Below are 144179 nucleotides of genomic sequence, written 5' to 3' on the forward strand. Positions count from 1 at the left end.
TGCTCTTTTTATTCCCGAGTTACATACCAATCTCCTTTCGGTTTCTAAAATTGAGTCAGCTGGATGTTCCGTTTTGTTCAAAAATGGTGGTGTCATGATCAAAGACAAACAAGGTAGGTTGATTGCTGAAGGTTCTAGGTCGGATGGTCTTTACCAGCTGGACGTTAACCTGGAGAAAGATGAACAAGCGCTTATTGGAAAACGAACAGGTAATTTGTTGCTTTGGCATAAGCGGTTGGGTCATTTGGGTAGTTCAAATATAAAAAGGCTGTTATCTGAGAACATGGTTGAAGGGTTGGATTTACAACCATCAACGTTTGTTGAAAATACAACTGTATGCGAATCTTGCATAGTTGGTAAGCAAACAAGGAAGCCTTTTACCACAAATTATGAAAGACGTTCTACGAAGCCACTTGAGATTATTCACTCGGATGTGTGTGGTCAGTTGCCGGAAGAGACGTTCGATGGGTTCAAATATTTTGTGAGTTTTATTGACGATTTTACTCATTTTGTAGTTATTTATTTGATCACCCATAAAAGTGATGTCTTTCAGAAATTTAAAGAATTTGAAGCTCTTGCAACGACACATTTTTCATCACGCATTTGTAATTTGCGAACAGACAATGGGGGTGAATACTTCAATTCGGATTTCATAAACTTTTGTAAGGAAAAGGGCATAGGTATGCAACCCACTGTACCTTACACTCCTCAGCAAAACGGAGTGAGTGAACGTATGAATCGTACGTTGATGGAGAAGGTGAGATCAATGTTACATGAGAGTTCTGCACCTTTTTACTTGTGGGGAGAAGCATTGTATGCAGCTACATATATTACAAACCGAAGTCCAACGAGCAGTTTGTCTGGTTCAAAAACTCCATATGAAATGTGGTTTAGTCTTAAACCAAACTTGGAGAAATTGAAGGTTTTCGGGTGCGTGGCCTATTCACACGTAGGCAAAGAGCACCGATCCAAATTAGACAAAAGAAGTAACATATTGACATTTATTGGTTATGCGCCAAATGGTTTTCGAATGTGGGACAATGAGCAGAAGAAGGTGATTATTGGCAGGGATATTATATTCAACGAATCACAGTATTTCTTTGCTTCATACAAACAAAAGGATGAAATCAAAAATCAGGATGGTTCCGAGAACTATTGCGAGGTAGATTTACCTGCAGTAGATTCGGTTGGAGAGCCTGAGTCATTGGAATCTGAGATAGGGGAAGAAGAATCTATTGAACATGATAATAGTTCTGAAGACTATACCGAAGCCGATTCAGGGGAGGATTTTGATTTCGAATTCGAAACCAGGAGATCTCAGCGAACGAGTAGACGACCAGAATGGCTAAATGACTTCGAAACAGGTTTTGTTGTATCAGCGGCATTTGGAGAAATTTCTCAAAATATAAATGATCTGAAACGCCGAGCAGATTGGCACTTGTGGAAGCATGCTATCGATGATGAGTTTAAGTCTTTGCATGAAAACAACACGTGGACATTGGTAAGCGATCTTCCCCCTGGAAGAAAAGCTATCAATTCAATGTGGGTGTTTAATATCAAAGACGAGGAAGGTTCACCTCGATATAAAGCTAGACTTGTGGCCAAGGGTTGTTCACAACGACCTGGGCTAGACTATAGTGACACGTTTGCCCCAGTCGCTAAAATGACAACGATAAGAATAATGCTATCAGTGGCTGTGAAACAAAACTTAACGATACATCAAATGGATGTGAAAACAGCTTATTTGAATGGAAATTTGGACGAGGACATTTTTATGAGATTACCAATCGATGAAAACGGAAAATCGAGTTTGTGCAAATTAAATAAAAGTATTTATGGATTGAAGCAAGCTGGAAGAAGCTGGAATTGCAAATTCAACGAATCAATTACCAAATTGGGGTTCACTAAGCTTAACAGCGATACATGTCTATACATTTCAGCTGAAAGAGGATTGTTTGTTTTACTATATGTTGATGATATACTGATCTTTGGTAAGACGATTGCTGATATCAACTGGATCAAACATAAGCTCTCGGAAAATTTTAAGATGAAGGATTTAGGAGCAGTGAGACATTTCTTAGGCCTAGATATCCATCACGATCTTAAAAGAGGAATCATAGAGTTATCTCAAGAATCATACATCATTAAGATTTTGAACAGATTTGGAATGGGGGATTGTAAAGCAGTTGCAATTCCTATGGATGTCAATTGTAAGTGGAAAAAGTCGTCAAAACTGACTGAAGAACCTTTTAAACAGATGTTGGGATGTTTGCAGTATTTGGCTCTTATTTCAAGGCCAGATATAGCTGTTTCAGTTAACATTTTAAGTCAATTTCAGAGTACTCCGGGAGACGAGCATTGGGTTGGCTTGAAAAGAATCCTGAGATATCTTCAAGGAACCAAGAAGGCACGTATGGTATATTTGCGAGATAAGGTGGATGTACCTCTGGCTGGATTTGCAGACGCTGATTTTGCGAATGATACCGAAGAAAGGAAGTCGAATTCGGGCAACTTGTTTACGGTCTTCGGAAATGCAGTATCGTGGAGCAGTAAGCGACAGCAAATCGTTAGTCTGTCAACAACTGAAGCTGAATTGGTATCTCTTTGTCATGCAACTAAAGAAGGGATGTGGTTGGCTCGTTTGTTGTGTGAGATAGGAATAGATTCTGTTCCATTCACACTTTACGAGGACAACATACCCTGTATTAGGATCGCTGAGGAACCAAGGGAACACCAACGGACGAAACACATCGACGTAAAATACATGTTCATAAGAGAACTGGTGAAGGAAAAACAAGTGAAGATCGAATATGTGGAAAGTGAAAAACAGTTAGCAGATATGTTCACAAAAGCTCTCCCAAAAGTTAAATTTCAAAAATTGTTTAGTTTGACAGGAATGATTAATTGAGGGGAGGTGTTAGAATTCAATTTATTTTTAATAGGGTTCGCAGCTTTGGCTGCTTATGACGAAAGCTCAGAGACGAGATCAGAGATCAAACAACTAGCAGAGTAGTGTGTGTGCATAAAGCACGAAACGGTAGAAGCTATAGCAGACAGAATTCCGCGTAGATAGATAAACATCACTAGAGCTACAAATCAGTTGAGAAAGACATTGTCACTTGAACTTTTGCATATTATCTTCTATGACTAATACTTTTTTGGTTACCAATAATAAATCTTATTAATAGTAAAGATTATCGTTTGGTTATTGGGTGGTGGATTTCATCTCCAACTAAAAGGAAGAAAAAAGGGTTTGGGAAATATTATTTGGAGAAGATTTTCTCAAATAATATTTCTCTTCGTATTGAGCCTATTCAAATAGGTTGGTGGTGAGAACTTCTGGAGAGAGATTCTTCTCTCAGAAATTCGTCCCATTCTCTGTGCACTCTCATATACTTTAACAATTGTCACGTGCGGGTTCATGCTGTCATTGGAATCCATCGATATAGGTTTGAATTTTCGTTGTCTATGCTAATTGGTTCGGAAGTGTTCCACTTGGAGATGCTTACAGCGAATGAAGTTTGCAGTTTGAATCTGTCCAGAAATAGACAGCAGCATCAATCTTCAATATGCCAGTATACCACTCTAGAGCACTGGATTAGAGTAGTGATAACTGGCTTTATCCATCATGCAATCGCCGGACAGTCGATAGCCGCTATTTATGTATGTTTGCCAAAAAAAAACATGCTGCCTATTCGGGATGGATATAGCTTCTGATTATGCTGCTCTTCTGGATAAACTTTTTATAATAGGAAGATCTCAACATGTATCTTCTGTAGTTCTCCAAATCTCTCGTTGCATCATGCCATTAAACTGTGCCAACGCTTACGCAAACTCAGAGCATGAGCATTTCAAACACCTGGAGTAGAAGTGAGCTCGTTAAAGTACCCTCCCGTTTTGCGCGGGATTGGGATTAAAGCCGAAGGTCTTGATGAATGGGGCGAGGAATGTGAAGGTCGCCTTGACGAGTACTGGTGGGAGCGAGGGGATCCGAATTCTTCGGGAGAAGTGGTGGGTTTTGCCAGGTTTTTATCGGAGTTCTAAAAAGTGTCTCACCCACTTTGCCTGGGAGTTGTGAAACGATGTAGAAGGATTGTGATATTGGTCGCGGATAATCTAAAGTGATTGTAAGAAATGCCCTTAGAAGAAACCTCAGAAACCTCTTCAATTGTTGCAGCCTTAGACAGCGTTAGAATCGAGAAAGGTATGAAAGCCGTGCGTGAGTAGGTTGCGTCTCTCTACCCCATTTTGTCGTACAGCCGTGCGACGGCTTTACTTCTCGTATTCTGGAAATCCATGTGTGAGCTGATCACTACTCCCGGATTCCAGGCATAGGTTGCTGGTTTTCGTGTGGCCAAAGAGGGCCGCATTGTCAGCATCGCGCCCTATCCAAAGGAAACTACCCGTTGGCGAAGCTTCCATCCTTCGACCACGAGACCGTTGCCGTTCGACCGTCAATCAATCGACCAGTCGGTGGGTGGATTCACCATTTCCCAGCCGAGCACAAGGACGCACCGGTGAATTCAGCTAAACCAAACCACCGACGAATAAAGAGCATCGTCTAACAATAAATAACCAGTGGAGTCATCGAGCGCAACAATAGCGACAGCCGGTTGCGAGGGATTTTACATCGCACCAGCAACCGCATGTAAGCCGTAAAAGATCGTTAGTAACCGCTATCTGTCAGTGTTCACTCGGCTGGCGACAGAAGCAGACCACTCTCAATGTGTGTCACGCGATCGTCTGTTTACTCGGCAACAACCATTGTGTGGTACTCCTCATTGTTCTTCATCAGCAGTTCTTTCAGTCGATGCGTGGTCGACTTTGGAAAGCAACCGTTTCGTGATGAGTGTGTGAGTGATGACAACGTTTTGCTCTGACCCTCGTTGGCGAATCTGCCATACAATAAAACCACTGGAAGCGGCTCCCGTTCTGGTGGAGGAAGATTATTGGATAACGGAAGATAAAAGGTTTATTCTGTTGTACCATTTGACTATAGTTTTAAGATGTATTGTATAGTGAACAAGAATCCTCGGCTCTGTAAAGTTAATTCGGTTGAGTCTTATCAAATAAATTTATAAAAAAAAAACCGGTATATGTAATCCATGGGTACATGTGACGTCGAGCGGGCATCAGTTTTTAGAGATAACTAGAGAAAACGCACGCTTTAGGTAGGAGAGTCTAACTAGGCCCAGTTCAATTCCATTTGGGGAGAAAGCAGCAATAAATGTACGTTATTAGGAAGTGATCTCCCGGTAAATTTGCTTGAAAAGGTATGAAAAACTGCCGAAATTCAAGAACTTTTCTCTCAATTCCGGCGTTCAGCCCAATAACCCAAATTTGAGTAAATTGCATATAGTAGTTTCCATTTAGCCCCAGCAAAAAAAATTGCCTACTCTTAAGTATATTCTACCAAAAATAAAGTTAAATTCACGTAAATCTGAGAATATGTAATTTACTCAAAAGTAACTTATTGAGCTGAACTTATTGAGCTGTGGTCAAGGATCCACTTCAATTCTATAGAAAGCATATTCATGAAAATCCATGAAGAACGAGCTGTCAAACGGCATGTTTTTGAGTAAAAATGCAATTATCCCCTGCTACAGGTTCCCCCGGGGGTATCCACTGGTTCCAAGAGTGGCCAATGTGGTCGATGATTCGCTTTAAGTCTATAGAAAGAATATTCATGAAAATCCATGAAGAAAGAGCTGTCGCACGGCACATTTTTGAGTTAAAACGAAAATGTCCCCTGCTACAGGTTCTCTTGAGGCATTCCAGTGGTTCCGAAAGCGGCCAATGTGGTCACTGATCCATTTGAAGTTTATGGAAAGCCTATTTGTGAAAAACCATGAAGAATGAGCTGTCGCACGGCATGTTTTGGTGTAAAAATGCAATTGTCCCCTGCTCCAGGTTCCCCCGGGGGCATACTGGATGTTCCGAGAGTGACCAATGTGGTCAATGATGCATTTAAAATTTATCGAAAGTATGTTGACGAAAAACCATGAAGAAAGAGTTGTCGCACGGCATGTTTTGAGTGATTAAATTATCTGCCCGCCTTCAGAACCCTCCACCAGAACCGATTCCAGGGAAATGGCCATATCTCGGTTGATTATAAGCCGATTTTATTTCTTGACATATGATTCGCTTTAAAAATCGTTTTTCTTTCGTTGTATTTTTTAAAAATATATATATATTTAACCAGCATCATATATAAAATTTCACCAAAAATTTAGCAAGTTAAACAAGCCCTCCGGAAACCCGGAATATCTCCGGTATCCGGTGACCAGGATTATTTTCGTGTCCACACCATAGAACAATATTTGTTTTCTAGTCAAATGCTCTTGGAAGATTTAAAATCGAAGTTTAAACACTCAAAAGTTGACCAAAAATTTACCTATCCTAGTTATTTTGAGTAACCCCTGTATATTGTTGGGTCGAATCTCTCATTCCTTTTTTGACAACAATAAAGAGTGCAGGTGAGAGATTGTACTTAAAATTAAGTAAAAAGAACTCAATTTTTGAGTAGTATTTTTTCTCCGCGAAGAAATTGAAGTTCACTTGAGGAATTTTCCTTCCGAATTAGTATTTAATTAATTTTTCATGAATGGTTTTCACCCTTGTTGTGACGGTTTCGCTATCTCGAGGATTGTGGAGGAATCTACAAGTGATGAGAAAGGATAAGTTTTGAAAGCTTCCCTGCGTGTGGAGAGTTAGGGTAGAGTGAGTAATGTCTGCTTACTGATTCGAGCATCTAGTAAGTCAGACGCTAGGAAAGTTGAGGGGAGTTGGATCGTTCTGCAAATGTTTCGTCAGTCTTCTTTGGCGATTGTCATCCCGGGCAATTGATATCCGAGTAAGTAGTCATCTAACGAGGTGGCACTTAAGTTACTCCCTTACGGTGAACGATCGAGCTCACATCACCTTTGTATTTTCGGGGCTAATTGATGTTTCTTTTTGAACCGCAACGGCACTCCTTTGAACGCAATACCGTGCGGCTACAACTTCTGGTCGGAAATTTCACATTGGAATTCTCTGAATTTTCCTTTCGATGTTCTAAGAACTTCCCTTAACTTCTCCTCGGATCAGCGTTGCCAGATTGATTTAAAGATTATCGATATCGAAGGCTTTAAAAAATCGGGATTTATCGGTATTTACTATTTCAATTAGGGGAAATGACGGCTTCGGCATGACAGACTATTTTCGGCAACCCAAATAGTAACACTATTGTCACTGGATTTTCTTACGAAAACACTTCGCTGAATGCATGCAAACGATTCTTTATGCTTTCAGCTTCAATTTGACTATATTTTTACCACTGAGAAAAAGCAATCTAGCAGGGTTTTCTTGAAATGAAACACACGCACTACAAATTGTAGCTGATTTCGAGCTGCCGATAATAGAACAGCAGATTTACATGCAGTTCAAATGGAACGGTAGCCGAAGAAAAACTGGTTGCCGACAATACTCACTCTCACTAGAGAAGATTGGAGCTTTGTAAAAGCGTTTCAAAACAGTTTTTGACAATTCTTTCGACTGAAATTTTTAGAGCAGCTGGCAGCAAAAGATTGTAAACAAACCAATACTGCATATGTGTGCGTTCCATAGAGAAAAAGGCTATAGAAAAAAGGTAGCTGCTTAGGTTGCCGAGAATACGTAAATTCCCCTATTTTATATTTTTACCGTTTTCTGAAAGCGAAAATTTTAACTTTTGGGCTATGATCGGTTTGGGGAAAGTTCTAAGAAAAGTTGGAAAAACATCTGGGGAACTGCCAACACAAAAATTGAGAAACTTCTGGCGAAAATTTAAAGAAACTAACGGAAAAAATGGAATGTCACATCCAAAGGAAGCCAGAAAAGTTTGGGAAATCGAAAGTACAGTCCAGAAGTAGCCATTTCCAGGGGAAGTCAGAAGATGCTAGAGAGAAGTTTAATTGAACTTCCGGGAGAAGACGGAAGAAACTACATGGAGACGCTGTCAGAAACTTCCTAAGGTAGATTGGAAGAAACTTCTGGAGAAAACCCGAAGCAAGAGCGCTTACGGAACAATCGAAAGAAACTAGGACATAGTTCTGGAATAAAAAGCTTCTGGGGGATGTTTTAATGAACCAGGAAATTTTTCTGATATTCATAAAACATCCCTGAAGACCCCGCAATGCCCCTGAAGTTTTTCAAACATGCACTTAGGAACATTCCATAATTCCTCGGGATTCTTAAAAAGTTTTTGTAATGTTCCTGAAGTTATAATGAGATTACCGGAATCTCGCTTATCATTTTTGAAGGTCTCTGGACTTTCTTGAAAATTACGAAATTTCTCGAGTGCTCTCACAATTACTTGAATTTATTGTAACATCAGCACGAGGGGGGTGACACATCTAAATCTCAAGTTTAGATGCTCAACAAATCTCACACTAGCGAATCAATCTTCGAAAAATCTTCTTTCATTTGTCGCATCTACTTGCATCGCTCATCATCTTTTTGCAGGCAATCTTCCGAATCGTCATCAATCTTCTTTCTATCTACTCAGCGTGCACGCAGCTAGCCACAGCAAAACACAATCTTGTTTGCATCGTAGATAGAGTCGCCCCCCTCGCATCAGCATTGAGTTTCTCTGATTTTCCCGATATTTTATTTTTAAAAGATACTTCTATTAAAAAAGCATGGAACTTCCCAGAAAATATTCTCACAACGTTCGAATGTGCATGTAACTTCCCTTATGTTTCCTAAATTTGCATGACTCGCTCGGAACATTGCTGAAGTTTTCAGATTGTCTCAGTTTCTTGGAACTCGTTTGAAATTTCAGAAATTTTCTTTAAAATAATTTATCGCTCCTGATGTTCTCGGAGCTTGCTAAAGTTCTCCTAAATTCTCCTGAAACAAATGCAACTGTCCTGAAAACCATTAAATTTCCCTTGTGAAGTTTGCAAAATATTTATGATGTTTCCTTAAGCTTACTGGAGTTCATTGGACTTTCATGAAATTCTTGAGTTATTGAGTTTAAAAAAAAGTTATTGAAGTCTTCTTTAATGTATCGAAACTTACTCAAAAGTCTGGACATTTTCGAAGTTCCAGGACTTCCTTTAAGATCTTACAGCTAGTGTGGATCCTCAATAAGATTTCTAAAATTCCGGGAAAGTTGAAGAAACTGGCGGGAGAAGATGGAAGAATCATTCGAGCGAAGGCTGAAGAAGCTTCCAAGGGAAGTCCAAATAAGTTTCCGGGAGGAATCGAAAATAAACTTACGGTGTAAGGAGGAAGAAAATTCCAGGAAAAAATTGGAAGAAAATTCAGGAAGCTAAATAAATGAATAAAAACTTCAGGAGGTTAAATAATGTTAAAAAATGTTTTCCAGATTCTCTAGGAATTACCGAAAAGGACCATCGCCTGTTTCTCGATTCATGTGTAGCCAAAAACGGTGAGGAAATGGAAAAATTAGTCGAAAGAGTATCCAGACATTTTTAGAGATGATTTTTTTTAGAATTTTGATGGCTCAACAATTTTGAGATAGAGGAAATGGATGTTATTTCGGCCTAAATGATCCTAATTTGGGCCCATACATAAATTCAACAATCGACTAAATTTTCAAAAGCGACCAACAATATCAATTAGTACTGTCCCAATGACGCATTCATCAAGATAAAATTGATAAATTGCAGATTTTTAGCAATGGGCCCAATATTAGATCCATAAGCCAACATTAGAGCCAGTTCCCCTTTTGAAAAAGATACAAGTCTCTCACAATAAAATTCTTTAAAAAAAAATCGTTATAAATCGGTATAACATTTCAAAAATTGGTATCCTGAGGAACCTTACCTGTATATCGGTATCTAGTTCAAAAATCGGTATAAATACCGATAAATCGGTATACCTGGCAACGCTGCCTTGGATGCCCGTTTCTCCTTGGAAGATCTTTGAACTTCCCGCCGGAAGATCTCTGATCCTTCTCTGAACCTCTCCTCGAAAGGTCTCTATGAACGTACTATGAACATCTGTCAGAAGTACTAAGAGCTTCTTGTCGGAAATTGTATGAATTTTCTCATCGGAAGTTGTGTGACTTTTCGTCAGAATATCTTTTAAATTATGGTCGGAAGTTTTCAGAACCTCTTGTCGGCAGTTCTTTGATCTTCTCAACGGCAGTACTATGAACTTTTCACTGAAATTTCAGGGAATTTAATGAAGTTCTGTGAAATTTTCGTTAAAAGTTCTGTTTAATTATTATTGGAATTTCTGTGAATCAGCCGTAGAAATTTCAGGGAATTTAAATTATATTCTGTGAACGTCTTGAAACGTCTCTTTAGATGATATCTGAATTTGCGTCGGAAGTACTATGAACCTCTCGTTGGAAGTTCTCTAAACTTCTTGACGGAAATTCACTGTACTTTCTAACCTCAGATGATGATCTAATAATTTAAGGGAAATTTTATGAAAATCTTAGAACTTTTCGCCGGAAGTTCAGTGAAATTTCGTCGGAAGTTCTGTGAACATTCGTTGGAAGTTTTGTGAACTTTTCATAGGAAGATATTTAAACTTCTCGACGGAAACAGTCTTAATTTCGCGTTGGAACTTTATTGAATTTCTATGGAATTCCGGGAAATTCTGTGCAACTTCAGAAGTTCTGTGAAATTCTTATCGGAAGTTCTTTAAACGTTTCGTAGGAAATTCCAGGAAGTTTTCTGAACCTCTTGTTGGATTGTTAGTGATTAACTTAAGGGTGAGGACTTGTTAGTGACTTAAGGGTGAGTGTTTTTTACTGGTTGGTGAATCGCTGGGACTCCCTGAAGAATACGCAAGAGAGGCACAACCTGAACAATGTAAGTCTCTTCGAATAATAGGAAGGAGATGTTCTATAAATAACGGTAAATGTCAGGACTCTGACAGTCCGGGCGAGCTAGAAGGTCTCGACATTAAGGCTCCATCTGGGACATGTATAGAGCTTCTTGTTTTAATTCATTTTCTTCATCTTATTCTTCTTCTTCTTCTTCTTCTTCTTCGTATTTCAAGAATATTGCTTACCGCATATTAGCTTATTGCCTGCTTTCAAATTCTAGACAAAAATAAACTTCTAATATTTAAAAATATCTTAGACCAGCCATGCCTAAAAGCACTTCAAAAGATTCAGAACAACTAAATAAAAATCATTATAAATCCCGTTGCGAGGATTGCCAACTCAACAGGACTGGCTCAACTCCAAGAGATTTTGTCAATTCATCTTTGATCTCATCCAGAGCTTCACCTCTGGGCAGACCTTTCAAGATAACCTTGAACCGGTTTTGGTGTCGTAAGTGAAAAATGTGTGCAGCATCTCAGTAAGATACTTGAGAAGACGTTTGAATCCGTCCAATGATTCAGCCAATACATGGCATTCACCTCGACGGCCAATTTGGTGTAAAAATTTGAATTTAACGAAGTTCGAAAGTTCTGTGCGAAGGGCATGGAAATCGGAAGTGGTTATCCTTCTTGCATGAAGCCGGGAATATTTAATGGAATTTTGCCTGGACGATGGATGATCGTCATCATCCGTGAGCATTGCAAATTGATTTCTCAAATAAATTTCATCAGAAGGGGGATCAAGAGATTACCCTTTTCTTTTGCGTTTAGGCGCCATGGCGGCAGAAAAATATTTCTCCAAATCGATTTTTACGATTACTTTAAGAATCCGAAGGATTGAAGAGGAATTTTTCAAATGAACTTCGGTAGAACTTCCCTGAACTTCAGTAGAACTTCTCTGAACTTCGGCAGGACTGCCGAAGTTCAGAGAAGTTCTACTGAAGTTCAGGGAAGTTCTACCGAAGTTCATTTGAAAAATTCCTCTTCAATCCTTCGGATTCTTAAAGTAATCCTAAAAATCGATTTGGAGAAATATTCTTCAGCAGGAGTTCCCTGAACTTTGACAGGCCTTCCCTGAACTACGGCAGGACTTCCCTGAGGTTCGGCAGGCCTTCCCTGAACTTCGGCATGAGTTCCCTGAACTTCATCTGGACTTCCCTGATTTCCAAGAATTGAAATGAAACGACTTTCCTGAACTTCAGCAGCCCTTCACTGAACTTCGGCAGAACTTCCCTGAACTTCGGCAAAACTTCTCTGAACTTCGGCAGGACTTCTCTGAAATTCAGCAGGACTTCCCTGAACTTTAGCAGGACTTCCCTGAACTTCGCTAGAACTTCTCTGAACTTCGGTAGGAGTTCTCTGAACTTTGACAGGAGATTTCTATTATATGGCTTTCTCAATCTAGGGTAATCCAAACAGTCAGTTTTGCATTTCCTTCCCTGAGAAGCAATATAAAAGAAATCTCAATACGTACCAGTCGAAAAATCTAATTTATCACTTCGGCAGGAGATCTCTGAACTTTGGCAGGGCTTTCCCGAAGCTCGGCAGGCCTTCCCTGAACATCGGCAGAACTTCCCTGAACTTCAACAGAACTTCTCTGAGTTTCCGCAGAACTTCCCTGAACTTCAGCAGCACTCCTGAGCTTTGGTAAGGCTTCCCTGAACTTCGGAAGGACTTTCCTGAACTTCGGCAGGACTTTCGGCAGGGCTTCCCTGAACTTCATCAAGACTTCGCTGAAGTTCAGCAAGCCTTCCATGAACTACGGAAAGACTTCCATGAGCATTAGTAAGACTATTCTGAACTTGGAATCTTGGAACTGAAGTTGTCATTTCAGTAGTAGGATTAGTACAATAATATTATGTCTACGAATATGTTCAACATTTCAATACTTCCCATTTTTTAAATTTTCAATGCTTGTTGCTATTGGTGCATTTCGAATTTCGGTACGGTTTGAATGGGTGTGGATTCAGTATCAACGGAAAAGCATTAACTTTCACCTTAATTGTGTTTTATACAGTAGTACCAATATTCCGTCGTTTCGTTTCTTCAAGTGATCTTTTTGCAAGCGCCACATTTCATTTCGGCTCTTTGAAACTACATGTGGTGGAATATGAAATTGTAAGAATTCCTCATCAGGAAATATTGGAATTATTCATCGGAAGTTCTCTGGACTTTTTGTCAGAATATCTCTTAACTTATGGTCGAAAGTTTTCAGAACCTCTTGTCAGCAGTTCTATGATCTTCTCAACGGCAGTACTATGTACTTTCCGTTGGAACTTAAGGGAATTTAATGAAGTTCTGTGAAATTTTCGTTAAAAGTTCTGTTTACTTCTTATTGGAAGTTCTGTGAACCACCCAGTGGAACTTCATGGAATTTGAATGTTGTTATGTGAACATCTTGGAACATATCTTTAAATGATTTCTGAATTTGCGTCGGAAGTACTCTGAACCTCTCGTCGAAAGTTCTCTTAACTTAAACCTTTTGCAGGAAGTTCTCTTAACTTCTTGACGGAAGTTCACTGTACTTTCCAACCTCAGATGATGTTCTAAGAATTTTAGGGAAATTTTATGTAGGGTAAATGTCTCTAATGTTGGCCTATGGATCTAATATTGGGCCCATCGCTAAAAATCTGCTATTTATCAATTTTATCTAGATGAACGCGTAGTTGGGATGTTACTTATGGATATTTTTGGTTGCTATTGAAAATTTAGTCGATTACTGAATTTATGTATGGGCTCAAATTAGGGACACTTAGGCCGACATTACCTGCATTTCCGTTAGCTCTGTGAATTTTTTGTCGGAAGTTTTGTGACCTTGTCGTCGGAAGATCTTCAAACTTCTCGAAGAAATATTCTGAATTTCGCGTTGGAACTTCAAGGAACTTTATTAAATTTTTATGGAATTCAGGGCAATTCCGTGCAACTTCAGGGAAGTTCTGAGAAAATTTCCTTCAGAAGTTCTCTAAACGTTTCGTAGGAAATTTAAGGAAGTTCTCTGAACCTCTCGTTGGATTGTTAGTTGAAGAAAACGGAAGAGAGGCACCACCTGAAAAATGTAAGTCCCTTCGAATAATAGGACGGAGATGTTCTTTAAATGACGGTAAATGTCGGGACGCTGATAGTCCGGGCGAGCTAACAGGTCTTGGCATAAAAGCTAAGTGTAATACATTTATAGAACTTCTTCTTATTGGAAGTATTCTTCCTTTTCTTTTTCTTCGCATTGCAAGCTTATTGCTTACCGCATATTAGCTTATTGCGTGCTCTCAACTTCTAGAAAAGAATGAACTTCTAATATTTAAACAATGTCTTAGACCAGCCATGCCTTACGCTTTGCCAATACGGTCTAGTTGTTGCACTATCAGTGAAAAAAAGCATTTAAATAATTCAGAACAACTAAATAACAATTATTAGAAATCCCGTTGCGCAAATTGCTAGGAATTTCATTTTCATTTTAATTACTTGGACTGGCTCAACTCCAAGAGATTTTGTCAATTCATCTTGGATATCATCCAGAGATTCACCACTGGGCAGAACTTTCAAGACAACCTTGAACCAGTTTTGGTGTCTTCAGTGAAAAATGTGTGCAGCTTCTCAGTAAGATACTTGAGAAGACGTTTGAATCCGTCCAATGATTCAGCCAATACATGGCATTCACTTCAACGGCCAATTTGATGTAAAAATTTAAATTTAACGAAATTTGGAAGTTCTGTGCAAAGAGCATGAACATCGGAAGGGGTTATCACAAAAGGGGGGAATGTTCCCTTCTTGGCATTAAGCCGGGAATATTTAATGCAATTTTGCCTGGATGATGGATCATCTTCATCATCCTCGAGCATATCAAGTTGATCGCTCAAATAAATTTCATCAGAAGGGGGATCAAGATATTGCCTTTTTTTTTGCGGCAAAAAAAAGTTTCTCCAAATCGACTTTTAAGATTACTTTGCGAATCTGAAGGATCGAAGAGGAATTTTTCAAATCGATATCCAAGCAGGATTTCCTCCGGTAGGGTCCAAACAACGATGAAAGAGGGATGATAATCGAAGGTGAACATATACAGGTAATATTTAGCTCTAAAAAGTGCTGTTTAATTTTGTGTTAGCTTTAGGTAGCAGTAATTCCTTTTTTGTATATATCTTTACTAAGGTAATTTCAGCCCTGGGTTGGATCGTCTCCGCGTAGTAATTCTTTAAGTCTGTATGTATTTTTAATATTTTTTTAAAATTGAACTGGCTTCGTTGAACAAGATAAAAGTAGGTATTCGAATATGTTTTCTAGCATCGAAGGCAGATCCCAAAGCAGCAATGAGCAGAATATATAGATCAACAATTGCAATAGGTGGAACAACCAAACGTAAGGAATCGCTTTAAACGCAAATTTCTCGAGAATCAAAACACACCCATGCAATCTATCATCAGCAGCGGAAAGAGCAACCTTCCTTTATCGAATGGCATTGTTAGTTTGTGGAGGTGTATTTTGATTCTCGAGAAATTCGCTTTACGCTTGGTTTCAATTGGTGGTCGAGTGCTCTTCTTCCGCCTGTATGACTGACACTTAGACATTCTCGACTATGCGAGAAAGAATGGCTGCGTGCTTTCTAAGTTGTATTCTCTCTTGATGCTTGATAGTGTATTAAAAGTTAATCTAAATTTTTGAAAATCTGGAATAAACATTATCCCCGGTGGAGCTTACCGCCAATAGGATTAGTCGTGTGGACAATTGCTCAACTATTATTTTTTGAAAGCTGAGCTTTTTACGATTGCCTTCTGCGGAGTGAAAATTTTGCAAAAAGAAGCATTTTTTTATTTTCTAGCTTTAAATTTCAATTTATACCCATTTAAATTGGTATTAACACGGAGAAAAATATTATATCGTAACACAACAACGTCAAGCGTCACGCAAATACAGTAAAACTTCTGTTGTCGATTAAACTGATTTAAATCGCTGTGTCAAACACTGTCTCACTTGCCTATTAAAATCATAAGCGTTCGGTTTTGACGCTTTCAATTTTGAAGTAAATCAATCATCGTTTTCTCATCCGATGATAGTGAACGAAGTATCTCTGTCAATATCACATGACATCTTTCATTGAAATTGACATTTGCCAGCCCTGGTCATAATCTGTCTTGAACACATGTCGGGGTTCCGAATAACCAAAATTTGAGTAAATCGCATATAGTATTTTCCATTTAACACCAGCAAAAATACCTACTCTTAAGTATATTCTACCCAAAATTAAGTTTAATTCACGTAAATTTGAGAATATGCAATCTTCTCAAAAGTAACTTATTGGGCTGAACTATATCGTTGGGTCGAATCTCTCGTTCCTTTTTTGACAACAATAAAGAGTGCAAGTGATAGGCTGAACTCAATTTTAAGTACAAATAACTCAAATTTTGGGTAGTATTTTTTCTCCGTGCATACTCCACTGTCGAATATCAAATGAACACAGTGACTCAATTGACAGTGACGATGAGATTCGAATGAGAAAGGGGCTCTTAAAATGATGGGCACGAGAGAATTCTATTTCACGGAATCGATTGAATAGTTGTATTGGTTCATCTTTAATCGAATGATATGAGAAATTAACATCACTAACATCACAACGCTACAGTTATAGAGAAAGTACCCTGTCGAAGAAACAAAGATACTCAACACCTTTGGAGCGGCAGCTCTCTAGCACAAGAAGAATGAAATGTGCAGCACGAATTAAAATGCTCTTTCAAGTCTCTTTGGAAATGAAAGTGCAGTCGCAACAGCGTGTGTTTTACTCGCAAAAAAATGAGTAGCACTCGATCCCTGACTGCAGCTCAATTATTACATAAGATTCGGTATAAAATGTAATTGAAGGTGTCATATTAGACCGAAGGTAGGGACATATACCCTATTTGAGCAATAATAAAAATTGAAAATTTAAAACGATCTCACCAACTTTCGCTCTTTCTTCACCCTTCTGTTCAATTTTCATGCCTGTTTGTGATCTCGTTGTCTATCTCTGCATCACTGCTAGTTGCTACTAGTCCCCCATGTTATTTCTGATGTGTTCTACGACATTCCGACGTCCAAATTCTTTGTATGATGATCTTGAGTTCCTATTTACGTCTTGTAAAACCGTAACACCAGTGCGGAAAATAGACAGTGTCTCCGGGTATTTTCTTAACGATCATCACTCCATTGTCGTATCGCTTGTGCTCCATTTTGCAGTTCTTCTTTCACATTTACTTTGTTGACTCCATGGTACCGCAAAATATATGGATATATACATTATAAGCAATGCTGTGATATAATCACAACGGGATGGCCGTTTGGAATGGTTCAACGGTTGTGAAATGAGGAAACATTTAAATTTAACACGATGTAAAGTATTTCAATGCGTCGTTAAATTTGTTGACGAACAATTAACACATTTTTCAATATGTCATCTTAACTTATTTCTGTTATCATTTAATTGTTTTGTATACAGTTAGTACCAATATTCCATCATTTCGTTTCTTCAAATGATCTTCGCAAGCGCCACATTTCATTCAGGCTCTTTGGAACTACATGTGGTGGATTATGAAACGCACCTTTTAAAGTGAATTGCACATGACAATGAACAGTGTCATCACATATTCACACATGAAATCAGCCTCGACCAACCTGGCAGAATGCACCCTACCTAATTAACAATTTTCGCAGTGTAAACCTCTTTACTCATTTCATTTATACAGCTTCAAGCTTTTTTTTTTTTTTTTTTTTTTTTTTTTTTTAATTATAGTCACTTTAACGCTCTTGGGTCATTCGTGACTTGTCCGGGGGTGAGATTTGAACTCGTGACTTTGGCGTGAGAGCCTCAAGCCTCAAGCTGTATTCAAATGTTAAACGGTATGAGGAAACCTTTACTCAACCTCTATACAAGCAAATCTGGCGAATTTAGTCAGCTACTTATGGCTGTTGTGCCTGTTGGGACAAGCTCTTATTGCATATCTATTTACGCTTCTATACAGCTGTTATCCTGTTGTTTATTTGTGTGTGAACTTGAAAGGCGCTTACTCAACCTTTACCCGATTTATTAAATAATCACTACACAGCTTTCTCATGACGCTAGGTTAAATATTGGCTACGTTTTTTTTTGTTGGAGGAATTAGTCATGTTTATTTTACTGTGAATCAGCACACCACCAAATAATTTACACTGTACCGGAACCTGGAATCGAACTCGAGACAACCTTGATACTACCAACTTCGCTACTCCAACGCTTTGAACTGACGTAAACAAATTGACATGCCCTTCTACAACAATATTGCTGAGTAGAGGCTTTAGAATAGTGCACATGAATCACTTTTCTCGACTAGTTAATTCAGCTTTGTTAATAAGCAGAGTTAAAGCTGTAAAACCGCACAAGTCTAAAAATAAACCTAGTTTACTGTAAAATAGCTTCCAAAGGAGCGCTAACACAGTTTATAAGTTGAGCACAGGTTATATAGTTGTTGTAAAAGCACTTTTAATGTTTATGTTATTCAGCAAGAGAGGTTGGTTGTGTAGAAGCCATCAAATAAGTAATATGTTCGCTTTATTAGCTTTGTGTTAAAGCAAAAGTTGAAAGTTGATTATTATTTGCATAAAAACAACATTAACGTTTATTGGGTTATGTTGTTCAGTGCGAATAATTGTTGTTTATTGATTTATTTGATAAGGCTCAAAGGAATTAACTTTACAGAGCCGAGGATTCTTGGTCACTATACAATACATCTTAAAACTATAGTCAAAAGCAGGCTTCCGGAAATCTCACGCGTACACAAATGCGACAGCGAGCTGTGAGACGGAGCGTCGCATGACTCTCAAATCCATGGTGTGCTACATTATTGTACAAAAGAGAGACCAGAACGATGCGCGCGACAAGCTACACGCTCTCAACAAATTCGAGCGTTTCAATTTTTGTTTGTCTCATCGCATTGCTCTCTCAATGCGACGCATGTATGCAATCACATGCGACTGTTTCATTAAAACATTTCAATGCGCTCTCTCAAAGCGCCATCGCCGTGCGCTGTTTCGCATGCTTTGACTCTCGCGGTCCCATCATAAGTGATGTTGTCGGGTGACGAGATAAGGGACTGCAAGGGTTTGTACACAGAAGACTTGTGTGCCCTTTTCGTATGTGTCTTTTGAAATGGGGTGAAGTTTTTAGATGGTTCCAGAAATATCTTCTAGTATAGATTCAAGCAGACTCAACACATGGTTCCAGAGATATACTGGAATCACCGTACGATCACCACTCATGATCCTAGGAAGACGCAATGGCTTGTCTAAAGGATGCTAAAGGAAGGTAAAGGAAGGCTACGTGAGCGATGGATGGCAACCTTACGGTAGTTGGGATACCGTTAGCATGTTAGCACCCCAAATAATACCGGAATATCTGTGGAACTATGTGCCCTTCAACAAGTCCTTATGCGGAAATCTTCTAAAATACATTTTTTGGAAGCCTCTGAAGCTTTCAGCCCATTTGGTGGAAAAATAAACAAGTTATTGCGCATTTGCACCAAATTAAACTCAGAAACCCTCAGAATACTTTTACTCAGACCAGTAAAAATATAAATGGACGATTTTGAATGTAAAACAGCACTATACTATACAAGATCATATGGTCGGCCTTAAGTCAGAAGGGACTAAGTGGCAAAATAAAAACAAAAAATGAGTTAATGATATCATAAGATCAAGAATTCCCTAAGCTACATTTCAATTTTTCAGCCAGATTTGCAAAATTAGAGTAGCACGAGAAAACGGTCAAATGATTTTTCCCATTACATAAGACACAATATTGAACAGCCAACTTTAAATTCGTTTTTTCAAAATCAAATAAAAAAATCATATTTCGGTCTGACTTGACCGATCATATCAACACGCTAATAATGATAGAACTCTGAAGATTAATATTTTTATTTGTCTGGCTTGAGTGAACATTATTTTAAGGGATTATTTTCAACGCAGAAGTGTACTTTGCTGCAAAAACGTTGGTGGTGACTTCTCATTGCATACACACAAGTCTGCACTTAAAAATTAACCAAGTTTAACATGTTGTAAATGTGTTCTGTCAGATCAATTGAGTTCAGTGTTCACTCAGCTGTCGACAAAAGCAGACCACTCTCGATGTGTGCTACGCGATCGTCTGTTGTCTCGGCAGCAACCATTGTGTGGTCCTCCTCATTGTTCTTCATCAGCAGTTCTTTCGGTCGATGCGTCGTCGACTTTGGAAAGCAACCGTTTCGTGATGAGTGTGTGAGTGCTGACCACGTTTTGCGTCCATTGCTGCAATGGACGCTCTCTGACCCTCGTTGGCGTACAACAATTTGCCATACAATGAAACAACTGGAAGCGGCTCCAGTTCTGATGGAGGAGGCTTTTTGGATAGCGGAAGATAAAGTGTTTATTGTGTTGTACCTTTTGACTATAGTTTTAAGATGTATTGTATAGTGACCAAGAATCCTCGGCTCTGTAAAGTTAATTCGGTTGAGCCTTATCAAATAAATTAATAAACAAAAAAAAAGATCAATTGAGTTGAAATTTTTGACACAAAACTTGCTTTTCCATTGACCTTTGTCCGATCAGCTATGCACAAATTTTATTTTTATTGTCACCTTCCAGCAGGTGCTTCAAAAAATTTGGTATTTCTTACACGTGAAGCTCAAAATATTTGTAGTTTTGCGTCAAAATTTCAGCTCAATTGATCATAACAGAACACATTTACAACATGTTAAACTTGGCTAGTTTGTATGAAAACGACCTTTGTCCGATCAACTTAGCACCTCAGTGTACGTAGGTACGAAATGCTGGATTAAGGTTAATGTAACATATTTAGGAAAAAGTTGTGTCATATCTGTATTACGGATTGTTGCTAAGCTTCTTGCTTCAGGAATTGTATTGAATACCTGTCAATCAACAAAACTTATTACGGCAGCAACTGAATTCTTCAGATGTGTTAGCGCTCACAGGATAGTTCATATCAGCCACCATGATGCTGAATTGAAACAATCAATTTGCGACGACAGATTTCTAAATAGTCCTAGTGTTAGTACCGTGGACCCTCGGTGAAATTAAAAAAAAAATATTAACGAGCAAATAAACCACAACTTGATTGTACATTTCGCTTACCAAAGCCACATCTCTTACTTCGTTCGTTATGAATGGGCAATTTTTCAAGTTAATCCTTTAATCAACGAAAATTACCGCTAGGAAAACTTTGTTGGTCATAACCATCCGACACCTCTTCTCCATCTTCGATAAAAGTGTGGAGTCTAGGTCGCTTTCCATCGACGTCTCATTGCGAAAAGCGCATGAGCTTCGGCTCACGCGACGTCACATGATACTCGTTCTCATGAAACGCATACATCCGGAAATGTGCTGTGCTTACAAAACAGTGTGACACACAGACATTATGAGAATGTGAGATGCGACAAAACTGAAGAGAGAGAAACAGAGTGCTACAAATCTCTTGAGCATAAGACTGCTATGACTATGAGACTATTCGTATTGCGTCTCGCATACGGTAGCGCGCGCACTGGAAGCTTGGTCAAAAGGTACAACACAATAAACACTTTATCTTCCGCTTTCCGAAAAGCCGCCTCCATCAGAACTGGAGCCGCTTCCAGTGGTTTCATTGTATGGCAGTTACGCAATGGACGCAAAACGTGGTCAACACTCACACACTCATCACTAAACGGTTGCTTTCCAAAGTCGACGACGCATCGACCGAAAGAACTGCTGATGAAGAACAATGAGGAGGACCACACAATGGCTGCTGCCGAGAAAACAGACGATCGCGTGGCACACATCGAGAGTGGTCTGCTTCTGTCTACAACTGATTGAACACTCGAAATTGAATAATGGTTGTGAAAAAGTTGAGTAAACGCTTTCCAAAACTATTTTGCTAGCTTCTGCTTGTAGCTACTTTACAGCACAACGCTGAAAAAGTTGGCTTATAAAGCTGAAAATGTTAGTTGGGTAACCCTCACTGAACCAAAGGGCAAGGAGTCCAATGTTTTGTCAAATACTGAGGAACTATCAAACAATTTAGAAATTACCTCAACATTTTGAATCGGTTAGATAATCTCTCAATGTAACTGAAATTTCCCAAAACATTTTGAAGCTTTCAGAACGTTTCTTAATTTCTAAAACAAATAAAAAATTTACAAATAATTTTAAGTGAAAACTACTTTACAACTAGTTTTGAAAATTGTAGGGGAAATGGCTCAAATGTTGGCCTATGGATGTAAGATTGGGCCCATCGCTAAAAAATTAATGGATATTTTTGGTCGCTATTGAACATTTAGTCGATTGCTGAATTTGTCTATGGGCCCAAATTAGGGGCATTTAGACCGACATTACATCCATTTCCCCTACATGATCAAATTCCAGGTTTTTTATAAGGCTTTTTCATTAAAAACATTAGTGGGGACAAATTGACCCCCTCGCTCCTCTTCGGCCGTTGCTTTTGCCCCTCAATACACCAAGTTAGCGCAACTGACCACACCGTCTCGACGACACAGAACATAATTGTCTGTACCTACCAACCCGCCTACACCACGCCATCATCCGCATCGTCGGTTCGTCTGACTGCAAGAAAAGTTGTTCCCAAAACGGAAAAGTTTTGCGCGTTTTGTTGACAAAGCGACATCACGTCGCTTTCAGGCGGCACTTTTTAGTCGGTCGGTGGTGGTGGTGGTGGAGAGGTACCAGCTCGCCACGTCGACTTTTTCACGCTTCGAAGATGACAAAAAACCGACAGACAAACCCTCGCTCGTCGTAGTCGAGGCTTGCGGCGGGGATGGTTCTGGATCTGGTGCTGGGATGGTGGCGCGAACCCAAAGTGCCACAAAAAGTTGGTGTTTTATTGTTTGTTTTCCAGGAAGTATGTTGTGGCAAAGAGCGGGAACGGATGAAGCAAATTTGTTCCTCAGCAGCAATAAATTGGCTACCCCCAACGATTGACGGCTGCCTGACTGTGTGGAATGAAATGGAATATTGATGGTGGGATTTCGGAGGAAATTCAGTTCAGTTTTAAAGCATGCCAGAGGAATCTCCATTGAAAGTTCAATCACGCGCATCACGATCCAGACCGAGCAGCACGAACTTATAATATATTCATTTCAAGCTTCACCATCGCGTCTGGATTTGGAATGCTTACAGTGGATTCTTATCCTATTAAAATCGGATTGTAAACATATGCTCGTCACAATCCGCCTTCTCCATTTTCATGCAGACATGTTCCGCGAAGAAATGTCGCCCAAAAAGGGATCATAATTTTCCCCAGCTCGTGTCAGATTGCCCGATTTCGAAGCCTAAAGCCTAACCAAAACACGAGTCTCAGCTGTGCTGATCCGCCTTCCACATACATATGTGTAGCCCTAATCTGGTTCGACATCCCTCACCGAGATAGAGAGCTGTCTCATCTCGGTGTAGGCGCTAGGATTTGTAATCATGGTTTTGAATCTTCAATCTACAGTTGTGCAATCGCCGCCGCCGCCTCCTTCCCCGGCCCTACTCGGTATGAAATCTGTTTCACAACAGGCATTGATTGCCCCTGGGGTGTGGCCTCCTGCTTCCTGTTCGGAGCAGGAGCAGGGGGAGATAACTTTATTTGGCTTCGATTTTCCCGCTTATCAGAAGTGCGTTTGTTCGAGGCTTTACTTTGCAATGTCTTCGTCGTCGTCGTCAGTCAGTGAAATATGCCAGTAGTAGTGGGTGGGCCATATTCGATGTCCCATAGGCAGTGCGATAGGAAAACATGCGTGACGCAGAGAAGCTATTGAATACGTTTAAAGCGAAAGTGAAAGCAACAGATCGGGGGGTAGGAAATTGCTGTTCTTGATTTTCAATTGGCTGAAAACAACAACAAGAAGAAAGAAAACCGTTCCGATCGGAGGGTGGAAGCTTTATAAGAAATAAAAAAAAAACATAGGATAGTATAAACGGCTTTTCCTGCGGTTGCCAGAGCAGAGGTTGTGTGGGATGTGGTGCGTTATCGAGAATTGGAATTTTATTTATAATATTATTATTCCTCTGATTTTTCCAACCGAAGGCGAATGAAAAGGAACGACTAGGCCAAGCTGGAAGCGATTCAGTGTTAAAATTGGGTATTTTCCGTTGAAGAGCGATACCGCTGAAAATCGATCTTTAAGGGAGTCTGGTTGCAGAGTTAGGCAGCCCTATGGGGTTGTAAAGGGCGAACACGAAATTATTGCGACACATTCAACAGGGCATAACTTTTTTACCATTGGGTAAAAATCAACCAAATTTTGCACACTTTCTCATTGATGTGTATTGTGTACATGCTGTCAAACTCGAAGTCGTGTTTTTCGATTCAACGAAAATGGAGGTGAACCAACGCGAGTTGAGAGAACAAATTCTTTCCAAACACCTGGAATTTCCTGACCTGTCGCACCGGCAGTTGGGAAAAATGTTGAACATTCACCATTCAACCGTCTCCAGAGTGTTGAAGCGGTTCCAGGAGCGGTTGACGTAGGACCACGGCAAAGGAGCTGAAAGAAAACCGGGACCGGAGAACAAAAAGACGGAGGGAAAGGTGAAGCGGATGATTAAAGCAAATCCCAACGTCTCAAGCCGTGATTTGGCTAAAAAGATCGGCATGTCGCAGAGCTACGTCCAGAATGCAAAGAAGAGAGCTGGACTACATACATACAAGGTACAGAACTTCCCAAACCGCGATGAGCGGCAACAATCGACGGCAACGGGCACGGAAGCTCTACGAGAAGATGCTGACAAAATATGGCTGCTGTGTGATGGACGACGAAACGTATATAAAAGCCGATTTTAAGCAAATTCCGGGGTTGGAGTTTTTCACCGACAAGAGCAAGTTCGATGTGGACGACAAATTTAAGAAGAAGAAAATGTCAAAGTTCGCCTCCAAATATCTCATTTGGCAGGCCATCTGCTCTTGCGGACTGAGGAGTGAGCCTTTCGTGACAAAGGGCACAGTAAATGGCGAGATCTACAAATCTGAGTGCCTCGAGAAGCGCCTTTTGCCGTTCTTGCAGCAGCACGACGAAGCTCCGCTATTTTGGCCAGATTTGGCATCATGCCACTATTCTAAAAGTGTCCTGGAGTGGTATGAGGCCAATTCTGTCCATTGTGTTCCAAAGGACATGAATCCGCCAAACTGTCCGGAGCTGCGCCCGGTGGAGCAGTACTGGGCAATAATGAAGCGGGAACTTCGGAAGAGCAAGAAGACAGTCAAAGACGAGAAGGACATGTTAAGAAAATGGAAAAAAAAAACTGAGAGACTGGTACCGGATGACACTGTAAAGACTTTGATGGAGGGCATCAAGCGAAAATGCGTTCAATTTTACACTCAAGGCTCCATCGATTAACTTTTCTTTTGATTTTTGAAGTAAATATATGTATAAAACTACCCTAAAATTTTGGTTTGATTCTAAACATTATAAGAAAATTGGCATGACATTTTCGGTGTCGCAATAATTTCGTGTTCGCCCTTTACGCCATGGTGATGGAGGACTACGTGGTCCTATATAATAAATCCAGAACAACATGTGAAAAGGGCATACAAGCTTTTTGTAAACAAACCTTCTTATGCCCTTTTCTCGCCACCCATATGACAGCAACGCAAACCTTTAACATCACCGGGTAGGGGACACTTTCCCCTTCCCGATGATATTACTGGTTTGCGTGGGCGACCCTCGGTTGCTGAGAAAAGGGCCTACAAAGGTTTGTTTACAAAAAGCTTGTATGCCCTTTTCACATGTTGTTCTGGAAATGTTATTTGTCATCTGTATCAGGAGCTTGAGTTTTGTGTAGGAATAGGAATTTGAGCGGGGTTCTCTCTGTTTTTACTCTTTAGTATGGCTATGATTGCCCTAAAAAGAACCTTTTGATCTGAACTTTGGTTGGGACATGTTCAGTTTTGAAAAATCTTGGTGGCCCTAAAAATGACCGCTAGTAGTACAGGCTTAAAGCCTTTGGAAGATGATGATGACGTGGCAGCTGGATCAGCAAATTGGACCGCAAGAGTCTTGGCCCATCTACTGCTGGACAGGAGTTGAACAGGTTGGAAGGCCGCAGAATAGCAGTGTCCACCCAGCTAAAGCTCCTCCCTTTTTAAGTTTTTATCGTTAAACTCCTACTCTCAACAAGTTGGTAAATCTTAGCCTTTAGCAGAAAGACGCTTAACACTTTTTTCGGCGAATTAATGATCCGGTTTCACGTCATGGTTTTTCTCTATGCCTATTCAGATAAATTAGTACTTTTAATTATTTTCTCTACACTACGCTAAATCAAACAAGTAGAAATAAGAAGGGATGTCGGTTACGCATTCAAATAATTGAAAATTCGATAAAAATTTAATCGAATAGCAAGAAAAATCTTTACAATTAATCGTTAATCGAATAATTGGACTTCTAGGCAGTGGCCAACAAGTGTTATTTCATGTTGTTTGGTCGTCCTTCGAAAATGTCGAACGACAGAATTGCAACCAGCAAGTATAACCCAAGAACCAAAAGCGGTGCGATGCTATTTTTCATTGCTCTGACGACGACTGAATTAAGAGGCTTTGAAGCAGAGAGGTGAAAGTCAATGCTCTTCATCGATTTCCTCTTTTGATGACCATGGCTTCACTAACCTATTTCGCACTATTTCTGCAATTCTCTTCTATCATCCAGGACAACAAACGTAGCACTGTATGTGTTTGCCGTCGAGTTATTAACTGTCTGTGACACAACGATTATATTTTTTTATGTCTGTCTGTCTGTCTGTCTGTCTGTCTGTCTGTCTGTCTGTCTGTCTGTCTGTCTGTCTGTCTGTCTGTCTGTCTGTCTGTCTGTCTGTCTGTCTGTCTGTCTGTCTGTCTGTCTGTCTGTCTGTCTGTCTGTCTGTCTGTCTGTCTGTCTGTCTGTCTGTCTGTCTGTCTGTCTGTCTGTCTGTCTGTCTGTCTGTCTGTCTGTCTGTCTGTCTGTCTGTCTGTCTGTCTGTCTGTCTGTCTGTCTGTCTGTCTGTCTGTCTGTCTGTCTGTCTGTCTGTCTGTCTGTCTGTCTGTCTGTCTGTCTGTCTGTCTGTCTGTCTGTCTGTCTGTCTGTCTGTCTGTCTGTCTGTCTGTCTGTCTGTCTGTCTGTCTGTCTGTCTGTCTGTCTGTCTGTCTGTCTGTCTGTCTGTCTGTCTGTCTGTCTGTCTGTCTGTCTGTCTGTCTGTCTGTCTGTCTGTCTCATTAAATTTTAACTTTAATTTATTAATGGTATACATTTACTGACTAACTAAACTGAACTAGGCTGGTTCTCGTTGGTCTACCCTTATTAAACACCTAGAACTTCTGACTGAGCATCGTCGATTGTTGCTAACTCCGCTCGGTACGAAGTTAAGTGTTGAGTTGACATATTGCTGGTTCGTCACGATGGCAACTGTAACTCTATATTGACCCAGCTACAATTATAATTCTACAGCTTATAACTGGAGGGATGTTCCGAAAATTCTAGAAATTTTTTTAAATCTATCATGAAAATCCAAGAATTCCAGGGAAGTCAGCAGGAAGGAGCGTGTTTACAATCTGTCTTTGAATCCCGTGTCCAGCTGGGAGACCTCAAGGCGAATCCAAGTCCTCAACCATCGACCCACGACCGAAACTTTCCACACCCAACTCACGGAAGGCGCTACCGAAACAAAGCGGATCTTACAAAAACTCCAGAATATATATACCCGGTTTCCTTGGAAGATTTTGCAAATCTTGAGCCTATACTAAGATAACGGAAACAAAAAAAACGAATCTGCATAAGCCGATCTCACACATTTAACCTAGGGAGTGGCCTTGCGAACAATGAAAACTATTGTAATCTGATTTTCTACTTCATAGCGCTGTTTTGGTTTATTATGCCCATGGACGGCATTTACGGAAACTTTAAACCGAGTTTATGGGCAATTATTACATTTTCTTACAGGTTCTTGTCCTTAAAATTTAAGGTTAGTTAAGTAGAATCTCCAGGGAAGGTCCATGTCCATCGGTGAAATGCGGGAGCATTTTAGAAGCCCATCAAACAATTTGAGCTGCAGATTAGCCTTATGCAGCTAAAGACAGGCTTATTCAGCTTTTAGCCTGCTATATTGTTTGTTTGGACGTTTAGGGAAGTATCAATGACACAGTAGAACCTCCCCCAGTTCTTAAAGTTTTATTAATTTCAGGAAATATTCAGGACCTTTCAACATGTTCATAAGAGTTCAGGGAAGTCTAGTGAACTTTAAGGCACTTTCGATAACTTCAGGGGAGCATCGAAAACGCCAGGAATTTCTAGACTTTCGGAGAAATTAAAAGCTTTCATGAACTTTGAAACAATTCAAGAACTAAATAGCAAATCTTAAAACATCATTTATTATTTCATTTTAGCTTCAGGAAAATAACGGGAACCTTACAGAAGTTCAAGAAATTTGAGGAAAGTCCATAGAACTCCAGTGAAGTTTTATTTTTTTAGGATAACTTTTGAAACTTCACAGAAGTCCGTGGAACTCCAGTTGAAATCAGTAAATTTCACAGAACTTCGTGTAAATTTCAAATAAAAAAAAATCCAGAGAAGTTCATGATTGTTTCAGAAACATTTGAGGATAGTAGGAGGTGCTTAACGTCAGATATCAGACTTAAAGTTGTAATTTTATACGATAGATGAGGAGATGAAAGTATAGAGCTGATCGTTCCATTAGAGTACGGTAGAATCGTCCGAAGCTCCAAGTTTTTCAGGAAGCTCAGAGAACTTTAACGAAGTTAAGGCAACGATAAAGTAATGTTAGGCATTTCACAAAAGAGAACTCAAAGGAAGTGTAATTTCAAAATCGTCAGTCAAGTTCCGAGTAAATTAGGGAAGATCAAAAAACCTCAGGGAAATTTTATTAGCATCAGTGAAATTTCAAATACTTTTTTAGGAAGTTCCAACAACTTCGAGATTTTCAAAAAATTCCAAAAAAGTTCAGTAGAGTACCATAAACAAAAGAAAAATTAATGAAACTTCAGGGAGGTTTTAATGATGTTTAGGGAAGATTAATGGTTCCGTAACTATCAAACTTTCGAAAAATTCAGGAAAATGTCAGAATCTTCCGTCAAGATCAAAGAACATCAAAACAGTTTCATGAACTTAAGGAAAATTGCGAGACTTTTAAATAAATCCCGAATGCTGGAGGAAGTTCAGAGAATTTCAGTGAAGTTCAAAGAACTTCATTTCCAAAGTCAAGAGAAATTTTCGAAAGTTTGGAGATCTTGGTGAAAATTACTTAAATACTCAGAGTTGGTTGGAAATGCTAACCTGAAGCTTTAGTGTGACGATTTATTAGCTAGAGAATGATCTTTAGAAGAGGGTAGGTGGATAGTTCCGTTAGAGTACGACAGTATGAAAATTGAATAGAAGTTGAAAATGAGCGAAGGGCCATTAATGCGACAGTTTTTCAAGATAGACGCACATTTTTGCCTAACCCGTACGATGTACGCGGGGACTTGAAGTATGTGGCCTGTGGACTTGGAGACATACATGAACTAGATCAACCAATCTGGGACAATGTTTGTAGTAACAACATATATACAGGTAGATTCATGGAGCCAAAATATACCATTGGTGGTACATTCTACGTTCATCTAATCGTGCTGGTGCTCCCGGATGGTCTGTTTTACTTGGTCATCCAAGGCTATGGCAATTTCTAGAGTATTGAAATATTCTCAAATAGATTTGTGGTGTTCAGGTGCATGCTGTTCTAGATTCTCCAAAATATTCTGGAGCTCATATTAAATGACCTACTACATCTCATTGATAAACTGACCTGAACTTCAGGACGATTTGGATAGCCTAGTACATATATCTGAGATTCATGAAAACAGATCGAAAATCATGCATGAAGACTGAAGTAATAAGTTTGGACATTTTTCGTTACAAAAGAGATTGTTAAAGTCGTAATTGATCTTCCAGAATTAATCACCAGATTTCATCTCCAAAATGGTTTGGATAACCTAGAACATATTATATACATGGAAATATATTGTAAATGAGGCGCATACACTTTTTGAATAGCTTTGGACGTGTTCTGTTGCTAAGGCCATTGTTCGAGTCGTAGTTTATTTTGAATATAAATGAATCTGAATTTCAGAACGGTTTGCAGAACCTGCAACATCTTATATACATGATAATATATCGTGAATAATGTACACAAATACTATGAATATATTTGGGCATATTTAGTTACTGCAGGTCAGGTTCATCTAGTAAATCAGTTTACATGAACTCCAGGATGATTTGGCTTCCCAGAAGTTTTCTTTGGACTTGCAAGAAGTTTTCTCTGCACTTTTCAGAAGTTTACTCTAGACTTCCCAGAAGTTTTCTCTGGACTTCCCAGAAGTTTTCTGTGGGCTTCCCACAAGTTTTTTTTTCTGGATTTCCAAGAAGTTCTCTGGAATTTCCAAAAGTTCACTGAATTCCTCGGAAGATCTCTGAGCTTAACAGAAATTCTCTGGCGTTTCCACGGACCCAGTTCTCTGGACTTCTCAGTATTTTTCTGGACTTGCCAGTAGTTTTTTTTCTGTACTTCCCAGAAGTTTTCTCTTTACTTCCCAGAAGCTTTCTCTGGACTTCTCAGAAGATTGCTTTCGATTTGCCAGAAGGTTTATCTGGATTTACAACTTTTCAGAAGTTCTCTGGACTTTCAAGAAGTTTGTTCTGAACTTCTCAGAAGTTTTCTCTGGACTTCTTAGAAGTTTTCTCTGGACTTCCCAGATGTTTTCTCTGGACTTCCCAGATGTTTTCTCTGGACTTCTCCGAAGATTTCTCAGGACTTTCCAGAAGTTTACTCTAGACTTCCCAGAAGTTTTCTCTGGACTTCTCAGAACTTTCTCTGGATTTTCCAGAAGTTTTCTCTGGACTACCCAGATTTTTTCTCTGGACTTTCCAAAGTTTGCTCTGGACTACCCAAAAGTTTTCTCTGGACTTCCCAAAAAGTTTCTCTGCACTTATTAGTTGTTTTCTCTGGACTTTCTAAAAAATTTTTGGACTTTCCAGAATTCTCTGGACTTCCAAGAAATTTGCTCTGAACTTCTCAGAAGTTTTCTCTGGACTTCCCAGAAGTTTTCTATTGACTTCCCAGATGTTTTCTCTGGACTTCTCCGAAGATTTCTCAGGACTTTCCAGAAGTTTTTTCCAGACTTCCCAGAAGTTTGTTCTGGACTTCTCAGAACTTTCTCTGGACTTTCCAGAAGTTTTCTCTGGACTACCCCGATGTTTTCTCTGGACTTCCCAGAAGTTTTCTCTGGACTTCCAAAAAGGTTTCTCTGCACTTAATAGACGTTTTATCTGGACGTTTTATCTGAAGGACTTTCCAGAATTCTCCAGACTTCCCAGAAGTTTTTTCTGGACTTCTTAGAACTTTCTCTGGACTTTCCAGAAGTTTTCTCTGGACTACCCAGATGTTTTCTCTGGACTTCCCAGAAGTTTTCTCTGGTCTTCCAAAAAGGTGTCTCTGCACTTAATAGACGTTTTATCTGGACTTTCCAGAAATTTTCTGAACTTTCCAGAATTCTCTGGACTTCCAAGAAGTTTGTTCTGAACTTCTCAGGAGTTTTCTCTGGACTTCCCAGAATTTTTCTCTGATTTTTCCATAAGTTTCCAAAGGACTTCCCAGAAGTTTTCTCTGGACTTCCCAAAAGTTTTCTCTGGACTTCCCAGAAACTTTCTCAGCACTTATTGGATGTTTTCTCTGGACTTTTCAGAAATTTTCTCTAGACTATCCATAATTTTTTTCTGGGCTACCCAGATGTTTTCTCTGTACCTCCCAGAAGTTTTCTCTGGATTTCCATAAGTTTTCTCAGGACTTCCCAGATGTTTTCTATGGACTTTCCAGAAATTTTCTCTGGACTTCTCAGAACTTTCTCTGGACTTTCCAGAAGTTTTCTCTGTACTACCCAGAAGTTTTATCTGGACTTCCCAGATGTTTTCTTAAGGCTTTTCAGAAGTCCTCTGGACTTCATTGAAGTCCTAAAAACTCAATGAAACTGTCTTCAACTGAAAGTGCTATAAACATTATTCTAAAGATGTCTTATTATTTATCAAATTCTATAAATTTGCCTGATGTTTCCAAAATTTATTAGAAACTCTCGGAACATATTTTGTTTTTTATTCATATTTATGAATCTTCTCTAACGATTCCGTTATTTTGCTGGAATTCTCAGAACTTCTTAGAAGTTCTCTAGAATTCGGTGAAGTTCTCCAATTTTTTCTGATGTTTTTTTTTACTTTGTTTGTCATTTGTTCTTTGAACTTTCCTAAAGTTATCGGGGCTTCTCGATGATCATTTTTTTTTTTAATTTAAAGCCACAGTTCTATGCTTATCGAAGTATTATTGAAGTTCATGGAACTGGCCTAAATTTATCGGAACTAATTCTTCTATATCTTCAATTATTATGAATGCCAGGACTTTCACAAACAAATTTATGGCTTCCCTGACGTTATGTTACTGCTCTAAATATTTTGTTGAACTTGGCTAATGATCAGAAAATTATTCTGAAATGTAAGGATGTTTCTGGAAGATCAAGCAATTATTCCGAACTTTTCGGAACAAATCTGTTATCATCCAAATTTCCCATAGATCCTAGAAACATTATTGCAAATGTCTACAGCTTTCTTAAAACTGTTTAAATTTGATTTTTCACAAAGTACTTGAAACATCTCAGAAGTTAATAAACTGCCATTCAAATCACTAAAGTTCTCTGGAATTCTCTCACATTTTTTTTTAAATTGCAGTTTTATGAATCTATTGGAACCATCTTGGAGTTCTCCGATCGTCGTAGAAGCTCCCACAATTTTTTAAAAGTTCTCGAAACTGCTCTGAAGTTTACGGAACTTGCCCATAAAATTGTTCATGCATTTTCCTGGTGTTCTACAAATTCCCTGTTGCTCTCAGAGCAATGGTTAAGTTTTCAAACATTTTTCGGGAATAATTTAAAGTTTCTGCAATTTACTTGACAATTTTATGGAAGTTCTCGTTGCTGCACCAAAATTAATTAAACTTCCTAAAAATCTTCAAACTTCCCTTATGTTCTGTGGTCTGCTGATGTGTTCCCGATATATTTCTAAAGTTTTCGAAGATACTTAACTCACCCAAAATGAACCAGCTAGTGGCTGAATATCTCGATAATAAAACCATAAAATCTATACTTTGGACTATCGTTAAGTTTTCGAAACTTTCCTGAAGTTATCGGAACTTCTCTGAAATTCTTTAGTCGCCTTAAGCTTTTGGAGAAAAAAAAAACATATTCCCTCAGTTTTCCTCAAGTTCTTTGGTCTTCTGTGAAGTTTTCTGAACTTCCTCTAAATTCTCCTGATATCTCGCATTAAGTTTCCCGAAAATTTCCTAAATTTTCCAAAATCTTCCAGAAATTCTTGGAATTTCCCCAATGTTTCAATTTTGCAGTTCTATGAAAATATCGGAATTTACTTTCAATCCACGTATCTTCTAATAGGTTCCTATAATTTTAGTAGAGTATCTGAGACTTCTGTGAAGCTCTTCAAGTTCCAGAAAGTTTCTGGTATCGTGCTTATGTTCTCACAATTCCCTTGAAGTTCTCTTAACTTTCATGGATTCCCTTATCCTTCACTTAATTTGGCGAAACAATTTTAAATTTCCCACTACTTTCCTTAAATTAATGTCCTAAAGTTTTTGAAATTTTGCAGATATTCATCACCCCTTCTGCTCTGCAGTTTTCATAAGGTTGCAGTACAAAAGGTCGAAAGCCGTAAGGTATAAGGAGAAAAGGTCGAACGACAAAATGTCAAAAGGACAAAAGGTATAAGAGAAAAAAGGTCGAAGGGACAAAAGGTGATATTGAACTTAGAGGGACAAATGGTCCAAATGGAAATTGATCGAATGGACAAAAAGTTGAATGGACCTGGACGCTCAAAATTTAAAAGATCTTTAAAAAAAAACCTACACAAGTGCTCCCAAAGAACTGCTTATGATTTAAAGCAGAAATATACCCTAGAGATAGTCAGTCATTTGTCTGATAAATTGCAGTGACATGCACAGTAACTATTTGTTATCTTAATTTTCCAAAGAACTGCTCATGATTATCCTTAAAATAATTGACCTGTTTATCCATTCGACCTTTTTGTAGTGGTAAGAGTGTATATCAGACCTGTGCTTTATCCTCTGCTCTCTGTAGTGGTTAGAGTGTATATCAGAACTATATGAATAAAATGAGACAAGTGTGCAATTCTTTGAATGCAAAATATTCAAACATATCGCACAGATCTTAGTTCGAAATCGAGAGTCGAGCACTTGCTCGAACAGAAAGGACTACTGAAAATCCGGCACGAAGCACGAACTGTAACAAGCTCGTGGAGCGTGGAGCCATGATTCAGAAACTTCGGTCTCAATAATGGAATTGGGAGAATATTTTCTCCCAATTTCATTATTAGGTTGGGAGTTAGCAAGAAAGCCGGAGAGAATCAATTGTCGATACCGTGAAAAAGAGAACAGGAGATTCTTGTGCTGCGATAGTGTGTGAAAGCCCCGCACGCAAATCTTGTAGGCAGAGGAAGATAGCGAGAGAATCACGAAAAGAGAACTGAGAAATGTCGCGTGGATGGTGGCTGTATCAAAATAGAACTGTTCATACATATGGACCAGTTAGGTCTGTGCCACAAATGGGAAAGAACTGTTCATGTGAGATCATTCAGTTGGTTATGTTCGAAAACTACGGACGTGTTTCTTCAACAATGGCGAGCAAGCGAGCACGACACTTTTGTCCATTTGAATTTTTATCCATTTTGACCTTTTCCATTTATCCTTTTAAACATTCATCCTTTTTCCATTCGACCTTTTGTCCTCTTGTTCCTCTAAGTTCAGTTCAACCTTTTATTTATTCAACCTTTTGTTCCTTCGACCCTGTGTCTATTCAACCATTTGTCAATCAAACTTTTATCACTCTATTTTCATTTTGACCTTTTGTCCCTCTATGAACAATTTGACCGTTTGTCCATTCGACGTTTTGTGCCTTAGAACTTTGTCTTCCAACCTTTTGTCTTTTAACCAAATATATCATATTAACAATATGATCCATTCATGCCTTTTCCAAATATTGCAATGGCGGCCCGCAAAATATTGCTTCACGCACCATCTAGCGTTGAAAAAGGTCAGCAACAATCATTAAATTACAATCGAGGGAGGGGGGGTGCGAATATAGCACTTATTACAGAAGCAAAAATTCACATTATTTTCATTAATTACATTGTGTATATTACTTTAACATTTATCTGACATGTCACTGTTGTCATAAAATAAAATAATATGCTGAAATACATTCATTTGAAATATTAAACAAATTTTCATTTGGTTTATCCCTCGCGACGATAAACAAATACATTGGTAGCCTTTTTGGCCACAGAGGTGCTTTCATCGCAAAAAATTTGGTTCGCCAGCTAAGCGAAAGGGTGGATCATATTGTTAATATAATATATTTGCTTTTAACCTTCTATCTTTCGACGTTTGTCATAGATTCCAAGCATTACGATTCATCTATAAAGAGCTTTAAGCTTCCTTGAAATATTAGCAACTCCTGCAAAGTTTCTGCAAATTTTCTGAAGTTGATGGAACTTTTTCTGAAATTGGTGTAATTTCTATTGGGGCATCGGAATAAACTTGTTGAGAGGTTTGAAATTCCCCTTAGTTCATGAAATTTCCAGAACCGCCCTGATTTTTTTTTAACTTACATGAAGTTCTAGGAGCTTTGATATAATTCTCAGAACTTCTGTTCAGAACTTCCTGTTACTTTCCTGAACTTAAACTATTAAGTTTTCAAAACATTCCTAATGTTCACGGAATTTTCAAAAAGTTTTTGAAATCTTTCTGATTCTCCAAAGGGGTCACGAGGCTTTTTTTAAAAAAATAATTTTAATTTTCTTTAAGTTTATAATTTGAATATTCTCTATTGTTGATACAAAGTTACAGAATTTCTTAGTCTAGGTTAAAACCTTAATTGTTCACCTTTGGTAAGATCAAAGCTTTCTTACAAATATAATATTTGAAAAATCGCATCATGAGAACTGAAATCAGATTGCAGCCTCTTCCTCGGGTGGCCCCGGAACATGTCCGGGAGTGACAGGGCACTCAATATGATCACCTCAATCGCCTTGTTGTTGAATTTTCATGTGATTTGAAGTGTCACATGCTGAGATTTGGATCTTCTAGCCAGATTATGATTACTTCCCCGAAGCGATGTGGCCAATGTGGACTCAGTATGGCTGCCATTGACCTTGTTTTCGAATTCCCGTTTGATTTGGTGTATCGCACCTTTTTGTTTATTTGTTGTATCAAGGCCTGTATTCCCCGAAACTTGTTCCAGACATATCTCCGCAATCAGATGACCGAATAAAAAAAAAAATCAACATATCAACTAGCAGACATGTTCATATATCATCCAGCTAACTCGGTATGCGGTATGTACTATCCAAAGCAAAATTTCAGGTTTTATTATGTTCTTCAAGTCCATTCTAAGCCTTGTAAACCTCTTCAAAACTATGATAAATCCAAAATTGTTACTTAAGATGGCCTTCTTTGACTTCTCTGCTCATCCCGTATAGTTTTTTGCAATCAATGCCCAGCAAGGTCATTCCAACTGACCTTGCTAAGCCAAAACATCACCCTTCTATCTGCTGTCAAGCTCATTCAGTTTATCCACTCCATCACAGTCAGCTCGTTGTTTTTTTTCATTCGTCAGCCTCTGAAAACCGCACAGCACAAGAGATGATTTAAAAAAGACTAATCACCAGCAACCCTTATCCCGACGAGGCGGATCAAAACTGCTGCTCATCAACATTATCAAAGCGCCATTACATCGTTCATGAATGTTCATCAAGGGACTGCTGGTAACATATTTCATGATGCTCATAACTTCCCCACCCCTCCCTCCATGATGAAACCAAACCCCGCCCATTGGCTCCACTCACCCACAAGCGCATGCATGTCTACATTGTCACGCTGTCATCGTTTTCAATTTTCCTCTCCCATTCTGTTTCACTTTTCCCATCAACTCAACTCATGACATGATGCTTGTTCGGAATGGACGGGGAATTTTAATTTTCGTCATCCTGACGGGTACGGCCTTCTTGCTGTTGACGTTGTTGTTGTAGATACTGCGCTCAAATCAACCGTCAAGAGATGTATAACGAAGCTGCTGATGATGATCATCACATCCAGTCAGCCAGTGGTGGATGCTCGAGTTTCAAGATCCTTCCATCCTTCATTTGGCCATCAGGCCGCAATTCATGCCATAACTCATGAGGGAATATACTTACACACACACTCCAGCACGTCCCGTGTACCCGTCACCATTGTTGGCATCGTTGTTCCACCATCTAGTCTCGGTACGGTCGGTATGAATAACGAAGCGAGCTCGCTCAAGAGGGTTGGCGAGCGAAAATTAAAGCGAAACACAAAGTTTTTTTTTTTATCAACGCCTTTGGCGGCAATGTTGACTGTCGCTGCCATCGTGAACATCCAGCACAAACGAGGAACGAACCCTTAGCTCATCTCTGTTGTGGGTTGCTGGCTGCTACTGGCTTGATCCGTTGAGTTCCGTCGTTGGTGGAAGTCATTAATTATTGTGGGACTTTCGCTCTTTTGGGCTGACACACACTGCACTGGTCACGAAGTTGATCGTCTACGAGTGTTTGAATTTGCATATGATTTGATGGGAACTTTCGGAGCGGGTCCGTATGTTTTGAACCTGGAAGGATAATCTGTATGTTTTGTGCAGTTGGATGTTACCCCATTAAGCAATATATATGGTTAACCGTAGTGCCGTTTTCCATACGAAAGGTTGCCATAACGGATATTAGCCATAAAGCTAACTCTGTTTCTGGATGATAGCCGATAGCCCTTTAATAAATATTTGCTTCTTAACAATCTAAAAATTCAAACCAACTCAACAGATAGTGGCGGTAGTTTGTATACGTCAAGCACAATAGATTTGACTATAGTCATTAGGGTGGGTCATTGTTATATGGAAAAACGCAAAGTTGACCCCATCAAGCGAGAACAATCTTTTTTGGTTCCATTCCGGGTCCCATATAACTGTGCAAAATTTGGGGATGATTGTTAGTAATCCGGCGTTCCGCATTGCGTTTGAAGTTTGTATGGAAATTAGTATGGGAAATCCTACCTTCTTTGCATTTTCATACCAGAGACCCCCATTTTGCTTGAACCATGAAACTAATCATGTTCAAATATAGTCCAGGATGTGTTTGACAACTTTGCCGTGTTGAATACGGTGTTGGAATGCCTCTATAATGAGTTATATCTATTCAAATATTTATGGTTTGAATTAAATGCCTAAAATAACTTTTCTGCCAACACTGCCGGTGTACCAATGGGAATCAGCGCAGAACAAGAAGCTTTTAAAATAATGTCTAAGCACCTAAGCACCATAACCTGTGCAAAAATTAAATAAAAAAGCCTACTAACAAAAAAAAATTAAAACATGATCAAAAGTTAAAGTTCTGTGATTTTTGTCAATTTGTAAGTGTCAATAGTTTTGATTTGTTTGTGCTTTTTCTTTATTTGAATTGTCAAAAAATAGTAGAGATATTTCAATTTTTTCGAATTTCTACTCAAACATACTAAACATAAATTACCATGTATAATTCACCCCGAGAGAGAGTTTACTTGTTTCAAAATTTTCGTCTCAGGCGTCATTTTGATCAGAAGCAGAGATGCCAGATCTACAGACATGTCTGTGAAATTACAGACTTTTATTTTTTCACAGACATTTTTTTCGTTACACCCATTTACAGGCTTTTTAGTTTTTCACAGATATTTACACACTTTTGAAATCAAAGGAAAATTATAAAATTTATTTAGTTACACTGTTTAACATCTTTAATCAAATTAAACGTTTGATGCGTTTTGCAATACGCATTAGAATTTTGGGCGTTTTCAAATCCACCACACGAACGAGCTGTCAGCAGCGTTGCCAGATTGTTTTAAAGCTTATCAGTATCAAAGGTATTAAATCATCGGTATTTATCGGTATTACCTTTGTTACTAGCGTAACATTGGTATTTACTATTCTTTTAATTTTATATTTTTGCCGTTTTTGAAAGCGAAAATTGTACCGATGGTGACGATTGAGGCGGGACTTGAGGGGAATTGCTTAGTTTAACGGGTTTCTCAGTCTTAAAACAATCTTTATTTTTGTTTTATAAACTACCGTTTTCCTTAACTGCTGATCAAAGTTGCGACCAAGTAGTTTTTTTTTTTTCAATTAAATATCATTAAATAAAACCAAAATATGGAAAATCAGCCACAACAACGATTAAACTGTTGACAATAACGGCAAACAATATTTTCCCTTGTAAAACGGCACAACCGATGCACAGTGGTCCAGGATTGGAATTTAGCAAGACAAAAGTCCATAGTACTTTTGTTTTAGGATTTAAGCGTTTGGTGTCTTCAGTGAAGTTTTTCTTCTTAAAATTATCCTTCTTGTGGTGTCTTCAAACAATTTTTTTGAAATCCAAAACCTAACTTTCTTATTTAAAAAATAAAGACACACATTGTTCAAGGAAGTTGTTGGTGAATTAATTTCAAGCAACTGAAAAAAGGTTTTTTTTTGTATTTCTTATCGTTTTCATTTTAGAGATTTTTTTTCTGAACTGCGTTAGGGTGCAGCCAAAAAAAATCAGTTTTTCAACTCTAACTTTTTTATTTCAAATTTTCCGTAAAAACTGTTTGCAAAGAATTTTTAGAACTCGTCAAAATACACAACTTTTCACAAGAAATAAAATCTGTATCTCTCGACCATCAAAAGATATTGAAGATTTTCTATACAAAAAAGACCCTTTTAAAATGTCAACCACTCAAAACGCGGAAAACGTACAGACATTTTTAGCCATCTTTTGAAAGGATATACTTTAGTGTATATTATATGGGAAAACTGGAGATAAGTTTTTCCTTTATCTTAAGTTAAACTTATTTAAGTTCACTCACTTTTGCAATTAAATTTGGTAATAACTCCTTCTAAAATAGAGGAAGAAATGATTTTTTTAAAGAAAAACGTGTGTCTTGCTAAACTACAAAAGTCTGTCTTATACCTTCTTATGTAAAATTGTAAATTAACAGGAAACAGTCAAGAAAAGGTTATGAAATGACAGCCTAAAAAAAATGTTTGGTTCTTGTAATATAGAAAGTTGTCAAGTAGGTTTGAAAGGAGAACATCATTTGAGTACGTCGTGTACAGCATTCGTTCAAGTTTATGTATGTTATGTTTTTGTTTCTTGTCTAAGTGTTCTTATTCCTTATTAATTAATCAATTTATTTAATTAAAATTAAAAATAATACAGATGTCAAAAGCAATCTCAAAAATACATCTTCAATATTAACAAGCCTATTGAACTTTCGCGCGTGAAATTCTCGAAATTTCCTAATCGACTTATTACGCGTTTCCTGCGCTTCTTCGCTGCACATGCCAATTGGTAGTATGGTGTGCTTAATAAATGTCATCCATGAATCAATAATTTATGGACCGTTGGCGACAGCGGATACCATCCATGTTTAATAACATATAACCTACGCGTTTCTTGGTCTTGGCGTAAGAATGGTATGCTTTGTAGTTGATTTGCTTACGGCTGTTCACGATCATCAAAATCACATGCATGCGCTCCATTATATCTCTGTCTAACCCTTCGCATATCACATTGAATTGTTGGAAAAATTTTCTGGCGGTATTCCCGTCGTTGGAGTTTAGTTTCCACCTCCAGGCAGCGGTTCACCTATCCGAAGCCCTAGCCGATTTCTTATTTCTGTAGCAATATACTTTTCCCTGTCTTTTACTGCGGCGTTAGTTTAGAGACCCGCCAGCCTTGCTTCCACAAATTCAACCAGGTTGTACAATGTCCCTTTCAATATTAGGATATCCGCTAAGACTTTGTATGCAATTTCCAGTTGCAATTGTGCAGACATTTTCACAAATCGAACTAATAACAATAACCTCGTGTTTTGTAACCAGCCTGCTATGCTAAACACGTGCTGAAACCACTGACATAAGCAGACAACTCTGGATCAACAATAGAAAATGGCCCATCAGCATTTGTAAACAAACCGTTCCAAAGCCCTTTACTCACAAAGTGAAGGCCACCCACGCTAACCAACACCATCATCGGATAGGGGAAACTTCTACCTACACTTTGGGCTTTGGAACGGTTTGTTTACAAACGCTGATGGGCCCTGAAAGCCGAACATTGCATTAGGCTAAATGTAACATAGAAAGATTCTCTTTGTCGATTTTTTCTTTGTATCCTCATAGCGATGTTAAGCCATTTTTAGCTGTTAACAACTCGCAGTGCGATAAAAGTAGTTATTATCTACCATCTCATACCAAAATCAGGAAAAGTAACGGTTTTGTAGCCAAGCTTTTAACAAAAGAGAAAGCCGACGAAGAGAATCTGTCAATGTTACACTGGACCTAATGCAACTTTCGGGTAGATTTACGTTGCGTTGGAAACGCACGTAAAAAAGCATGCACCGTTAATATGACCGCATTTAATCTGAACGTCATTCAGCGTATAGAATTAAGAAAACCAAATAGGTATTAGGAAACAGATCGCAGAACATAACGAAAGAAGAACATAAGCTTATTATCTGAACGCTCTTTCGGAGCACTGATAGTGTTATATTATAAATAACCTGAATTCAGACGAGAGAAGAAGGAGAAGAAGAACAAGACGAGACATAAGGAAAAAAAAGTACACTAAGCAAAGGATGAGAATTACTAACACATTAAAATTTACCATTTGGTTGGACCTCTGAAAACTATTTTTGACTGTTTTTGGTTAATTTACAATTTAACATAAAAAGGATATTAGAAAGACTTTTGTAGTTTAGCAAGACACATGTTTTTCTTTTAAGATATCGTTTCTTCCACTATTTCAGAAGAAGTTATTACCAAATTTAATTGCAAAAGTGAGTGAACTTAAATAAGTTTAACTTGAGATAAAAAAAAACGCATCTCCAGTTTGCCCATATAATATACACTAAAGTATGCCCTTTTAAAAGATGGCTAAAAAATGTCTGTACGTTTGCCCCGTTTTGAGTGTTTGACATTTGAAACAGTTAGCGCTCAACTTCCGAGCCGAGCAGTCGATGTTTTTGGACAACCAAGTTCTGGAAGTCGTTCACGGACTATTGTACGTTTTTGTATCGATTATTTTCTACCGTCGCTTCAAGTATCGCGTTCGCGTTCGCCGCGACGTCATATTCCGCGATGCCGCGCCCCGAAAATACGTTTCGCGTTGACTATTCGCAGATTCATAAGTTCGTCGGGAAAGAACTCGGTCTTACGCGCGAAAACGTGCTTCTACTCCAACCAAGCAGACGGCTTGGATGTACCTTCGTGAAGGTCAACAACCTCGAACTTGCCGAGAAGATCGTGGAGCAACACGATAGCAAGCACGAGTTCGTGTTTGATGGCAAGTCCTACAAACTACGGATTACGATGGATGACGGTGCGGTGGAGGTAAAGTTGCTCGAACTACCCGAAAGCATCACTAACGACAAGATCGCAGTTTTCCTCGCCGACTACGGAGAAGTTATTAGTGTTCGTGACCTAATGTGGGATGACAGATATAGTGATTTTGGTGGTGTTAATACCGGTGTTCGTGTTGCTCGAATGGTAGTAACGAAGAACATTCCTTCACTCCTGACAATCCAGGGCGAAGAAACTGCGGTGGGATACAAGGGGCAGCGGCAAACTTGCTTGCACTGCCATGAATTTGCACACATCGGCATCCCATGTGTTCAAAACAAAAAACTGCTAGTGCAGAAGCTCGTAGCACATCAATCCTACGCTAACGTAACGAAGGGAAAACCGTCCAAACCTCAACCGATGAAACAGCTATCGGATCCACGAAAACCATCATCGAGCTCGACTTCAGGAACTTCGGGTTTGAAGGCAAGTCTCCTTGGAGCAAGTGAGACACGAGTTGCAGCAGCACAGCGGAAAAACACAATGCCGCCACCGGTTGCACCATCTACAGCAAAACCCTCCGCAATGCAAGCTATTGTCCAACTCTCGCCGCTGTCAATCCCGATCGGTACATCCGTATCTCATCGCAGAACCGATGGCAACGACACGGACAGCTCACAAACATCTCTTGCTTCGAACAACAGCCGACGCACGCGTAGGCATCCACCGGGTAAGAAAATACAACACTCCGGAGATGATATCACCTCCGAACACGAACACATCAGAGTTTCCGATGAAGAAATGCAGCAATAATGGAGTACGTCAGCTGTAATATCGGAACCATAAATATAAACACCATCACCAACCAAACCAAGCTAAATGCCCTCTGTACGTTCGTTCGCACAATGGAGCTAGACATTGTGTTTCTGCAGGAGGTTGAAAATGAACAGCTTGCATTACCCGGCTATATCGTTGTCTGCAATGTCGACCCTGCGAGAAGAGGAACGGCAATTGCTCTAAAAGAACATATTAAATTCTCCCACGTAGAGAAGAGCCTGGACGGGAGATTGCTCGCCCTTCGTGTTCACAACACTACGTTTTGTAATGTGTATGCTCCATCGGGTTCCGTGCTTCGTTCCGAACGAGAGCGGTTTTTTAACAACACCATCGCGTATTATCTTCGTCATCGCACCGATCACATCATCCTTGAAGGCGACTTCAAGTGCGTGATTCGACAATGCGATGCGACGGGGCACAACTCGAGTCCCGCTCTTCAAGCCACCGTTCAGCAGCTACATTTGCATGACGTGTGGCAGCAGCTCCGTCCACGAGAGATGGAATACACTTACATCACACACAACTCCTCGTCCAGGCTCGATCGGCTATATGTAAGCGCCGGTCTACGAGAACAGCTGAGATCAACAGCTGTCCATGTGTGCGGACCACAAAGCCGTCACCGTGAGAATTTGCCTTCCTCTCCCCGACAGAGCACATGGTCGTGGTTTCTGGGCGCTTCGTCCCCACCTCCTGACCTCAGAAAATATAGACGAGTTTCAAATACGGTGGCAATATTGGACTCGTCAACGCCGAAATTATTCGTCGTGGATGGAATGGTGGCTGTCGTGCGCAAAGCCGAAAATAAAGTCCTTCTTCTGTTGGGAGTCAAAAATAGCATTCGACGAATTCAATCGTGAACAGCAACGGCTCCACGATCTACTACGGCATGCGTACGATGGCTACCAAAACAACCGTGCCATGCTCACCACCATCAATCGGGTAAAAGCCGAAATGCTTTCAAATCAACGAAGTTTCTCCGAAATGTTTGTGCGGACAAACGAAACCTACGTTGCTGGTGAGCCGTTGTCGACCTACCAGCTAGGCGAGAGAAGGCGCCGAAGGACCACCATCAAGCAACTGCGAAACGAGAGGGACGAGATCATCGGTGATTCTGCTGCGATACAGGATCTTATGGTCCAATTCTTCTCCGATCTATAGAAGATGGACCCTTTCAGTGCGAGAGAGTCATCCCCGAGCACGATGCCGTAAACGAAGACTGCATGAATGAGGTAACAACGGCTGAAATACTTTCTGCCATCCGCACAAGCGCATCCAGAAAATCACCAGGCTCTGATGGGCTGCCGAAAGAGTTTTATCTGCGTACTGTCGATGTGATACATCGTGAACTGAACCTGATTTTGAACGAAGCTATCAGGTCAAATTTCCCGAGTCAGTTCGTCGATGAAGTGATCGTGCTGGTGAAGAAACGAGGTGCGGGGGACACCGCACGTTCATACAGGCCAATTAGTCTAGTCAATTATGACTATTAAATTCTCTCGCATGTCCTAAAACAGCGACTTGAAAATGTATACCGTGCCCATGGTGTTTTGACTGGCTCGCAAAAATGCTCAAATACTGGACGCAATATCTTCCAGGCCACGTTAGGTTTGAAAGATAAAATTGCACAGCTGAAAGCGAACAGGCAAAATGGGAAACTGATCTCTTTCGATCTCGATCATGCATTCGATCGTGTGGACCAACGCTTCTTGTTCGATACGATGCGAGCTATGGGATTCAACCCGGCGCTTGTGGATTTGCTCTCCCGTATATCAGCAGCTTCTTCATCTCGCTTACTTATCAACGGACACCTCTCTGTACCCTTCCAAATCGAACGTTCGGTCCGCCAAGGGGACCCTCTCTCGATGCATCTTTTTGTACTCTATCTGCACCCACTCTTGCGGCGTTTAGAACAAGTGTGTGGAGCAGATCTAATCGTCGCATACGCAGATGACATCAGTGCCATCGTCACCAGCGTCGATAAGCTCGATGCGATGCGGGATTTGTTCCGACGTTTTGAAAGAGTAGCAGGGGCGCGCTTGAATAAAGCTAAAACAACGGCAATCGACGTCGGCCTCATTAACAATCCGTTAACTGTGCCGTGGCTTCGTACCGAAAACATTATCAAAATTCTCGGAGTTATTTTCGCCAACTCGGTGCGGGTAATGACCAAGTTGAATTGGGACCTACTCGTGACAAACTTCGCTCGGCAAGCTGACGGCTACCATGCGGAGCTACCTATTCCGTGGTGCATGTGCGACCATTCCGATGGAGCAGCTAGCGCGAAAACGGGAAGATGGCGGTCTCAACTTACAACTACCAGCGTTCAAGTGTAAGGCATTGCTAATTAATCGGCACTTGCAAGAAATGATCTCCCTTCCTTATTATAATTCTTTCCTCAACCAAGTAAACTCCCCCCCCCCCCTACAGACTCTCCCTGCCTGAAGATAATCCTAAACCATTTTCCAAACTTCCCCTTCCAAATCCGACAACACCCTTCCGCTGAGCTCATCCATCGTTTTTTCGTCGAACGTACATCCAGACCGAAAGTTGAAACAGCAAATCCAGCAATCAACTGGCCCCGTGTGTGGAAGAATATAGCTACTCGTGATTTATTGCCTTCGCAGCGCAGCTCTCTCTACATGTGGACGAATCAAAAATTCTCAAATCGGCGACTAATGTTTACCATGAGAAGAGCGGATGGAGAAAATTGCCTTCACTGCATTACGTGTATTGAAACAATACAGCACAAATTCTTCGGCTGCCCCAGAGTACGGGCTGCTTACGATTTGCTACAACAAAAGCTGCTGGTTGTGACTGGCAGGCGACGATCTCTTCACTTCGATGATCTTCTCCGGCCCTTACTGGAGGGGGTAGCAGCGAATAATAGAACATTGATAATGAAAACTTTGGTAACCTATATCACCTTCATTGATAGCTGTAATGGCAGGATTGATATAGATCAACTGAAATTTAATTTTGAAATCGAGGTTTAAATAATTATGTGAATAATTTTTACTAAACAAACAAACAACAAATAAACGTACTTTTACAAAAAAAAAAAAAAAAAAAAAAAACATTTGAAAAGGGCCTATTTTGTATAGAAAATCTACAATATCTTTTAAAAGTCAAGAGATACAGATTTTATTTCTTGAGCAAAGTTGTGTATTTTGACAAGTTCTAAAAGTTCTTCCAACACAATTTAAAAGAAAAATTTGAAATAAAAAAGTTAGAGCTGAAAAGCTGATTTTTTTTGGGTGCATCCTAACCCAGTTCAGAAAAAATCTCCAAGTAGTGAGCCAATTTAAAATCGTTAGTTTCCACCGGTTACTAATAGGTTCACTAAAAAGGTTTTAAAAATATGTAACGATTGGAACAAAAGCGCACAAAACTATTTTGACAACTTAGTACAGGATTGTTAACGGAATGACGAATTGTGCGAAGGATTGACTGTCTTAAAAAACCACCGGTCGGGGTGACAGGAAAAGATGCCGAACATTCATAGATGATATAAAGGACAATCCCGAATTGATTGCATATAAACAGCTGTAACTTTATAACTATGGTAACAAATGACTTAACATTTTCAGATTCTTAGACTAATTCTTAGTAAGACAACAATAGACCAAGGTTCAATGGCAAACTAATACCCACTTTTCAATTAAGGAATCCAAAAGCTGTCTTTAAACTTTGTATAGTTGCGGAAAAGTCCATCCTCCTTCCTCGAGGTTCTTTTCGAATTTTTTTAAAACTCTATGAGCTCTTTTGAAATTCTTCTCAGAAGTCCACTGGAATTACGCTTACAACGCTTCATGATTTTTTTTCTCAGATCACTTTGGAACTCAAATTCCATTAGAGTTTCAGAATTTTTTCCCAGAATGAACTAGAAATTATCATCGGAATTCGCTTGGAATTTTGCTTACAATCCTTTTGGAATTTCACTCATTTTTCTCACTTGATTTGATTTTCTTGGTATTCTTTTCGAAATTATCTTGGACCTATCTGCAGGATGCACTAAAAATTATCCGTTACCGTCAATGTTCAATAAAACTTGCTTCTCCAATCAAATCAAAAACCATCAGAATGTTGCAGGTTTTCCACCAAATAAAGTTTGCCCCTATTTTTGGATTTTTTTTATCATAAATTTTCAGTAAAGCAGCTTCCCTCCAATTATCAGAATGGTGCAAATTTTACACCAGAAATTATTATTAAAATGTGTTTCTCTATTCAGCAGAAGGATGCAAATTTAAAACCAAAAAAATTCCGAAAAGCTTGCCCATCCGTTCACCAGAACGGTGCAGATTTTCCACCAGAAATTTTCAATTTAGCTTAATTTTAAATAAAACTTGTGCCTTCATTTACCAGACTAGTGCAAGTTTTCCACCAGAAATTTTCTGTTCATTTCATTAATCAAAGCGATGCAAATTTTGCACCAGAGATTTTCAAATTTCCCCCATTCGCCAGAACGGTGCACCAAAAAATGTCAGTGAAGTTTGTTTCACCATGCACCTTCAGGTTTTTCCTCTTCATGCACCAGAATGGTGCAAATTTTCTGCCGTACATTTTCAATGAAGCTTGCATTCATCAGATCTTTTACATTCACCACAGTGACGCGAACTTTCCATCAGAAATTTTCAGTTAAATATGCACCTCCAAATTTTTAGCGTGATTCAATTTTAGAGCCAGAGTTATTCATTTTGATTAGTCCTCCATGCACCATGATATTTTTACACTAGACATATTCCATAAAAAGCATTTTCCTCGATTTACCACCACGAAGATGAACTTTTATCAATCTTAAATTTACCCTTTAATTTTAACACAATCTTGAAAAAAAAAAATACCCCAGAAATGTGGTGCAATTTTTTGACCAAAAAATTTCATTGGAGTTTGTCCTCTCATGCACCTTTCTGGTGCAATTTTCAGGCACCATCTCAAAGGAATTGACGCAACAAAAGGGTTTCAGTTTTACCTTCAAATCAAGTTATCAAAAAATCAAAATATTTTATATCATAACTTTGTAAATATGGAAATAAAAATTTTATTTATAAAAGGTGGGGCAATTGCCCCACCTTGCCCCACCCTGTGCACGCCAATGGCTGCAGTACTTCTTGGTTATTCGGAAGTTTTCCACCGGGAACCTGGTAATGGGCTGACCAATCAACCACTTCTCAACTCCATGGCACTATTGTATCCAGAGATGACAGCACAATATGTTTACAAACATTGAAATAGAAAAAATCTGGCAAAGCATACTATGAAATATGCCCTATCAGCATACCTGCTTTTCTGCTCAAATCAAGGTTTATCTGCAATCTGAGTTCCGAAAGCCAATTTCTGTTTTCTGAAGCATCAAATCGACTTGCAGCCTTCAACAAAGTTGTTCATTATAGTTTTATGTATAACATATTTTAATTTCATGCAATTCAGTTCATTAGAATAAAAGTTAAAATGATTTTAGTGGGTCATCATATTCTCCCATACTAATTTGACGAAAATCCCGAACAAAATTGAAATCGTTGGCAGCGACCTCATAACGTTGACCAATTAAGCTGATTCTTTGCATAGATGTTTGTTTTTGTATTATGAACTGAACTAGGGGGTGGCCTATCAAAAATATCAATCTTTTTCCAGAATGAAACACCCTACTGCAATACATATCTTCGTACGAGTCTTCCTATGATTGTCGATCGTATATAATTTATGTTAGATGAAATACTTGCAAACTGCAAAATGAATCCGAAATTTCTTGGTCGGGTGTATTTGTCACTGAAAATGTCACTGCCAAAATTCCACTCTGTGTTCATACAAGCATTCAGGTTCTTCTTGTACAGGGTGAAACCACAATGGAATCGAGATTATTAATATTGTGTACCGCTGCCACGGACGGTCTATCCCCTCGGGACCCAGCCCCTCGTCAGTCAGCGTCAGCTTCATTTTTCTACACACTCAACTACGACGGCGACGACGACGACGACACCGAAAACGACCAACGTTGTGTTCGTTGGGTTGTCTTCTGGAAGTTGGTTTCCCTAATGTATGTAGTGTGTAGGTAGGTAGCGCTCGACTGCAGGATTACAAACCGGCCGGTCGACTCCAAAGAGCACACCACCGAGCACCGGCTATGATTTATGTGTTGGCCGGTACTGGAGCTGGGAGCCTGGCACTGCCGGTGCCCATCCAAATCAAACAACCGCTCGACGCCAGACGCAGGACAAAGTCAGACCGCACTGACCGACCGGCCTCCGGTCTAAATGGGCCGAAAACGTTCCGGCGATGCAACAGTTTTGTTAATTATGGTCGAACGTGAACAGATTCTCTTTCTCTCTATCTATCTCTGCCTATCGTTGTTTGTGTGTATTTTTCGGCTGATGGGATGAATGAAGAGGGAAATTTGTTTACGCTGGAGGTCCGGGCCCAAAATGCGTGGCTGTCATTTGTGGTAAAACTGTACGTGAAGTTTAGTTCCGGGTGCGGGATAAATATTTGAACCGAACAAATGGTTTGCCTCGGCCAGCCCAGAGGACGTGGGTTGAATTTGCCATGGTGGCGGATAATTTTTAAACCCAGCAAAATATCAAAAAAATGTTAGACCGAAAAACGCTTTGACTTACTGAAAGGAACATAAATAGAAACCTACATCAAAGAGCTGGATAATGGATTATTTTAATTAAACACCATCACACAAAGTTTGTCTAGTACACTGAGGATGCAAGAAAAGCCAAATCGCAACCGACTGATTTGATCGTCGGAGAGCAGCAGGGTGGAACGATGGCAGTTGAAACAGCAGCGGGTGGTGAGTTCCGACGAAAAACGCTTTCAGTTGAAACAGATTTTATAAGATAGGAGATAAAGAACATAAACGCGTCTTCTTCGAAAGTTATGGCCATGAAGCTCGACGGAAAAGTGAATCAACTGACAAAGTTGGCCAACAGGGACGTTTCAAGGATTCAGATTTAATGCCAAACTAAACAATGGAAATTATTCAGTGACTTTCTATTAAATATGCCGCTAGAAATTATGCCATTATGCCATTATCAGAGGACATTCTTTGAACAGTCAACTTTCGATATTCCGGTAGTGAGGCTTCGACTGCCAAAGCGTTAATACGTGGTCTCGTTCGTTCGTGATTAGGTTGTGAAAAGTACCGGGCTACTAAGGTTTTCACGGCGTGTCGCGTTCTGGAGCGAACCGGTTCGAGATCGGAAATTTGTTTTTCGTACGCCACCCCATCTCAGACAACCGTTTTGAGATGAACAGTCGCAAGATCTGCGAAAACACAACAAGTTTGACTATGAAGTCAAGGGAGTAAAATACAAGCTGCGAATTCGTATGGCGGATGGTTGTGTGGATGTGAGACTACATGACCTATCCGAAAATACAACGGATGAGCAGATCCGAAAGCACATGTCGTTTTACGGTGAAGTCGTCTCCGTGCAAGAGTTACTATGGAGTGACAAACACTACTTTCCTGGTTTCTCATCTGGCATTCGTCAAGTCAGAATGGTTCTCAGAGAACCGATCAAGTCATATATCACGATCGATGGGGATACCACTTACGTGACGTACCCAAAACAAAGACAAACATGCCGCCACTGCGGAGAGTTTATGCATACTGGAATATCATGCGTCCAAAATAAGATGCTGTTGGCGCAGAAAATCGGGTTGAACGAGCGGCTAAGAAGATCCTCTTACGCTGGTGCTGTGCGTGGCAATTCAACAGGAAATTCCCATACCGCTGGATCTTCAAGGACGGCGGGTTCTCCAGGATCATCTGGCACATCGGGTTCGTTGGGAACGTCGGGTTCGTCCGGCTTTGCTTCGAATACGTCAGGCAACATGAACCCTTCTGGACAAGATGGAGAAGCTAGTCCATCAACAGGTTCTAAGACGACGCTGAACGAGGCAACCTCAGACACTACAGTGAACCTTACATCAAACGCCCAGTCGATTGATCCTGTTCAACCCGAACAATCGATGGCTGCTGCTAAGGGAGAGTTCGTAATGAATGAATCTTTGGAATCATCAAGCATATCTCATCCAACACCTGTGGCACAGGTAACTGACTCGGCTACAGACAACGTTGTTCCTAGTACCTCTTCTGGTGGTGTTATGCAAGCGTTGCTGAAGGTCATCAATATCGACGGAAAGGGACAAGCGGAAAAACATAAACAAGACGACGGTGGAACCAGTGATGATTCTAATGCATTCACTGTGGTTGAGAAACGCAGCCGAGGGCGCCCGAAGAAGCTTAAACAGTAAGTTACATAACAACAAAGTACGCTTAGAAATGGATTCAATAAGTTACAATATTGCAACGATAAACATTAATAACATTACTAACCAAAACAAACTTAACGCTCTACAGCATTTTACTAAGACATCGGAATTAGATATTTTGCTTCTTCAGGAGGTAGAAACTGATACAATGACTATTCCAGGATTTAACATTATATTCAATGTAGATCATTCTCGAAGAGGAACCTATAGGAAAACTATATTAGATTCTCACAGATAGAAAGAAGCTTAGATTCTAGGTTAATTTCTCTCAGAATACATGATACGGTCTCTATCATCAATGTTTATGCTCCCTCTGGTACTCAGAATAGAGCTTCCAGAGAAGAGTTCTTTAACTCGACAATTTCTTATTACCTCCGTCATGCAGCCGAACATGTCATCCTTGGTGGGGATTTTAACTCTGTAATACATGCAAAGGATGCTACAGGTGAGAGCAACTTCAGCCTCTCGCTATAAAGCACAGTTCAACAGGCACAACTCTTTGATGTATGGAATTGTTTACGGAAGGGTACTACTCAATACACGTACATCACCCACAATTCGGCTTCCCGCATTGATCGATTATACGTGTCATCTGGGGTGCTGAAAGACCTAAGACACATCAACACTCACGTTTGTTTGTTTACTAACCACCATGCCTTGACAATGAGGCTGTGTCTACCAAACCTCGGGAGAGATATAGGTAGAGGTTACTGGTCAATCAGACCCCATGTTTTGACTCAGGATAATATGGACGAATTTCAGCTCAAGTGGGACTACTGGACACGTCAACAAAGAAACTACAATTCATGGATGCATTCGTGGTTATCATTTGCAAAACCAAAGATCAAGTCGTTTTTCCGGTGGAAAACTAAGCAAACATATGATGTTTTCCATAATAGATATCAATTGTTATACACTCAACTTCGTGAAGCTTATAATAGCTTTTATGGAGATCATTCGATGCTTTCCACAATAAACCTACTAAAAGGTAAGATGCTACACCTCCAAAGAGAGTTTACACAAACTGTTGTACAGGTGAACGAAACGTTTGTATCGGGAGAACCCGTATCTGCTTTTCATCTAGGAGAGCGTAGACGTAAGAAAACTGTTATCAGTCGGTTGAACACATCCGATAGAGAATACATCGATAACTCCGAAGACATAGAAAATTATGTCTACGATTATTTCCGAGAGCTGTACACCGAAGGTGAAGTACGTGTAAACACAGAATTTATTTGTGACAGGATCATCTCCAAGGATAGTGATGCTAACACCAGGTGCATGGAGGACATCACAACGGAAGAAATATACTTCGCGATAAAAGGTAGTGCTTCCAGAAAATGCCCAGGACCAGATGGGATTCCGAAGGAATTTTATGAACGCGCATTTGACATTATTCATGGCCATCTCAATCTCATTCTCAATGAGGCTTTACGAGGTGAATTTAAATCCGAATTTGTTAATGGAGTCATTGTGTTAGCAAAAAAGAAAGGTTCAAACAACATCTTGAAATCGTACCGTCCGATTTCTCTCCTTAACGTAGACTTTAAACTACTCTCTCGAGTGCTAAAAACCAGATTATATCGTGTTTTAACTGAAAACTCAGTAATTAGTAACTCACAAAAGAATTCCAATCATGATCGGAACATTTTTCAAGCTACACTCACTTTAAAAGATCGTATTGTGCAGTTACGAGAGAAGAAGAAATGTGGAAAATTAGTGTCGTTCGATCTCGATCATGCTTTTGATCGTGTTGATCGCCGATTCTTATTCGAAACGATGTCCTCTCTTGGCATAAACGGAAACTTAATAGAACTGCTTTCTAAAATAGGCTCTCTTTCCAATTCTCGGATGCTCATCAACGGTCACCTCTCTCGAGAGTTTCCAATACAAAGATCGGTTCGCCAGGGCGATCCACTACCGATGCATTTATTTGTGTTATACCTACAACCATTAATGACGAAACTTGGACAAACCCTTAACGATATCGATGATGTTGTTGTAGCATATGCAGATGACGTTACGGTGATAACTACTAGCGTAAGCAAAATTGAGAGGGCTCGAGAGATATTCGAAATATTCGGCAGATCCTCAGGCTCTGTAGTCAACCTCACAAAGACAGTTGCTTTAGACGTTGGGTATATACGAAACAATAACCAGTTGATCGTACCATGGTTAACAACAGCCGATAAAGTGAAGGTGCTCGGTATTGTATACACAAATTGATTCCCACACCAAACTCTTGATTCGGCTCAGAAATGTTCGTAGACGCCAGTTTCAGCGGACTGGGGATCTGCAGCGTAAATACGAAATGGTCGATCTGAATCGGCAGATCGCTTCCAGAATGGTCTCAATCCAGAACGAGAGTTTCGGGCGGCTCGTTCAGAACCTGGACGACCGTTCCAGACCATTCTGGAAGGTTGCCAAGGTGCTGAAGTCTCACCCCAAGCCCATTCCACCACTTAGAGTCAATGACGAACGGCTTATCACCAACGAAGAGAAGGCCAATGCAATTGGGGAGCACATTGCCCAGTCGCATTTGCTTGGCTCTACAATCCCAAGTCCACTCGAGAACCAGGTTGTGCAGTGCGTCCAGACGTTAGATGCCTACCCTTGTGCCGTACCTCCAGAAGAACGGATTATAGAGGAACAAATTTGCTCAGCGCTGAAACACAGTACGAACATGAAGGCTCCCGGGTTTGACGGAATATTCAACTTAGAGTTGAAAAATCTCAGCGCGAGGGTGCACTCGCTGCTGGCTGCCATCCTCAACAGATGCTTGGAGCTGCACTACTTTCCAAGCATCTGGAAGGTGGCAAAAATCATCCCGATCCGCAAACCTGGGAAAGACCCTTCACTACCGTCAAGCTACAGACCGATTAGCCTGCTCTCAGCGCTGAGCAAGCTGTTCGAAAAATTGATCCTCAGCCGACTAAACAAGTTTGTGGAGGAACATGACATTCTTCTTCCGGAACAATTCGGGTTCCGCAAGGGGCACTCCACCAATCATCAGCTAGTGCGGGTGATGAATAACATCCGAAGTAACAAAGCTGTATCCAAGTCCACAGCCATGGCCTTGTTAGACGTCGAAAAGGCGTTTGACAATGTCTGGCACGACGGACTTATATACAAGCTTTGTAACTCCAACTTTCCACCATACCTTGTGAAAATCACCCGTAACTATCTCCAGCAAAGGTCGTTCAGGGTGTCGTTGAATAGTTCCCTTTCGGGACAATTTCCGATCCCAGCAGGTGTTCCGCAAGGGAGTCTGCTGGGACCACTGCTTTACAGCATCTACACGTCGGACATCCCTCCTCTAGGCGACGGTTGCGTGTTCTTTCTGTTTGCAGATGACACCGCGATAGCCGTCAAGGGTAGGATGCCTCGTGAAATTACGAACAAGCTCCAACGATGCCTTGACACCTTTACTGATTATGCCACCACGTGGAAAATCAAAATCAACGCCTCGAAAACCCAAGCGATCATGTTCCTTCACAGACAATCATTAAAACTTAAACCGTCTCCCTCCTGTACCGTAATAATGGATGGTACAAGGGTCGAGTGGTCCACTGATGTTACTTATCTCGGGATGTTGTTCGATGAGAAGCTCCTGTTCCGCTCGCACATAGAGAAAACCCTAGTTAAGTGCTCCGCCTTGGTTAGGTGTTTGTATCCGCTCATTTGCCGCAGATCCCGCCTCTCAAGGCAAAACAAACTGGCTGTTTACAAACAGATCATAGCCCCCGCGATCTTCTATGCCGCCCCGGTGTGGGAATCGTGCGCTCAGACCCACAGGAACAAAATCCAGGTTGCACAGAATAGAGTGTTAAGGATGATCCTAGATCGTCCATTCGACACAAGAATAGCAGACCTCCATCAAGAGGCAGAAATTCCCAAAGTAGATTCCAAAATTGATGATATGACAACTAAATTTATTCAAAAATGCAATCTTTCTGAACATGCTTTAATAAGCAATTTGTACATAGTAGGTTAAGTGTATATAGTAGAGTAGGTTAGTTTTAAGCTGTAAATAGTAGTATTAAGTAGTTTCTCTTCAAATTCTAAAAACAAAACAAACCAATCCCACCAAGGTGGTCGACCGTGTACTAAGTCTAGGACTAATTCTGTAAAACAAATTTTGAATTTTGCCCATACCTAAAGATGAAGAAAGCAATTAAATCACTTAGTAAAAAATTTATATGGTAATCGTCCAAGTTAAACTAAAATAAAGATCATTTAAACTAAAAAAAAAAAAAAAAAAAAAAAATGTATACACAAACTGCGTTAGGCTGATGATCAATGTAAACTGGGTTCATTGATAATGAAATTTGCACAGCAATTGTGGATGCACAAAATGCGATCTCTCTCCCTCCATCAAAAAGTCGTCCTACTAAATAACTTCGTGACTTCAAACATTTGGTACACTGCTTCAGTTTTACACATAAACAAATCGCATATTGCAAAGTTAACGTCTTTAATGGGAACCTTCTTATGGTCAGGGCAAACAACTAGGGTTGCTATTAATCAATTGGCCCTAGATGTTGAAAATGGAGGATTAAAGCTACAGCTTTCGAGCTTTAAATGTAAGTCGCTGCTTATCAACCGACATTTGAAAGAGTCTGATTCAATGCCCTACTATGCATCAATGATATCTAGATCAGGAAATCCACCATACCTAGGAAATATTCCTACAAACTGCCCATGCTTACGAACAGTTTGCCAGGAATTAGCTTACCTCCCAGAACAAATCAAAGAAAATCCGGTTTCGAAACAAATCCTTACATTTTTCTTGGAGAAGGTTGAACCCTCCAAAATAATGCGAACGTTTCCAGAGATAAATTGGAAGCGTGTTTGGCGTAACATTGCATCTCGGAACCTAACTTCTGACGAAAGAAGCCTGTACTATGTTCTAGTGAACAACAAAGTTCTTCACCGTAAACTACTTTTTACAATGCAGCTGACTGATTCAACAACTTGCTTGGTATGCAATGTAACTGACGAGGATTTAGAACATCGGTTTTGCAACATGTCAGAGAGTAAAAGATGCCTGGGAAGCATTGACGCAGATTATAGAGACCGCAGTAATGAAGAGACTAACTTTTTCTGAATTATTATTTACAGACATTAATACTTCAAGAGAAAAAAGATGCAAGGTCATGAAACTATTTATAAACTATGTCAAGTTTATTAATATAGTTAATAACACTGTTGATGCAAAAAAAAATGTAACATAATACTGTAGACTAATAAATGATTTTACAAAAAAAAGGGACCATCAAAATAAAGATCCTGATATTTCAACGGCATTCCCCATTGCCGAAATCCCCGGTCACGCCCCCGTGAAAGCAGTAAAGAAACGAGCAACCCATCCCGCCACAGACCGGGCTTGATTGCAAACAACGCGCTCGCATCGCTGATGTGTCTTCCGGGGGGAAATCCAACCGGCTCGTAAATGTTTGAAAAGCTTTCGTAATTAGAACCAATCTGAGGAATTCTACCCACCATCAGCGTCTGCTTCGGTCGGAAAAAGAAAGCATTTTGCAGGCCTCCTAAGGGGGAAACTTGTTCCCGTTATTTTGAAATCTATCTCCGCTTTCCGGGAATCTGCAGAGTGGATACATCAGTACGGGTACGGACGAATCTCGGAGCTGGGATGGAAAATGAAGAAAAATGATCTCATTTTTAATTACTAGTACTTCAGAGCTGTTGCCGGGCTGGTAGGAGGACGACCACGGTAGGAACTAGCTATGGCTACTAGGTGCTCGCTGCCGTTTGATGACGAGGAGACGGTGCGCATGGTTTAGTGTCCTAAGTGCGGAGCAAACGTTTGAGGTTGAAGGGAAGCACGTCGCACATGTAGAGTACCAACCGGCCTCCATGCCGCTGACTGGAACCGTCCGTCGTTGGCAGGATAGTTGATGAGGGTGATGATGGCGATGTTGATGGTGCCGCTGTGGTGATGATGTTGTTTCCAGACGCTAATCTAGTGGAAAGGTTCATTCCGGATTTAACAGCTTGTTTGTAGTAATTTGCAGCGATTTTTTTCAGCCCCTCGCTTTTGCTCTCGGAAAGAAGGACCCACAGAGTGCAGGCTATGAGCAACACCGTACCAGCTTCATTTACACCGATATTTCTGTTGGGCTTGCTAAGCGGTCTTGCTGTCATGTTGCATTACATGGATTGACACGCGGACTACGAACGGCAGCTGCACTTGGAGGGCAATTATTTTTTTGTTTGATTCTATGTGTTTGAGGGGGTTTCTGCTGTGAAAAGGATTCAATGGTTTTAAAAGTACCTATAGAAAATGCATTTCTGTATTTGTATGATTTTAAATCAAATAAAAGCAGATTGTAAAAATATGAACTGATATGAAATGTTTCATCCACAATGAGGGTCTTCCTGAAAACATGAAATCGCTATAATATTACGCTGAGCAGTTATCCATTAAAGCGGCGCTGGTGGTGCAGTGATAAACGTGATTAACTCTAACCGCAGCAGGCCTGGGTTCAATCCCAGTCGGCGCCGCCGGGATGTTCTGAGGCATAAAATCTCTGATCACGCCTTCCTTCGGGAAGGGAAGTAAAGCCGTTGGTCCCCGGTTCATGAGTTTGATGGGTCGATAGGTAGGGTCCAGGTGTGGGAGCTGCCTCCCTGGCGTCGGTAGCATTGGTGCTCAGGAAAACAAATCAAGGAAAAAAAAGCTTAAAGTTGCGTATGATTATATGGCTTTACATTTTAGAAAAATATCATCTCTTGATAACTTTAGGAAAGTTCAAAGAACAAAGGACAAACAATTTATAAACACCAGGAAAAACGAAGTGTTTTAAAATAAGTTCCGAGAGTTTCTACTAAATTTTGGGAAATCAGGCAAATCTATAGAATTTCATAAATATTAAGACATTTTTAAAGAAATTTCTATAGCACCTTCAGGGAAGATCTTCGAACTCCAAGACAGTTTCATTAAGCTTTTAGGACTTCAATGTATATACATGCAATAACATTTTTATAGCTGAAGTTGTAATCCAAAACAAAATATTATTATCACAAAAAAATATCAATGAATAAATCAAATTAAGTTAAAATTTTGGTATTCTTCCGTATACTTTTTAAATATTTCTCAATTTTGTTCTGTTATCTGTTATCGGTAGCAAAATTAAATCGACTAGAGCTATAAAAAAAATTAAACAGAGTATCACATTTTTTTAAATTTAATTCTCACTTTCTGCTTTAGAAAATTAAGTTTAGATTAAATGATAATTGACTTAGTGCAATAACCGCATCAATTTTTGAGTTGAAATTAAAACAGTGGATCAAATGTGTCCACTCTCCCCTATACGCACAAACTGCACCTGAATTCGAGCTCAAATCGAATCAGTATCACCGGCTAAAAATGGAGAAAAACGATTAGCTTTAACAGATTAACTTTTTTCTTTCCCCACCCGAACCTCCTCACAGATTTTCCATTTCCCTGTCAACCCGAATGCCGATAGCAACGAGACATTCAATTTTCCAACACGCTTTTTCCCATCGCCGGCACAACTGCTTCGTTATCAATTTTTTACGATTATCGATAAATCACCTCAGCAATCGAAGCAAGAACGCTTGCAGTTGAAGTTTGAAGTGATGGACTTTTTTCTCGTACCATGGAATATAGGTAGCTGCTACCTGGTCCATAGTCAGTCAGACTTTGCCCGAGCACACCGGAATGCTTCCCCGGAAGGTGCTGATGACACATCGAAAGGTGAATCGAATCTTCCCGTCGTCGTTGTCGTCGGTACGGGAGCATTGTGTCACTCCGATAACGGGACACAGGAAGATCAATTGTGCAATTCTGAAAGCGAGTGGAAGCAGTAGTAGCACGGATTTAATCGCTTAAGTCAGTTTGGAGTGTGACATAATGAAGAATGGTCGGAATGAAATTTAAATTTAACATATATAAAAAAATAAGACATTGCAATACAACGATCTGCAGAGTAAGGAGGAACTAAGAAATTAATATTTATTCTGATGAACTGATTAAATAAATATGTCGGTAAAGCATAATTATTTCTCATGCAGAATTGAACCCGACTCGACCATTAAAACCAAAATGTTATTTTGAATCAGACATCCTTTACAGGAAATTGATTGATAAGTTGTCTTTTGATCTTCCACTTGCTGCACAAACCTCTTCCTAGGAGCTCATGGCAAACATCGAATATTTGCTAAAGTAATTACTAACGTTCAGTCCAAGGTGCAGGCACGGCTCCACTGCCACTATGGGATCGTCCCTTACACACAGGTGGTCAAAATATGTTTGTTACTTGAACTGATTGTTTGATATCCTCGATATATATTTGGTCATATTTCAACCATTGATTCTTCAGTTGGAGTGTTAACCTTTGCGTATCCAAGTTTTTCATCTAAAAAAATCGGAACTGTGAGGCTGTGCCTCCATTTTCCCGGAACGAGGCCTGCAGCCATTATTGATTAAGCAGTTCCAGGAATGGGAAGGTTCCAAATAAGAGGATATCCAACCTCGTTTGGTCCAGTGGACACTGCTTTCTGAGTCGTCTTCTTCAGGGATCTGAATGTTAACGATTGAATTAATTGGGTTCTTTAAGGCTATTGAGGTAAATGCATATTCGAAATCTGCATTAAAAACAGAACCCAAATCCAAAATTTCATAAATTGTGGTACACTGGAACTATTTTAAATAAGCACGATTACATTTGCAAACATTACCACCTTAGGGCCCCTCGGTGGCACTTTGCATGGGAGCGAGCTGTCAGTCTGTTATTTTAGTGTCAAACAGTGAAGTTATTATTTTGCTTTATATATTGATTTAAAAACCGAGATGAAAGTGTATGTTTTCGAAAAAAATATCGCTGTACTCAGAACACGAAGCTCTTTCAGATGATGTATAAATACATTTTTAAACATTAAAGAACCAAATTGAACCGGCGGACCTTCTCATCATAACCTTCAATGGAGGTGAAGTAATTGCCTAAGGCGTCGACGATTTTATCTGGATCTCGTGTGGTTGCTCCTTCGTGTTCGATGGTGATGCTCCGTACGGTGTCGGTGTCCGTGTCGATGGTTGTTTGGCTAGGGTTTATTTCGTCGAGAAAGTTTTTCCAGTTTTATTTGCTTCCCTGACGGTGTCTCTACACTCTTTTCTCTGTGTCCTTTAGTGGTGCAGGGTGGTTTGCTTATCCGGGTGGTCTTTCTTCTGGCTTTTGTAACGGCTTTGTAGAGCTAGATCTAGGGATGACTCCAGCAGCTGCTTCGTATATTGTTTCGGTGAGTTCAGCGATGCTGGTGGGGCTGATATTTTGCACAGTCAGACTAACGGTAGAGCCATCATCGTCTCCGAGATATCTCGAGAGTTCTTTCGTCTAGATGAATCCCTATTGGGTGGTGATCGCTGCCCATTGGATCATCACTGGTGAACAAAAAGAGCCTATTGGCAATACTGGCGCCTGCGAAGGATATATCAACGGTCGATTCCCTCCGACCACGGGTGTAGATTGTGGATTTATCGTTTAGAAGGACCAGGTTTCTGGATGCGGCAAGGTCCATTATCTAAATTCCTATTTGATTCCACTGGTGTCTACCCAATGGTTGGTGATGACCAATCTCCGAGACGGTTTCGAAGGTTCTTTAGGCATGGCAGGTATACGGAGGGGATTTTTATAGCTAATTTTAACTGCGACGACCAGGAGGTCTAACGGTGTTGAGATTTTGGCGAAGGGAAGTGAGGCCCTGATTCCTATGGCAACTGACTGGAAGATGTTTTCAGTATCCAGCAGTACTGTCTGGATAAGGATCGGTTTATGCTTATTATGCTGGCATTGTGGACCTCCTGCATGGCCAGGATTGCTGGAGATTGGTCTAGCATCGCAAGGTCGGTGATGCTATTAAAGAAGAAGGTGCAGGAGTTGGGAGACTAGAGGGTTCAATGGGTGTACCATACCCTTTTGGGTGTTGGTGATTAGTTCTGGGAAATATCTTAAATTTGCAAACAAGCAAGTAATTGTTTGATAATGAATAATAATTTCAAGTGATGTAAACCTCTACCCAGATAAAAAAAGTGTAGTTCAAAAACTAGAAACTTGTCCGACAGAGTTATCAAAAAACTGTAATGTTTCGGTTCCAACATACCTGTGGACAATTCTATGAAAATTTATAGTAGATGCCGTCTTCAAGTTTATCGTTTTCCATAAAAAAAAAACGCCTTCCAATGACGGAAGGCAGCAAGATGTAGAACAACCTGCTAGCAGTGGTGTTCGATCAAAATTATATTTTGTTACTAGCTGAACCCGGCAAACTTTGTATTGCCTTGAATGATGATGAATGGTTCAAATTTTTAATTGAAATTTTTTTTTTATTTTTGAAAATTGTTACTGATTTTGTTTTAAAGTTTATTTCCTTCTTAACCTTGATTATTCAGATTGGTAGAACAGTACAAATATGAAAGAACTGCTCATGATTAAAAGAAGGAATAATGAACAAATAAATATTTATTTCCTTCTTGTGATCGTGAGTCATACCTTGCTAAGTTTGATGTGAGAGTATTTATATGGAAGAATAGCTCATGCTATAAATAATGCAAAATGACAAATTCAGACAAATGGCATTCAGGGCAATGGATTACTCTGGGTGATGATTTCCGGATTATTCGGAATAGTATGTTTTGGAAAACTTTAATGTTGTTTTTGATAGATTTAGGATAACTATTTTGAACCATTGTAACTTCCTTACTACAATAGCTGGATCCATTAATTTCGACTCTTGACTTTTGCAGCAATAAACTTGTTTCTATGCTTTGCTGTTACATGCTTGCAAGGATGTGATATTTGAAAAATTAATAATACTGAATGGAACCTATGCTAACTCATAGTTTTAATTACTTAAAGAAACAATGAATATAATTGTTTTCGAAAATTATACAGATTAATCATAGAATAAACGACATTTTTGATTTTGCCGTCTGGAGCAAATACATACAATGCAGAGCTTTTGCCCACTCGTGAGCATGCAACACATAACTGACCATGCGAGAAACATGGAAATTCCACATTCAATCCGCAAATATCCAATGACAGTCCTTGTGCTTTCTTAACAGTCATTGCAAAGGCAAGGCGAACCGGAAACTGCACACGTTTTAATTCAAAAAGCAAATCGGTTGGTATCATTGGAATGCGCGGAATTAAAACGTCCTTATACTTCCCTTTAAGAATTGTCGCTTCAATGAAATTGGGTTGAAACGATATTATATTACTTGAACGAAAAAAATAAGGGAATCGGTTGCAGAATTTGGAAATTTTACCTTGAACGTGGGCATAAAGTTTTCGGTCACTATATTGGTCGCAACCAAACGACGTCATTTAAAAGCAGTTATTTTACTTTTGGATGTTGGACAGGAAATGTCTCGATTCATTTCCTGCTCCTTGAATCAATGTGCGCAAAGGCTCAGGTGGGTGATACAAAACTAATAATCAGCCCTTGAGTTTCTTTCGGATATTTCAAGGCTTTACAATGATGGCATACAATAGTCATTGAACCAACGGCGCCGGTGGTGTAGTGGTAAGCGTGATTACCTCTCACCCCAGCAGGCCTGGGTTCAATCCCAGTCGGCGCCGCCGGGATGTTCTGAGGCATAACATCTCTGATCACGCCTTCCTTCGGATGGGAAGTAAAGCCGTTGGTCCCCGGTTCATGAGTTGATGGGTCGATAGGTAGGGTCCAGGTGTGGGAGCTGCCTTCCTGGCACGTCGGTAGCATTGGTGCTCAGCACGGAAAACAAGATCGACGGAAAAAACAAACCAAAGGAAAAAAAAAAAAAAATAGTCATTGAACCGATGGCCACTGCTGGATCAGCACCATAATCAACCGATGGATCGTAACGAAATGCCAAGCGACTACTTTCATTAGTTGAGCTCTGCTGCCTACGTCTCTGACGGTGCTCGCCGCCTGATTGACTAACAGTCCTGCGATCTTGTTCTATTCTCAATATAGCTACCTCATTTGACGCTTCCCTAACTGTTGGAACCTGTGACAAACGTGCTTCAGCGTTACGGCGTCGTGAGGCCTCGTTCATTTGTAGCCGCTTGTTGGCGAACCTGGATGAAGCGCCGGTGGACACGGCGAACAGGGCAGCAGCAAAGCAGGAACTACACCAGTGGTCAGCGAAGCAGGAACAAACGGGGCAACTAGTGGCACAATTCGTGGAGTACTTTTCTTCCATGCAGTGAGGAACACGAGAAAGGTGGTTTTGTGTGTGTTTTTGATAAAGACCAATTTTATACTGATTTAACGAGAGCCAACCGATCATTATTTTCCCTAGCTGGTTGAGTTCGGGGTTTATAAGGCACGATCGTGAAGCGATCGGATCTAAAGGAGATAATGATATGGAGTGATAAGCTAGTCTACCTACTCTCGTATCTTATCGTTTGGCTCATTATGGATTGGAGGTATAACATTTCAATTTTTAATGGGGTTCTAATTTCGGGATACAAATTTCAACAGTGTTATTAAGTTCTTCAACATGCCGGGCCACGTTGAAAGGCCACTTTCAACTAATCACAAAGCATGTCCAGGCTCAGTGGGTGGTGGGTGGTGACGGTGAGGCTGATGGATGTGCATCACGGTCATCTTGCTCGATGGGAAGTGGGCAAACCTCGGTTATTGCCCGTCGATAGGTACCATGTGCGGTTCGAACCTGAACCACACGGACGTGTCCATCCTTACCGGGGAATACCTGCGCGATCCGGCCAAGATTCCAGCGCATCGGTGGAGCGTTGTCTTCTTTGAGAACCACCAGCGTCCCAACCTCGATGTCCGGATGGACAACCGTCCATTTCTTGCGATCCTGTAGTTGGGCGACATAATCACGTGACCAGGCTCTCCAGAAATGCTGAAGACGTTGTTGCATCTTCTGGAAGGAATCAAGACGGTTAATAGGAATGTCGCAAATATTCGGCTCGGGAAGAGAGTGAACGGGTTCTCCCATGATCAAAGGGCCAGGAGTTAAGGCGATAACATCCGCTGGGTCCGATGAAAGAGGAGTGAGCGGACGGGAGTTCATTACCCCCTCGATCTGAATGATCAGCGTGTTGAAGTCGTCTATGTTGAGCAGTGTATCTTTCATTACACGGTATAGATGGTACTTGAAGGTCTTCACGGAGGCCTCCCAAAGGCCCCCGAAGTGAGGCGAGCGAGCAGGGTTGAAATGGAATGTGATTCCATTGTCTGCACAGAACACGAGCAGTCCACTCGAATTGTGCATGTCGTTGAATTTTTGGCGATTCTCCTCCAGAAGACGATTTGCTCCGACAAACGTCCGTGCGTTATCACAGTAGATGTCGGTTACGCGTCCGCGACGCCCGACGAGGCGCTTGAGTACGTTCACGAACGCGTCGGACGTGAGACTGTACACTAGGGTGCTTCATTCTGAAAAAAGTGATGAATTTCTGATGGGCCACCCTCCAGTTCGATTCATAGCCCCAAAATATGAACCTGTGCAAAAATTGGTAAAGATTGATGAAGGTTTAGAGGTCGCGCCAATGATTTGAAATTTGTATGGGAATTACTATGGAAGAATTTAAAAAATCGCTTATATCGCTATAACTTTGCTTCTACTTGTCCAAATGTCGAAAAAATTTAGTATGTTATTGCTATGGCAATAAACAAAAAGCCTACAGTTGCTACGCTCAGTTTTGCAGCGTATCAAGAATTATAAAAATGTGAAAAAATGGCAAAATAGGGTAAATTGACAGATGAATATGTACAAGGCAACAACGCCAATTTCATCGCAACAACAACAGACTTGTTGATCATTGTCATGACAACCACATATTTTTTTTTTCAACGTTTGGACAACTACAACCAAAGTTAGAGCAATGTAAACGAAAATCAATAATTTCCCATACTAATTCACCAAAATCTCCATACAAAATCCAAATCATTGGCGCGACCTCTAAACCTTCATCAATCTTTACCATTTTTTGCACAGGTTCATATTTTGGGGCTATGAATCGAACTGGAGGGTGGCCTATCAAAAATTCATCACTTTTTTCAAAATGAAACACCCTACTGTACACCATGTCGATGTGTACTGCTTTAGACGCCATGCACACGAAAATTGCGACGAATACCTTTACCGACGGACCGCGACGATTCGGAATTTTCACGAAGAACGGGCCACAATAATCAACACCGCAGTTGATAAACGCGCGCGACGCCGTTACTCGGGACAGTGGCAATGGTCCCATGATCTGGCAAATGCTCCGTGATTTGCAGCGGAAGCAGATGATGCACTCCCCGACTATCTTTTTTGCAAAGTCTCGTCCCCGGATTGGCCAATAACGCTGACGCAAAGTCGCAAGAAGTAGTTGTGGCCCTGCATGAAGTATTCGGAGATGAGTCTGCCTGAAGATGAGGTAGGTTAGGTGAGCCTTTTGAGGTAGAACCAGAGGATGCTTGGTGTCATACGGGATGTCGAGATTCTGGAGTCGTCCGGTGATTCGAAGCAAGCCTTCAGCGTCAACGAATGAATTGAGGGTTTTCAGCTGAGACTTGAAGGTGAACTCTTTACGAGTCGGTCCATTGTGTTTTTTGAGGAACTCAATTTCCGCCGAAAAGTATATGAGCTGAGTTTGCTTGATTAAATGCTTTAATGCGTTCTCTAGCTCTGATTGCAAGAGTGGACCGAATTGACAATTTCCAGGGTACTTTTGACGACAGTTTCGAGCAAATCTTAGCAGCCAGGCAACTTTGCGTTCAAGGAGACAGAGAGTGGAGTGTTGTTCGATGAATTCGGTAAAAGCGTGGTAGTGACGACAACTGAAACAATTTGCCGGCCTTCATCTCTGCGAGCCTGTTTGTGAAGTAGCGACAGTTGGATGCAATTTTCTGGCCAAGTATCCGAGTCTTGCCGAAGATAATTTGGTCCATGCCACCAGAGGTTGTCAGTTTTCAATTCAGAAGGCAGGATTCCACGTGAGATTTTGTCAGCGGGATTTAAATCAGAGGGAACGTGACGCCACATGCTACCTCCAGTCAATCGATGAATTTCGGCAATCCGATTTGACACGAACACTTTCCAGGTTGACGAAGACGAAGCAATCCAATGCAGCACTATCGATGAATCGGTCCAATACGTAACAGGACAGGTCCATTTGGTTGACTCAAGTACGAAGCCTGCAGGTTGTGCTCCGAGCACTGCAACGCACAGCTCGAGTCGAGGCGTTGATAGTTTGCGAAGTGGACTCACACGAGACTTCGAGATCACCAACTTGCATGCTTGTTCACCAGTAGAAGAAATAGTCTTCACGTAGATGCAGCATCCGTAGGCACTGTCTGATGCGTCCGAGAAGACGTGAAGATCGAGCGTGCGATAGTAGTCCACGAGAATTCGCCTCGGGATTCGAAGCATCGAAAGAGTTTCGATTTCGAACCGATACAATTTCCACCATTTCTGATACTCCTCCGGTAACGTATCGTTCCAATTAAACTTATCCGACCATAAAGCTTGCAGAAATATTTTTGCGCTGACGATTGCTGCTCCGACTAGGCCCATTGGATCGAATAGGCGTGACATCTCCGAAAGGACCAGACGTTTTGTGATCGGTTCCGACGATACAAACTCGGGAACATTGAAACTGAATTCATCCGACAGTGGATGCCAAAGAAGGCCGAGAGCTTTCACCTAACCCGATTGGCTGATTTGGAGTTCAGTTCGAGAGTCCCGAAGAGTTTCGGGAATGTGAGAAAGAACGGTGGGACTGTTGCTACACCATTTTCGCATATTGAATCCACCTGAGCGAAGAAGATCAATTAACTGGCGGTTTGTTTCCACCAAACGCTGTTCGTTGTCGTCTCCAGAGAGATAGTCGTCGACGTAGAAACAGTTTTCGACCATTGGAGCGGCTAGCGGGTAGTTTGCTGCTTCATCTACAGCAAGCTGGTTCAGGACGCGTGTGGCAAGGTATGGAGCGGGTGCCGTCCCGTACGTCACCGTTTTCAACCGATAGGTTTGCAGCTTCTCGTTGGGAGTTTTTCGAAACTGGATCAGTTGAAGCAAGGAATCTACTGGGTGAACCCATACTTGCCGATACATTTTCTCGGCATCGGCATTCACAGCAAATTTCGGTAAACGAAAGTTCACGAGTGTGCTCACGAGTGGTGGTTGTACCGTAGGTACGACGTAGCAAAGGTCGTTCAGCGAAATGTTATTGCTGCCTCTACACGAGGCATCGAAAACCACGCGTGTCTTTGTAGTTGTGCTGTCGGGTCGCTGGATCGCATGATAAGGAAGATAGAAGTGAGGTTTCAATAGATCGGGTTCAAATTCATCCATATGTCCCAAGGTTAGGTACTCGTCCATGAACTTTGAGTACTCAGCGTGTAGCACGGGATCGGATGACAACTTCCTCTCAATTGCCAGGAATCTGCGCTCAGCGATTTTGAACGACTCTCCCAATGAGTCAAGCATCTCCTCACGAATCGGCAATCGCACCACGTACCGACCGTCAGGGGCTCGTTGGTGTGTCTCTCGAAAGTGATTTTCGCAATATAGCTCCTCTAGCGAAAGCGCCTTGCCTTTTTCGAAGCTCTCCACCTCCCAGAACTTGCGGACAATCGACTCCAGGTTATCGATCGAGGAAACATTGCAGACTACGGTTGAGGCAGATTTTTCCATGGCTTCACCGGCGACGACGTAACCGAAAACTGTCTTGCGCAGCACTGGTAGGCCACTGCCAAGAGTCAATTGTTCATTCTCCAGAATCGAAAAGAAGTTTTTGATGCCGATGATCAAATCAATGTCGTGGGCTATGTTGAACTTGGGATCTGCAAGGGGGAGGTGGTGAGGTATGACCCACTTCGAAACATCCACGTTGGCAGTGGGTAGAATTCTTGTCAACATGGGCAGAATCAAGAAATCCATGCTTGTTGTGTACGATCCTAATCGTGAGGACACAGTGATGTTGGTTTTGTGCTTCACTTTCTTGACCGATTGACTGATACCGTACACATCGATATTTGCTGGTGTTCGTTTGGAACACAGCCGTTGTGCGAGAGATTCCGTAACAAAATTGGCTTCGGATGCACAGTCTAACAAAGCTCGGGCGAGAATGTATACATAGCTGCCGTTAGAGTGCATGACTTTCACGTAGGCAGTAAGCATGAATACAGACATGCATGCTTTCGATACAAGAGACTGGCCAGGAGGGACGGTTTGACAGTTCGTCACTTGTGAGGAGATATGAGTGGAGCTTGACGGTATAGACTGCGGAACCGGCGACGGACTGAACGAAATTGAACGATTTACAAGCCCATCCGACGACGACGGGGCTGGTCCCGTAACCCGAGGGACCACGTGACATTGATCGGCAATGCACGAAACCGACGACGGCGATTCGACGACCGTAGCCGATTGTGAGGAGTGCTGACATTGGCCGACCTGAGTTGCTACAGTCTTTTTGTAACTGTCTGTACTGGGGCAGCTTGAGCATTCAAGTGCAACAGTGTGTGGTGGCGTTTGTTGCAAGTACGACACGAACCAGCCGTGCAATTTTTCATCAAGTGTGATGATTTCAAACAATTTAGGCAAAGGCCTTGCCTTTTAGCCAATTCAAAGCGTTTTTGTGGCGTAAGCTTCTTAAATTCGTCGCACTGGGACAATGTGTGCGGCTGTTTGCACACACTGCAATTAGGCCAGTTATCACTGTTGGCAGAGTGATACGAGGAGGTTTTTGATCGAGGAGACTTGGACTCGTACCTTGGTTCGGTCTTGAAAACAGGTGGCGAAGATTGGGAGAGCGTAATAGATTGGAGTATGCGAGAGCGCTTTTGAATGAAAGCAACCAATTCATCATATGTTGGCCGCATATCATCGTCGAGTTGGTTTTCCCACTCCTTCTGCGTAACTGGATCGAGCTTGCTGCTTAATAACTCGACAAGAAAGGAATTCCAGTGATCTCTGGATTCCTCCAATTTATTCAGCACGCAAATGTGCTTATCGAATTCGTCTGCCAGATTTGACAGCGCCAACGATGATTCTTTAAGCACCGAAGAAGTGGACAGCAAAGCCGAAAAGTGTTGCTTTATTAGCAGATTCCTGTTGTCAAAACGTTTCTTCAGCAAATCCCACGCGATTACGTAGTTGGCCGCTGAGACTGCTAAAGACTGAACAAGTCGCAAGGCATCTCCTTTTAGTACAGTTTTCAAATACTGGAATTTCTGTACTGTCGAAAGTTGCGAATTAGTGTGGATGGTAGTGGTGAAAAGATCATGAAAATTCATCCACTCATCATAGTTTCCACTGAACTCAGGAATCTTAAGTTCTGGAAGGCGAACAGAAGGAACGTGTGCAGGTGGAGCACCAGGACTAGGTGGTGGTCTTTCAACCCTTTCATTGGCGATCGCGAGTTTCCCAGCTAGAGAGCCTTTTAATTCAAAATACTGGTTTTCAAAACCAACTCTTTCGTCCGCGAGATCCTCGGACAATTCCTCTTCAAATTCAATCTCAGCCTGTACTTCATTAAATTGCTCCCACAGACTGTCTAGCTTATCAAGGCGAAATCTAAGTTGAGGGAAATCGCGATCGAACACAAAATTCTCATCGAATTGTTTGATTAGCTTAGCGGAACCAATAATGTTATTTCGACGCACGAAAAGCTTTTTGGATATCTTTGTGTTCCTCATGGCGTGCACAACGTATCAAAATGGGCGGTGAGGTCAATGAAACGCACATAAGCCGATGTATTTGTGTGGCTAAATGGTCTGGTTGACTCACCTGATTGTTACTAGTCTGCTTTACCTGGGGCAGGACCTGCGTTCCTTGTGCAATTGCAACTACGACCACAGCTGATTCCGTGATTCCGTCCAGATGTCCAGGTCAAGAAGGCTGCCGATGCAGCGGAAAGTCCGGTTGAAGATTTCGTGGGGTACACAATAGCAGTGAAAGCGTCCAAAATGGTGACGAATATTGCTCGAGGAGGTGACCCACGCTAACCTTGCAAGCCGTTCGATGATGGTTTTGACCTAGCAGTCCCGGGTTTCGGCACCAAAAATGTTGGCGAACCTGGATGAAGCGGCGGTGGACACGGCGAACAGGGCAGCAGCAAAGCAGGAACTACACCAGTGGTCAGCGAAGCAGGAACAAACGGGGCAACTAGTGGCACAATTCGTGGAGTACTTTTCTTCCATGCAGTGAGGAACACGAGAAAGGTGGTTTTGTGTGTGTTTTTGATAAAGACCAATTTTATACTGATTTTACGAGAGCCAACCGATCATTATTTTCCCTAGCTGGTTGAGTTCGGGGTTTATAAGGCACGATCGTGAAGCGATCGGATCTAAAGGAGATAATGATATGGAGTGATAAGCTAGTCTACCTACTCTCGTATCTTATCGTTTGGCTCATTATGGATTGGAGGTATAACATTTCAATTTTTTAATGGGGTTCTAATTTCGGGATACAAATTTCAACAGTGTTATTAAGTTCTTCAACACCGCTGTTCCGCATTTTGGTTGGGAAGGATGGTTCTCTGTTGGCTCGCATTGCGTGTGCAACGGCCGATGTTCGCAAGTTTCACTTTGGACATCGTTGGTATACGACGGCAGAACTAAAAGCAATGAAACTTGTGAATTTAACCTCGTAACAACCTGGAAAGACTTCAGAAGAAATTGAACGTACCACTTGAGGTTAAATATCTCCAACAGTCTCATTTCTATCACAGCCGGTATGCCTTGAACACTGCTGAAACTGATATAAAAATGTTGAATTTCGGCACAAATCACTTGATTATTTACAGTATACCTCATAAATTGCAAAATTACAGTAGATTTTTTTCACATATTAATGTTTGGACAGGCCAATTTGAAAAAGAAAAATTGAATCTAAACGTCGGCGATCGATTGTGAATTACAGTAGCTGACGCTGTCGCGGTTTCGTATATTTGCGACACCGCCTCCTAGATCAAAGTGGATTCAAAAGCGTTGGATGCTTTTGGGGCCCACGGCATTTCTGGGATTTGCGGGGTTTGAATGTAAAATATTCAACGTATTCAAATTATGAGCGGTAGTGTCTCACCAATCAAGGGGTCTCCGCACACCAATCTTGGGTCATCTTTTTTGTCAGTGTGCCGCAAATATGTCGATTATGCAGTTCATAGAGCAAGCTGCGATTGTTTTTAAAATACCCATCCAGACAACACGGTATTTCTGACACCTTGAATGTTTTGTTTTGAAATCGCAAGGATAAATCGGATTGAGGATGACGTGGGAAGTGGCGGGTGTGTGAACTTTCGGTGTTTTGTGATCCATAGGGTAATAAAAGTCCTGTGTTTTAGTGTTTTGTAATGCCCTCAAAGGCAGACCAGAAATCTAGCCTTTCGGCCGAAAAGAGTTGGAACCGGTGAGGAGCATTGTTAGAGACCGACTTTAGAGGGTGATGACTAGGGTGATGAATAGACTTCTTTAGTTTTTTTTTTGTGTGATTTGTAGTGATGCAAAATATCATGACACTCACGTGACACTCGTCTACGCATCAACCGACTATCGCTGACAGAACGTTTTGTCACGCAGTAATGCTGGGTTTACACAGGGCAAGTCAATTGATCAAGTCAGTTGAATTCAACTCACTTGAACGCGAATTGAACGTGTAAACCATGCCATTCAACTGACTTGATCAACTCACTTGAATTGAAAAAAGTTGAACCAGGCTCAACTTTTCAAGCCAATTGAATTCAACTGAGTTGATCATTTGACTTGCTTAATCTAAACCCAGCTTAAGAGGTAGAGCCATGGCAAACAACAATCACCAATAATGGTCGCTGCTCATAAGCAAAACGTTACACTCGCTGCTGATGATGAAAAGCAAAACGAAAACAGTGAAGACTTCTGCAGTACGAAAAAGCGTAACGACTGAAGAAAATGAAAACAATGCCTACGCATTCCAAGTTCGTCTCGGCAGGCGCGACTGTGTGAGTTACAAACAAAGCAGGCAACATTAAACGGAAGCTGTTGGGCTCACTCACCAACACACTTACATATGCAAGCAAAGCAGCAACAGCTTCAAAAGGAGCACAGATGAGTGTCGTGATTGTCGGGAATGACCAGATCGGTGATGGATCACAACCGAAGACGACATTCACCAGTTGCTTTTTACTTCTTTCGTCAACTTGATGGATGGTCATGGAGAGAGCTTCGACGAGCACGTTGATAGGAATGTACAAAGCGTTACTATCATCAGCTGTTTGACGATCGTGATTGTGAAAGGTCGCAACTCTGGTGATTTGCAGCATTATTTGAATTAAGAGTACATACTAATAAGGTCTGATTAACTGCCTCTTCCTCTTGAGTCCACTCTAGAACCTACATTTCGTATTTGGATCTATAAGTGAACTGCTGGTCTGAGTTCCTCTGGTATATTCAATTAGAAGATGTTCCTGAACATACTGTCAAACAGCACGTCATGTTCTGAACAACTTCAATGACAGTTGTCCAGCAGTGCTCCCCTTTTATTTACAACCAATACTAATCTTCGATTTGACAACAGCAACTTGTTTCTCTTCCTTTGTGCCTACACGGTAAAAAGTCGTCACATCTAATCCAAATGCTCTTGCACTTGACTCAGTCTGTCATGCGGCACTACGAATCGAGGTGATTTATCATTGATTTTCAAGTGACTTGCGTTTTGAAACAAAGTGATTTGTCGTTGAAAAATATGTTCTGTATAACACCTTTAAATCAAAATGATTATCATTTGAATTGGCACCACACCCAAGTAACAATTTGGCTTTTATGAGAGTTCTGTAGACCATGATTTAGACTTGTAGAATGCTTTAAAACCACGATAAAACTGGCGATGTTACTTGGGTGTGATTAGTTTTGCTTTTGGAGGCAAATGTCAAAAACGCATATGCCAAACATTACTCGCGAAGATGGTAAGTCAACAACAAATAAATTAAGAGCAAGAGTAGTTATATCATATATGTTCTATGGTCATATTCTGAATAACATATAACAATGTTCATACTGCAAACAAGGCAATATGTTATTTAAAGCCATATTCAGCAAATTTGAAATCCAAGTATAAATTAGCTAAATTTCAAATGATTGATTATTAATAGCAGTATGGTTGACATATCGAGTTCAAAGCACAGTAAATCAAGAACGATTGTGCAATACAACTTAAAATTAAGTGATTTGCTGTTGATTTCATCGTGCTTTGTTATGATCTCTTCCAAGGGATTTGCACATCGATTGGCAATGTTTGGCAAGTAGAGCAAATTCAACAGCAAATCACTTTACATGAATATGATGTTTCTTTTTACAGTGTTAAGGGTGACACAGTCAAAATTTGGTCAATATCAACTTGACGTATTTCTTTCAATTTTGCATTTAAAAAACATGAACACCCCTCATTTTGAAGGTGTGTGTGTGTGTAGAATGTTGCTCCTATTTTGATTTTGGAATTCACTCTTCAGTTGTCAAAATGCCGTCCAAGCAAGAAGAGCAGCGTATCAAAATTTTGCTCGCGCGTCGCGAAAATCCGAGCTACTCGCACGCAAAGTTGGCAAAATCGCTAAAAGTTGCCAAATCAACCGTTACAAATGTAATTAAAGTGTTTGGGGAACGTTTGTCGACAGCCAAGAAGTCTGGATCGGGGGGAAATCGAAAACCGGAAGCCGCTGAGACGACAAAGAGAGTTGCCGGTAGTTTCAAGCGAAACCCTAACCTCTCTCTCCGAGATGCCGCAAATAAGCTGGGTGTATCGTCTACAACCGTGCATCGAGCCAAAAAACGAGCCGGACTATCGACTTACAAGAAGGTAGTGACTCCAAATCGCGATGATAAACAAAATACGAAGAGAAATTTCCATGATTTCCTTTGTTAATGATATTATCTCACAACGCGTAAATTCAGAAAAATTTTTAGCAAGCTTAAATTTTTACGTGTCATCACGCATGTTAAAAACTAGAAATGTATTTCAACTGTCACCTCACAGAACGAATTATGGTAAAAATGGACCAATCAATAGAATGATGAGAGTGTATAATAATTATTGTGAGCATATAGATCTAACGATGTCTAAAGATACAGTAAGGAGAACACTAACTGCTAGGATTTCATCTCGTTAAGTTTAAAACAATTTTTATCTCTTAGATATTCGTACATGTAATCTACATTTATTGACAATTTCAAATAAAACGTTTGGTTTAAAATAGCATGTAAGGCAACAGCACTATTGTAAAACGGTCTACACTGATTGACGACAAATAAATAAAATAAAAAATAAATGTTTTCGAAGCAAGTAAACAACTCAAACTCTTCGTTAAATTTTAGGACATTTCTTCAGTTTAATTTTTTTTAATATAAATTAAAGAGGATGTGTTTGAGCAAATTATTGTTTCATATTTTTACTAAGTATGTACTTACTAGTGTAATATTTTCTCAAAGAACATTTCACTACCTGCAACTTTTTTCAACATGTTATTTTGATTAGATCAATCATTTTCATGTGATGATTTTTTGAAAAAATATAATCCATTTTTAGAATACGCCCTTTTCAAAACTTACTCTGGAGGAAACAAATATATTTAGATGAAAAATACAACCATTTGTAGCAGCGAACATGCGAGCAATGTGTCATTTCAATCGGAAGGAGTCGACACAAAATTGACATTTTTTTAGCCATTCCTGAAATGCTCCTTAGCTAGAGTATCTACCTACTTCAATATGCTATTCACACATTTTAAATCGGTGAAGGTCGGCCTTCTTCTTATTGGCCACCTGAATCCCCACAGTGCACTGACTGTCTTGAGCTTCATGAAGGAAGCTCCCTCCCGAAGAGCACGTTCACATCAACATTATTATCGACTTCTTCGATTCCTTCCAGCACCACGCCTACCATATAAACTTGCATTCTGCGGAACACTACTGGCGCACTGCAAACCACTTACCTGCCTTTTATGTGTATACAACAGTACGAGCAAGGCAAGTAGCGAGTGGTAGCCGGAAGTAGCAAATTTGCTTCGTACAAATCCGCTTTTGTGATGAATCGTGCCAGGCTCACCATTTCGCCTGAGTGCACAGCACATCGCCGGTCTGGTTTGGCTCCGATGCCAATACTCGGTCGGTGGAGGCAATGCTCTTCGAGTCATTAAATTTATTGGGTTTTCCAATTTTGATTTCCTCTATCGGAAACGAGCCATGTTTCGATAGTTACAGTCTGCCGCTTCGGGCATCCGGTTCCAAGCAAACGGAATGGTTTTGCAGAGGTGTGCAGTGAAAGGAGGCGGAAAGCACAGTACATTTGGTTGATGAGAAATAGTTTGGGATATTACGCTCCGTGATGAACAGCCATCATCCATTCCGCCGGAGGGGATGCTGAACTCGAACATACAGGCGCAAATAATGACACAGTGCCAGGTGGTGGAACAGCGGAGGAGGAAGCGGCTCGCAAACCATTCGGTACATACTTGTAATTCATATCAATTTCTGTATCCGTTTCAACCTACCACAACACAACTCAGCCCAGCCAGACCACCGTCAGCCGTCGACGTCGTCAGCGGTCGAGTGAATTCCAGCTGGATCTGTCTGGGAATTGTGTGCTGGCAGCGGTTTGATGAGCTACTTGCTCTATTGGTAAACCATTACGGGAGTATAGTTGGCAGTTTGATGGGATGGTAGCATATAGGTAGAATGTGGGATAGTAAAAGTAATCAATCAAGCTTTGGCATGATCGTAAATGGTTGGCTTTTGGGATATTTAAGTTGGGCATTTTATATGCGTTGCTTTCAGCGAGCGGTAGACCAGTAGCACAGCAGAATAAATCCAGCGTAAATTGATTTTTTTAATAAGACAAATTCTACCGGTAGAACGGTTTTTGCCTGATTTCTTTGTAGAGCTAGGAAAACTTTAATTGACCACGTTTATTCAAATTTTGATTCCATTTGCACAGTTACGGATATTGATTGAAAATAACGGATGATTAGACCTTAGTGAGTAATGTATTAGATAATATCAATAATAAAGATGACTTGGTAAAATTGAAGGGCTGGAGAAAATATTCGATACAGGCTGTTTAGAATCTTGTTGAGAGAAACGTGGATTTTTCATTCGTGGCCGGTAATTTGTAGAATGAATCTGCAACTGTTCTGCAGCGTTGGAAATGTGTACGAATCAATTAGTTGAGCAAAAGTTTGTTTCTTAAAAAAAACTCGAACAGCTGGTACAATTTGGCGATTTAGCGTCTTAAACGTAAGTGGGACAAATAGTAAAAAAAAAAAGTGTTGTAGAACAAATAGTGATAATCATTAGAATAGGTACACAATCGCGCATAATAAATATTCACAATTATTTAAAAAAAAAAACTCGTTTTGAATATGTCCAGAGGAAGACTGATCAGCATCAAATAACAGCAAAGAGTTATGGAAAATTTTGAAATCTTTATTAAAACCTTTAAAAATGTTTTAATGGTACAATAGAACAGTCAGAACAAGTGATTTCATCTAAATTTAATTAGCGCTAGGTCTCGTGGACGGCAGGCCACGGAAAATTTCCGTTTTACCTTAATTTCCCTATGATCTGTGAGTATAACCAAACAGTTTCCACTATTTTTCGTAACTAAACCACATACACACACTCATAAAATCTACCTTACGGCCAAGGAATCGATTGCCGTCAAAAGTGATATAAAGTGTAAAGCACTGTTGAATCCCGCATTGACAATTGTCGATAACCACAGCGGATGGAGATAGATAATTCGGAGGATCTTCACTGGTTTAACCTACAGCTACACCACATGTCAGTTCTTTACAGGTGAGTATGACGCACTACCCAACTAACATTTTTTGCAATGTAAATGTTTTGTTCATTTGATTTATACAGTCACAAGCTGTATTCAAATGTTATACGATATGAGGAAACCTTTTCTCAACCTCTATACAAGCAAATCTGGCGAACTTAGTCAGCTTCTTATGACTGTTGTGACAGTTGGGACCAGCTTTTATCTATTTACGCTTCTATACAGCTGTTATCCTGCCGTTTAGTTGTGTGTTAGCTTGATAGGCGCTTACTCAACCTTTACCCGATTTTTCAATAATCACTACACAGTTTTCAATTGACGCCAGGTTAAATATTGTAAACGCTTTTTTTTTACGCAGGACTACGTCTGTGAATTCTATATGGTGGTACACTTTGTGAAAACGGAAAATGAAACATGTAACAAAATTATGAAAGATTTTGAACGTTAATAACTCAGCTGTCCCTGGATCAATTTCAATAATTTTATCACTAATCGATCTGAAATATTTCAACGCATCTGTTTAATTTAAGACTTTATCTTTTTTAAAGTCATTATTGAAAATTGCACGAATGTGCAACTGTTGCTATGATAATTAAAAGCGATTTTCCTGTTGCTTTGATGCGAAAAGCGATTTCCCTATCACAAATTTCAAAGTTGAATTCCATACGGTCTCACCGAAAGGTGTTTATTAAATCACCGTGTGGTGAGTGGTGGTGTTCTCCAGTGCACAACGAAAGGCTCCCCACAAGCAGCTAGTTATCAAGGCTGGCCTCAACCGTGTGGTGGTGTCCGATCGTTGGTATCAGCAGCAGCAGCAGTGCTTTCGGCGCGTGTCGTTGAAAATTGTTCTCCACGAAAGGCTGCCTGCAAGCAACGAGCTACGTCCAACATGAGCTTCCATAGAAGGAGGAAGAAGCCGCACCGCTATTGATCGGAATCAGTAGCTCTTCGTAAGTCGCTGTGGGCCATCTATGCCGAGCGCGTCACCCTCATTCCAAACAACATTCAGCTCACCAGCCTCATCTGTCAAGTCTCCAAAACGTCAGAGAAAGTAGTTATATTGTGGCGCCATCTTTGCGAAAGAGTTTTGAACTATTTGTTTATGTCCTTAGATGGTCCTTATTATGATGAAAAACTTTGCGCAAGCCACCAAGTCACGGAAATGCTTCGTTTTGGAGTTATTAATTTTGCTCCGCTAGATTGCATTCCTGGCCCAGTGTGCATAAGCGAGACGCCGAGTATCTTCAGCTTGGCAAGCAAGATTTCATAGTCCACCGTGCCAAATGCGGACTATAGTTTCATATACGCAGCATCGACTTGCCATCCAAAATCCAAGCATCGTAGACAGTTAGACGTGAACTGCACGAGGTTCGTTGATATCGAGCGCTTCGAGTAGAAGCCGTGTTGATCCTTATCGATGTAATTTTTGCAGAACGTGAACAGAGCATCATTTATAATTATCTCGAATAATTTTGAACAGGCGCACAGGTAGGTGATTCCTCAAGGTGATGTGCTGAGAGTAATGATGAATGTACAAAAACACAACTTAATATCATTTAACAGAAAAAGAACACCATTTAAATCAGAATTATCAGGGATTATCTTAGACTCCAAACTAACATTCATAGACCATCACCATACAATAATTCACAGGGTAAATAACCTGCTAGGCTTTATCAAGCGCTTTTACTATAACTTTCAGGACCCATATACAATTAAAACACTATATATTGCCTATGTAAGATCACTACTGGAATATTGCAGCATTGTATGGTCTCCATTTTCAATCACGCACGAAGAAAGATTTGAATCAGTACAAAAGCAATTTCTTTCATATGCCCTTCGTAAATTAGGTTGGACATCATTTCCTCCTCCATCATATGAAACACGCTTCATGCTTTTAAACATACACACATTAAAAGAGTGACGTGAATATGCAATGGTTTCGTTTGTAAACGATATCGTTTTGCAACGCATTAACTTTTATCAAATTTAATTTTTATTTTTTAATTTTACTTGACAACTAAGAAATCTAAATTTATTTGCCATAAACCATCATCGCACGAATTATGCAAAGTGTGGGCCATTAAATCGCATTATGGCGTCTTAAAATCAATACTGCGCAACCATTGACTTTTCAATAGAACAGCAGATAATTTTTTTTAATATTCGTAAGAAAAACAAATTTGTCTATGTTTTTGTACTTGTCTGCATAGGTTGATGAAATAAATAAATAAATAAATTCTCTGCATCCCGCATCGTGCTCTTTTGCCGGATCTGTTTGCTTTTTGGTGAAGGAAGTGTTAGTACTACCCAAAGCTACAACACACTTAAACAGCACTTTTCAGTGCTCATTATACCTGTAAATGTTCTATCTTGTTCGATTCTTATTTTTCTTCGTTCCTCGTTTGGCCTCTACCCGAGGTAATCCTGCTTGGATATCGATTTGGAAAATTCCACTTCAATCCTTCAGATTATTATAGTAATCTGCTTGTAAATCGATTTGGATAAAAAAATTACTGCTGCCATGGCACCTAAGCGCAAAAAAAAAAGGCAATCTCTTGATCCCCCTTCCGATGAAATTTATTTGAGCAATCAATTTGATTTGCTCACGGATGATGAGAAGGATCCATCATCCAGAAAAAAAATCTAGTAAACTTTTCCGGCTTAATACCAAGAAGGAAAAAATCCCCCAATTGCGATGACCACTTTCGATTTCCATGCTCTTTGCACGGAACTTTTGAGCTTCGTGAAATTCAATGAAGTAATGAAATTGGGTTGTTAGCGGAATGCTTTAATAAAACAGCAAAAAAAATATCTATCATTTAATTCCACTTAATTAATTTTGGTATCCATGAGAGATACGTATTTCAACTACAATGTGCAGTCTTCATCAGTGTCATTCCCACAAAAAAACTTATCAAAATCTAACCCCCTTAAGTACTTATCCCCTAGGTAAAAAAGTCGTCACATTGCAGTCAAAATACGTATCTGTCATGGATACCAAAATTAACTTATCAAGATTTAATCTCCCAAAATCGAAGTTAGGTAGGTTTCGATTCTACACGTTGTAGTTTCATTTGTATGCCTGTGATCTTGACATTTTTACCTAGGGTTGAGTACTTAGATTTTGATATATCATAACAATTAAGGCTGGTAAGTTTTTGTAGTAGTGGGAGCACCTAGGTTAAAATGAAATTTAATTTATTTTGAATTTGGAACACATAAAGAGTTAAAAAAAAGTCAGAGATTGTATCCAAGACACGACCGTAGATTTGACGTGGGATTACGAAAGGTAGTTTTGATGTCACAACAAAAGTATAGTAAATTTTAAATAGATTTCTTTAATCTTTATCACTGGAAAAGTTCGATAGGTTGAAATTCGAAAGCAATTTGAGAGTTCTGTTGGACGATATGTCTTAGATGCAAGCTCTTACTTGAACTCTTTTATGTGTGGTCCTGAAAAGGACCGATGGGTTTGAAGCTTGGAAGTCTGTTTAGAACAATGCTGTGGAATTATTTCCTCGATGTTCTTGGATGTGATAGCGGTGCTCCTGCGTTGCACCTGGATCGATTGGTGAACATTTTGGTGCAGGGCGATGGCATAGTAGTTGATGTTCTTGGCGAATCAATACGTTACAAACGATGTACATCTTTGTTTCAATGGGATATAGTCAAATGTTCTACCTTGTCTTGAAAACCCCAACCAGTAAAGCAATGTTGTCTCTAGCCGTTCTGATCCTGTCTCGGTAAAATCAAATTCTTTCAGCATCAGTTTTCAGCTGCTTCTTTGGAGGTTTGTCAGCTTGCAGTTCCTTTGCACGTTTTTTTTTTCTTTATTAAAGAGACTTTCAGCCTTGGGCTGGTTCGTCTCTGTCCTTTGCACGCTTACGTGATCCGCGCTTGTATTGGGTAGCAAAATGCTGCGGCATGGCTATATCGATAAACTTGCAAACAATTTCTCATGTATCACTTACTTCGCACTACATTTGTAGAAATTTTAAGAGATTGAACTGCCCTATAATTTTGATATTCGAAAATTAAATCTGTGTTAGGAAAAAAACTTATCAATCACAGAATCTGAGCATACTGGACGGTACCTACGCTTATGCTTGTTGATGCATCATCATAGCATCAAAAAGACAATCGATGATAAGTGACCTTTTGAAAACTGATAAATAGTCTTAATTTAAATAGATTCGTAGAAAAATTTCCTATCGATTGGCGCATTAAGAATTAAAATGCATCATCTCTGGATCAAAATCAGACCACTTTCATGCCAATGTTGCCTTGAAAATACATGGTATGTTAGATTTAAACATATTGGAGCTGACATCCGACTTGACAAATGTCCAGAAAATACTCAAATAATAATAAATTTTTGGTGGTCCTGAAGAGGACCGTTTTGCCGTAATGCTGAGCTATGAGGGTGTTCAACACAGATAAGGAAGACGAGTTGTATGTTGTTTGGAACAAGGGCGACTCGCTTTGCATAGATGGCCCACAGTGGCTTACGAAGAGCTAATGATTCCGATCAGTAGCGGTGCGGCTTCTTCCTCCTCGGTGAATGGACACTCATGTGGGCTGCAGCTCACTGCTTGCGGGCAGCCTTTCATCGTGTACTGGAGAACAATCTACAACGCCACGCGCCGACAGCAGTTCTGCTGCTACTGCTGATGACGACCGAGCGTCCACCGTGTTTGAATAAGACCGGATAGAATTCGATTGTGAAATCTATGTTGGGGAAAGCGCTTTTTCAGGCAATAGGTGATAATTTTGATCACCATTGTAACAGTTGGACATTTGTGTAATTTTCAAAAGTTACATATTGAAAATTAATGAAGGGTTCATTTTAGCATATTCGTAGAATATTTCCATTCATTTGGATTGTTTAGAATTAATATTCGTCCGCTATTGACAGAGTAAGAACTGGTCAAAACCTGACCACTTTTCGTAACGCGGTCGATTTAGTTTTTTTTTTAAATTGTACCCTTTCCAATTCAAACAAAACACACCTCCAATAGGGGTATTCTGTAAACTAGTTGGAAAACGCAAATATTAAATAAGAATATCAAATTAAACAAAGATGAAGAGCCAAGTAGGCAAATCAATTAAAATGTTAAATCAATGTACTATCAAAATAAACAGTAATATACATAATTTTACGTAGTTGAAGATGCTTATTTCAAATAACAGACTAAAGTGGTAATTTTCATACGATAGATGAGGAGATGAAAGTATAGAATTGATAGTTCTGTTAGAGTACGGCAGTGTGAAAATTGCATATAGAGAGTAGAAAGCGAGCAAGGACAACTTTAGGAAGGTACAAATCGGTTTGATCATCTCTCATTACCAAACTCCCCCGTTGAAGATGGATGGTGAGGGGTATTCCCTCCCGCCACCATTTTACTACTACTCTGGAGTGACCAGATCGGTGATGGGTCAACACCGAAGACGACATTCACCAGTTGCTTTTTACTTCTTGCGTCAACTTGATGGATGGTCATGGAGAGTGCTTCGATAAGCACATCGATAGGAATTTACTAAGTGTTACTACCATCAGCTGTTCGACGATCGTGATTGTGATACGTCGCAACTCTGTTTGTGTCTATCAGTGGGTGCGAGAAATTGTTCCAAGTCCCTTGCTAAAAAGGGACTTTGTCGTTTTGTATGACAAGGTGCCGGTGGTAATTAATCAGCGTGATATTTGCTAAGTGCCCTTTTACGAAATGACAATTTCTAGTGCGTCAGTCCAACCTTAGCGACAAGGTCGACGAGCTCAAGTGACCTGAAGTTGAAGAATTGTGGTGCTTCTTGGACATAAAAGGGGTTGTGGCGACCCAAGCCCCCTGGTAAGTAATTCTTCTCTGTGCACACCAGACTCATTTCCAACTGTTTTCTGAATTTTTGTGAGGTTACGCTTAACGATTGCCCAATATTTTTCAATTGGGTACAGCTCCGGCGACTTTGGAGGTTTTTTGTCCTTGGGTACGACTTGCACGTTGTTGGCGGTTTCCCGTTCCTGAGCCACTTTCCCGTAGTGTTAGGAAGCGAGGTTTCGCCAAAACAGCACGGAACAACTGTGGTCTTCAAAAAAGGCAACAATCGTGTTTGCAAACTTTTCTTTCCAAAATTATCTTGGTTGACAATACCAGTTGACATGAAAATTACACTTTCGCCTGCCAAACCAATTATTTTTTCGGGAACTTTGACAACTTTTTCTGCTCAAACTTATCTTGGACCTTTCCTTTTGAACGTTCATTATTACGCAATACAATTTCTGACGCAATCAATCTGCTTGGAAATAATTTGGATTTCGCTTATGTGCGAGCAAAATTTTTATACGCTTTTCCTCTTGCTTCGACGCCACTTTGACAACTGAATGAAAAATTGCACCAACAAAATAGAGGCAACATTCTATATGGACAGACTTACAAAATGAGGTATGTTCAAGTTTGTGTTGAATGCACGATTAAAAAAATTCACAAAATTTTGGTCGACCTTTTTTGACCGGACCACCCTTTAGGTTCTAGACACTAGCAGAACCAAAAAAGTCTTTTGTTAAAAATGCCAGAATAAACGTTTTGGCAAACTATGCTTCAAATCGGTGGCATAGACCACAGGTAGTGTATACGCTTAAGCACCATAACTAAACTAGAGTCCCGTAGTGAGAAAATACTGAACTACTGTCCACCAACAAAAAAGATCTTGACTTCCTGAAAAACTTGGCCCAAGACAGTAACTTTCTATCTGATCAGGATCTAGATATATATTATATGCAAAAATTTCACATGTATTTTAGTGTCTCGAACTGAGAAAACCTTGAACTACTTTCCACCAACCAGAAAGTATTGATCTTCTGAACAACTTTGTTCAGAAGACAGTAACGTTCTATCTGGTCAGGATCTCGAGATATTCCATGTTTTAACCAATTAAGTCAAATCCCACGTAGTATGGACACCGTTCACGCGGTTTCCATTTATATTTTCCATATAATCCGCATTTTTTGGGGTTTACTATAATAAAGTTTAGCTTGTTTAGTTCAACAAGTTTCTGTAGCATTAAATTCAAAGTAAATTGTGAGTTTTACTGTTTCTACTGAATTTTCAACGTTATTATTCATTGAATACATTAAAAATAGTATTGCAAAATATATTGTTTCTATTGGGCTGTTCATTAACTATGGGGCTGTTCATTAACTACGTAAACAATTTTTTGCGATTCTTGACCCCCCCCCCCTCCCCATGCGTAGACAATTATCCATACAAAAAAAATTAAATTTGTATGGGCCGTGGATGATTGCCAATCCCCCCCTCTAAACTGACTACGTAGTTTATGAACAGCCCCTACGTAGACAGTTTTTTGCGATTCTTAACCCCCACCCCTCCCCCTGCGTAGACAATTGTCCATACAAAAAATTAAAATTTGTATGGGCCGTGGATAATTGCTACCCCCCCTCCCTCCTAAACTGTCTACGTAGTTTATGAACAGCCCCTAAACAGTTAAAATAATAATCTGTCGAACTTCAACTTCGATTTTCTCAAAATGGCGGATATGTTACATTTGTCTATTTGAAAAGTGACGCGAGATTTGTATTCCGTGATCTACACGTTTAAGCATACTGTCATTGCTTATCCATACCATACAGGAATCTAGGCGCTTTCGCATCCTGACCGTCGTCGTGTAGTGAGGTATTGTACCGTGAACCAGTTTTGATCTGCTTACTCTCTCAACAGCATGGATATTTGCCAAACTTGCACGCTATCCTTGAATTCTGGAAGGGTAATCACGAGCAGCGGTTCATGTGGTCTGATTTTTCAGCATACCTGTGTGGGACTAACTAAGTTGCAATAAATATTCAGCTTGGTCAGCAAGAGTTGGGCGGTTTTGCAATTCTTGTCGGCTGAATTTCAATCCTGCTGTGTACGATCGAAAGAAAACAATCATCAAGGTGTTACGGGAACTTTTGATAGGTACGGACTTCATGGATGCACGTCTATGAAGCTACGGCGATAATCAGCGTACTATCAACCAAACGCTCTATGGAACACAACAAGTCAGACAATCAAACCGATCAATCGGTCAGTCAACATTCCACCAAAACATCGATCAGCTGAATCTCGACGACACTATTGATCCCATCAATCGTTCGAGATCCTGTGATGAGACGTCTTTTTTCGAAGTCGTCAATGAGATCAACAGCACAGTGCCCATCAACCCGACAGTCACCCCAATATCTCACCCAAACTGATGGCACCCAGCTAAACTCTGTTAATGCTAGCGAGTCCACCAGTGGTACTACTACCCTGCCCGATAGTGTGAACAGGAACCATACCGCTGGCAGCGGGCCTAGTACTGGACCTCTGAGTGTTGGAAAAACGGGCCAGACGCCTGACAATATGGTAGCATTCAACGTGACCCCATTTACCCCAAACCTAAAAGTGGACGACGTGAAACAGAATATCAACGATTTTGCTAATGTTGACCCCTCGTCGGTTAAAGCTGTCAAGCTAGTTCCACGCGGAAAACAGTTTGGAGGATCTCTCATTCTTTTCCTTCAAAGTGATCGTTAGCAAAACTGCATTCAATGTAGTGGGTGATCCTTGGTACAGGCCAGATGGAGTCACTGTTCGTGAATTTTACCATAGTCCAAAAAAAGGTTCTGCTACTCCTCGTCCGAACCTGCTATGAAATCATCATCCAGTATAGATATCAGCCCGGGACGCAATCAAACAGGTTTTACGGGCGGCCCTTATCGTTTCGGCACTGTCGAGCCACATGTCATCAGCTCCAGCCCCAGTCGTCTCGGTCCTGTGTTCGAACTCTTGTCCTTGCACAGTCTTTCTTGTCAGACAAGCACATTTATGGTATGAATTCATTCATGGATTCGCTCTCTCACAAAACCTCGGATTTCAGCAACCCTATAAAAAACGTTTGCAGTCATCAAACTTCTCATCAACCACCACCGTCTTCGCCGGGACGCACGTCAAACATTATAATGATGGAAGCCTCTTCTCCGCCCAGAACAGTCGAGACCGATCATACTACCGCTTTATTTCTACAACGGCAGCATCGTCCTACTTCCTGCCGTCGCAGCCATCCTGGTCCTGTGTCTGTGGCTACGGAAGAGGTCTTCCAGGCAAGTATCTTCCGTTTGTACAATTGCCGCTTCCTGATACTCAGTTCAATTCCAGCTGCAGCGCTTCTATTTCTGACGAACCTACAAGACGAACGCTATATTCTTATGGACAAGCTTCTACGATTTCGACTAGCAACTGTTTCAGCATCAACGGAGCATCGGTGTCACAACGTTTCCTGTCCATCTACTATCAGAACGTCAGAGGTTTGCGCACCAAAACGACCGAACTCAAGCAAGCATTATCCAGTTGTGACTACGATGTGGTCGTTCTGACTGAGACATGGCTACACCCCGATACAAGCGATGCTGAACTGACGTCAGATTACTCGTTATTTCGCTGCGATCGTTGTGAATCCACCAGCAATCCTACGAGAGGTGGTGGTGTGTTAATTGCAGTAAAAACTAGTCTGCAGTGTACAGCGGTCTCTATAGTAAATTGTGATCAAATTGAACAAATTTCCGTTTGTTTGAAGCTTTCACATCGATCGATATACATCTTCGGCGTCTACCTCCGACCAAATTCTGATCCAGGATTATACGCTGCTCATGCTTCGGCAGTTCAGAGCATTTGTGATCGAACATCAAAAAGCGACATCGTCTTGCCATTCGGCGATTACAATCTTCCTCATCTGCACTGGATTTTTGACGAAGACGTGAACGGGTACCTGTCGTTGAATGCTGCCATTGAAAATGAACTCGTACTTGTAGAGTCCATCTACGCTTGTGGCCTGGTGCAAAAGGAACTCCATCACATACCTCAATTACAGGCTGCTCGATTTGGTGTTTGCAGATTCACTGGACGATGTTGAAATTGTTCAACCACCGCTTCCACTCTTAAATATCGATGTTAATCACGTACCATTCGTTCTACAAGTTGATACTCATTTATATCTTCATAACCAAGTTGATTATCAATCCGAACTCGAGGATTTCGACTTTACTGCTCTAAATGTGGAACTCTCATCGATAGATTGGGAACACTATCTTCAAGGTGACTATGTGGATGCCAACGTAGGCCTGTTTTACGATATATTATACGAAATCCTGCATGCTAATGTTCCTCGCCGTCGTCGTGCTCATAGTAAGGTCAATAGGAAGCTTTGGTGATCAATTGAGTTGCGCAACCTGCGCAACAGGCTCCGAAAAGCCCGCAAACGCTTTTTCGCATCTAAAACTGATGAAAACAGAGATTTTCTCCGACACGCTGAAACGACTTATAATGATTTTCTTGCTTCAAGTCACCATGATTTATGATGATTATTTGCTAAGATCTCAGTCGTCTTTGAAGCAAAACCATCGATGTTTTGGAAATTCGTAAAGGCGCAAAGAACCAATAATCGCGTTCTAAACAATGTTAGCTTCAATTCATCTACGGGCACCACGCCATGGACATAAACATGCTTTCACAATGGTGCAACGAGAATGGTATGAGCGTAAACATCAACAAGTGCAAGATTATCAGCAAGGCGCCTCCAGACACAGCGGATGTATATATTTCACCTTCTGATGGCAATTTGACCTTCTGAAAAACAACTTCGATTGCTCGGACCTACTTCAGCAAGTTTTTTGCAATGTGCCCCATCGTCAACTGATGAACTCGGCCTTAATTACTTGTTTCACGACATAGGACTTGCTACGGGCGCAACAGCCCATTTAGCTCCAGCCTTAGGGCTTTTAGCAACATTAGTGACTGTTTTGACTTAAGTATAACTAAAAATTGTATTAACAAAAGCATAAGAAACGAAGGTTAGTAGTAGTCTGTGCGACATAGTCGAAGGCGAAAGACAATAAATAAGTAAATCAAAAAAGTACTTTTTTTTTTTTGAACATTACATCACCGCGAAAAGTTGAGCATAACCCAAAGAAAATAAGAATATCCTTTATATTACACATTGTATATGGTATGGGGAGTTTTCTTTCAATGTCGTATAAATATATTTTAAAATATTTTGCACCGCCCATAATTATGGATCACTACTTTTTGATCAACATGCCGGACTGACTGACCCATAATTTTGGGCTGTCTGAACATAAAAAAATGTTATTGTCAATAAATTTGTATTGCTTTTGATAGACTAAAACCTTACTTTGAAATCCATTATTCACTCCACCGCTTTTAGGTTAGAGTGCCATATATCAAATCTTAAAACATTATCAGTGCTTCTCCTTTAAACCCCTAATTCAAACACCGCGCTCATATTCCATTGGTGCGAGGCAGCGAAATTAGTTCTCCACCACCATCCACAGGTTCTAATATAGGTCGTTGCTACCGGGAAACATGATACCTCGTTGGTTTTGACTTTGAACTGCATCCAATTAGCAAAGGGTCCAATTTCCAAAATTTAAAGAAAATGTTTCTCCCATCGACGAGTTGCTTTAATAATCAGCGATCAGGTTAAACTTGACAACCTCTTCTCCCAGAACGGCATATTTACTCTTTCAGTTAATCAGCAGTCAAACGAAGCGCAAAATTCAGCACTTAAAGCAATCCAGAGTGGTCTCCTCGACATTAGCATTCCTCTCCAGTCCCAATAACTTAGCGTATCAAAAGCTCATCCCCTGATTTATACGACTTCCACTTGTGCTAATCCTAGTCAAGGGCCCTTCACTTTTCTCACCCCAGCCAACCAACCAACCAACCAGCCCTCGCACTTACGATACGGAATAACAATGACCCGGGACCAGAAGATAATATCGGCATCACTTCTTATTATTTTCATTAGCTCCGTTATTGTTATTTCTAATTAGTATCGTGTTGCTTTTTCTTCCTGGGCCAGGTCCACTCTCGCTCACAATCACACGATTCGCTTCGAACGTGATATAATTTACTTTGACCTGGGAGCCCCAGTCCTGTTCCTAGAACGAAATTCCTACCCACACACCCGCACACTAGCCCACATTCTCTCTCTCTGGAAAGCAACGATTCCGAAAGATGACCCAATCTTCACCCCCACCTTCAATCTCGACTCAGATATTTCTATCATTGCCGGTTGCCCAACGAAACAAGCATTTTTCACCTCACACCTTGCCATTCACTGGCTGTCGTGCTGTCTCGTCGTCAAGAAGACCACCCAAGTGGAGTCGACCGAAGAGTGCTTGTTGTATTTCCGAGTGGTTGAACTAAGCAGGGCACTCGAACCAGTGTGTACCTTTGCGGAAATACATAATAACTGCTGAGAGTCCCGGAATGGGCGAATGTGTGTTTTCTTCAATATAGCGCTTCTGCTTCTGGTTCACCTCTGCGGCGCAACAACGTTCGAAACAGGTCAAGCTATTTCTGTTTTCGGGTAACTTTTCCACTATTTTCTTCTTTTTGTGTGAGAACAATATTTCATGCGAAGAGAAATGAGTGGAAAGCTCTGGAAGTCAGGAAAAACTTGTCGGAAAGTTTTTATTTCATATGTTAGTTTAATTGGCGGACCGTGTAGGAGAGCTCGTGCCGGGAGTAATTAATTCATAAACGCTGGCAGAAAGTTAATTGGCCATGGCGAAAGTGAGGGCTGAAAAGGTGACGGATGAATGAGCTGCATCGGTTAAATCACTGCGCAGTCAACTTATCTCACCCTAATGAAGAGAGTTGCAGTTCTTTATTGTAGTAGGTGGATGTTTCTGTCCTCATTTACCTGTCCAATCCAATCTTGAGGACGTCCTTAACGAATGTCGATTAAAAGTTTGATTGGTAATTAGTGTTGAGAACATCGACTTTCAACAAAGGTGCTAGTGTGCTAGCTGCTAAGGTTAGTTTAACTGCTGGTCTCTCGAGAATTCCGCCAGCTGTCTGCACCGAGTGACCTGGCCGTCCTTAGATTTGACGAGTCCTACGACTCGTTGCTTCGGCCACGATTGAATTGGGTTGATTATGATCGGGGACTTTGAACCGTTAGAGGATCCGATAAGGATGTGGTTCGGGGTTCACGGTGAGGCTTCTTCATGTTCGAGCGGTATTTTGGTCAGCTGTCTAGCGTTGATAATGGATTGGACTTCAACGAGCATGTTTCGAAGTAATTCGGCAGTGGGAGTTCGGTTAAGCTTGATTTGGTTCAGGGTCTTCTTGATCGACTGGATAACTAGCGGAGACACTGTTATGATTCCAATCGAACTGTCAAAAGCGGTTCCAATCTGCAATGTTTACAAATGGTTTGCTTCAATTAGGGAGGAGTATTAAAATCGTTTAACAATCACTCATGAACTCGATCGTTGGTGCATTGGCGAAGTCACTCGCAAGCAGTTACAAATGCAAGTGATGCCAGGATTGCTTTGAAGTTTATCTTGTTGCCAAATTCATGTTTTTTTTTCTCCGCTGTTCTCTTATTCCAGTGTTTCTCTTTCCCAGTATCCTCCAAAATGTGGCGAAGCGGGCGGATTGAAAGAACACTAAGTTTGGGCACCTAAGAAACTTTCGATCAACTTGTTTTGGTCCATCTCCTGCAGGGCATCCTTCAATTCGCGGCTGGCACCTTTGAAGTTAGTTCCGCAGTCGCTAGTTATCTGCAGTGGCATTCCTCGTCGTACAACGAAATTTCGAATGGCAATGACCCAACAAACATTGAAAGCATAATAAGAGCTTATTCATGTAATAACAGCTAAAAAATTGCTTATTCTGCTTTTAATCAGCACAATTTTTTTGTTGGTGATGCAGGAGTCTGCCGATGACATATGAAAATGGTCTGGTGAAGGCTTTCAGACGCATCGCTGACAAAATTCCCATCATCGGCAGCTGAGGCTTCGCATTTCTAATCTTGCATAGTTGGCAGCGATTTTGAACGCGATGGTAGATGGTGCGGAGGTGTGACACATAATACTTCTGCCTTACCTCGTTTAAAACTGGTTGGTGATTGAGGTGACAGTACTGAAGATGGACATGCAACACGATCAGAATGGTCACGTGATGGCATTTGGGAAGCAAGATTGGATGCTTCATATCCTTTCCCACGAATTCGTATGCATCTAGGCGGCCGTCCATGCGTAGTGCACCGTCGCTGTCGAAGTTTGCTTCCTGGAGTATCTGGATCTCACCCGAAAAAAAAAAATTAAAAGGTAGTTCTCAGATTCTACTAGTTCTTCCTGCTCCAGACGTTTGCATTGTGAAAATTTGACTATATCGATGACAGGCTCCAAATCCATGTGGTGCGGCGTATGAGCTCGCAACTTCAAAGCAGTAAAGAACCGGGATCAGATTTGCTTACAGGCCATCTGTCTTTCGGTTCCCAGAGAAATTGAATACATCGAAACCAGCGACCGTTTAACGACAGATTCGATAACCTCTGCCATTTGGTAGCATCATCGGAAATATTGGTTTTCGATGATATCTAGTTCCATTCTGAAGCTTCGGTAAGCTCCAATATTTCCCTGATTCTGCATTTGACTAATTGACTGTATTTGCGGTGGTCCAATTTCATCCAGCAAATTACGTCCCAAGAATCAGACCAAAATAATCTCTGTGACGGCTTCAGCTTATGTGAATCTGCTATACTACACACAAGGCACAATCCCATCACTGCAGCTTGTAGTTTGAGACGAACCGCAATGGAGAAAGTCGAGCCTTCGAGCCGACTAGTGCTCATTCAATGGTCTATCCTTCCTCGAAGCGCAGGTAAGCTATTTTCGGACGCATCGACGAAAACGTGTAGTTGGATGTTGTTCACCTCTGTTGCTGTGGTATTATTCCGGTAGCATCTAGGGATCCAGACAGATTAGATTCTGGGAAGGACGTTCAACCATAGCTGCCATTTATTCCATTCTTTGGCCGCTATTGGTCCATCTCTCGCTCTAACAGTACGCCATAACATAAGAAAATTGGTGATAATCCCCAGCGGATCGTAGATCGTCATTAATGTGCTCAGAACTCGCCTCTGATAGAAGTTCGGAGTCATGTAAGGGAGAAACTTTGAGCGTCAACTTGTCCGTTGAAGTACACCACCACATTCCTAGCACCTTGTCAGAGGCATGCTCAGCTGTGGTGTTCAGGCTTTTCTCTTCCCCATCTTCCACACCCAGGGCCTCTAGCACAGGAGTTGGATAACCAATTGTGAATCTGGAAACCTGCCTAACCACTTCCTCGTCAAGTTTTCTGCTCCATCTTCTGTCTCTACGCTGGTGAGCATATCATACACGTAATGCTCGTGAACTACCGCTTCCTCCGCTCTTGGAAACTGGTCTTCGATACTTTGCGCGTTGAGATGTTTGTCAAACTGAGCGCAACTCGGTGAGCAGGTTGCTCCGAATATCACGACCAACTAGTCAGACTTCCAGATTCCGCCTCTGATCGCAGCTATTCCGGAAAAACATCAAGGACCGTTGATCAACCGCTTTCATTAGCATTTGGTGGAACATATCAGCACTCTTCAGCAGCACGGAGTTCAGCGAAATACTGTTGACTGTAGAGGCTGCATCCCAGACTATGCGCATTTTGCTAGGTTTATTCGGGGTTTGGACATGAAATATTGGAAGGTACCACTACCGAGAGCTCGAATGTATCCTTTCTGTTCGTACTCACTAAGCTCTCGGTGAACACCTCCGCTAGATCAGGTTCCTTTAATAACTTTTTCTCCAGACATAGCAATATCTATATGGCCATTTAACCCGAAGGCCGTATCTTGAATTCCGAAATGGCATCGAATATCGGCCCCTGTACGTGCCAAGCTTTCAGAAATGATCCAATGTGTTATTCAGTAAATCAAGTTATTCAGTACTTTCTGGAGTGATTCTTTTGCAAAGTGATTTCAAACTTTCTTAATGCACTGTAATGTTAGTACAGATTGAAATCATTTTTAAAAACATAACTACAGTGCACTCTCTACAACTCGATATTGGAGGGACCATCGAGTTATATAATAAGAATCCCTTACAAATTCCCTATCTCAGTAGCAATGACATTCATGTTTACTATGGTTCTATATCTCGATATCGAGCTAGTGGACATCGAGTTGTGGAGAGTTGACTGCCGAAATCGAGAACTTTTCCGATGTGTCACAAATTGTGGGATCGGGTGCTATTTAATTAATCATTTTGTCAAGCTTCTGCATTCATGTTCCATCAGATGTCACTGCTGTTGTTTGCGGTGACATCTATCGAAAACTACGCACAATATGTTTAACGTTAATTGTTCACAGAGGACACTGCAGTGCAAAACATGTCTGGTACCTCTATATATGCATTTAGATTAACATTTGAAGTCCCTCCTTTTTTACACATTTTGCACACAAAACAGCTCACCCCTCACAGAATTTCCCGCCGAATTCTATGTATGGGGCGGGGCATAAAGTATCTTTTGCGCAGAATATGTAAAAAAGGAGGGATTTCAAACGTTAAAGTAAATGCATATATAGAGGTACCAGACATGTTTTGTAGTGTCAGGTACTCTCTTTTGTAATCTGTGAAAGGGAAATCACAAATTCTCTCTCTCAAATTTGAATGTTTTCGCTCTCTGGGAACTGGTAGTAAAGCAGGTAAAACTGCATGAAGAAAAATCATTTTTAATTAATTGTAGCTTGTTTAACAATAATTTCCGGGAACAAACTGAACGACAAAGTCCCTAATTAATTTCTTTACGTTGTCGTTCACTTTTTTTCACCTGAATATGCACCGAAAGCGAATTATTCCCACTTCTCTCAATTTCTATATGGGGATTTTTATCACTTCCTACCAGCGGAACAGCGACATCTCTGTGGAAAATGGTCGAACAAAATGATTAATTGTTATCGAGTAAAACACACGCTGTTGCAAGACTGCACTTTCATTCCCAAAGATACGTGAAAGAGCACTTTAAATCGTGCAGCACATTGCATTCTTCTTGTGTCGGAGAGCTGCCGCTCCAACGGTGTTAAGTCTCTTTCTCCCTCTCTCTTTGTTTCTCCAACAGTGTACTTTCTCTATACACGGGAAAAAACCCAATTCCATTTTCATGAATAAAAAATCATGAAATCAAAAAACTTGCTATCCCATGAAATCATAACAATGATTCATGATTTCGTTATGGAAATTCATGATTTCATAATGCAACGGAATCATGACCGCTTCAAGCGTTATCTGGAAAACCGTGTTCACCACACTACATAGCTATCTGTAATACGCCTTTTGCCTTAGTACTGATAGTCTAGTGGTCAAAGTATGGGTTTAACGATCGTAAGGTTCTTGGTTCGAATCCAGTCTGTTGCTTTATTCTATTTTATTTTTATATGTTTCGGTTTAAAAACTAATAGCTAAACTCATGAATTTAGTTCATGATTTTAACTCGGATGATTCATGATTTCGCGAATCTTGGCTAACCCTCCTTGTAAAGAAAATTGCTTATCGATCTTTAAAAAATCTCTTTAGGAAAAGCATCAAAAATTGCATTTTCCTACACTATTGAATACCATACATTCACTGCAACATATACTATATAAGTGTCAAAAATATTATGCACCCAGCCTAAAGTATGCAGTCATTCTGGTAGATTTCTAGGCCACGTCTTTCCCGATTGAAAAGTGCTACTCCCGAAATAACACCATGCACTACTCGATTGTGCTATACGCAATTAGCATCTAAGCTGTCCAACTATTTTCTCCTAAATATGAAATCTCTCTCTCCTTAGTCTCTTTCTCCTTCCGAATATAAGGGACGCGCTTCGTTGTTTTAGAGTAGCACCAGTGTTTTTTGCAGCACTCTGAGTTTTAAGTCAATCCCTCTCGTCACAAATGAGTACTAATGTGGCCTAGCGATAAGAATCAAACTCCCTCGAGTGAATTATGTTGAAAAACTAATCAAAAATTCATGGGAGTGAGGAGGATTTCTCGGTTTCCAACAAATCGAGAATCACGTCAACACATTCCTATCCATTCCCTAAGTGGCCTACATTTGGACGCGGCCGGCGCTGTTTAGTATGAGACCACCAGTTGTTACACATTGCAGATGCATGCTAGTGCCACGCATCGTTTGTTGCTTCTCTGTGTAATACAGGTAATCTGGTAATAGTAACGCGAGTAAACACGGTTGTTCCGTACTGTTTTGGCCGGATTTGGCATCTTGCCATTACGGTAAAAAGGCCATGGAGTGGTACGCCGCCAACAACGTGCAGGTGGTTCCCAAGGACAAGAACCCTCCCAACACGCCAGAGCTCCGCCCAATTGAGAAATACTGGGCTATTGTCAAGCGGAACCTAAAGAAGACCAAAAAAACTGCTAAGGGCGAGCAGCAGTTCAAGGCAAACTGGCTTTCTGCGGCGAAGAAGGTGGACAAGGTTGGCTGTACAAAATCTGATGGCAGGGGTCAAGCGTAAGGCCCGGCAATTCGGATTTGGAAAAGCGGAAGCCTAACTGAATATTTTTCCTGAATTTTATACTAATTGAACTTGAAAAAGAAATTTATTTTGATTTTTTAAATAAACGATTTCACCGATTTACACGCGTTTTCCCTTGACCAAATTTTGACCGTATCACCCTTTAATCGCGAGCGGTTAATCATACTAATGCTACATCATGTATGTATTTCTTCTTTCCTTTATTTAACGTTGGTCGCTGTTCCGCAATCTAGTGCCAATCACCGATGGACATCGATTGCCATCCATTGACGGCAATCGAATGTGCAGGAAGGCAGCTTCCACACCTGCGTAGGATATCGCACCCATTCAACACACACATGGGCCGGGATCAACGGCTTTACTTCCCTTCCGAAGGAAGACGTGACCAGAGATTTTTATGCCTCAGAAAAATCTCACCGGCTGGGATTGAAACCCAGACCCATACTGGCATTTGTCGTGAGTCCAGATGTCTTCCCTGGCATTTTTCCAGTTTTTGTAAGGGATTTCATAAGCTTGCCAGGAGGTGCATTCTGCTTGCCAACAGTCTTGTAGACAAAAGCACATTACTTACAAAAACTTCCGTCCATACTTGGCGAATACACCAACCAGTTCCATTCATCTAGCCAATGCCGGTTGAACTTGAGATTACGGGGACCAGAAGCTGGAAACTTAAAATTTACACCAGGCTTCCAAGCATTGGTCAGTATCAGCATCTTAGTGGTATAATCAACCTGCGGGAAATTCAAACGAGGTTATCAAAAATTATCACACGAGGAAAACATTCTCAATTTTAACCCACCTGTTTTTCAAGAAGCACCCCTATATCGTGGTCAAACGGAACGAGTTTTGCATTTAATTCTACCGACGGGGCAGATTTCAACTGGTTCTTACATTGTCGAGTCATGCTCCACAGAGCCGGTATTCACCGAATCAGATTTTGCCAGATTAGATTCCACTGGGTCCAAAGGGTTTTGCATTCGCGGTTATTTTATGGCAACCTCTTCCGCATCACTTTCCTGCTTTTGGCCTATGATAATAAAATACTCATCACAGCTGCTTTGTTCGAAAAAAAAAATCCTGGCACTTACCATTATTTTCGATCTCAGGAGTAGATTTCACAAAAAAGTTTCTGATGTCCATATTGAAAGAGGAAATGACCAGTTTTCTTTTCTCGTTTTGAATCACCAATTTTAATTTCGATTAACAACTTCAAACTTCACAAATCGCACTCACGAAGCATACGCCGCGAAATATTTGTTTTCATCTTCAAATATCGGATCAATACGCAAGTAAAACAAACAGCAAGAACTAATATCAATTTCGCTTAACACGCGTCGCAGTGAGACAGTGGGATAGTAGAAGAAAGAGGGAGAGAGAGAGAGATAAGCATAAATCAAATGAATGTTCTGCATTTAAAGGTATGGCAATGTAAATCTAGCCTTATCGGTAATGCTTTCTACTGTCACTGTCTAACGGAAAACTCACTTTCAAAGTTTTTCTTTTTCTCAACGCTCTGGAGGGGGGGGGGGGTGAACCCTAACCCCCACCCCATGGCTGCGCCCCATTAATGATTCAATATTATCCGAAGAGATTCCGAGCTTTTCTGAAGTGATTTAATACTGTCTGAAGTCATTTCACACTTTTATAGAGTGATTAAGCTTTTTCCAAAGTGATTTAAAGTGATTACAAACATTCTGTAATGATTCAGTACTTTCTAAAATGGTTTTCCGAAGTGACCATGAACATTTAAAGTGATTCTGAACATTCCTGAAGATATTGTCGCTAAAGCACAAAACCGAAGTGCGCTAGTATGGACTAGCGAAGCGTAACGGTTTTTATTTTAACAGACAATATTCAGTATTTTTCGAGGTGATTCCGAACATTTCTGAAGTGATTCAGTGCATTCCAAAGTGATTCAATTATGTCCGATGTGAATTGTAAGCTTTTTTTTTGGTTTGGAGCTAAGTAGTCCCACAACCACAGCACTGCCTACTGGTTTAACCCGTACATATTAGGTCACGTTTGCCCAAAAACGGTTTGCAGACATGTTTAAAAATTCCCAGACATTTTCAATTTTTGTCGCAGACTTTAAACAAATAATCTGGCATTCCTGAATTAATGAAAACTTACTACACCCCAGGCCAACCAGGTCAGTCAGAGACGTCAGAGATAATCAATTGAAACGTGGCATCTTCCCGTCCGCTGCTGTTTGACTTTCTGCAGATAGCTATACCCGAACTGGACCGCCACAACGCAGCAAGAAGAATGATTCTACCGTGTGGCGTCTTTGTTTTCATTTCATCATATCACCTCACTCCCGGCCCGCCGGGTTTCCAGCAGCGAGTCCACAAGAGTCGATTTTCCCATGAAGTACTTGGTCAATAAGATCTCTTCTGCTTCTACTGTTTCTTCTGCATTTGCCGGCCGGACAGAAAGTATATTATCTTTTGCACCCTCGCTCTTGGGAGCCCAAACAGAATGTGTTATATTTTTCTTCGCTTTTCGGGAGTGCACTTGAGCGGTCCACCGCCGACAACCAAGGAGTCAAGTAGGTAGTCGTCAACCGTCAGCATGGCACCGTCGGTCGGTCGGCGTTTCGTCCTGTTCCACTTCACACTCCACGAGAGGAGTGCAGAAGCCCCACATTGTTTTCTGTTTGAATTATAATCTCACTTCATTTATTCTGGAAAACACTCATCATCATCATCACCGTCGATGTCGTTGTCGTCGCTTGTATCACGCTGCTTTTCAAATGACGGTCAGACCGAAATGGGACCGTAAAAGGATGGCCTGACCAACTGACCGCGTCTCGTCTGCCAGCTCTGTCTGACTGGATGGCCAGTTCAGCAAGACGGTGGTGTGGTGTTTCCCTTGCTAGTGAAGACTTTATCACTCACGAGACCGGAGCTAGTTTCGTCCAGTAGAATGGTTATGTTTCACACCGTTGCAAAGTGGTGTATGCTTTCAGAATGAGGGAAGAGCACCAGCTGGACAGCAGATCAAATATTTTTCTAGCAAATTCGGGGGGAAAAGTTTGTGGTCGACTTCGGGAATGAAATTATGGATCGAATTGGAGTGTTGTTGGTTGAAAGTAAGGTAGGGAAGCTATTTGTAATTAATAATAACGAACGAGAAAATTCTAAAATTTTGCTTGGAAGGTTCATTAAACTTTCATACGAGAATTTTCAATACTTAATAGAACATGTTCAGGGAATTTCACAGAACTTTAGTCAACTGAAACTTCTAAACAATATTTTTGGAACTTAACGGATGTTTTGGAAACTTTGTGTCGCACACATGTTCAAGAACATTCGTAAAAATGTTAAGGGTCTTTCAGGAATACTGGAAATTTTCATGGATATTCTGAGATCTTGGTTAAATTAAGAGAGTTAGGAAAAATCTATAACAGTGAAACATCGAAGAAATTAGGAAACAGTGGATGACTTATAGGAAATATCCACAAGTTCAGCAATCTTGGTAGAAATTTAGTATGTATAAGCTATGGAAAAAAGTAGAAGGGTCTGTGCCTAGGGGCACGAACGGAAGCTTGACGTAGGACCGCTAGTGGACGGAACAAATGTGAACATTTAGTTCTTTTAATTGATCCATCATCAATTCAGTGCCAATATTTCAAAGGGCGTAATTGCATTTGTAAACAATGGCTTTAGCCGTCGATTTATCGCGAATAAAAGCTCACTCATGAAAAATAATGACACCAGCAGGTAGAGGAGACCTCCACCAGCTAGCTTTGTAATTTTGGGAGGTAAGATTTCATTCGCGAGAAATTGATGGCTTCCCGACCAGAAGGAAGTATCAGAAATAATACACACTGTGTTACTGAGGTATAAAATTATTCGTAACATGGTCTGTTATAAAACATGTACCGTTTGTAGTTAAAATAACAAAAAATATAACAAGAAATCTTCTACGTACTATCAAGAATATAACAACTATTGTTAGGGTTATATCATATTTTTAACACACCTTGTTACAAAATAATCCATTAGGGTAAAAACTAAAAAGGGTATGAACTGGACTTTTTAACACGGTTTTTGGGTAACATATTTTTGAGTGTTTTCTATTTTTAGATTGTTGTTAAAATATTTAAAAAAAAAAACCATCTGCTACCCCCCCCCCCCCCCCCAACACAGCACCCCTTCACTCTCTTTCCTCTTAGCCTGCTTCACAGACACAAAAAGCGTCTATATAGCTGCCACAGGGATTCGAACCCAGACGTTTATCAATCTTGGCTAGTGGAAAATCTGGTGCCTTTACCATCTAGTCTATATCTACTGTTGACGAAGGAGTAGATGCAAGCTAACCTTTTGTGTATGCCAGGCAGAGCCTTCCTAGTTCGCTAGCGCCGGCAACTGAGTTAAAAATAAATCGTGTGTTCCCAACACCTCTCACTCTCTGCACTCTTTCTGCACTGACGTAAACGGCTAAATATATTTGTAACAAAGTTTGTTATAATTCTCAAATATTGCCGTTTACATTGCACTCGCTAAAAAGAAATTTTATTTTTTCTGATTATTAAGTAGCATAAGCATTAAACTTAGCTCTATGAAAGTAATTAATTTAAGTAGGGGAAATGCAAGTAATGTCGACCCAAGTGTCCCTAATTTGGGCCCATACCTAAATTCAGCAATCGACTAAATTTTCAATAGCAACCAAAAATATCCATAAGTAAAGTCCCAATAACGCGTTCATCTGGATAAAATTGATAAATAGCAGATTTTTAGCGATGGGCCCAATCTTAGATCCATAGGCCAACATTAGAGACATTTCCCCTATATGTAACAAAACAAAAATAAGATGAAAGCGATTCATTGATTGCATATGCACTATTTGAATTATAATACAGTGTTAGTTGCACATTTTGTTTGGTTATGCGTTGAGATCTGTCTCCCACACCATTGCAAATTAAAGATATATTCGAGGTTAGTTTTGATTGCTAATGTTCGACGGTTAGTGTTGCAATTTTCCATTGATCATTGTAATTTGTATATCATCAAAAACATATTGTTTTTCACAAATTGCAAAATATTTATTTGAAAAGGTGCACGCCAAAATTCAAAGAACGCAACTGAACTGAAAATTTATGTTTTTGGATTCCGTTCATGAGCGAATATATAATTGGTTCACACTATTATTGCGCAGCCTATAGATCAGAAGCGTCTTGCAGTAACAATTTCAATTTTATAATGCTAGTTCACCACCGTAATATTTTCAGGTATTACGGAATCAATATATAGTAGCTTAGTCGCTTTGGGCTAGGTAGTTTGATTCGACTTGCGAAATAGGCCTTATTTCCCTCCTGGATTTCCATCGAGTTAGGGAGAATCAAGTCAAGGAGAGATCGAGTAAAGGAGAGTTGAATGTAATAATTTATTTAATTCTTAGCATCCCAATCAGAAGAGAATGCAGTAAAAAATAGAAGAAAAAGCACTAACTGTGACCTATGGATCTAATAAATATCTCCCGCTCTTAAATTTTTCGTAGAACAATGCATCATCTGGACAATACAAATGAATATGTTTGATTTTTAGTTTATCATTATCAAAAAATGCTTACCGTCGAAATTTATTTATGGGCCCAATATTAGGAACACTTAGACTGACAATAGGGACATTAACCCTATTAACTCAATTCCATGTGAAAAACTTTTCCGTAGCCCTTAAATAAATTTAAATTCTACAACCGGCTTAAGGTTAAAACAAAACAAAAATTAAAATAAAACAAACCTTATTTTTTTTTTTATGTTTTGTGCTAACGTAAGAACTACACGACATTCACAAGACGCGACGCGAGACAAGACACAACACTTATCGTTCTTACAACTTTAAAATAAATTAAAATTTACCTTACTGTCGACCGGTTTCGGGCGTGATGCTGCCCATCGGGACGGTCTGCCCGACAATTTTATGTCAAATATCATGATGATTTTTTATTCCTCATTTCACCACAGAGCTCTTAAAACAAGATTATATCAACGGTTATTATGTACAACAGAAGTTGATATAATCGTGATATAATTTTGTTATAACGTTCTGGTCGGGTTAAGTCATTGTTTACAAAAGCAATTACGGCCCTTTGAAATGTTGGTACTGAATTATCTTAACGCTTTCCGTTTATTATTTGTAAGCGTATCAAATTTGTAGTATTTATTTCAAAGAGAAAGTTGATGAAGAGAATCCAAGGGACTGTCAACTTGAGTATTTTCGATTCATCTACCCGACTTTAAAAGGTGTATTTTGAATTTTTTGTTATTTATGAATTTTAAGTTTTGTGCATTTTGGTATTAAAGTGTATTCAATTCACCCCTTACAGGATTTCCTTCCAAATTATATGAATGGGGTGGGGCGGAAAGTATCGTTTGTGCAGAATATGTAAACAAGCAGGGACTTCTAGAGATTGAACTCGTAAGAGCTCATTTTCTCACAAATTTGATTTTATTGGCTTTCTGGGGCCTAAATATACACCCAAAGCGAATTATTTCCACTTCTCTCAAACTCTATATGGATTTTTAACACTTCCTACCAGCGTGTTCTGGAAAATGGTCGGACGATGATTAATCTCACCAATACATTCGGGCCTACAATTCCACACCTTCTATAGAGACCAGGTTGAGCCTTGATAGCTAGCTGCTTGCGGGAACTGATGACCTTGACAAATGTCCAAATAATACTCTTAACAAATTTATGGTGGTCCTGAAAAGGACCGTTTTGTAGTGATGGTTGAGTAATGCTGAGCTGAGCACGACGAGCTACTGATTCCAATCCATAGCATAGCGGTGCAGCTTCTTCCTCCTTTGATGGTTGCTTATGTAGGCTCTGCAGCTCGCTGCTTGCAGGCAGTCTTTCGTTGTTACTGGAGAACAATTTTCAACGCCACACGCCGAAAGCACTGCTACTGCTGCTACTAATTTCGACGACCGACGACGACGTTGAGAGCGTGTGGTTCTGATTATGGCGATGAGTGTGCAAAATATTACGCATTTCCATCCTCCCTATTCGCACGCGCCCGAGGATCGGAGGCGAATGCCACTTCGACTTGTTTCGTCTACTTACAACTCTCTGACGACTGTGCTGGGGAAGCAGCATATGCATGTAGGTAATTGGTGGGTTTGTTAGTTAATTCGACGCTTTTGGACAATGCTGGACATTTACAAGTTTTTCAATAGTTTCTTGTTGAAAATCATTATTCGAAAGCATTGTTATCAATGCGTAGCCATATTTCTGATAGATTGGTGATAAAATCATTGAAATTGAACCAGGGGCAGCTGAGTTATTAACGTTCAAAATCTTTCTTAATTTGTTACATGTTCCATTTTCGGTTTTCACAAAGTGTACCCCCATATAGAAATCAAAGACGTAGTCCTACGTCAAAAATCGTATAAGTTCAGGAAACTTCTTAGAAATGGAAACAACTTATGTTAATCTATCCAGCAGGCCACTTTTCTCAAAAGTTGATAACATTATGTTTTTCGTAGTGTACCAACAGCGTACCATAGGGTACCTTCAAGGATTTTGAACGTACCTCCAGTGTTGGGAAAATATCAAAAAATCAAATATCACCAACGCCCAACATCACGCTTGATTTTCGTAGACAAAAATCAACAAGCAAACAACTGCGGTTGATTTTGCAAGCTGTGATATCGCAGCTCGGAATATCAAGCTAACAAAACTCACCAACTGCAAATCTCACCAAACTGTGGTGAGATTGAGCTTAATGATTTTTGCTCTACACCCGAATGCAACCGACACTTCCATAACGGCTTGCAGCAGTCCCTTTGCGTCTGCCATCGGTGATGATTAAAAAGAGATAGCAAACTATGCTTTCTCATTCTAAGAAAACGATGTGCAATGGAATCATTTTTGTGTCGAGTCAACTCTCAGCTTGAATTTTGCACGTTGTGAATAGTCTCCCAATATCAAAGGAGCTTGTAAAATTAATATCAAGCATGATATTTTGTTCCAATATCACGCGCAATATTGCGAGTGCATGAGAGCGGAAAAATATCAATTTATTTCTGATTTTGCCAGCACTGCGTACCTCGAAAATTCCTTGTTTTAGGGTGTTTAGCTGAATAGACGGGTGATTTTCCGAAAATCTTCAGTAAACCACCAAAAACCTTCACCTATGTAGTGTACCAATAGCGTACCTTCCGAATCGGAGGTTCATTTTCAACGTACCTTAAAATCTACCATACTTACTTATATAAAACTCTTTAAAAACATTATATGTAAAATCTAACTTCGGATTTGGATTTCTCAGGAAATATTAGGCCGATTTGATCCAAAAAAATATTACTTAAGTGTATTCAGAGCTACTTTAAGACCAAAAACGTGATTTTAAAACAAGTTTATCATAATAACCTTGAATACTTACATCTAGGTAAGTATTCTGTTTACCCCTGAAGTAGGTAACCAACAAACATGGACAATGGCATTTTTAAATATGTTTAAGCATGCATTATCAATCGGTATGGGTACAGGTTGAACGTACCTCGAGGTAACTTAAGTTTATATGGATGGGACGGATGATTTTCTAAGGAAAATTTAATTTTTATTATTGTTTCAGAAAATACGTAGTTTTCTACGTTAGAAAATACGTAGTTCAAATATTCTCACAAGTTCCAGAAACAAAGTGCATGGGTACAGATTTTCATTAATTCAGGGATGTCAGATTATTTTTTTTAAAATCTTCGACAAAAATTGAAAATGTCTAGGAATTTTTAAACATGCCTGCAAAACCGTTGTTGAATAAACGTGACCTAATATTTACGGATTAAACCAGTAGGCAGTGCTGTGGTTGTGGGTAGTTGCGGGTAGTCGATGAACACTTAGCTTCAAACCAACGCAAGGGGTTGGTCACTCTACACAGTGTGTCAAAATCAAACTTGGGCACATCCGGGCGCATTAGACCTGTTCATTTTAAACAAAATGTTCGGAATGTAACGGGTCAACCGTGATTACTGTTCGTCATGTTAATTTGAACTTCTGTGCAAATTTTCAGCAAAATCGGTGATGATTTAGAGGTGCTTCAAGTTAATTTTATGCTTTTAAGGTAATTTACGGCTTACAATATTTGTATCTCGAGACTGAAACAACGAAAGCTGCTGTAACAACTTTCATAGCAAAGTTTAATGTGTTATGTATCAACTTTGTAACCAAAGGTTGACTATTAGAAGTGATTTTATTGAAGTTTGACTTAGTTTCATGCTCGAAGATATCTTAAAATGTGAAGAATTTTAAAGTATTTGTTCTACGAATTTTCCACCCGTATGATATAAAAATGTGTAGTGTACGGCATAATGTTCCTCATATTGTTCTAGAAGTTTCGTTCCAACATAGTTTTCGTGTATATTTCATAGATTGAGAGATAAAAATCAGAAAAGAGGCCGTTTTAGCTAAAATTCACAAGACAACAGAACCAATAAAAGTCAATTAGATTGACAGAACATAGTTGCATTGCTTTTCAATGACGACCGATGACTTTTTCATTGATATATGATTTTTTCATAAATATGAATCCTCAGTAGACGTGTTTTTTTTATCAAAGGCAAGTGTCACTCGAGCCATTCAAATGTTCGTTATTTTATAAATTGCTGTTATGGTTAAATTAATTAATTAACTTTATGAAATATTAGATAATTTTACAGCCAAATGCCACATTAAATTGTTATTGATTGTTTTAGAGATTGGTAATCTTATGACATGATCAAGCAGCTGTTTTGTGGGCAACACTATATTCTGCAGTGTGACATAGTAGCCATGATATTTGTACACGCTATTTGGAGATTACTCATTTTTGAGTCGAAAATCACTCAGTCCAGCCAAAAGGGAAGTTACTCAAAAATGAGTAAACATGCTTTTACTCAAATTTGAGTAAACGTGCCTATGGAGGAAACTGGGTAACGGTTACTCAGATTATGACATTTGTCAACTGAGTAACCGTAACCCATTTTGGAAGAACCGAATGAATTCCCTATGAATGCTTTATATAAAAATGGTTTCGTCCAGGAAGAATATTAAAAAAAACATGAAAATGAAAATTCTGTATTTATTGATACCAACGAACTGTTGAAGTTGTTTACCATACCAACTAGATGCTGATAGTTTTTGCCATCCAGGTCATTACGTAGCTGCTTCACTTTTGAAAACTAATAAAGGGCGAACACGAAATTATTGCGACACATTCAACAGGGCATAACTTTTTTACCATTGGGTAAAAATCAACCAAATTTTGCACACTTTCTCATTGATGTGTATTGTGTACATGCTGTCAAACTCGAAGTCGTGTTTTTCGATTCAACGAAAATGGAGGTGAACCAACGCGAGTTGAGAGAACAAATTTTTTTCCAAACACCTGGAATTTCCTGACCTGTCGCACCGGCATTCACCATTCAACCGTCTCCAGAGTGTTGAAGCGGTTCCAGGAGCGGTTGACGTTGGACCACGGTAAAGGAGCTGGAAGAAAACCGGGACCGGAGAACAAAAAGACGGAGGGAAAGGTGAAGCGGATGATTGAAGCAAATCCCAACGTCTCAAGCCGTGATTTGGCTAAAAAGATCTGCATGTCGCAGAGCTACGTCCAGAATGCAAAGAAGAGAGCTTCATACATACAAGGTACTACAGAACTTCCCAAGCTCTACGAGAAGATGCTGACAAAATATGGCTGCTGTGTGATGGACGACGAAACGTATATAAAATCCGATTTTAAGCAAATTCCGGGGTTGGAGTTTTTCACCGGCAAGAGCAAGTTCGATGTGGACGACAAATTTAAGAAGAAGAACATGTCGAAGTTCGCCTCCAAATATCTCATTTGGCAGGCCATCTGCTCTTGCGGACTGAGGAGTGAGCCTTTCGTGACAAAGGGCACAGTAAATGGCGAGATCTACAAATCTGAGTGCCTCGAGAAGTGCCTTTTGCCGTTCTTGCAGCATCACGACGAAGCTCCGCTATTTTGGCCAGATTTGGCATCATGCCACTATTCTAAAAGTGTCCTGGAGTGGTATGAGTTCCAAAGGACATGAATCCGCCAAACTGTCCGGAGCTGCACCCGGTGGAGGTCTGGATGAAAATCTCCTTAATAAAGACAACCAACCAACCAACCAAGCAAATATTTAGGTCGATTAATTATTGTTTTAAAACAAAATTGGATACTTCATTCTAAATCAACATGTTCGAGGCAGAGATTAAAGATTCACATATCTTCTTAAATTTCCGCATATCTTCAAACAGTGGGGGGGGGGGGGCTGGCAACCCTAGGTCTTCCGTGTTAGGACCCAGTTTTCACCCTCATTTCCAGTTAAAGAAAAAAAAAAAAAAATTCGAAATAACTTTCTTCAAATCGAATTCATCCCGAGACTTTGAAATGAGATGAGACTTTCAAATGAGATCGCGGACTAAAAATAATTTACGCTTTCCTGAATTGATTGTAGCTTGAATAATTACTCTCGGAGAAGCGTTTTTTTTTTACGATTTTGGACTAGAACAAAACAATTAAATTTGACCAGATTTAGCTCCCCTTTATTTTGAAACGTGGCTTCACCATTTGAATTTATCCTATGTAATCACGATATACAATGCAAAGTTTAAACTTATGGCCGATTTCCCCCTTATAATACACCCACCCATGAATCACACTTTCAAACATTTTACCACCGCTTCAGAAGTTCATCAACTGCAAACATTTCATCTCCTTGGGCATAAAGCATCGCAAAATGAAGCCACTATACTGACTTCTTGCTTTGTCCAGTCTCAAGTTCATGATCAAGAATGGCATCCAGCAGATAAAGTCTGGTCTGTGGTCGGGAGCGCTCTACTTTGGCGTCCCAGGTCGGAGTTATAATTAAATTAGTAAAAGTGGTTGAGCGTTTCTCGAACGAATTTTGTTGGTTTTTGCTTTTTGTTTGTGTTTCTCGCTTCTCGAACGGAAGGCAAGATCTAGGAGCAGAATCCTTTTAGCTGCATATATCGATAGCTGTGAACTTTGCACTGCACTTCATCCGATGGATTTGTCTTAAATAGAAAAGAAATTCGGTTTGGAAAATTCATGAAATTTGAACACAGTTTGAATCTACAAAGAGTGTTAATTTTTATTCTATTCTTGTTTCAGGTAATAACCATTCCAGTATCCCGAGAAATTGTGTAAGTATCATGCAGACCTTTATGGACGAATCAGAACGGAGGCAGTCAATATTATTTATGATGATAAATTTACGACCGTACGGTGTGGTTCAATAATGCTAATTTTATTAATTCGTAAAAAAAAGTAAGGAACTGAATGAAAGCGATCGATGCAGGAATAAATCTGTTCTGGGGCAAAAAAAGCGATAGACGTCGTTGACGATTTGATTCGATATGTACACACTGGAGGCAGGAAAAATATTCGTAAACAGTCAATAAAACACAACTGGTGCCATTTGATTGCCCGGAAAGCATCGGCTGGGGCAAATCAGTGAAAAATCAATATTCTCTAGCAGGGCTCTACAGTTTCGAAGCTTTAAAATAAACTCGAGTTTTGCATCTCTCATACAACGTGTTCAACGCTTCATTTCTATAACGCCTAGCTAGACTGTTAGCAAGAAATGAAAATGAAAAAGAAGCACGCTTAGAAGGAAAGGCTGACTGTGGATCTTCTCGTCGTAGCTTTGCTCATCGCTTTCAATGTAAAGTCGATTTTCTAGTTGAACGAAACCTCATTATGGCTTTCAATCCGTTTCACGAGCACTCTATCACCGCTCTTTCAATTTGATTAAAATGCGTTATGTCCAGTTTCCGTTAGTTTTTTTTTTTGACGTAGGGCTACGTCTGTGATTTCTATATGGGGATACACTTTGTGAAAACCAAAAATGAAACATGTAACAAAATTATGAATGATTTTGAACGTTAATAGCTCAGCTGCCCCTGTTCCAAAAATTCAAAATTTTTATCACCAATCGATCAGATATATTTCTACGCATCTGTTGAATTTAATCATTTTTCAAAATGTCACCATTAAAAATTGCACAAATGTACAACTGTTAATTAAAATTATCACACATTGCCTGCGAAAATCGATTTCCCCAACACAGATTTCAAAGTTGAATTTCATCCGGTCTCAACAAACGGTGTTTATTAAATTACCGCGTGGTGAGTGGTGGTGTTTTCCAGTTCAGAACAAAAGGCTACCTGCAAGCAGCGATCTGCAGCCCACATGAGCATCCATAGAATAAGCCGCACCGCTTTTGATCGGAATCAGCCTGTGGGCTATCTTTGTCAGGCACGTCATACTAAAAAGAGTATAAACAGAGAGAACTACGCTCAAATTCCTATTCCTATAAAAACACAAGCTCCTGCTGCAGTTAACAAAAAAGATTTATTTTATAAGACCACGTAGTCCTACGTTACCATTGCTTACAACCACATAGGGCAGTCCCTTGTAATTTTTTAAGATAAATATGTGCATGGAAGATAAATTAAACATATTACGTGCAATCTTCGGGTGTTTTCGCGAATTTCTCAGTTGTTTCTGGAACTTCAGAAAAATGACGAAAATTTCAGCAAAGGTAGGAGAACTTCATGGCCGTTCCAATAATTTCAAGTTCCAAAATCTGCAGAGAGGTTTTGAAGTTACTGTGAAGCTCCGAGCACTATGAGGTAGATCAGAGTACTTCAAAGTTAACTCCAAGAAAATTACTAGAAATATGAAACTACCTCCTCACTACAGCGATTGTTGACCACCGATACTTCAAGCCGTCTCAAAGGTAGCCGGTAACTCAATCGATCAAACATTTTTAATTCAACCATCACATCCAATAGAAAGTACTCGTTATCCCCATCTTCCTCATTGCTCAATCCATGTTGTGTTCTCAGCGGCAACCCATCTCTCTGATTAAGCCAAATTCAGGGGAAAATCAAATAAAGCAACATAATTTTCCCGCTTTTGTAAAGCCAAATAAAACTCCCAGTCTGCCAAAAGAGCGCTTGGGTGCCCAAAAGAAGAAGCAGATGGAGAAAAAAATAAGAAGGAAACTTCGCCCACCGTGTATACAGTAAATTACAGTTCGGTTTGTGAAACGTGCTGCTTAATGTGGTAAACGGGAACCCAATTCCCGACCGCGCCCGGAGTCTGCTGGAAATCCCGTGAAGCATTCTTCCGTCGTCTTTCTTCCAGGGCAGTGGCTGACTTTCTGCCTCCGAGTGCGAAATCCTTAATTTGCATAATTTAATTTACCAGCTCAGCCTTTGATGTTGACGATGTGAAAATGCCGTTCGGGAGGTAGGTATGTACCTACAATAATGATGGCATGGTAAGGGGGTTGTCACGATTCTGCTGCTGCTGCTATCAGTGGCGTGACTAGGTGGGGCAAGGAGGGGGTGGTGGTCCTCCCCAGGTGCCATTCCATGTGGACTGAGGTGATGGGAGATTAGACCGAATGGCACTTCAGGCCGAAATGCTACTAGCTGATCACTTTGGCCTCTGTATTGTTCTAGATTTAGAACATAATGAGCAGCTAATTAAGTAAGCAGAACCATGTCGATTTATGATGTCAGAAAATATTACAGTAATATGCTTAGAAAGAACCGCTCGTGTTTCAAACATCTTTTATGGAAAAACATTTAATTAGGCATGTCACAAGCTACTTATTGCATAACATCACCACTAGTCCCAAGGACCTCTGATCACTCTTTTTCTTCCACAGATAACTTGAAATCGATTATATCTAAGAAATTCCTCGGATAGCAGTTAAACATGATATTTGAGAAGGTGCAAACTAGAACGAAGCCCGATTTCACGACCACCAAACTCTCCAATTTTGCTCAATTTGTAGTGCATTGCGCCATTGCTTTTTAACAGGCTATTCAAATGTCCTGTCAATTCTCTCTCCGAAATTCGCTGCTGTCAGATTTGATCTCACCACTACTGATAGCATGGCACTTTCTTCATATGGACAAAAAGTTAACCGGAAATATAGTGTTTGGGGATTCGAATATTTTTGGGGTGTTGCGTAAAAAAACTTATCCATAACCTGTACAAAAAAATTAAAGGGTTGTGTCCTAGACACGACCGCAGTATGACGTAGAACTACGCAATATTGATGTATGTCATGCATTTTGATTATTATACTTTATCTTAATTTTTAAAGTATTTCAATGTTTCGGTTATGGTTCAAAACTCGTGACAATTTATGTTAGCATAAACAGACAACGGTTCATCTTATGCATGAGATAATGTATTTAAATTTAATGTAATGGTTAAGAACTGACAGAATTTCCCCTACATAACTACCTTGGGTTGATCAATGTTGAGTTATTTTGCTGTGATCAATGTGCACTAAATTCGACATCGACTACTATAGGAACTGACACTATTTCGTAACACATTTTTTGTTGGTTTGCACCTCAGTATAATACACAAAAACGCCATGCATGTTGTGGGATAAAACAATTGCCAAAAAATACATTAATTTTTTTCAGTAGCTCCATCATTAGTTTAAAGTTAGGTTTCTGAAGCAGAGAAGAAAGTGAAGATTGCATTTTATGATAATGCAACAGGCAGCTGTCAGAAGACGGTACTTTAAATATTGAACGAAATGTTGGTTCATATCTCAACGAAGTGGGAGAGGAAGGGGTATAACGATCATACAGGGTTTAAGCACCTCTTTGTTCTCCAATTCGGAGGACAACCCTAACATAAAATTAACATGCATCATCATTATGTACTTTACAGCGTGTTCGTATAATGATTGCAAAATAGAATACTGTGACTTTTCTCAAATTAAGCGTTTGGTTTCGAATAAGTAGGTGTTTAGTACAACATTAATTGAAAATGAGGGGATTCAGCTATTGAATTTCAAATTAAGATAAAAAGCTCGTATACAGGTTCTCCACCTGTTTAATGTTTTGATAGAAAGCATCATAGTTAAGGTACACCGGTGCAAGTTGAAACAGTACGTTTATCTCTTTGGAAGTGAATATTCACTGTAATTATTTTTGAGAGGCATTTTGTACTACCGGCAACTATATTAGAAATAATCTCAGTGATTATTCACTTCCGCCAAGAGATACATCAACCGTTTCAACTTACCGACGCGTTTCTACTTGCCCCTGTGTAGGGTAATGGATTTTGGTTGGACCTATTCATGTCACTTTCGTACTGCGTCTAAATGTATGCCGTGTTTTTTTTCTATGAATATTACATATGGACATGAAAAATGTGTGTTTGGTGAAAAAGTCTAACTTTCTAGTTTCTAATAATACTAAAAAATGAACAATGTTCTCAAAATAGGATTTTATTGAAACGCGGGCTCGTAATCACACAAGCATTCCTCAGTAATTGCGCTAATTGAGTTCTTTAATTTTAAAAAAGTGTCTCCAATTTTATACATCATCTGAAAGAGCTTCGTTTTTTGAGCACAACGATATTTTTTTCGAAACCGTAGACTTTCATCTCGATTTTAAATCAAAGTTTAAAGCAAAATATTAACTCCACCGTTTGACACTAAACAAACAAATTGACAGCTCGCTACCATACAAAGTCCCACTGAAGGGCGCTAAGATGGTGATATTTGCTAATATAATCGAACTTATTTCAAATAGTTCCAGTGCTCCAATTTTGATCAAATTTCGGATTTCGGTTCCATGTTTAATATAGATTACGAATATGCCTTTACCTCAATACCCTTAAACAACCCAATTGGAAACAGTAGATAGAGCTTCTTTCTATATGATGCACGGTATATCCATTTGGGTTAACATCCAATGCCCCTCCTTCTTCACATATTGTGCACAAAAAATACTTTCTAAGCCCCGGACTTCGGATGTTCAGTTCGGTGCTAGCTCGCTCTCTCGAGTTGTTTGAAACGTTCGTGGTGATAAAGGGCGTCCACGATGAAATTGCCACACTATGAAATTGCTCTAACTTTTTAACCGTTGGGTAGAATTTAATGAAAATTTGGGTGGATTTAGTTCATAGTGCATTATTTACATCCTGCAAGTTTTAAAGTCCTGTGATCAAAGCTCGCGGAAATGGAGTCGAAAGAACAGCTCGTGCGTGATAAAATCTTGCGCATTCATCACGAGAACAAGGATCTCTCGCATCGTTCCATCGCTAAAACGTTGGGAATCGCGAATTCCACGGTGTCGCGAGTGATTAAGCGGTTCGAGGAACGGTTGACCACCGATCGGAAGCCCAGAAGTGAAGGGAAAAGTATTCCTTACTACACCAAAAATCACAACCGTGTAGTTGGGGCCTTCAACCGAAATCCGAACGCCTCCGTTAGGGATGTGGCTAAGAAGCTGCACCTAAGCCGAAGTTTTGTCCAGAAGGCCAAAACTAAGGCTGGGCTTCGAACGTTCAAGGTACAAAAGGCCCCTAATCGCGACGAGAAGCAGAACAAGTCCGCCAAACAAGAATCATTCCTAGTTGAGCATTCAGTCGGTTAACAACGTCCCGGTTTCAGTTGCGCGGCATCTAGTTTTTTTCGGTGTTTTTTCCGCCCGAGCGGTTTTTTTCACCCCCCATTGGGTGCCCCAAGTGACCAGTGTCCAACAGAGGAAGTGGAATTCCATCGGCCGAGCCCCTTGGAGTTACCATCCAGCTCTAATTCATCCCGGTAATCCATCACCGGAGTTAACGGCGTCGTCAAGTCCATCATTTTTTCACGCCGTCGCGAGGGTGTGCAAGTGATAGTGAAGCGTGTCGTATCACCAGCTTGCTGACCCACCAACACCAACCATCACCACCGGATAGCAGCGTGGACCAACACCAACGCACCACGTGATAACAGCGTTTCCACACACACGCTTTGTGCCGGTGTAGTTAAGTAGCGAATAAGTTTTATTTATTGCCCCTTTGTTTTAGTTTCCCCTTTCTCCCATCCCACGCAAATATTTTCTTCTTCTTCTTCTTTTTTCTCTTGTCCCTGTGTGTTCCCTGTGTGTAGTTGTTTTGTATCTATTGCGGTGGCAGTTGCCCCGCAATGGATGGTAATAGTGATGGCGGGGGGAATACCCTTCCTGCCCTTCCCACTGAAGACGAACTGTCCGACGTGGAAACGTCAGCCACGGTGAAGAAGTACACCGGAACCATCCCGAAGCGGCCCAGGCGAAAACGAGCACCGGAGCCCGTACCGCCTACCCCATCTACTCCTACCCCGCCTAATCCATCGCCACCAACACCACCAGCACCGTCACCCCCCGCACCACCAAACCCGTTTCCCCCTACCCCACCTAATCCCTCTCCCCCCACACCGCCAAAACCGTCTCCTCCTACTCCGCCTAACCCCGCCAAGAAAACAAAAACTGCCCCCCGCCATAAGTCATACCCAGACGCCTCGACAGGCCCATGGGTTGTTTTTTTCCGACCCAAACAAAAACCGCTTAACGTTAACCAGATCGAAAAAGATCTATTCAAACGTTTCTCGTCAGTGACCGACATTTTGAAGGTGAGGCCAGACAAACTGCGCGTCACTGTTGGTAACCGCAAGCAGGCGAATGAGATTGTTGCCTGCGAGCTTTTTACGTTAGAGTACCGCGTTTACATTCCCAGTCGTGACGTGGAAATCGAAGGAGTGGTCACCGAAGCGAGTTTGACCTGCGATGACTTCTTGAAGAGGGGGGTTGGTGTCTTCAAGAACCCCGTTCTTCCAGAAGTCAAGATTCTTGACTGCACCCAAATGCAGTCAGCATCCCTCGACGGGACAAAAAAAATCTATTCGCTGACTGACTCGTTTCGAGTGACTTTCTCCGGATCGACTCTGCCAGATTACGTCCGAATTGGGAGGGTTCGACTTCCTGTGCGGTTGTTTATACCAAGGGTGATGAACTGCACCAAGTGCAAACAATTAGGCCACACCGCCGCCTTCTGCGGCAACAAGCCACGATGCGATCAGTGCGGCGAGAAGCATGCGGAGGGTGCTTGTGGTGCTCCTCCTAAATGTGTTTATTGTTTGGAACCTCCGCATCCTCTCGCAGATTGCCCGAAGTATAAACAGCAAGGAAAAAAACTTGAACGGTCTCTGAAGGCGCGTTCTCAGCGTTCCTTTGCGGAGATCTTGAAGACTTTCAATCCTCCTCCCAAAATCACTCCGGAAAAAGAAAACAATAATCCGTTCAATCTTCTCCCAGTTGACGAGGACGACACTGACTCAGAGGGCAATGACGGAAGTCCTTTTGTTTTCAAAGGTCCTTCAAGGAAGCGATCCAAGAATGACTCGCAGAAAACTAAAAAAACTGACTCCCAAGCCCACTTGGATAAATCAAGAGGTCACGGAAATAAACCGAAACCCAATCCACCGGGTTTTAAGCCTGTCGATTATGACAAAGAATTTCCGGGGCTTCCGGGAACATCTAAAACCCCAGATGTCCCAGTTTTGCAACCAGAACAGCAGAACGCCATGTTCACGCTTTCTGGAATTGTGGACAGCATTCTCGATCTGTTCAACATCACTGACCCTCTTCGGAGCATCATTAACATGATGCTTCCAATCGTGAAACCTTTTCTGAAGCAATTTGCTTCCAAGTGGCCCCTCCTTGCTTCATTCGTATCCTTCGATGGATAATTTTCCAAAAAATGATACGGTATCTCTCCTTCAATGGAATTGTAGAAGCATTTTACCAAAACTAGACATATTCAAATTTTTACTGCATAACATACACTGTGATGCGTTTGCTCTCTGCGAAACATGGCTCTCTCCAGATGTTAACCTTTCTCTTCACGACTACAACATTATCCGTCTCGATCGTGCAGATTCGTACGGTGGGGTGCTCCTAGGGGTCAACAAACAACACTCATTCTACAGAATCGACCTTCCTCCAGTGTCAGGTATTGAAATTGTCGCATGTCAGGTGAATATTAGAGGTAAAACCTTCAGTATTACCTCGTTATACATCCCTCCGAGAACGGCTGTTTCTCGGCGAGCGCTATCTGACATCTGCTCAGTGCTACCTGAGCCGCGGTTGATCTTAGGGGATTTTAATTCCCACGGTACAGGCTGGGGAGAGCTGTACGATGACAACCGCTCAACCATCATCTATGACCTATGCGACGATTTCAATATGACCATTCTAAACACCGGTGAAGTAACTCGAATAGCCAAACCTCCAGCAAGAGAGAGCAGACTAGACTTGTCACTCTGTTCCAACTCACTATCATTGGATTGCATGTGGGAGGTAATCCAAGACCCCTATGGTAGTGATCATTTGCCCATCAAAATTTCGATTTCCAACGGTTCATCTTCACAGTGTCCAATCAACATCGCGTACGATCTCACGAGAAACATCAATTGGGAAGAATACGCGAACGCGGTCCGTGACGGTTCAGAATCGGTCGACGTTCTCTCTCCGTTGGATGAGTACTCCTTCCTATCGCGGCTCATAGTGGATTGCGCGCTTCAAGCACAAACGAAGCCTGTTCCTGGCACTACCATTCGCAAACGTCCTCCCACTGTGTGGTGGGACCAGGAATGCACCGACGTGAATAAAGAGAAGTCTACCGCGTTTAAACAGTTTCGTAAATACGGTTCCCGCGAATACTTTGAGCGGTATACGGAGCTAGAGGAAAAGTTTAAGAGCTTGGTCAGGGCCAAAAAACGCGGTTACTGGCGTCGGTTCGTCGAAGGGCTATCGCGAGAGACTTCCATGCAAACGCTCTGGAATGTCGGTAGGAGAATGCGTAACGCGGCATCGTCGGTCAACGAGGGCAAGGAGTACTCTAACAAGTGGATTTTCGACTTCGCGCGTAAGGTTTGTCCCGATTCGGTTCCGGTCCGATGCAACACTCGCGATCCGCCGCTGGAAAACGATGACATGGACTCCCCGTTTTCGATGGTAGAATTCTCAATTGCTCTTCTTTCATGCAATAACTCAGCTCCGGGAATTGATCGAATCAAGTTCAACCTGCTCAAGAACCTCCCAGAAGTCACAAAGAGGCGATTGTTGAACTTGTTCAATCGATTCCTTGAGCTCAACGTTGTTCCGGATGATTGGAGACAAGTGAGAGTTATTGCCATCCAGAAGCCCGGTAAACCCGCTTCGGATCATAATTCGTACCGTCCCATCGCGATGCTGTCGTGTATTCGGAAGCTGTTAGAAAAAATGATTCTTCTTCGTCTGGACAAGTGGGTCGAGGCGAATGGCTTACTCTCAGATACGCAATTTGGATTCCGTAGGGGCAAAGGGACGAACGACTGCATTGCGTTGCTTTCAACTGAAATCCAATTAGCCTATGCTGAAAAACAGCAGATGGGTTCAGTTTTCTTGGACATTAAAGGGGCGTTTGATTCTGTTTGCATCGACATCCTTTCGGACAAACTCCATGCGAGTGGGCTTTCTCCGATTATCAACAATTTCCTGTTTAATTTGTTGTCCGAGAAACGAATGAGCTTCTCTCATGGCAACACGGAAATTGCACGAATCAGCTACATGGGTCTTCCACAAGGCTCATGTTTAAGTCCCCTCCTGTACAACTTCTATGTCAAAGACATTGATGAATGTCTGGCCGAAAATTGCACGCTAAGGCAGCTTGCAGATGACGGCGTGGTTTCCATGGTTGGACCAACAGCACCGGACCTGCAAGGACCATTGCAAGATACCTTGGATAATTTGTCTACTTGGGCAATGAATCTGGGTATCGAATTCTCTCCGGAGAAAACAGAGATGGTTGTTTTTTCTAGGAAGCTTTATCCGGCACAGTTTCAGCTTCAACTTATGGGTAGAACAATCACTCACAGCATGTCGTTTAAGTATTTAGGTGTCTGGTTCGATTCCAAGTGCACTTGGGGAAAACACATAGCGTATCTGAGGCAGAGATGCCAACGGCGAATCAATTTCCTTCGTTCCATTACCGGCACTTCATGGGGAGCCCATCCGGAAGATCTGATAAGACTCTACAAGACCACCATTCTCTCGATTTTGGAGTACGGTAGCTTTTGCTTTCAATCGGCGGCGGGGACACACATATTGAAGCTCCAAAGGATTCAATATCGTTGCATTCGAATCGCGCTAGGTTGTATGCAATCGACGCATACCATGAGTCTTGAAGTTCTTGCGGGCGTCCTCCCCTTAACAAATCGTTTTGCGGATTTATCGTTCCGGTTCCTCATCCGCTGTGAAGTCATGAACCCGCTGGTGATCGAAAACTTTGAGAAGCTGCTAGAGCGGAATCCTCAAACACGATTCATGAGCTTGTACTACGAGTACATGACTCTGGACATCGGCCCCTCCTCGTTCAACCCCAATCGCGCTGTCTCCCATCATTTCAGTGGTTCTTCCGTGAGATTCGATCTCACAATGAGGCAGGAGATTCAAGGAATTCCAGAGCCTCACCGTGCCCTGATTGTCCCAATTATTTTTGCGAACAAATACCGCCACGTCCCCACCGAGAAGAGATTTTTCACAGATGGGTCGGTGATAAATGCGTCCACTGGTTTTGGAGTATTCCACGATCTTCATAGCGCCTCATACAAGCTTCAAAAGCCGTGTTCGGTATACGTTGCTGAACTAGCAGCTATATCGTACACGTTAGAGCGTATTGCCTCACTTCCACCTGACCAATATTTCATTTTTACGGATAGCCTAAGCTCCCTGGAGGCTATGCGTTCAATGAGGCCGATGAAGCACTCGGCGTATTTCCTCCAGGAAATACGATCGTCATTGAGTGCTTTATCAAACAGCTCACATGTCATCACCTTGGTATGGGTCCCTTCTCATTGCTCTATCCCGGGCAATGAAAAAGCGGACTCGCTGGCCAAGGTGGGCGCTATGGAAGGCGATATTTACGAGCGACAAATCGCCTACCACGAATTTTTCACGATTTCTCGTCAGCAAGTCCTCGCCAACTGGCAACAAAAGTGGAATGATGGTGATCTGGGAAGATGGCTACATTCTATTGTCCCACAGGTGTCGATCAAACCCTGGTTCAAAGGGTTGGATATGAGTCGTGATTTTATTCGTGTAATGTCCAGGCTCATGTCCAATCACTGTTCGTTAAACGCCCACCTCTTCCGTATTACGCTTGCCGACAGCAACTTGTGCACCTGTGGAAACGGTTATCACGACATCGAGCATGTTGTTTGGTCCTGCTCCTTGCATCATAAGGCGAGATCCGTTCTGTGTGATTCCCTTAGGGTCCGAGGAAAACAACCCTTTAAGCCAATTAGAGACGTCTTGGCTTGCCGTGATATCAACTTTATGAAGCTTATTTACGACTTTCTTAAAGCTGTTGATTTATGTGTTTAGTGTTTTGTGTTTTAGTCATCCTTTACGTTTAAGTTTTAAATTAGTTCAAAATGCTTTCCCTTGTCCTCCCTCCAAATGATAAATAAATGTAATCCCTAATCTCGAGTAAACCGCGAGTAATCGGCCCCCGTTCTACTAACATTAGTTGTAAGAAAATGATATTCACACACAATTATGTAAAAATATTCGGCTCCGCAAAGCTAACGCATTTGAGCCTTGACAAATAAATGGATTATAAAAAAAAGAAAAAAAAAAAGTCCGCCAAAACCCGTGCCAGGAAGTTGTACCTCAACATGCTGACGAAAGTTGAATGCTGCATCATGGACGACGAAACATATGTGAAGGCCGACTTCAAACAGATCCCCGGCAACCTGTTTTTCACGGCCAAGGATAAGTTCAGCGTTCCGGAGCATGTCCGCAATCAGAAGATGTCCAAATTTGCGAAGAAATTCCTGGTTTGGCAAGCCATCTGTACGTGCGGGAAGCGGAGTGCACCTTTCGTGACCCAGGACACGATGAACGGACAGGTGTACATAAAAGAGTGCCTCCAGAAGCGGCTGCTTCCTCTCCTGAAGGCCCACAACGTCCCAACAATCTTCTGGCCGGATTTGGCCTCATGCCACTACTCCAAGGACGTGCTGAAGTGGTATGCGGACAATAAGGTCAATTTCGTGCCGAAAATGTTCAACCCTCCTAACACTCCGGAGCTCCGCCCCATCGAGAAGTACTGGGCGATTCTGAAGCAGCACCTTCTTAAACGACCTAAGGTAGTGAAGACAGTCGAGGAACTGAAGAAAGTATGGGTTTACATGCAAAAAACGGTTGATTCACAGGTTGTGCAGAATCTTATGGCCGGGGTTAAGGTGATACTCTAAGCCTTAGCATGAAACTTTAAAGGCACAAATGTCAGCTTCGACAAAACATACAAATTTGAAATTGCTACTCCTTGTTTGCTGTGCTACTACAAACAGAGAGTAGCAATTTCAAATTTGTATGTTTTGTGGAAGCTGACATTTGTGCCTTTGAAGTTTCACACTAAGGCTTCCTTAGAGTATCACCTTAAGGCCAAGGTGCGGGCATTTGCGTATGGACTGTAAATAAAATACGAATAAAATGGTAAAATGAAGTTTAATAGTTATTTCTCAATCCCTGAAAATTTGATGGCAATCGGATGAAAACTCGAATTTTGCGAATCAATTTTGTGTGTGGCAATTTCATCGTGGACACCCTTTAGTGTTCGCGCTCTCTCTTTCGCGGTTTGTCGTGCGTATGTGTGTGCCCCGAAATGGGGAAGCATCGGTCGCGAAGCCCGGCGAAGGAAGCTCCGGTGTGCCTACCTCGAACAGGTTTACTGTTCTCTCCATGGATGGGAATATCCAGCCAGCTGTGTTGGAAAAACGCAGCAGTAAGAGGAAGAAGAATCGAGGCCAGTCCGATGTCACTGCGATGAACGCCAGCAACATCGGTGATTTCGGCGACGCCATCGGCAACGAAAATTCTGCCGGCCCGAGTGCGGCAAAAGTGAAGCTACCTCCATTGGTAGTGAAAAATGCCCGTCTTAATGAGCTCATCGCAGATCTAGCGACGCTGGGCGTTAAAGCCGAATACAAGTTGGGCAGAGTCGGCACCAAGGTGGTGCTCCGTACCAAAGCGGAGTATGACTTGGTCGTCGCCCACCTGAGGACTTCCAAGCTGGAATTCTTCACCCACGACATTCCCGGTGAGAAGCCATTCAAGGTCGTCATTAGGGGCATACCAAACTACGACCCGAAGTTTATCGAACATGAAATCAGGGACCGGTACAAGCTGGCCCCAAGTGATGACAAGGAAGGACGAAAATGGGAAAGCGTATCCGGATAGCCTTTTCCTGGTACACTCCCAGAAGAGAACGGTGACGCTCAACGCGCTGAAAGCCATCCGCTCCATCAATTCCATCATCGTCCGCTGGGAACCATGCCGTGGCGGCCATCGTGATGTGACTCAGTGCCAACGGTGTCTGAACTTCGGACACGGCACCTGCAACTGCAACATTATGCCACGCTGTGGCAATTGCGCTCAAGACCACGCCACTTCCGACTGCCCTGCGGATGGAGCAGTGGCGTTAAAATGCGCCAACTGTGGTGGTGCTCACCAAGGATCCAACAAGTACTGCCCTAAACGCGAGGATTTCAAGCGCATCCGAAATCAGGCGTGCACCAAAAATAAACCAGCACGAAGGAAGGATAAGGCCCCGGCTTTCAGGGCGGAGGACTTTCCGCCTCTTCATGGACAAGCGAATCCAAGGGTGTGAACCGCCCCCCCCTCAAGAAACGTCTGGATCTTCTGCTGGACAAAGCTCTCCATCCCCCCTGGATTCTGGAGACAACCAACAGCTCAACCAAATAATCCCGATCTGTTCCCAGCGGATGAATTGATGGAGATTTTCATCAATATGACCGGTGCTCTACGTAAGTGCCGCAACAAGCCCAAACAGATCCAAGTGCTCGGTAAGGTCATCATCCAGTATGGTGTCTAAACCGCTAACTATCGTCACCTGGAATGCTTGCTCTGTAAGAGCAAAAGAGATTGAGCTTGCCGACTTCCTCCGCAAGCACAGCATCGACGTGGGCCTTCTAACCGAGACCCATCTAAAGTCCGGCGACAGCTTCTGGTTGCCTGACCACAACATTATCCGGCTTGATCGCACCAGCTCCAGGGGGGGGGGGGGGGGGTGGAGGTGTAGCGGTCGTCGTCAAGAAAGGAATAAAATACCACACTCTGTCCCATATCCGCACCTCTATCATCGAGGCCCTTGGTGTGGAGGTAGAGTCGTCGACTGGATATGTCCAGTTCATCGCCGTCTACTGCCCTCGACAATGTGCCGCCAGCAGTGGACTAGCGGCTAAACTCAAGAAGGACCTGTCCACCATCACCCGTACCGGTTCCCGCTTCGTAGTCGGAGGAGATCTAAATGCTCGCCATGAGGCCTGGCGGAACTACCAGCAGAACCAGAACGGTCGTCTGCTGTTCAACCACTCGCAGCATTGGCTGTACTCCGTTTGGTTTTCGAATGAGCCAACATTCATCTCACCGGCGGGCAACCCATCGACGCTAGACCTGTTCCTGTCAAATACCACCTTGTCCAAGCCGGTAGCCTTGAACGAACTCAGCTTCGACCACCAACCGGTGGTGGCTGAACTGGGCTACAACGTGGCCCCTGCTCCAAGTCTACACAAGGACTACCACCGCGTAAACTGGGCCCAGTTTGGACGCATGGTAGACAGACACATCATCGACAACCCGCCGCTTAACACCGTGGAGGACATCGACCGAGCGTTGGAGGGACTCCACCAAGCCATAACCGTGGCTGACGAGGCGTGCGTCCGACGAGTTCCTGTGAGGGGTAAGTTTATTGCCATTGATTCCCACACCCAACTTTTGATTCGCCTGAGAAATGTTCGTAGACGCCAGTTTCAGAGGACTGGAGATCTGGGCAAAAAACGTGAAATGGCTGATCTGAACAGGCAGATTGCTTCCAGAATGCACTCACTCCGAAATGGAAGTCTCGGGCGTGTTGTCCAGAATCTGGACGACCGCTCCAGACCATTCTGGAAGGTATCCAAGGTCCTGAAAACTCATCCCAAACCCATTCCACCTCTCAGAGTCGATAATGATGACGATCGGCTTTTAATCACCCCACAGGGGAAAGCAAATGCGATCGGCGAGCATGTCGCTTCATTGCATTTGCTTAGCTCGAATATCCAAAGTCCGCTCGAAGATCAGGTTGCGCAATGCGCTCAAAACCTAGATGCCTCCCCTTGTGTCGTGCCTCCGGCGGATAGGATTACAGTACAACAAACTTGCTCAGCGCTATATATTCAATCTGATCTTGAAGAGACTCAGCATGAAAGTGCAGTCTCTTCTAACCGATATCTTCAACAGATGTTTGGAACTGCACTACTTTCCAAGCATCTGGAAAATAGCAAAAATCATACCAATACGCAAACCCGGTAAGGATCCAACATTGCCTTCAAGCTACAGACCCATCAGCCTCCTTTCAGCGCTGAGCAAATTGTTCGAGAAACTCATTCTCAATCGTTTGCTCAAGTTTGTCGAGGAAAATAACATTCTCCTTCCGGAACAGTTTGGGTTCAGAAAGGGGCACTCCACCAATCACCAGCTAGTACGGGTGATGAATAACATCCGAAGTAACAAAGCAGTATCCAAGTCCACAGCCATGGCCTTGTTAGAAGTTGAAAAGGCGTTTGACAATGTTTGACATGAAGGACTTGTGTACAAGCTTTGTAACTTTAACTTTCTTTCACATCTGGTTAAAATCACCCGTAACTACCTCCAGCAAAGGTCGTTTAAGGTATCGTTGAAGGGTTGTCATTCAGACACGTTATCCATCCCAGCAGGAGTCCCGCAAGGCAGTCTGTTGGGCCCGTTGCTTTACAGCATCTACACTTCCGACATTCCTCCCCTCGGTGACGGTTGCGTGTTTTTCCTGTTCGCAGATGATACCGCAATAGCCGTCAAAGGAAGGATGCCTCGCGAAATAACGAACAAACTTCAAAGATGCCTTAACGCCTTTGCTGATAATGCCACCACGTGGAAATTTAAATCAATCCCACCAAAACACAAGCGATCATGTTCCTCCATCGGCAATCGCCCAAACTAAAACCGGCTCCATCTTGTACTGTAATCATGGATGACACAAGGGTTGAGTGGTCTGCCGAAGTAACCTATCTCGGGATGTTGTTCGATGAAAAGCTCCTCTTCCGTTCGCATGTAGAGAAAACTGTAGTCAAGTGTTCTACCTTGGTTAGGTGTCTGTATCCGCTGATTTGCCGCAGATCCCGCCTCTCAAGGGTGAACAAACTGGCCGTCTACAAACAAATCATAGCACCTGCGATCCTCTACGCAGCTCCGGTGTGGGAATCATGTGCACAGACTCACAGGAACAAAATCCAGGTCGCTCAGAATAGAGTGCTGAGGATGGTTCTTGATCGTCCTTTTGACACTAGAATAACAAATTTACACGAAGAGACAGGAATTGCCAAAATAGATTCCTGAATTTACGAAATTAAGACTAAATTTGCAGAAAAATGTAATTTATCAGAACATGCTTTGAGAAGCAATTTGTATATAGTCGTTGTAGGTTAGTTGTAGTTGTAAATAGTAGTTATAAGTAGTCTTCTTTTTCAAATTTAAAACAAACCGATCCCAAAAAGGTGGTCATACTTTAAAAACAGGCTTGATGGGACAAGGAACTGTAAATAATAATTAAAATCTCAAATGTACTAAAGTTGAAAAGACGCATCTGTGTCACTTGAAAATTAATACATGTAAACCACACAAACACAAGTAATAAAGATCATTTAAAAGTAAAAAAAAAGATTTTTGAATATCAGTGGTCGCTTCACGATGTCAATGTCATTGCGTTCTGACATTGAGGCGAATGATTTTTAAATTCAAACTGTTTGAACTGATACTGACATCAGGTGACTAGTGAAATTTAGCATTTTGTCGGTATTGATATTGATATTTTGCAGCACTGGTGGTTGTTGCATGCAATCCGCATAGGTGGTTGTGTAATCGGATCGCTGAGAAGCCAAACATGTCTGCTTCGATATATGGTCTACGCAAAAGTAAAGCTTTATTCTCAACTATCTAGGTACATCGTGTTCTACTCATATGTGTGCGTGTATCGAATAGCAAACTTACGAGAAATACGGCTTGGTCCCCGAATGTTTTTCGGAACTTGTCTCACCCATATATCCGGAAATAGTTGACTGATTCAAAATGTGTTCAACACTTGGTTCAACAGCATCTCCATATGATCATATTACTTTTTATTTGCTGGTTGTTTCGTATAATTATGTTATGTGATTGCCGACAAACACCACTTAGTTTCCAAATTCCTCGAACTTGTTCCGTCCATATTTCCGAAACCAATTAATCGATTGAAAATCTATTAACTAAAATGCTATACAATCATGGTATCTTTCACTTGGTGGTTGTTGCATTGAATTCGGTAGAGTGGTTGCCAAAATATACCTTTAAGAAAATTGTGTTACGCACTATCATACACACACATACACAGGCAGACATTTTTCGATCCCGTCGAGCGGAGTTGATTTAAAGACCATTAGAAAAAATATCAACGTAGGGGAAATGGATATAATGTCGGCCTAAATACCCCTAATTTGGGCCCATACATAAATTCAGCAATCGACTAAATTTTTAATAGCGACCAAAAATATCCATAAAATTGATAAATAGCAGATTTTTAGCGATGGGCCCAATCTTACATCCATAGGCAAACATAAGAGCCATTTCCCTTACATAAAAAGTTAAAAAAAAAACTACAACGGACATCCCTATGCGGTTGTACGCAACGGTGACGTAGAACTACGTGGTCTTATATAATAAATCTTATTTGATAACCGCAGCAGAAGCTTGTGTTTCGTGAAGGAATAGGAATTTGAGCGGGGTTCTCCCTGTTTATACTCTTAAGTATGACGCACTTGACATAGATGGCCCACAGCGACTCACAAAGAGCTACTGATTCCGATCAATAGCTGTGCGGCTTCTTCCTCCTTCTATGGATGGTCTTGTGGACTGCAGCTCGCTGCTTGCAGGTAGCATTTCATTGTGTACTGGAAAACACCGCCACTCACCACGCGGTGGTTAAATAATCACCGTTTGGTGAGACCGGATGGAATCCAACTTTGAAATATGTGTTAGGGAAATCGCTTTTCGAAGGCAATCGGTGATAATTTTAATTTTATCTTGGCAAAAGTTGTACTTTTGCATTTTTTAATAGTGACATTTTGAAAAATGATAAAGTCTTAAATTTAACAGATGCGTTGGAATATTTCTGATCAATTGATGATAAAATTATTGAAATTGATCCATGGGCAGCTGAGTTATTACCGTTCATAATCTTTCATAATTTTGTTGCATGTTCCATTTTAGGTTTTCACAAAGTGTACCCCATATAGAAATCGCAGACGTAGTCCTTCGTCAAAAACAAAAAATTCAAAACTCAAAAACGTGAAAAAAAAACTGTTGATCGAAAATAAGACCAATTGTCAAATAGCTCCCGGGGTGGTAATATCAAGCAAACAAAACTCACCAGCTGCAAATCTCACCAAACTGTGGTGAGAATAATAGTGAATTCGCACACCTAGAAATAATTATTTTTACACGAGACGTAATTCAGGTTTGACGTAAATCATGGAACGTAAACAAACATGGCATATAAAATTAAGTGTCCTGAAGCTGAAACATATGCAACTCTGCGAAAATTACGTTTGATTGAAGTTATTTTCTCGTCCTTTTCAACTGATTCTTATGTCAAAAGGGCCGCTTGCATGTGTCGGTTCCAGGGCACTGAAATTTACATGTCTTTTTCGTAGTGTGCGTTTATTATTCAGTTCCAACCTGGATCGGGTATCAAGATTGGGTCTGCTTGTTTTCTGACAAACGTCAATTTGCTCGTTTGTTTTTAAAACCTAGCTCAGGTTGAGGATCGCACTGTCAAAAAGTTCGGTTTCGCACACTATGAGACCGTGTTGCCATCAAAATGCATGGGAAGTTGAGAGATTGAGCTCGTGAGAGAGAGAGAGAGAATCGTGTGATAGACAAAATAGTTTACCCTCTTGCTGGTAAGACATTAGTAAAGTGTATGTGAATGAACTGTTTTATTTGGAGTTGGTTGGAAATGCTATCTAACATGATTTATTAGCTAGAGAAAGGCCTGAAGAGGATAGTTGGACAGTTCTGCTAAAGTCTATCAAACTACCCAACTTGCTCTAGCTATTAAATTATCACCCTAAAGCTTCATGTTAGATAGCATTTCCAACCAACTCTGAAAATCGTAAACTTCACGTATGAAGTAACATAAAACACTTTGAATGATTTACTTGATTTAACATGAGCATCAGCATGAGCATGATTGACCGCCCACGGTTGCTGCTCTGTTATTGCCAGACCAGCTGTAATTACACAGATAACCAATAGACGATGCTTGGGACTAGCAATCATCCTCAATGTGTAAAAACTGGTGATCTCGAAGTAGGCAATACCAGCGCCAGCCACGCCTGAACGCAGGTCAAGAAAGGAATGGGTAGGAATGTGTTGACGTGACACTCGTTTTGATGGAAGCGGAGGAGTCCTCTGCACTTCCACGCGGAATCACAGGGATGTTGGGTAAGAGGGTTGGGTTAGCAGCAGGGTTCGTTTTGGTAAACGATAAGCTGAGTTGATGTCCTAACGTTTCGTATAACGCAAAGGAGCTTGGGATTGAACCCACGGTCTTCTGCTCAGTAAGTAAAAACGTTTGCCACTAGGCGGACGAGCTCCTTTTTAATCATTGACGAATCTTGAATGTGGATGGGCTTGAGATAAGACTCATTATGTTCCGCTCAGTAAGCAAAAACGGTTGCTCTAAGGCCACCGAGCCTCTCATATCACATTATAGCGTTACTCAAGTTTTTATAAACAACGGCGCCGGTGGTGTAGTGGTAAGCGTGATTACCTCTCACCCCAGCAGGCCTGGGTTCAGCCGGGATGTTCTGAGGTATAACATCTCTGATCACGCCTTCCTTCGGATGGGAAGTAAAGCCGTTGGTCCCCGGTTCATGAGTTGATGGGTCGATAGGTAGGGTCCAGATGTGGGAGCTGCCTTCCTGGCACGTCGGTAGCATTGGTGCTCAGCACGGAAAACAAGATCGACGGAAAAAACAAACCAAAGAAAAAAAAAAAAGTTTTTATAACTATTCAAACCCGGCACCGACGACAACGAAATGTTTTACAAAATACACGATAAACAAGCGATCTTACCATGCATTTTTAATATGAAAGGAACTGGGACCGCGTTTTTCTCCTCAGTAAGCAAGCCACTGCAACCGACGATCTTTGAAATCCTAAAACTAAAAGCTACGAAAGAGTACTTGGGCCTTCATTAAGATCCACTTTCACGCGACGTTCAATGTTTCGATTTTCTCGTTACGCATGGTTCAGACAATCATAACAAGCTATGACCGACGTGACGATTGTTTAAGACCTGGTTAAACAAGCTATTCAAATGAAATTACGTTCTCGAATTTCACTTGGAATGTAATGAACAACAGAAATACGCGATAATTCATATTTTCAGCGGTTGATGTTTAATTTTAAATATACTAACGGTACTGCCTACGACTACGACGGCGATTACGACAGCGATTACGACAGCGATTACGACGGCGCCTAAGACAACGACAACAGAGAATTTGTAACTTACCATTTGTTTAGGATAAACACCTTTGCCCGGCACCTCCACTGGTTCTTCATGTCCGCTATCTGTCGCTGTTTGCAAAATATCTAATAGCAATTACCTTTGTTGTAATGCTGCCTGTATTGCCATGGTGACTTGGGAGGAGGTTCACATCTAGTGCTTTCCCCAAGAACCGTTCACAGCCACCAGCTACCGCCCGTCCAGTCTTGGGCGTATCCAGCGAGACATCCTTCAGCTTACTCACAATCTCCCACTTTGAATGATTTATTTGATTTTACAGTAAATTTACAACTATTTTCACACTCCGAACACGATGCCTCCGGTAAAATGTGTAACGAAAAATTAGCAATTTTTGAAAAATCATTGCTCAGCTATTTATCGATTGATGATTTGATATCAATTGATGGTGAAAAAATCTTTAGGCATGTAGTTTCAAATGGCGCAAATTGATCTGAAATTCGTCAATAAATGGCTGAGCTATGATTTTTTTTTTAACATTGGAAGTTTGCCGTTACACATTTTACCGGAGGCATCGTGTTCAGAGTGTGAAGGTTAAAGTTGTACTGGGGTTATGAACTGTGTAAAAGAAATGATTAAAAAACTAACAAGGATTTCGATTTTTCACAGACTAAAAAATGTTTAAGGCAGGTTCAGACTTTTAAGAAAGTTTAAAGCTATGCAAAGGATAGTTTCGTAAAATTCTGGACAATTCCATCAATTTCAGGGAAATTTTGAGATGCTCCAAGAGGTTCCGAGAATTTAAGAGAAGTTAAGTAATTTTGGCGTTTCTCACTGCAGATGTTTTACCCTTCAGAAAGATCAAAATAAAAGGCCGATTCGCTGGACGTTGCAAAATTGACCGTTTGGATCCCACAAAGCTAAGAAAGCCTAAATCAAAATTTCTGAGAAATTAAGAAAACTTTATACGTATGTTTTAAAACTTCACCGAAACTCAGAGATGTTCAGCGATGTTTGAAGATTTTATGATAGAGCCAATAATTTCTGCACATTACGAAAACTTCAAGGTAGCTTCAGATGATCAGAGAATCTCAAATCAGTTCAAATAACTTCAAGGAAGTTGCAGGAATTGTACAGAAAGACCGAGAAACTCAAGGGATTTCTATAAATGTCAGGATAGTTCCAAGACCTTCAGGGTAGTCCAGAGTACTTCAAAGAAGTTTTGAGATATTTAGGCACTTTCATTTTTTTTTCAAGTATGTTCCGATAACCTGAAGGAAGATCAGAGAGCTGAAGAGCAGTGCTATTAATTAATTCTAGGAACTTTCAAGAAGTTACGAGGAATTATGGAAAATTCTGAGAAATTCAGGAATGTTCCAAAAATTTCGGGAATATTGCGAGGTCCTATGGGAAGGTTCATTAACATCAGGAGCATTTTTGGAGCGTTAGAGAAGTTCCGAGAACTTCTTGAAAATAAATTATGATGCTCTAATGAAGGAACGAAAATTTTAAGCAAGTCTAGAGAAGTTCAGGGAAGTTTAGAGATTTTAACGTAAGTTCAGGACGTATTAAAGAACTTCATGGCAATTCAATGAGTGTGAACTGAGAAATTCAGGGAACGTTAGAGAAATTTATTGAAGTTTAGAAAGCTTTAGGGCAGTTCCAATAAGAGAAGCTGAAACTTAAGAGATATCTAGACCTACAATTGTTTTTTAAACTCTTAGAGGAATCCCTTCCGGAGTCACATCCCTTCCAACAAGCCAAAGGCTGAACATACCGCTGTTAAAGTAACGAAATAACAAATAAATTAGTGAAAGTGTGACCTCCCAATTTTTAGACAAATCTTTGATACTTCAGAAAAATCATAAATCAGGTCTTTTGAGGCTTGGTTGTAAATCCATGTTCATGTCGAAGAACCTGGACCAGTCCCGCTACGCCACTGGCTGCTACTGCTGCAGCCCTGCCGGGCCAAGTTGGTCGGTGCGCGGTGTTTGTCTGTCTCTGCGGGGTTTTATCTGATTGCGAGGACCTTGTCGTTGTCGTCGTCGTCGGGTGGGACTTGGGTTCCAGGTAGTAATTTTGCATGGCTTTGGAAGTTTTCAATTTCCGTGTCATTAGGAGCTTTTTGATGGTTAGCTGCAAAAAGTGGTGATAGGCAGTGGCTTCCATTTATTAGATGTCGGACACATGATGACAAAGGAACTTCCCGGTGGATACTAATTTTAACTCTGTAATTGTAATGGTTGAATTTTCCACGAAATGTTTAAGATTCTTCCTCAAGGAACATACCATAATGGCATATTTATCGACGGCAGTTGTTATTCGCACGAGATGCGTCTCCTCCATGGGACGCACTGCCTCCAACTCGCATGGCTGGCATTAACTTCCCGTTTGGGTTCTGGATTTATTGTCGACGCATGATTTATTCCTAAATAAATAGGAGCTTTATTGGCTGAATATTGAGCATTTTTATGGAGATGAGATTTTGCCGTTCTCGATTGCTTGCGGTGGAAAAGCCTCGCAGAAGACCTACCTTGCCGGAGTTATACAGTGAAATATGTACATGGGTTTCTATACCCTCCATGGCCAAAACCAGTCACGAAACCAATGGATGATCCTGCCAACTCCACGGAAGAGGTCCTCCTAAGCGGAGAACGTGGGGGGACAATGAAATATTATTCATGTTCAACAGCAAAAGTCGTTCGGAATAATCTCTTTTAAAGAGCTTTTAATAGCCTTGCTGCTGCTGCTGCTGTTGTTTGTGCGTGTGTGTGATTTAAGGCATGCCGGCATCCGGCTTCGAGCTCGTTGAAGTTGTGTACTTACGCGAGCAACGATGACACGGCCTTATGAGGTATGGATGATGCCATGGGGGAAAATTGTCAAACAACAACTCTCAAACGATGCCGGGTCGTGTGCTCCGATCCAGTGGTGGTGATAGCAGGGAAAGCCGGGAAAGTACACAATGCGACCGATGGTGACAGGCAATAAAAATACACACACTCACACACCCAATCGTAAAAATTGAGGTGTCGAAGGATCAGATTTAAATGGGCCTTTCATTGCCAATGACGTGCTTCAGTTCTCGAGTGCTAATTTGGGATTGTTTTATTGCAGGGAAATGTGTTTTACTGCTGCTCTCTCGGGGATGTAGATTTGAAATGCACTTGCACGGCGAAAGTGGGGATCTCCTGGGACGAGGAATTTAAATCCATCGTAAACGAAATTTATGCTACCTTGTGGGGCAATTGCGAGCGATGGTGTTATATTTGATGCATTTAAAATTAGGATGAATCGGTTCAAGAGATTTGATTGCTTGAGTTTATGACCTCGTAACAGTCACAGTGCATTTCATAATTAATCTTGGAATTTGTTCAGTTAACAAGGCATCGCAATGCTGTCATAATGCGATCAATTGTAATGACAAGCAAAACAAACATTTTTCAATGAAAGAACATCATTTTCTGGGATCATTTATTTATTAATGTGTTGATTGGAATACCTTGCGGGCGAAGCTAACTTTCGAAATAGGGGGCAACATTTTATTAAAGAAGGAGGATGAGGCCGTGGACAAAAGGCTAAACACCATTAGGGGATGTTTATGAACTACGTAGACAGTTAGGGGGGGGGGGGTTGACAATTATCCACGGCCCAAATTTTTTGTATACACAATTGTCTACGCAGCCTACGTAATTGTCACTTTTGACTTCCATCGCTGATTTCTAGCCAACAATTATTAAATCAAGCAATGTAATAACACCATCGAAGATATGAGACTGTGTGGCATATATTAGCGCTAGTGTAAGCAGGTCTTAACTTGACGCTTAACGAGTCAGCAAGCCATGTGTGCAGCCCTCCGTTGTAAGCGCAGCAGTTTAATGCTGGTAAACAGAGGTATCTATGGCAACGCTTCATAAACACACACGGGCAACTCTCCACTCACTTTCGGACCAGCTCTTCACAAGGTAAGTTGCACATTGGCGATCCTGCCAGATTTAACTAATCCATATGGAATCTTCCATAAGCTCATTTGGTTTTCTATCATAAAGAGGCCATGCTTATATCAATCGGTTTAGAATAACCGTAGCCTTCACGCACCGCAAAAAAAAAATAATGGAAACTGCTAGATCCGATGGTTCGTTTATAAACGACGCCAAATCTGCCTTATTCGTCTCAAGACGACGCCATTGCGAAAAAAAAACTACCAAGCCTGCCTTAATCGTTTCAAAACGACGCCATTACAGAAAACGCAAAATCTGCCTAAATCGTTTCAAAACTATGCCAATGCCTAAAAAAAATGCTAAATATACCTCAATCGTTTCGAAACGACGCCATTACAGAAAACACAAAATTTGCTCAAATCGTTTCAAAACGATGCCACCGCGAAAAAAACTAAAATAAATTAACTGCTAAATCTGCCTCAATCGTTTCAAAACGATGTCATAAAAAAAAAAAAAAAGCCTTAATCGTTTCAAAGCGACGCTTTTGCAAAAAAAAACAATTGGCCTCAATTGCTTGAAAATGACGCCACGAACCCTATTACAAAACAAAAAAATAACGCATACTTTACATTTTACCAGTATTATCTAATGCATATCAGTACGGATGCACCAACAGGACCGTTTGACACAGGAAATCGACGTCATGGACAGTAGCACTAAAAAAAAAACGGAAGGCAACCTCCCCCATCAAGGGTGCCTTGAAGGTCCGTTCGCTATCCAACGACAAAATGCTGGTGAACGACCATCTGGCCAACTCAATGTTCTCCACACCGGTGTCCTCACAGAAGATCCGCCGTGAAGCTGGTCAGCTGACGAAGTTGAAAAGCAGCCGCTTTGCACTGCCTTCGTCCATCTAGCAGCTGAAGAATGCCGAAGCTTCTAATTGTATTCAACCTGCCATTGTATGAAGGGCCAAAAACGGTTTGGGTGAATCCGTGCGCAACATCGCCTACTTGCATCCATGGAATAAATGAGAATCTCCTTCCAACAACAGGATCATACAACCGGTCAAAACACAGGCCATCCAACAGGAGGATGTCCCAATGAGTGGGGGAGAAGAGCCCACCTTCTTTTCACGAAATGTAAACGACAGGGAGTTGGCATTTTGACTCTCCCCATCCATTTCGCGTCAATCGGGTGCCCTGGTGGCAATGTTTAATATAATAATAGAATGAAAGTTAAGAAAAAATAAAGGAATTATATCACCCGGTATGTTACCAAGAAATCCATGATATCACGTTAATCACGAAGATTTCTAAGAGCTCCATAGATATGCTGCCACTATATCTTCAACAGGTGTTAAAAACAGCACTCTCGCCTTTCGTTCCTCACAGCAGCGTAAACCCCCATCAACCACGAAACAATCTCAAGCTGCTCCAACTAGAGGGATCTCAGCAGAGAAAACAAGGCCTGCGTCCATTTTTCATTTTCGTGACACAACGGCTTCAGTTCACTAGTACACAGTCTACCAACATTTTGCTATACGGCAAACATCCCACAGTGCGCCCCAGAAGTCCCAGAATCCAATCGGGTCAGTTTTTCTCCGAGCAACTATGAGATTAATTGAAAAATCATCCATTTCGATTTTCGAACCAGAGATTCCTAAGCTACCTACCAGCGCTCCCATTGATCTTCATGATGATGATAATGATGTCAGAGCAATGGTGCATTCACGGCTGAAAAGGAAAACCGGGTAAAATTATTTTTTATGAGGAGAGAGGGACATGTGTGGCATATATTAGCGCTAGTGTAAGCAGGTCTTAACTTGACGCTTAACGAGTCAGCAAGCCATGTGTGCAGCCCTCCGTTGTAAGCGCAGCAGTTTAATGCTGGTAATCAGAGGTATCTATGGCAACGCTTCATAAACACACACGGGCAACTCTCCACTCACTTTCGGACCAGCTCTTCACAAGGTAAGTTGCACAGAGGCAATCCTCCATCTATTGTTCAATCAAATTTGAATAATTCTTCGATGCAATCCATGTAAATATTTACATTATTTGACCAATCTCAGGTAATCATGCCAGCAGTTGGTCTTTTTCTTCATTCATATTGTTTTCAATAATCATACGTCACGATTATCTGGGTTTGGCCAAAAAAGGTAAATGTTTACATGGTTTGCACCGAAGAATTGAACTGTTATTTGTGAGATATCGTATACCTGTATTATGTTTAAAGAAAGCCTATCTAATATGTCGAAAACTGCACAATACGGTATAATAAGCAGGATAAGCTACCGGTGGCTATGAAGATCGCTCATCCGAGGAGGATGATTTGTATGACGCTATGAATTTGACCACGGTGCCTGTGGAATGGACCCACACACTTAGTTTTTTCTACCGAGATCGGCTGTGCGAATTTCGGCAAAAAAAAGTTTCACTGAGATCTCAGCAAACTTTTCATTTGTTTGCTGACATTCAGCTAAGCATAATCATGCTGTGATCTCAGTAAAACTTTTTCTGCCGAGATATGCATGTATGTATGCATGTATTTCGTGATTTCCAAAATTGTCGCTACCGGAAACGACGTAATCGACGATGTTGTAATCACGTTGGTTGCAAAAGTGGATCACCCTGAGAGTAATCTAGTTATTGGTGTTTCTGGTTTTGATCTTGGCGCAGCTATTTATCACCACAATTTAACAATCCTTGCAGGGAATTAAACAAAGTACGGCTGCAGGAGAGATCGAGCGAAGTCCTATAGGTTTGACTTCTAATCCGGGATACAATCGTCTAGTCCGATGGATTTGATAAATTCATCTTGAAGCGAAGATCAGAGACTGCAACAAAGTACAAAACCTTAGCAATTATCGTTAGCAAAAAACAGCGATGCCGTTTTATAATATATTCTGTCATTCTTGTCAATTTGTGCATGCCGAGCAGTGTGCCGCAACGTGTTTCGGCACAGTGTGCAGAGTTCATTACCCCTTGCAAAATTTACATTTACGGGCTGTTTTGGAATTCAAATCTGACAATGCATTTTTCTCGATAAATATGGCCAAAATCGACAGTTATGGAGTTCAATTCTTTACATTCATTTTTCTCCATATATATGACCAAAGTTAGCATTTTAGGGCTGTTTTGGAGTTAAAATCTTAAAATGCATTTTTCTCCATGAATATGGCCTCAATTGACATTTTAGGGCTGGTTTGGAGTTTAAATCTTAAAATGCATTTTTCTCCATAAAAATGGCCTAGCTAGAAATTTAAGGGCTTTTTTGGGGTTCAAATCTTAACATTAATTATCTTCATATATAGACAAAATTGACATTTTAGGGCAGTTTTGGAATTCAAATCTGACAATGCATTTTTCTCCGTATATATGGCCTGACTTGACATTTGAGGGCTGTTTTGGATTGCAAATCTTAAAATGCATTGTTCTCCATAAATATGGCCTTAATCGAAATTTTAGGGTTGTTGTGGAGTTGAAATCTTAAAAAACATTGTTCTCCATAAATATGGCCTAAATCGAAATTTTAGAGTTGTTTTGGAGTTCAAATCTTAAAATGCTTTTTTCTCCATAAATGTTATGGTTGTTTTGGAGTTCAAATCTTAAAATGCATTTTTCTCCATAAATATGGACTAAATTGACATTTTAGGGCTGTTTTGGAGTTCGAATCTTAAATTCATTTTTCTTCATAAATAAGGCCTAAATCGACATTTTAGGGCTGTTTTATGATATATGTTTTGGAGTTCAAATCTTAAAATGCGTTTTTCTCCATAAATATGGCCTAATTCGACATTTTGGGGCTGATTTGGAGTTCGAATCTTAAAATGCAGTTTTCTCCATATATATGGCCTGAATCGAAATTTTAGGGTTGTTTTGGAGTTGAAATCTTAAAAAACATTGTTCTCCATAAATATGGCCTAATTCGAAATTTTAGAGTTGTTTTGCAGTTCAAATCTTAAAATGCTTTTTTCTCCATAAATGTTATGGTTGTTTTGGAGTTCAAATCTTAAAATGCAGTTTTCTCCATAAATATGGCCTAAATCGACATTTCAGGGCTGTCTTGGAGTTCAAACCTTAAAATACATTTTTCTCCATAAATATGACCTTAATCGAAATTTTAGGGTTGTTTTGGAGATGAAATCTTAAAAAAACATTTTATTCCATGAATATGACCTAAATCGAAATTTTAGGGTTGTTTTGGAGGTCAAATCTTAAAATGCATTTTTCTCCATAAATATGGCCTAAATTGACATTTTAGGGCTGTTTTGGAGTTCTCCATATATATGGCCTAAATCGAAATTATAGGGTTGTTGTGTAGTTCAAATCTTTAAATGTTTTTTTTTTCTCCATAAATATGGCCTTAATCGAAATTTTAGGGTTGCTTTGGAGTTCCAATCTTAAAATGCTTTTTTCTCCATAAATATGGGCTTAATCGAAATTTGAGGGCTTTTTTTTCTCCATAAATATGGCCTAAATCGAAATTTTAGTGTTGTTTTGGAGTTCAAATCTTAAATTGCATTTTTCTCCATAAATATGGCCTGAATCGAAATTTTAGGGTTGTTTTGGAGTTCAAATCATAAAATGCTTTTTTCTCCATAAATATGGCCTAATTCGAAATTTTAGGGTTGTTTTGGAGTTCAAACCTTAAAATGCATTTTTTTTTTCCATAAATATGGCCTTAATCGAAATTTTGGTGTTGTTATGGAGCTGAAATCTTAAAAAACATTTTTCTCCATAAAAATGGCCTTAATCGAAATTTTAGGGTTGTTTTGGAGTTCAATTCTTAAAATGCTTTTTTCTCCATAAAAATGGCCTTAATCGAAATTTTAGGGTTGTTTTGGAGTTCAAATCTTAAAATGCTTTTTTCTCCATAAATATGGCCTAAATCGAAATTTTAGGGTTGTTTTGGAGTTCAAATCTTAAAATGCTTTTTTCTCCATAAATATGGCCTAATTCGACATTTTAGGGTTGTTATGGAGCTGCAATCTTAAAAAAACATTTTTCTCCATAAATATGGCCTAAATCGAAATTTTAGGGTTGTTTTGGATTTCAAATCTTAAGTTTCATTTTTCTCCATAAATAAGGTCTAAATCGACATTTTGGAGCTGTTTTGGAGTTCAAATCTTAAAATGCATTTTTCTCCATATATATGACCTAATTGGACATTTTGGGGCTGATTTGGAGTTCGAATCTTTAAATGCAGTTGTCTCCATATATATGGCCTAAATCGACATTTCTGGGCTGTCTTGGAGTTCAAACCATAAAATGTAATTATTTTTCCATAAATATGGCCTTAATCGAAATTTTAGGGTTGTTTTGGAGCTGAAATCTTAAAAAAAAACAATTTTCTCCATAAAAATGGCCTTAATCGAAATTTTAGGGTTGTTTTGGAGTTCAAATCTTAAAATGCGTTTTTCTCCGTAAATATGACCTAAATCGAAATTTTAGGGTTGTTTTGGAGTTCAAATCTTGAAATTCACTTTTCTCCATAAATAAGGCCTAAATCAACCTTTTGGAGCTGTTTTGAGTTCAAATCTTAAAATGCATTTTTCTCCATAAATATGGCCTAATTCGACATTTTGGGGCTGCTTTGAAGCTAAAATGTTATTAAGCATCTTTCTCCATAAATATTGCCTAAATTAACATTTTTGGGCTGTTTTGGAGTTCAAACCTTAAAAACATTTTTCGCCATATAAATGACCTTAATCGAAATTTTAGGTCTGTTATGGAGTTCAAATATTAAAATGCATTTTTCTCCATTAAAATGACCTAAATTGACATTTTAGGGCTGTTTTGAGTTTAAATCTTAAAATGCATTTTTCTCTATAAATTAACTTAAATCGACATTTTTGGGCTGTTTTGGAGCTCAAATCAAAAATGCATTTTATCCATAGATCTGGCCTAAATCGACACTTAAGGGCTGTTCTGGAGTTCAAATCTTAAAATGCATTTCTCTCCATAAATATGGCCTCAATCAACATTTAAGGACTGGTTTGGAGTTCAGATCTTAAAATGCATTTTTCTCCATGAATATGGCCAAAATTGACGCTGCTGGGCTTTTTTGGAGTTCAAATTTCTAATGCATTTTTCTCCATAAATATGGCCAATATCGACAGTTTTGGGCTGTTTTGGAGTTCAAATCTTAAAATTCATTTTTCTCAATAAATATTACTAAAATTGACATTTCAGGTCTGATTTGGAGTTCGAATCTTAAAATGCATTTTTCTCCATAAATATGGCCTTACTCGAAATTTAAGGGCTTTTTTGGAGTTCAAATCTTAAAATACATTTTTCTCCATAAATTTGGCCTGAATTAACATTTTAAGGGCTGATTTGGAGTTCAAATCGTAAATGCATTTTCTCCATAAAAATGATCAAAATCGACATTTTGGGGTTGTTTTGGAGTTCAAATTTTGAAATGCATTTTTCTCCATAAATATGGCCTGAATCGATATTTGGAGCTGTTTTGGAGTTCATATCGTAAAATGTATTTTTCTCCATATATATGACCAAAATCGACATTTTGGGGCTGTTTTGGAGTTCAAATTTTGAAATCGATTTTTCTTCATAAATATGGCCTAACCGTCATTTTAGAGCTGTTTGGTAGGTCAAATCTTAACATAAATTATCTCCATATATATGACAAAATTGTCATTTTAGGGCAGTTTTGGAATTCAAATGACAATGCATTTTTCTCCATAAACATGGCCTAAATCGACATTTCAGTGCTGTTTTAGAGTTCAAATTTTAATTTTTTTTTTCAATATATATGGCCCATTAAAATGCATTTTTCTCCATAAATATGGCCTGAACCGACATTTTAGGGCTGTTTTGGAGTTCAAATCTTAAAATGCATTTTTTGCAGTGAATTGTCGTATTACGCTCTTTAAGTAGATAATTCGATGGTCCCTTCAATATTGAGTTAGGGAGAGTTGACTGTATTGTGAAATACTCCTTATAATGCCCCACATTTTTGAGGGTTGATTTTTGTAATGATCGCTTGGAATATTCGCTCGGATTTAGTTTCAATGCTCCTCGAAATACACTTTACTCAAAATGTAAACATAGACAATACCACGTGACATTGATTTTTTCGATCAATCCAGCACTACCGAACCACTACGTTTTTGAACTGATAGAGTCGACCGAAATTCAAAATGCCAAAAGGTGTTCGATTCGGATTACAATCCGATTCCATCAGCTGCTCAAATCTTAACTAGCACCACTTCAATGCAGTCATTATTGGAAAGCATCCTGGAAGATGATGTTTTCTCAAGACAAAACTACTAATGTCTATTAATCGAAAGTACAACCCAAGTACAAAACGCCCAACTAAGGCCGGAAACCATTTCGAATTACCAGTGACGAGCTAGTCGCTAAATCGAAACCATTCTCTATTCCTAACAAATGACACTACTAAATCAACAATCGGTTCCGCACCGTGTCTGTCTGCCTGCACATTCTGTTTACCGTCAAGTGATAGCTGAGATTTCCTGCTACTGCTGTTATTTTGATAAAATATTTAATCCGACATGATTGAGCTTTATACGACCGCACAGACAGTGGCCAATATGGGTAAGGAAAACCAGCAAAAGACCATTCCGAACCATTTCCTTCGCTCATCCTCCATCCTTGTGCTGTTCACCTCTACCCAAGTATAGATGGGTATCTGTCTGTCTGTTGGTCCGATTGTTAGCTTTAGTTGAAGTCAGACCACCTTAAGCCATAGGAAATACCGATGGCCGTCGATGCGGTGTGGAAGAATAATGGAAAATAATGACGATAATAATGATAATAACGGTGGAGCGCTCCAATTTGGTCCCCGTCAAAGTCAATTCATTTAACGATTTTTTCAAGTTGTGTTTTTTAGTTTTTCCTTCCTTTCGGATTGGCCTGCAGGCGAGGTGGACGTGGGTGGGGCCGATCCAGAAAGTAGGAAAAGTTTTCCCTCGAATGTCCAAAGTTGGCTGAGCTGCAATAGCCTCGATTCGGAATGTATTCAACGTGGGGCCAATCGACGCTGGCGACGATGATGCAGGTTAGCTGCGGGACCATTATAGTGAAAGCTGTGTATAATTTTCAATTGTTTTTTATTCGAATCATTTATTGTGAATTCAATTTACAGCGTGGCACCACCTCTCAAGTGGGTCGACCGCCGTGCGCTCACTGACTGTAGCGAGGTGCTGTTGGTATTCACGAACGAAGTGAAACCACCGAACGTGATAATGATATTTTGTTATTGTTTGGGACGCGTTCCGAGAGGGAAAAAAAAGGAAAACTGTTATGGCACTTAAACCTTTTCCAGCACTTTTCACCACGGTTGTCTACTAGAACGATGACGTCGACCGACGGTGTAACGAGCATTTTTCCGGACATCGTTTCGCAAAAAAGACACTATCTTCGCCCTTCCTTGGCATAGAACCTTGCCTTTGACTGGAGAAGCTCAACAAGGAGAGGATATTCTTCGTGGCATCATTTTTTTCTTCTTCTGTTGTTGGCACTTCAGTACCTTCGCCAAGCGTTGCGAAACATTTTTGTCGTAAAACACTTGAACGAATGGATTATGATATTGTTCGTCCCGCGCGCCCGGCTTTGTCGCGCGTCATTCCTACTTGTGGATCCCTGGAGAAGATCTGTTTCTCGAGCTAAAGTCGTCCGGGTAAGAAGAGGTTATTCTTATTCCTACCGCTCTGCCGCGAATCCCACGGAACGTCGCTTGCCACTTCAAAGGATATAAGCCCCTGCAGTGGCGTGTTGGGTTGGTGGGATCAAGTCGTAGCAGATTTTCCACGCCATTGCCATCATATCAGCGAGAGAGCCGAACGAGAAGCGTGTCTCAAGAGCTTTCGAGCTTTCGAGCTTTCGGCACGGCAAGTGCCCTTCAAGAGCAAGAGTGTTGAATTTTCCCCTTCCAGTGCATAAACAGTGAAATAATATTTTTACAGCATGAATATTTTCCCTAAGTGAACTTGCATTTTGACTAAATTATTCAAAATCACCACAGGCTTACAGTTCGGGCATAGAAATTTACCCATTGGTAGTCAGGATTTGTAGAATCCCCAATACTCTTAAGTGATATCCGATACGAAACTTCGGCAGCAAAAATTGAAGCGGAAGAAGCGCGGCGGCTTGCCAATTAGTTTTATCACATATTGTGATGGTGAAACGTGGAAACTTTCTTCTTCATTAGCAGCGCTTCGATTTCCCGAGTGGTCGCTTTTGGCTGCCTTTGTGTGGATTTCAAAAGAAGCGGGCGATTTGTTCTCGTAGATTGTTTAACTAAACTTAACCCCAAGGAGTTTTGCATCGACTCTATCGATTAACATGCTGAGAGAAAACTTTATCAACCGAACAGCTAGCACCAGCTTAGTCCAAGCAAACGGACATTGTCTATTGACTATTTTGCAGTTGGTTGAACTAGCTGCCCAAATGCTATCACTCTTAAGCGAACCCCACACGTTTATATATTGCTTACTAACCAATAAATTGCTTCGGTTTGAGAACACTTAATTTTATATGAAATATTTGTCTACGTTCCATGATTTACGTCCAACATGTCTTACGTCTCATATAAAAGTAGTTATTCTTAAGCTGGCATCTTCGTATTCTTCGAAGGATCCACAGGTCGCCTTATACTTGGTCGATCCACCTTGCCCGCTGCGCGCCTCTTCTTCTTGTTCCTGTTGGGTCGCTTTCGAGAACCATTTTCAGTGGGTTTCGTCATCATCCGGCATTCTTACGAGGTGCCCAGCCCACCGTAGTCGCCCAATTTTTGCAATGTGAACGATGGATGGTTCTACAAGAGGCTAGTGCATTTCGTGGTTCATTCGCCTCTTCCACGTTCCGTCATCCATCTGCACTCCTCGGTAGATGGTACGCAACACCTTCCGTTCGCAAATACCAAGGGCGCGTTGGTCCTCCACGAGCATAGTCCAGGTCTCGTGGCCGTAGAGGACCACCGGTCTAATCAGCGTCTTGTAGATAGTCAACTTCGTGCGGCAGCGAATTTTATTCGACCGGAGCGTCGGACAGGCGGCGGCATAGAATTTGGGAGAGTACCTTGTAGGCGGCGCTCAGCAGTGTGATCGCGCGGTAGTTGCAGCAATCCAACTTGTCGCCCTTTTTGTAGATTGGGCATACGACACCTTCCATCCACTCCTCCGGTAATATCTCCTCCTCCCAAATCCTGGCAATTACCCAGTGCAGCGCTCTAGCCAGTGCTTCACCACCGTATTTTAATAGCTCACTTGGTAGTTGATCTACACCAGTTGCTTTGTTGTTCTTCAGCCGACCGATCTCCTCCTCAACTTCTTGAAGATCAGGGGCCGGTAGCCTGTCGTCTTCTGCGCGTGCTCCAAGGTCTGTTGTCGTGCCACCTTCGTTTTCTGCTGCTTCACCGTTGAGGTGCTCGTCATAGTACTGCTTCCACCTCTCATTCACCTCACACTCGTTCGTGAGAATCATTGGCTAGAAAATTTATCTGGACGGGGCCGAAGGGGGACCTGCTGCACTTTTTTAATTTTGCAAAACCACGGTTTATTAAAAACTCCCTCAAATTGCGTCAAGGCATCTTGTTTTTGGGTACATTTTTTTCTGTGACATTGAGGATCACTGCACAGTTCGAAAAAGTAGTGTAAATTTCTGTTCAGTATGATGCACATAAAAGGAGCGTCACATATAATATAAGTTTACATTATATATCATGTAAAGCTCGGAGACATTTAATGCAATGCAGCAAATATTGTATACAAAAACCCATTGTTGTAAACAACATTGTTTACAAGTTGCTCGTTTGCGTGATGTACAAATTTACGTAAATGAATGTTTACATCACTATTAAAAATCGGAATTTTTAACTGTGGATTATTTTAATGGTGAAACAATAAATTTGATTATAACTATTCCAAAACAACGATTACTGATTTTGAACAAGTTTATGTTTTTTGTAAGTCTGAAGTCGAATTTTGATAATGTAAGCATCTCAAACTTAAGAAAATTCTCATGGTGTGGTAACTTCATGAATTTTGTAACTAGATTTTTTTTTATTTTGAATATATCACCATCAGTCAAATCTCAGACATAGGAACCAAAATTAAATTCTAGGTAAACCCAACAAACAATTTTAGCTGCAGATTAGCTTATACAGCAAAAAATTGGTTTATAATGCTAATGTTTACCTGTATGAACTAGCCTGCAGCTAAAATTGTTTGTTGGGTAGTGCACACAGAATAAATTTAATACATTTAGGACGCAGGAAAATGTTTAAGATGCACAAATTTTTGACGTAAGACTACGTCAGTGATTTCTATATGGGGATACACTTTGTGAAAACTGAAAATGGAACATGTAACGAAATTATGAAAGATTTTGAAAGTTAATAACTCAGCTTCCCTTGGACTAATTTCAATAATTTTATCACCAACCGATCAGAAATATTTCTACGCACCGATAGCAATGCTGTTGATTTTCAACAAAAAAATATTGAAAAAATGGGAAATGTCAAGCATTGTCCAAAAGCGTCGAAATAACTAACAAATCCACTGTACATGCATATGCTGCAGATGCACAATTCTTAACATTGTTAATGTTAAAATAAAAATAGTTTTGTGATCCCAAACCCATATGTTTTCAAATTTTGTAACTAATTAAAAGGATATCTCTGATAGAGATGTAAGCATAAATTCTTCGAATACAAATGTTAATAAAAGTCAACGAATTTAGATCAATTATAAGACTAAGATAAAATTGCAATATACATTAATATTAAAAACAAATAAGAATTTTAATACTTATATATACCCTGATAATCCTTCTTATACTAATCAAAAGTATAACTCCGCAAAATACATGTGCTTTCTAAAACAATGTCGACGAAATTTTGTTCAAAATGAATTTAATGGATTTAAAAAAAAATCGATATCATCCCAAGTAACATTGCAAGTTTTATCGAGGTTTTAAAGCATGCTAAAAGTCTAAATCACGGTCTTCAGAACCCTTATAAAACCAAAATTGTTAATTGGGATAGGCTTAGAGAAGTTTTGAATCTCCTAGATGATCGATGTCATCAAAACCGGTTCTGCACCTACATATATTACTGTCAACGAGCTTTATTCTGTAGAGATGTGCGTCTAACGAGTAGCGGTTGACATCACG

This window comes from Ochlerotatus camptorhynchus, unplaced genomic scaffold (assembly GCF_037179485.1).
Source record: "Ochlerotatus camptorhynchus isolate MF236.1 unplaced genomic scaffold, CSIRO-AGI_Acam_v1.1 ptg000523l, whole genome shotgun sequence".
Taxonomy (NCBI): Eukaryota; Metazoa; Arthropoda; class Insecta; order Diptera; family Culicidae; genus Ochlerotatus; species Ochlerotatus camptorhynchus.